This window comes from Pelophylax lessonae (genome assembly GCF_965119305.1).
Source record: "Pelophylax lessonae genome assembly, chromosome: 1".
NCBI lineage: Eukaryota > Metazoa > Chordata > Amphibia > Anura > Ranidae > Pelophylax > Pelophylax lessonae.
The window spans coordinates 238,675,956-238,786,000 of NC_138768.1; the positions used below are offsets into that span (position 1 = coordinate 238,675,956).

At 43.3% G+C, this 110,045-nt stretch overlaps 1 protein-coding gene across 1 annotated transcript; it reads right to left on the reverse strand.

Moving 5' to 3' along the window:
* Positions 1-34,198: 34,198 nt before the first annotated feature.
* Positions 34,199-104,374, reverse strand: DHX37 (DEAH-box helicase 37). The gene is made up of 28 exons (XM_082261934.1): positions 104,283-104,374; positions 100,253-100,368; positions 100,004-100,170; positions 96,573-96,685; positions 95,201-95,543; positions 93,855-94,003; positions 92,168-92,260; positions 89,407-89,503; positions 80,725-80,838; positions 78,616-78,717; positions 69,807-69,921; positions 69,537-69,635; positions 67,502-67,572; positions 67,230-67,380; positions 64,397-64,473; positions 62,097-62,329; positions 58,438-58,549; positions 57,683-57,789; positions 55,641-55,829; positions 53,310-53,434; positions 51,458-51,574; positions 51,204-51,376; positions 46,232-46,346; positions 44,743-44,880; positions 44,092-44,186; positions 36,400-36,473; positions 34,703-34,800; positions 34,199-34,583 (listed from the first exon to the last, which is right to left on the reverse strand). The coding sequence occupies exons 2-28, from the start codon at positions 100,356-100,358 to the stop codon at positions 34,495-34,497; spliced, it is 3,462 nt and encodes a 1,153-aa protein (XP_082118060.1). The 5' UTR covers positions 100,359-100,368; positions 104,283-104,374; the 3' UTR covers positions 34,199-34,494.
* Positions 104,375-110,045: the final 5,671 nt, after the last annotated feature.

Below are 110,045 nucleotides of genomic sequence, written 5' to 3' on the forward strand. Positions count from 1 at the left end.
AGGCCGGCTTGAGGAGGCCAGCCTAGAATTTCTAGGACCACTGGCGCTGATAGAATCTGAACCAGGCGTCCCTAGAGGTATCTGGCCCCGACCATCCGAGAAAGTCTGGTCGTTTTCTGTTCCCACACATTTATCAGATACCTGATAGTTATCAGGAAAGGTGATCTTTTCTGGTTGAACCTCAGGGACCGAAGTCACCTGACTAGAGGCTACTTGGCCTATCTGGTCAACCAGATCCGATTCCTGTGAGGTATCGGGACTAATCTTAGGAAAAGGTAAAGGAAAAGATCTATTCAGGGAACGGTAACTACCGCTTCCTGTAGTACTTAAATGTTGGAAGGGAAGAATCGCACCGGTAGTAGTGGTTGATGCTCGATCTAATGTCCTGAATACCGGTGAAAACGTCCCCCCACCCTGAAACCGGGTGGGGGCGCACCTTCAGGCTGTGTACTCCTATGCTTCGGGTTTGGCTGGGTTGGTCCTTTGCTTGTCCGACCAGCCCTTCTTGAACCCTCCTGGAGGAGTCTTGCCTTTCCCGCTAGTACCAGCCGGGCGCCCTTTATGGGCGGTAAAGAAAGGTCCTCGCTTGTTGCGAGGTCCCTTAGCTTTAGCAGCCTGTGGCAAAAAAGTGCTCTTGCCCCCAGTGGCATCCTTAATGATTTCATCTAGGTTGGCCCCAAATAGACGATTCCCCTGAAAGGGGAGATTTGTCAAGGTCTTTTTGGAACCTAGGTCAGCTGACCAGCATTTTAACCACAGCACACGTCTGAGGATCACCGCTGACTTAGATGCATGCCCTAATAAGGGAGTAGTGTCCAAGGCTGCGTCACAGATAAACTGTAGCCCTTGTATAATCTGTTCCATCAAATCAGATGTCTCCTGGGGAATATCTTTTCCCCTAAGATCTTGGCGTACCATTTTCGCCCATTCCGTAAGTGTCTGGGAAACTAGACCAATAACAATTACTGGTCTAAATGCTGACCCTATCAGAGAGAAGATGGTGCGGGACTCTGCTTCCATCTTTCGATCCACCGGATCCTTAAAGGACGAAGTGTCCTCCACTGGAATAACCGTGGCTTTATTCAGCCTGGAAATAGGTGGATCCACCACTGGTGGTACCGTCCATTTCTTAATGATGGATTCCTCAAACGGATAGCGTCTAGCAATACGCTTGGAAATAGTAAAGGTACGTTTAGAATGCTCCCATTCTCCTTTAATCTGATTACCGAAACATTTAGGTACAGGAAAAACCTTCACCGTTTTGATGGGCTTATTAGTACCAAAAGGAATCTCTGTTTCAGTTGCCTCTGCCGGTAAAGCCTCAAGTTTTAAGGTTTCCTGGACTGCCACAACTAGTGCGTCCACCAATGCTTCTTCCTGAATTATAGCAGGAGAAGAAGCGTCCTCCTCACTGTCTGAGGGGGCTTTACCTGGGATAACAGCCCTTGCAGAGGAACCTGCAACTGCAGTGACCATCTCTGAATCAGAGTCAGAGGTGTCAGATAGTATAGGGGTAGGCGGGGGTCGCTTCCTTGACCCCCGTCCCTGACAGGCCGCCTCCACCCGAGCCACCATAGACTCCAAAATTGCTGTAAATGACTCTATACTCTGTGCACCGGCGGGTCCCGTGGCCCCCTCGAGGGAAACAGGTGGGGGAATATGTGTGGCAGGGTCCATGATAAATTCCAGTCACTTCCTGGATAATATAATTCAAAAATAAAAAACTTTTTTTTTTTTTTTTTTTCCGACCCCCAGCGCCACAAAGCCCCTTAGTGTTACCTGCTAGGGATCCCTATCGATCGAGAGAGAGAGAGAGATAGACCCCCAGGCTCACCACTTGATGCTCAGAGTTTAACTGCAACAGGTTACAGCGCTGTCTTGACAAACAGGAAGTCTTTTGGCTGGCTGCCCAGGAAGAAAGGAGGCGGCTCCGCCCCTCTGCACGCCTTCCGGCGCCTCCCCCAAGCTCCACGAGGTGTTTGGATCACCTCAAACATGGCCGCCCCCATGCTGGAGACACGAGGCTACGCCAAAATGGCGGCTCGTGTGATCCAGCAAAAAAAATGGCGGCGGCCTGTACTGAATAGCGGTGTGCTGCAGGGCACACAACACTCTCTCTGCATGGGGATATGGCGTGGTTGGCGGTACCGGCCCTGGCGGACCGCATGGCCATTCGGGAGGCCTGCAAATAGCTGGAGATCTGATTAGGAAGGCAGTCTACATGTCCGTGGCTTCTGACTGGTAGGTAGCTTATTCTTAACACCGTAAGATTCCCAGAATGCCACAGATTACATCTTTTTAACATGTATACAATTAGATTGTTAGCTCCCAAACCAAGCCTCCTGGCTTTTTGCACATAAAATCACACTCAAAGTAGGAGGATTTGTGTCATGTTATAGGATAGAGGGGGACTCTATCTTACCATACAGAGAGGGGCCCGCGTTCACCACAAGACCCGTCAGGGGAAAAGGGGGAACATACTACTCACCATACCGGAACCAGGCGGGCACCAACTCCTGACAGTACCCCTCTCCACCGGGGCGGGAGGGCTGTCGACCGATACGGACGCCGTGACTCATGGTCTTTGGCGTTTCAGCGAGACGTTTAACTCGCGTGGACAGTCCTTTAATGGGACTTTGTCGCGGCCGACCCAGCGCGGAGCTATGGCCTGCACGCGCTCGTAGGCTGAACTGGGGTGACCACCGGATCTCAACATCCAGCCCGTCGCCCAGTTCAGCTTTCTTGCTTGAAGATCTCACAGGAACACTGGAGAAAAAAAGCTGTCTAAAAAATCCTTTAAGAAAAAATTCTTGCCAGGACCTAAGATCCCAGCAAGGTATCTAGGTCCTTACTCCTAACTAGACAGAAAATAACTGATTTGCTGAGGCAGAGAGAGAGAGGATATACCCTCTGGGACTGCCCCTAGGGTGTGGCCAGAGCTTTTTAATTTCCTGTCTAGTCCTGCTCCTGTGGAGGCAACATAACCCGAAGGTGGTGTATCACCGAGGACTACGTCTGTCAATGAGCGCTAGAGAAAAAATGTTTCGCTATGGATCCATCGACATTAGCTGGGCACACGATCAAAATCGTCGGTTAACTTGTGTTCACTAACGGCCCGATTTTCGAATGATCTTTCCTAAAACGACCATTTTTAGACACAATTCTGTGCGTGTATGGCCAGCATTAGTCTCTATGTGCATTCTCTCCTCTCTGGATACCACATGCCTTGACCCTCCCACATGCTAAACCACCTGAATATCAATCCATCTATGGGTAACTGTGTACTGATTGCTTCTACAGATCTTCCTGCTCACCGGAATCATCTCCATGTCACCACTCAGCTAGCTCTGACATCATCACATACAATAAAACATAATTGGGGCAATTCAGTAAAGCTTTTGCGACGCGTCTTTGGCGGTAAAAGGCAAATTAGAAAATCATGTGCTTAATTCATAAAAGCAAGAGTAAGGTAGTTCTTATTTGTACCACTTACACAATGTATCACCATGGCTGTGACAAATTCAAAAAGAATTAACAGTAGTTTGCAGATAAGGAAATTCACCCGAAAAGCAAAGTTCCGCTTATCCTCCTCCCCACCTTGCTCCTTATTTAAGATTATTTATACATTTTCTCTCAGGGACTGGGTATGCTCCACTATGTTCCCCACCTCCTCGCTTGCAACCCGCAAGCTCCTGGGGTATGATTCAGGTCCCAGGAGATGGTGGGACCATTGATAAACACCAAAGAGACACCTCATGTGTGCTGCAATTGCGGTTTACATACACATGCGCCCATTTGTGGGTGTGTGCAGGGCGATGGGATTAAAATTAGCTTTTTTTAATAACATTTTATTTAAATTTTTTTTAAACATTTTAAATGTTTAATTTAATGTAGCTGTTGTGGAATAAGGGAATAATAACCGCGCTAAAGGAACAGATAAATTAGAACAGCAGCAACTTCAAGTGTGACCACACCCTAATAAATATTATACATATAAGTCGCGCTAAATATATTAAATGGAGATGTGAAGTCCATAAAAGTCCAAAATATTATTGATAAATTCCAGGACCAAGCTCCCTTAAGGGTATGTGCTTACCAGATGAAGGTAAGGAAAAGGCAGTCTCGCTGCGTGGAAACTTGTCACCTTGACAGTAGATCCAAGCTTCTATGATCGATCAACTCAGTGGACATGGGATCATGAAAAGCAAAAAAAAGTACCGCAATAGCGTAAAACCCAACAAACAAATTGTGACTATCACCATAGGTGTGGATAAATGAAAATTGTGATGTGATAAGACCTCCACCACAATAAATGAAATAAATAAAAATATAGGGAACTTAGGGTGAATAACCCCTACCAGAGAGGTTAAGGGTTGACGCCTTAAGTGATTAATGTGTATCGGTTGGAGTAGCCTCTTACCAAACAGAAAAAATAATGACCCAGTGAAGAAAACGTTGAAAAAAAAAGATGGTAATCGTGCTGAACCACCACCAGCTGAATTCGCCTCTTACCCTGGATAGATATAGATTAGCCAAAGTGCACTAAACAAATCCAGTGTACCACTCAGGAGCCAGCAATTTCACACCTGTGAGAGTTGCCTCTTACCACATAAGAAGTTGTATCAAGCCTGTAGGGTAAACCAAGTGGCCAAAGACCGACCCCAAATTGAATCCAAGCCTGTGTGTTTACGAATAACCAGGGGATCCGACCAGAGGTGTAGGTAACTGGGTCTCAGAAGTTTCAGCAATATAGGATATCACCACCATAAGAAGAAAGAAAGGGCTCCCATAGCGTAAAACCATAAAAGCATTTTATTCCATAAAAGCAAAAAAACTTACAAAGACCAGGAATGGGTGAGCAATGGAGGTTGCCGCCGGCCGGACGGCTCCGCTCGTCCGCACTCGTGGGTCGCAGTCAGATGACGTCAGTACGCCGTTGCCCTGACGACGTTTCGTCACAGATGACGTTATCAAAGGTGCGGACGGCGTACTGACGCCATCTATTTATAAGAAGAGAGGACTGGATGCCCGGAAGTGGGTGAAGACCGTTCCGCCATCATTGAAGAGGTAATCAGAACTATTACGGTCATACATCCACCATCGGGCAAACAATTTAAACTAAGCTGTTCTACGCAGCACAAATAACACCCATAGGGTTGTCAACCCGTGCAAACAATACATTGGTGCAATACATATATAATAAACAATAATGTCAATCCCATAGAGAGGGCTGGCTACAACGCCATCTAGTGGATATTTGATATATTAAATATGAAAGGTCCATATATATGATCTTATTCACATAGACCCCATCAAGACAACAACAATATTAACCTATTGAATATAATCAAAGGTTGCTGATATATGAAATAAAGTTAATCCTGACAAACCGCTCTCAATCATTGTGTATATTGGGTCAAGAACCGAAACCAACTCAAAAAATTTTTTTGGCCCCACCCTACATCAATAAATGTCACATATACCAGTTATATATTGGTGTTGTCCTGTTACAATCTCAAATGAAATTTGAATGATATACATATTTAAAATTTGTAAAATTATAATAAAAACAATATTTGGTCAAGTAAACTTAATCCAAAATGTACAGGTGATATCATACATCTCCATCAGATGATGAAAATATATTAATAACAATGGAAATAAGGGCTTATATGACTGAATAACCGGATCAAACTAAGCATTATTTATGAACGCATTCACTTCTATATCCACATTCAGTCCAAACGGTACATAAGTTTTGACTCGGTGAATCCAGGTCATCTCTAATTTAGAGATGCCTCTAACTAGGGGTTCACCTCTCCAGTGTGGTGTGAATTTATCTATCCCTAAAAATAAAGTATTAGCGGGATTTTTACCATGGACAAGAGCGTAGTGTTTGGACACTGAGTGTTTAGGAAATCCCTTAAGGATATTGGATATGTGTTCATTGAGTCTCACTTGTAGCGGTCGTTTAGTTCGGCCTATGTATTGCAACCCGCATGGGCACTGGAGTAAATATACAATGCCAGTGCTCATGCAGGAAACAAATGGTCTAATGGCATGAACTCTACCTGTACTGGTAGAAGTGAATTCTTTAACTGTTCTACGCTTGTTAGAGCTAAAGGAACAAACCCGACATCTATTACATTTATAGAATCCAGTCATTTGGCTTAAAAAGGTAGGTTTAGGAGCTGGTGGTTCTAAAATGTTAGGTGCCACCTTGTCTCTCAAGGTGGGAGCCCCTCTAAACACCACACGTGGTCTATCTGGCAAAGTGCTGCCCAAGACAGGGTCATTCCCTAGAATGTGCCAATGGCGGCTGACAATGTTCTTAATACTCATATGCTGGCTAGAGAAAGAAGTGACAAAAGGCAGGCCGAATGATGAATCCTTAGGATCCACTTTTGGATTCCCACTCAGTAGTTGACTTCTGTCTATTCGACTAACCTCCGTCAGGGTCTCTCTAAGGAATCCCTCGTCATATCCCTTATCAAGAAATCTCTTAGTGAGGACACGAGCCTGAGTTTGGAAATCATGAAAGTCACTACAGTTGCGCCTAATGCGGAGGTATTGGCCTTTGGGTATGGCCCTCAGCCAAGGTGCATAATGGCAACTATCGGTAGGAATATATGAATTCCTATCGGTTGCTTTAAAGTATGTGGACGTACAGAACTGTCCATCTTTGATGTTAATAGTAAGATCAAGAAAATTGATAGTAGACTGGCTGCATTCATAGTTTAACTGTATACCCCGATCATTGATGTTTAAATGATCTAGAAAGGATATCAAGTCACTGTAATGGCCATCCCAGAGGAGGAGCACGTCATCTATATACCTAGCCCAAAGCAGTATCTGCGGTCTAAGATGGGCATAGATGACGCCCTCCTCCCACTGGGCCATAAACAGATTTGCAAGGGATGGGGCATATTTGGCACCCATGGCCACACCGGTGACCTGGCGATAGAATTGCCCGCTATACCAAAAATAATTATGGTGGGTTGCAAACTCCAATAACTCCATAATAAATGATATCTGGATAGCCGGCAAATCAGAATTCCTATTGAGAAACATGTTAACCGCATTTAGCCCAACACTATGTGGAATGATTGTGTATAGGGAAGAGACATCAGCTGTGACCATCCAAAGATTATCAGTGGGGGTCACGTTGGTCAAAAGACCAATGACATGTCTCGTATCTTTAATATAAGATGGTGTATTTTGCACCAGTGGCTGCAGATAAGAGTCAATGTACTTCCCCACCCGGGACGTCACAGAGTCGATGCCACTGACAATGGGACGACCCGGGGGGGAAGTCAGACTCTTATGCAGCTTCGGTAGATAGTAAATAACCGGAGTGCGGGGGCATTTGGGAATCAAAAATGCCTTTTCTTTTTTATTGATTATATTTTGATTGAATCCTCTTTCTACAATACCCTCAAGAATCTTTTTATAGGAAACTTTGGGATCTCTAGATAGAGGGACATAGGTTAAGTTGTCACCTAAAATCCGATGCATCTCCCGGTTATAATCGCTACGGTCAAGTACAGCGATCCCACCCCCCTTATCCGCTGGCCTAATGACCAGATCTTTATTGTCACAAAGGGAATCTAATCCCTTTTGTAGGTCGGCGGACAAGGAGGTTTTATGTGGTTTAACCCTATCCAGATCTCTAAGTAACACATCCCTAAATACCTTTAGTGATGGAGCTAAAGAACCAGGCGGGTTAAATAATGAGGCATTAGAAAGCCCTGAGTGTTGAATCTCAGAGCTAACTAAGCGATTTTCCTTAATAGGGTTACTCAATATGTATCTTTTTATATTGAGTTTTCTTACAAATTTATGGATATCCATGTACGTCTGGAACTTATCCAGACGTTTCGGAGGAGCATATTTCAAGCCTTTATCCAATAAAAGTTTCTCGGGTTCAGATAGTACTACCTTACTCAGATTAAATATACCAGCCCCAGCTATGTTTTTACTTTTTTTAAGTTTGATGCGCCTGCCTCCTCGGTTTCCTCTTGTGGCTCGGCGGGGCGCTTGGTTCCCTGTGTGGCCCTGGGAAAACCCCACCCTGGATAGCTCTGATTGGTGGGTATCTGGGATGATGTATTATCTGACGTTATCTCCCTAAGGGGCTGAGAAGCACTTTGGTTGGGGGGAGGTAAGGTGTTGTTAGGGCCCTCATTGTCCCTTAAAGGGTAAAATCTATTTTCCACTGGGACGTTATATTGATAGTTATCATGTCTATTATCAGGTCTACCCTGCCAATAAGGCTCCCTCAAAGAGCCCCTAAAAGGCCCTGTGGGCGGATCATACCAACGTCTATCAGGTCTAGGGGGGCTCTGATCATATCTCCCATATGAGTGGCGTTGGTGGCCATAGTCAGGACCCTGATCCCTATAGTGATAGGATGGTTCAGGATAATTATAGGGCCCCTTTCTCCATTGCGGAGTGTTGGGATAACCAGATGAATGGGTGTATTCCCTTTGATGATAATTCGGAGTGTTAGGTTGATCCCTCTCCCCTTGTTGCCAATTGGTTTTATAACCCTGGTTGTTATATGTACCATTAGGTTTGGGTTGATTCTGTGGTTGTTTACCTTTTTTGGGGTTAGGTCCCCTATGGGGTGATTTGAATGAAGGGCGTCTATTTTTCTGATGTGCACCCTTTTTTTGTGGCTTTTTATTGATGTCCACTGTTAGTGGGGGAACTGGGGCAGCTCTATTGATTTGAGCGGTAGAGATCTCCATGCCCTCTTCTTCTGAATTTAATTCAGCCATTAGCCGTTTCTGCCATTCAAAAACGCCACTAGAATGGTAATCTTGGAGATCCCTATTGAACTTCTTGCGTTTCTTGATTTTCTGATCTCTCTCCTCCTTTTCAAGATTTTTTAATAGATCAGCTGAGGAAGATTTATATTCTTCACTTTCCTTATAGGGTGCCAATTTCTCTTTGACTATTTTTATTTCGTCATCGAGTCTGGAAAGTTTAGCACTCTTCCTACCTGACAGGAAACGCAAGAAGTTCACCCCTGCTTCATTAAAATATTTATACCAATCCTCTAACTCGACTTCACCGAGCTGAGGACAAACCTCCCACCTGAGGCTTCTAGGGACCATAGTCTTTTTGATATAGGTATCCAAAAAGGCTATGTCCCATTGAGTATGGATCTCTGATACAAGTAAGTTTTTCAGCCTCATAAAGAGTCCACTTACATCGGTTTCCTCTGTGGAAAGTACCTCAAAAACCCCGTCAGTATTAAGTGACCTAGAGGCTCTATATTCAAAGATATCCATTTTGTATGGATATATCCAAAAGCAGCAGTTAAAGGTCAAAAGCAAAATGTGGAATAAGGGAATAATAACCGCGCTAAAGGAACAGATAAATTAGAACAGCAGCAACTTCAAGTGTGACCACACCCTAATAAATATTATACATATAAGTCGCGCTAAATATATTAAATGGAGATGTGAAGTCCATAAAAGTCCAAAATATTATTGATAAATTCCAGGACCAAGCTCCCTTAAGGGTATGTGCTTACCAGATGAAGGTAAGGAAAAGGCAGTCTCGCTGCGTGGAAACTTGTCACCTTGACAGTAGATCCAAGCTTCTATGATCGATCAACTCAGTGGACATGGGATCATGAAAAGCAAAAAAAAAGTACCGCAATAGCGTAAAACCCAACAAACAAATTGTGACTATCACCATAGGTGTGGATAAATGAAAATTGTGATGTGATAAGACCTCCACCACAATAAATGAAATAAATAAAAATATAGGGAACTTAGGGTGAATAACCCCTACCAGAGAGGTTAAGGGTTGACGCCTTAAGTGATTAATGTGTATCGGTTGGAGTAGCCTCTTACCAAACAGAAAAAATAATGACCCAGTGAAGAAAACGTTGAAAAAAAAAAGATGGTAATCGTGCTGAACCACCACCAGCTGAATTCGCCTCTTACCCTGGATAGATATAGATTAGCCAAAGTGCACTAAACAAATCCAGTGTACCACTCAGGAGCCAGCAATTTCACACCTGTGAGAGTTGCCTCTTACCACATAAGAAGTTGTATCAAGCCTGTAGGGTAAACCAAGTGGCCAAAGACCGACCCCAAATTGAATCCAAGCCTGTGTGTTTACGAATAACCAGGGGATCCGACCAGAGGTGTAGGTAACTGGGTCTCAGAAGTTTCAGCAATATAGGATATCACCACCATAAGAAGAAAGAAAGGGCTCCCATAGCGTAAAACCATAAAAGCATTTTATTCCATAAAAGCAAAAAAACTTACAAAGACCAGGAATGGGTGAGCAATGGAGGTTGCCGCCGGCCGGACGGCTCCGCTCGTCCGCACTCGTGGGTCGCAGTCAGATGACGTCAGTACGCCGTTGCCCTGACGACGTTTCGTCACAGATGACGTTATCAAAGGTGCGGACGGCGTACTGACGCCATCTATTTATAAGAAGAGAGGACTGGATGCCCGGAAGTGGGTGAAGACCGTTCCGCCATCATTGAAGAGGTAATCAGAACTATTACGGTCATACATCCACCATCGGGCAAACAATTTAAACTAAGCTGTTCTACGCAGCACAAATAACACCCATAGGGTTGTCAACCCGTGCAAACAATACATTGGTGCAATACATATATAATAAACAATAATGTCAATCCCATAGAGAGGGCTGGCTACAACGCCATCTAGTGGATATTTGATATATTAAATATGAAAGGTCCATATATATGATCTTATTCACATAGACCCCATCAAGACAACAACAATATTAACCTATTGAATATAATCAAAGGTTGCTGATATATGAAATAAAGTTAATCCTGACAAACCGCTCTCAATCATTGTGTATATTGGGTCAAGAACCGAAACCAACTCAAAAAATTTTTTTGGCCCCACCCTACATCAATAAATGTCACATATACCAGTTATATATTGGTGTTGTCCTGTTACAATCTCAAATGAAATTTGGATGATATACATATTTAAAATTTGTAAAATTATAATAAAAACAATATTTGGTCAAGTAAACTTAATCCAAAATGTACAGGTGATATCATACATCTCCATCAGATGATGAAAATATATTAATAACAATGGAAATAAGGGCTTATATGACTGAATAACCGGATCAAACTAAGCATTATTTATGAACGCATTCACTTCTATATCCACATTCAGTCCAAACGGTACATAAGTTTTGACTCGGTGAATCCAGGTCATCTCTAATTTAGAGATGCCTCTAACTAGGGGTTCACCTCTCCAGTGTGGTGTGAATTTATCTATCCCTAAAAATAAAGTATTAGCGGGATTTTTACCATGGACAAGAGCGTAATGTTTGGACACTGAGTGTTTAGGAAATCCCTTAAGGATATTGGATATGTGTTCATTGAGTCTCACTTGTAGCGGTCGTTTAGTTCGGCCTATGTATTGCAACCCGCATGGGCACTGGAGTAAATATACAATGCCAGTGCTCATGCAGGAAACAAATGGTCTAATGGCATGAACTCTACCTGTACTGGTAGAAGTGAATTCTTTAACTGTTCTACGCTTGTTAAAGCTAAAGGAACAAACCCGACATCTATTACATTTATAGAATCCAGTCATTTGGCTTAAAAAGGTAGGTTTAGGAGCTGGTGGTTCTAAAATGTTAGGTGCCACCTTGTCTCTCAAGGTGGGAGCCCCTCTAAACACCACACGTGGTCTATCTGGCAAAGTGCTGCCCAAGACAGGGTCATTCCCTAGAATGTGCCAATGGCGGCTGACAATGTTCTTAATACTCATATGCTGGCTAGAGAAAGAAGTGACAAAAGGCAGGCCGAATGATGAATCCTTAGGATCCACTTTTGGATTCCCACTCAGTAGTTGACTTCTGTCTATTCGACTAACCTCCGTCAGGGTCTCTCTAAGGAATCCCTCGTCATATCCCTTATCAAGAAATCTCTTAGTGAGGACACGAGCCTGAGTTTGGAAATCATGAAAGTCACTACAGTTGCGCCTAATGCGGAGGTATTGGCCTTTGGGTATGGCCCTCAGCCAAGGTGCATAATGGCAACTATCGGTAGGAATATATGAATTCCTATCGGTTGCTTTAAAGTATGTGGACGTACAGAACTGTCCATCTTTGATGTTAATAGTAAGATCAAGAAAATTGATAGTAGACTGGCTGCATTCATAGTTTAACTGTATACCCCGATCATTGATGTTTAAATGATCTAGAAAGGATATCAAGTCACTGTAATGGCCATCCCAGAGGAGGAGCACGTCATCTATATACCTAGCCCAAAGCAGTATCTGCGGTCTAAGATGGGCATAGATGACGCCCTCCTCCCACTGGGCCATAAACAGATTTGCAAGGGATGGGGCATATTTGGCACCCATGGCCACACCGGTGACCTGGCGATAGAATTGCCCGCTATACCAAAAATAATTATGGTGGGTTGCAAACTCCAATAACTCCATAATAAATGATATCTGGATAGCCGGCAAATCAGAATTCCTATTGAGAAACATGTTAACCGCATTTAGCCCAACACTATGTGGAATGATTGTGTATAGGGAAGAGACATCAGCTGTGACCATCCAAAGATTATCAGTGGGGGTCACGTTGGTCAAAAGACCAATGACATGTCTCGTATCTTTAATATAAGATGGTGTATTTTGCACCAGTGGCTGCAGATAAGAGTCAATGTACTTCCCCACCCGGGACGTCACAGAGTCGATGCCACTGACAATGGGACGACCCGGGGGGGAAGTCAGACTCTTATGCAGCTTCGGTAGACCTGATAGACGTTGGTATGATCCGCCCACAGGGCCTTTTAGGGGCTCTTTGAGGGAGCCTTATTGGCAGGGTAGACCTGATAATAGACATGATAACTATCAATATAACGTCCCAGTGGAAAATAGATTTTACCCTTTAAGGGACAATGAGGGCCCTAACAACACCTTACCTCCCCCCAACCAAAGTGCTTCTCAGCCCCTTAGGGAGATAACGTCAGATAATACATCATCCCAGATACCCACCAATCAGAGCTATCCAGGGTGGGGTTTTCCCAGGGCCACACAGGGAACCAAGCGCCCCGCCGAGCCACAAGAGGAAACCGAGGAGGCAGGCGCATCAAACTTAAAAAAAGTAAAAACATAGCTGGGGCTGGTATATTTAATCTGAGTAAGGTAGTACTATCTGAACCCGAGAAACTTTTATTGGATAAAGGCTTGAAATATGCTCCTCCGAAACGTCTGGATAAGTTCCAGACGTACATGGATATCCATAAATTTGTAAGAAAACTCAATATAAAAAGATACATATTGAGTAACCCTATTAAGGAAAATCGCTTAGTTAGCTCTGAGATTCAACACTCAGGGCTTTCTAATGCCTCATTATTTAACCCGCCTGGTTCTTTAGCTCCATCACTAAAGGTATTTAGGGATGTGTTACTTAGAGATCTGGATAGGGTTAAACCACATAAAACCTCCTTGTCCGCCGACCTACAAAAGGGATTAGATTCCCTTTGTGACAATAAAGATCTGGTCATTAGGCCAGCGGATAAGGGGGGTGGGATCGCTGTACTTGACCGTAGCGATTATAACCGGGAGATGCATCGGATTTTAGGTGACAACTTAACCTATGTCCCTCTATCTAGAGATCCCAAAGTTTCCTATAAAAAGATTCTTGAGGGTATTGTAGAAAGAGGATTCAATCAAAATATAATCAATAAAAAAGAATAGGCATTTTTGATTCCCAAATGCCCCCGCACTCCGGTTATTTACTATCTACCGAAGCTGCATAAGAGTCTGACTTCCCCCCCGGGTCGTCCCATTGTCAGTGGCATCGACTCTGTGACGTCCCGGGTGGGGAAGTACATTGACTCTTATCTGCAGCCACTGGTGCAAAATACACCATCTTATATTAAAGATACGAGACATGTCATTGGTCTTTTGACCAACGTGACCCCCACTGATAATCTTTGGATGGTCACAGCTGATGTCTCTTCCCTATACACAATCATTCCACATAGTGTTGGGCTAAATGCGGTTAACATGTTTCTCAATAGGAATTCTGATTTGCCGGCTATCCAGATATCATTTATTATGGAGTTATTGGAGTTTGCAACCCACCATAATTATTTTTGGTATAGCGGGCAATTCTATCGCCAGGTCACCGGTGTGGCCATGGGTGCCAAATATGCCCCATCCCTTGCAAATCTGTTTATGGCCCAGTGGGAGGAGGGCGTCATCTATGCCCATCTTAGACCGCAGATACTGCTTTGGGCTAGGTATATAGATGACGTGCTCCTCCTCTGGGATGGCCATTACAGTGACTTGATATCCTTTCTAGATCATTTAAACATCAATGATCGGGGTATACAGTTAAACTATGAATGCAGCCAGTCTACTATCAATTTTCTTGATCTTACTATTAACATCAAAGATGGACAGTTCTGTACGTCCACATACTTTAAAGCAACCGATAGGAATTCATATATTCCTACCGATAGTTGCCATTATGCACCTTGGCTGAGGGCCATACCCAAAGGCCAATACCTCCGCATTAGGCGCAACTGTAGTGACTTTCATGATTTCCAAACTCAGGCTCGTGTCCTCACTAAGAGATTTCTTGATAAGGGATATGACGAGGGATTCCTTAGAGAGACCCTGACGGAGGTTAGTCGAATAGACAGAAGTCAACTACTGAGTGGGAATCCAAAAGTGGATCCTAAGGATTCATCATTCGGCCTGCCTTTTGTCACTTCTTTCTCTAGCCAGCATATGAGTATTAAGAACATTGTCAGCCGCCATTGGCACATTCTAGGGAATGACCCTGTCTTGGGCAGCACTTTGCCAGATAGACCACGTGTGGTGTTTAGAGGGGCTCCCACCTTGAGAGACAAGGTGGCACCTAACATTTTAGAACCACCAGCTCCTAAACCTACCTTTTTAAGCCAAATGACTGGATTCTATAAATGTAATAGATGTCGGGTTTGTTCCTTTAGCTCTAACAAGCGTAGAACAGTTAAAGAATTCACTTCTACCAGTACAGGTAGAGTTCATGCCATTAGACCATTTGTTTCCTGCATGAGCACTGGCATTGTATATTTACTCCAGTGCCCATGCGGGTTGCAATACATAGGCCGAACTAAACGACCGCTACAAGTGAGACTCAATGAACACATATCCAATATCCTTAAGGGATTTCCTAAACACTCAGTGTCCAAACACTACGCTCTTGTCCATGGTAAAAATCCCGCTAATACTTTATTTTTAGGGATAGATAAATTCACACCACACTGGAGAGGTGAACCCCTAGTTAGAGGCATCTCTAAATTAGAGATGACCTGGATTCACCGAGTCAAAACTTATGTACCGTTTGGACTGAATGTGGATATAGAAGTGAATGCGTTCATAAATAATGCTTAGTTTGATCCGGTTATTCAGTCATATAAGCCCTTATTTCCATTGTTATTAATATATTTTCATCATCTGATGGAGATGTATGATATCACCTGTACATTTTGGATTAAGTTTACTTGACCAAATATTGTTTTTATTATAATTTTACAAATTTTAAATATGTATATCATTCAAATTTCATTTGAGATTGTAACAGGACAACACCAATATATAACTGGTATATGTGACATTTATTGATGTAGGGTGGGGCCAAAAAAATTTTTTGAGTTGGTTTCGGTTCTTGACCCAATATACACAATGATTGAGAGCGGTTTGTCAGGATTAACTTTATTTCATATATCAGCAACCTTTGATTATATTCAATAGGTTAATATTGTTGTTGTCTTGATGGGGTCTATGTGAATAAGATCATATATATGGACCTTTCATATTTAATATATCAAATATCCACTAGATGGCGTTGTAGCCAGCCCTCTCTATGGGATTGACATTATTGTTTATTATATATGTATTGCACCAATGTATTGTTTGCACGGGTTGACAACCCTATGGGTGTTATTTGTGCTGCGTAGAACAGCTTAGTTTAAATTGTTTGCCCGATGGTGGATGTATGACCGTAATAGTTCTGATTACCTCTTCAATGATGGCGGAACGGTCTTCACCCACTTCCGGGCATCCAGTCCTCTCTTCTTATAAATAGATGGCGTCAGTACGCCGTCCGCACCTTTGATAACGTCATCTGTGACGAAACGTCGTCAGGGCAACGGCGTACTGACGTCATCTGACTGCGACCCACGAGTGCGGACGAGCGGAGCCGTCCGGCCGGCGGCAACCTCCATTGCTCACCCATTCCTGGTCTTTGTAAGTTTTTTTGCTTTTATGGAATAAAATGCTTTTATGGTTTTACGCTATGGGAGCCCTTTCTTTCTTCTTATGGTGGTGATATCCTATATTGCTGAAACTTCTGAGACCCAGTTACCTACACCTCTGGTCGGATCCCCTGGTTATTCGTAAACACACAGGCTTGGATTCAATTTGGGGTCGGTCTTTGGCCACTTGGTTTACCCTACAGGCTTGATACAACTTCTTATGTGGTAAGAGGCAACTCTCACAGGTGTGAAATTGCTGGCTCCTGAGTGGTACACTGGATTTGTTTAGTGCACTTTGGCTAATCTATATCTATCCAGGGTAAGAGGCGAATTCAGCTGGTGGTGGTTCAGCACGATTACCATCTTTTTTTTTCAACGTTTTCTTCACTGGGTCATTATTTTTTCTGTTTGGTAAGAGGCTACTCCAACCGATACACATTAATCACTTAAGGCGTCAACCCTTAACCTCTCTGGTAGGGGTTATTCACCCTAAGTTCCCTATATTTTTATTTATTTCATTTATTGTGGTGGAGGTCTTATCACATCACAATTTTCATTTATCCACACCTATGGTGATAGTCACAATTTGTTTGTTGGGTTTTACGCTATTGCGGTACTTTTTTTTGCTTTTCATGATCCCATGTCCACTGAGTTGATCGATCATAGAAGCTTGGATCTACTGTCAAGGTGACAAGTTTCCACGCAGCGAGACTGCCTTTTCCTTACCTTCATCTGGTAAGCACATACCCTTAAGGGAGCTTGGTCCTGGAATTTATCAATAATATTTTGGACTTTTATGGACTTCACATCTCCATTTAATATATTTAGCGCGACTTATATGTATAATATTTATTAGGGTGTGGTCACACTTGAAGTTGCTGCTGTTCTAATTTATCTGTTCCTTTAGCGCGGTTATTATTCCCTTATTCCACATTTTGCTTTTGACCTTTAACTGCTGCTTTTGGATATATCCATACAAAATGGATATCTTTGAATATAGAGCCTCTAGGTCACTTAATACTGACGGGGTTTTTGAGGTACTTTCCACAGAGGAAACCGATGTAAGTGGACTCTTTATGAGGCTGAAAAACTTACTTGTATCAGAGATCCATACTCAATGGGACATAGCCTTTTTGGATACCTATATCAAAAAGACTATGGTCCCTAGAAGCCTCAGGTGGGAGGTTTGTCCTCAGCTCGGTGAAGTCGAGTTAGAGGATTGGTATAAATATTTTAATGAAGCAGGGGTGAACTTCTTGCGTTTCCTGTCAGGTAGGAAGAGTGCTAAACTTTCCAGACTCGATGACGAAATAAAAATAGTCAAAGAGAAATTGGCACCCTATAAGGAAAGTGAAGAATATAAATCTTCCTCAGCTGATCTATTAAAAAATCTTGAAAAGGAGGAGAGAGATCAGAAAATCAAGAAACGCAAGAAGTTCAATAGGGATCTCCAAGATTACCATTCTAGTGGCGTTTTTGAATGGCAGAAACGGCTAATGGCTGAATTAAATTCAGAAGAAGAGGGCATGGAGATCTCTACCGCTCAAATCAATAGAGCTGCCCCAGTTCCCCCACTAACAGTGGACATCAATAAAAAGCCACAAAAAAAGGGTGCACATCAGAAAAATAGACGCCCTTCATTCAAATCACCCCATAGGGGACCTAACCCCAAAAAAGGTAAACAACCACAGAATCAACCCAAACCTAATGGTACATATAACAACCAGGGTTATAAAACCAATTGGCAACAAGGGGAGAGGGATCAACCTAACACTCCGAATTATCATCAAAGGGAATACACCCATTCATCTGGTTATCCCAACACTCCGCAATGGAGAAAGGGGCCCTATAATTATCCTGAACCATCCTATCACTATAGGGATCAGGGTCCTGACTATGGCCACCAACGCCACTCATATGGGAGATATGATCAGAGCCCCCCTAGACCTGATAGACGTTGGTATGATCCGCCCACAGGGCCTTTTAGGGGCTCTTTGAGGGAGCCTTATTGGCAGGGTAGACCTGATAATAGACATGATAACTATCAATATAACGTCCCAGTGGAAAATAGATTTTACCCTTTAAGGGACAATGAGGGCCCTAACAACACCTTACCTCCCCCCAACCAAAGTGCTTCTCAGCCCCTTAGGGAGATAACGTCAGATAATACATCATCCCAGATACCCACCAATCAGAGCTATCCAGGGTGGGGTTTTCCCAGGGCCACACAGGGAACCAAGCGCCCCGCCGAGCCACAAGAGGAAACCGAGGAGGCAGGCGCATCAAACTTAAAAAAAGTAAAAACATAGCTGGGGCTGGTATATTTAATCTGAGTAAGGTAGTACTATCTGAACCCGAGAAACTTTTATTGGATAAAGGCTTGAAATATGCTCCTCCGAAACGTCTGGATAAGTTCCAGACGTACATGGATATCCATAAATTTGTAAGAAAACTCAATATAAAAAGATACATATTGAGTAACCCTATTAAGGAAAATCGCTTAGTTAGCTCTGAGATTCAACACTCAGGGCTTTCTAATGCCTCATTATTTAACCCGCCTGGTTCTTTAGCTCCATCACTAAAGGTATTTAGGGATGTGTTACTTAGAGATCTGGATAGGGTTAAACCACATAAAACCTCCTTGTCCGCCGACCTACAAAAGGGATTAGATTCCCTTTGTGACAATAAAGATCTGGTCATTAGGCCAGCGGATAAGGGGGGTGGGATCGCTGTACTTGACCGTAGCGATTATAACCGGGAGATGCATCGGATTTTAGGTGACAACTTAACCTATGTCCCTCTATCTAGAGATCCCAAAGTTTCCTATAAAAAGATTCTTGAGGGTATTGTAGAAAGAGGATTCAATCAAAATATAATCAATAAAAAAGAAAAGGCATTTTTGATTCCCAAATGCCCCCGCACTCCGGTTATTTACTATCTACCGAAGCTGCATAAGAGTCTGACTTCCCCCCCGGGTCGTCCCATTGTCAGTGGCATCGACTCTGTGACGTCCCGGGTGGGGAAGTACATTGACTCTTATCTGCAGCCACTGGTGCAAAATACACCATCTTATATTAAAGATACGAGACATGTCATTGGTCTTTTGACCAACGTGACCCCCACTGATAATCTTTGGATGGTCACAGCTGATGTCTCTTCCCTATACACAATCATTCCACATAGTGTTGGGCTAAATGCGGTTAACATGTTTCTCAATAGGAATTCTGATTTGCCGGCTATCCAGATATCATTTATTATGGAGTTATTGGAGTTTGCAACCCACCATAATTATTTTTGGTATAGCGGGCAATTCTATCGCCAGGTCACCGGTGTGGCCATGGGTGCCAAATATGCCCCATCCCTTGCAAATCTGTTTATGGCCCAGTGGGAGGAGGGCGTCATCTATGCCCATCTTAGACCGCAGATACTGCTTTGGGCTAGGTATATAGATGACGTGCTCCTCCTCTGGAATGGCCATTACAGTGACTTGATATCCTTTCTAGATCATTTAAACATCAATGATCGGGGTATACAGTTAAACTATGAATGCAGCCAGTCTACTATCAATTTTCTTGATCTTACTATTAACATCAAAGATGGACAGTTCTGTACGTCCACATACTTTAAAGCAACCGATAGGAATTCATATATTCCTACCGATAGTTGCCATTATGCACCTTGGCTGAGGGCCATACCCAAAGGCCAATACCTCCGCATTAGGCGCAACTGTAGTGACTTTCATGATTTCCAAACTCAGGCTCGTGTCCTCACTAAGAGATTTCTTGATAAGGGATATGACGAGGGATTCCTTAGAGAGACCCTGACGGAGGTTAGTCGAATAGACAGAAGTCAACTACTGAGTGGGAATCCAAAAGTGGATCCTAAGGATTCATCATTCGGCCTGCCTTTTGTCACTTCTTTCTCTAGCCAGCATATGAGTATTAAGAACATTGTCAGCCGCCATTGGCACATTCTAGGGAATGACCCTGTCTTGGGCAGCACTTTGCCAGATAGACCACGTGTGGTGTTTAGAGGGGCTCCCACCTTGAGAGACAAGGTGGCACCTAACATTTTAGAACCACCAGCTCCTAAACCTACCTTTTTAAGCCAAATGACTGGATTCTATAAATGTAATAGATGTCGGGTTTGTTCCTTTAGCTCTAACAAGCGTAGAACAGTTAAAGAATTCACTTCTACCAGTACAGGTAGAGTTCATGCCATTAGACCATTTGTTTCCTGCATGAGCACTGGCATTGTATATTTACTCCAGTGCCCATGCGGGTTGCAATACATAGGCCGAACTAAACGACCGCTACAAGTGAGACTCAATGAACACATATCCAATATCCTTAAGGGATTTCCTAAACACTCAGTGTCCAAACACTACGCTCTTGTCCATGGTAAAAATCCCGCTAATACTTTATTTTTAGGGATAGATAAATTCACACCACACTGGAGAGGTGAACCCCTAGTTAGAGGCATCTCTAAATTAGAGATGACCTGGATTCACCGAGTCAAAACTTATGTACCGTTTGGACTGAATGTGGATATAGAAGTGAATGCGTTCATAAATAATGCTTAGTTTGATCCGGTTATTCAGTCATATAAGCCCTTATTTCCATTGTTATTAATATATTTTCATCATCTGATGGAGATGTATGATATCACCTGTACATTTTGGATTAAGTTTACTTGACCAAATATTGTTTTTATTATAATTTTACAAATTTTAAATATGTATATCATTCAAATTTCATTTGAGATTGTAACAGGACAACACCAATATATAACTGGTATATGTGACATTTATTGATGTAGGGTGGGGCCAAAAAAATTTTTTGAGTTGGTTTCGGTTCTTGACCCAATATACACAATGATTGAGAGCGGTTTGTCAGGATTAACTTTATTTCATATATCAGCAACCTTTGATTATATTCAATAGGTTAATATTGTTGTTGTCTTGATGGGGTCTATGTGAATAAGATCATATATATGGACCTTTCATATTTAATATATCAAATATCCACTAGATGGCGTTGTAGCCAGCCCTCTCTATGGGATTGACATTATTGTTTATTATATATGTATTGCACCAATGTATTGTTTGCACGGGTTGACAACCCTATGGGTGTTATTTGTGCTGCGTAGAACAGCTTAGTTTAAATTGTTTGCCCGATGGTGGATGTATGACCGTAATAGTTCTGATTACCTCTTCAATGATGGCGGAACGGTCTTCACCCACTTCCGGGCATCCAGTCCTCTCTTCTTATAAATAGATGGCGTCAGTACGCCGTCCGCACCTTTGATAACGTCATCTGTGACGAAACGTCGTCAGGGCAACGGCGTACTGACGTCATCTGACTGCGACCCACGAGTGCGGACGAGCGGAGCCGTCCGGCCGGCGGCAACCTCCATTGCTCACCCATTCCTGGTCTTTGTAAGTTTTTTTGCTTTTATGGAATAAAATGCTTTTATGGTTTTACGCTATGGGAGCCCTTTCTTTCTTCTTATGGTGGTGATATCCTATATTGCTGAAACTTCTGAGACCCAGTTACCTACACCTCTGGTCGGATCCCCTGGTTATTCGTAAACACACAGGCTTGGATTCAATTTGGGGTCGGTCTTTGGCCACTTGGTTTACCCTACAGGCTTGATACAACTTCTTATGTGGTAAGAGGCAACTCTCACAGGTGTGAAATTGCTGGCTCCTGAGTGGTACACTGGATTTGTTTAGTGCACTTTGGCTAATCTATATCTATCCAGGGTAAGAGGCGAATTCAGCTGGTGGTGGTTCAGCACGATTACCATCTTTTTTTTTCAACGTTTTCTTCACTGGGTCATTATTTTTTCTGTTTGGTAAGAGGCTACTCCAACCGATACACATTAATCACTTAAGGCGTCAACCCTTAACCTCTCTGGTAGGGGTTATTCACCCTAAGTTCCCTATATTTTTATTTATTTCATTTATTGTGGTGGAGGTCTTATCACATCACAATTTTCATTTATCCACACCTATGGTGATAGTCACAATTTGTTTGTTGGGTTTTACGCTATTGCGGTACTTTTTTTTGCTTTTCATGATCCCATGTCCACTGAGTTGATCGATCATAGAAGCTTGGATCTACTGTCAAGGTGACAAGTTTCCACGCAGCGAGACTGCCTTTTCCTTACCTTCATCTGGTAAGCACATACCCTTAAGGGAGCTTGGTCCTGGAATTTATCAATAATATTTTGGACTTTTATGGACTTCACATCTCCATTTAATATATTTAGCGCGACTTATATGTATAATAATGTAGCTGTTGTGCTATCACAAGGTGGCTAACAAGCCCTGTACGTGAAAGCATTGAGAAGGTCCTTTTAATGGAGACATTAGGGATCTACTACTAGACCATCAATGTCTACCCTACCCTTCACTGCAGGTAATCATGCACAGATTGGATGATCCAGCAGTGTGTGGACCCTCCGACCATCATGAAACAAAATTATGTACCTGTACAGTATGTACCATACGCAGAGCCTCTCTGCATTCAGATCCATGCACCAGCTCCTGCCCGCATGTCATACTATGACCATGATTTTGTCCATGCTGGTGGTGTGTTTGCATCTGCTTCTATGGGCTGCCTCAACACATCTCCATGATGGATGCAAATGTATCTGCCATCAGTTCTGAATGGAGGACAACACTAATCTGCCATCTGAATGAGAATCTGAACTCTGCTAGTATAATTTCCACCTGCAACGCATATTATGAAAGACTTAAAAACTAAACTAAAACTAAGCCCTCTAGCAGCACGCTGTCACCACTGCAGAGGCTTTCATCCTTACCTGTTATTCCTTCCGGCTTCAGGGACTCCAGGCATCTGATTGGCCAAGCCCCAATGACATGGAAGTTTCGGTCGCAGCACACAGATCTGAAGGAATGGCACCGGTAAGCCATTCCTTCAAAGTGCATGCGACGGTGACGTCACCGGCTGCTGCTCGCTGAGATATATCTCCTAAATGGTGCACATTTAGGAGATATTAACCACTTAAGCCCCGGAAGATTTTACCCCCTTCCTGACCAGGGGGTTTTTTGCGATTTTTTACTGCGTGACTTTAATGGACAATTGCGCGGTCGTGCGACGCTGTACCTAAACGAATTTCACATCCTTTTTTTCCCACAAACAGAGCTTTCTTTTGGTGGTATTTGATCACCTGTGCGATTTTTTGATCATGCGCTATAAACAAAATAAAAGCGTAATTTTTGCAAAAATAACAATATTTTTCACTTTTTTTTATATGAAATTCCCCCAAAAAATAATGTAAAAATCAAAATTTTTTAACATTTTCGGCCAAATTGTTTTATACTACATATGTTTGGTAAAAAAAATCGCAAAAAGCGTATTTTGATTGGTTTGCGCAAAAGTTATCGCGTTTACTAACAAAGGGAAAATTTTTTGTCATTTTTGGTGTTTTTTTTAACGAGTAATGGCGGCGATCTGCAATTTTTTTGCGGTACTGCGACATTGCGGCGGACAGATCGGGTCCGCCGGTCACACGCCCGCACTCCTCCCTGAACGAGCCGAGGCGGGCGCGCGCCCGCTATTGGCTCTAATAGCAGTGACAGGCGAGTGACGTAGATCTACGTCACTCTGCCTGGCCGGGGCTGACTGCCGCAGTAAATATACTGTGCACAGTCGGCAACCGGTTAAGACTGGAAGGATTTGCCCCCTTCCTGACCAGGCCCTATTTTGCGATTTGGCACTGCGGTACTATGACAATTGCGTGGTCGTGCGACGCTGTAAACAAATAAAATTTATGTATTTTTTTCCCACAAATAGAGCTTTCTTTTGGTGGTATTTGATCACCTGTGCGATTTTTATTTTTTGCGCTATAAACAAAAAAAGTGACAATTTTGAAAAAAAAAACAATATTTTTCACATTCTCAAAAAAAAATGTAAAAATCAAAATTTTTTAACATTTTAGGCCAATTTGTTTTCTGTTACATATTTTTGGTAAAAAAATGGCAATAAGCGTATTTTGATTGGTTTGCGCAAAAGTTATCGCGTCTACTAACTACGGCAAAGATTTGTCATTTTTATTATTTTTTTTTTTTTTACTAGTAACGGCGGCAATATGCGATTTTCTGCGGGACTGCGACATTGTGGCAGACAGATCGGACCCCTAACTGACATTTCTGACACTTTTGGGGGGACCAGTGACATTACTACAGTAATCAGTGCTAAAAATATGCACTGTTACTGTAATAATGACACTGGCAGGAAAGGGGTTAACATTATGGGTGATCAAGGGGTTAAATGTGAGGGGAGTAATTCTAACTGGTGACTTCTGAAATGACCATAGAGACATGTGATCCTATATAGAAGGATCACAGGAGCTCTGTGATCATTCCAGGGAGAAGAACGGTCAGCTGTGTTTACACACTTGTCTTGGTACTCCTCACCTGTTTGCCGCCCCACACGCTTGATACCATCTGAACCAAATTGGTTTATCTTGGTCTCATCAGACCACAGGATATGGTTCCAGTAATCCATGTCCTTAGTCTGCTTGTCTTCAGCAAACTGTTTGCGGGCAGGCATTCTTGTGCATCATCTTTTGAAGAGGCTTCCATTTGGGATGACAGCCATGCAGACTAATTTGATGCAGTGTTTGGCATATGGTTTGAGCACTGACAGGCTGACCCCTCCCCACCCCTTCAACCTTTACAGGCGGGTGTCTCACTCAAAGTCCCCATTTGCCTATGGCATCTTTACTAAAGGGATGGGGGTGTGTGTCTCCCAGCTGATCACATTTAGTTTGCACCCCATGGCTTTTTTGTGCAGCAATGCGTTTTTCGTTGCCAGTCGTGGATTGGAGCAGGTGGGGGAGGATTGGGCGGTCTCCATTCCCATCTGTTTCCAATCCACCTATTAGCAAGCATGTACTTCCCTTTGTGAAGACACTTATACACTCAGGTTGAGCAGTGTTATTTAGTGTTAGGTTCTGCAAGAACGCAGGATGCCTTGACGCTGGCCTTGCAGCTTCCGCATGAATTTGCAAATCTGTGTTAACTAAACTCCTGCTTTTAACTTATTTGTTAGACAGGTTTATTTTGGTTTGTTAGCAGACTGGTGGGTAAGTATTTCGAACTAGGGATTGGCTGTTTTTCACACACCCTCATTTATCCCATCTTGTTTTTCACCCCTTCAACCTCTGCAGCAATGCTAGCAGCACTAATATGTCTATTTTCCAAAGACAACCTGGATAACCTTGTAACACTAATGAGTCACATGACACCTAGGAGGGAAAATGGCTAATTGGGCCCAAATTGGACATTTTCACTTAGGGGTGTACTCACTTTTGTTGCCAGGAGTTTAGACATTAATGGCTGTGTGTTGAGTTATTTTGAGGGGACAGCAAATTTACACTGTTATACAAGCTGTACACTCACTACTTTACATTGTAGCAAAGTGTCATTTCTTCAGTGTTGTCACATGAAAAGATATAATAAAATATTTAGAAAAATTTGAGGGGTGTACTAACTTTTGTGAAATACTGTATACATAACAGCTGAACTCTCTATAGTGATGCTGTGATTGGCCCACAGCTATCACATTGTACCTGGGCCAATCACAGCACCCTGTACCATAAAAATATGAAAGAGGCTTGGTGCTCAAATGCCATTGAAACTCCCACCAATCTGGTGGAATAGGGAATTTGTCTTTGAGAATGAAAGCTCTTGCAATCAATCTTTGCGTCCATTGTGCAATGGTAGACTTTGTCCCTTGTGAGGTCCAGCGAACAGAACAAAGAAGCAATCCATCTGTCTGACTGGAGCAGTAGTTTTGCAGTATGCTCTGGTGACTCTGAATACACCCAGACAATGGAGAGAGATTTATTTTGGATGCTTAGGAGCAGAGAAAAATGATGGGAGGACAATATCCCCATTGGGGTAGACACAACGTTCGGGAAAAAAAAGTGGCCTGAGACGTAAGACAATCTTGTCATTGTGAAGTATGAGGAAAGTCTCTTTACAGGAAAGGGCTTCCAATTCAGAAACAGGTCTGGCAAATGTGATAACCAAAAAGGCTACTTTGCATTAGAGATACTCTAGGGGGAGATCCTTGATAGGTTCAAAGGGTGGTTTCTGCTGGGCAGAGTGAACCAAGTTGAGATCCCAAGGAAGCACAGGGTGGTGCAAGGGGGCTTATTACAATATAAACCTTGAAGAAATGTTTTTACAAGGGAGAGTAAAGGCAGAGGTCTTTGAAAATGAATGGATAAAGCCGAGACCGGATCTTTAAGAGTACTGCAGGCCAATTTCTGGTCAGAGTAATTTTTGGAATTGAAGTGCTTGTGTTTTTTGCTGCAGGCTATTTTGCTTGCAGCAAAAGAAGAAAAAAACTCTAGGTTTTATATCTTTCCCTTAGAGCAATGTAGGAATCAACCACTCAGAAACCCCTCTATCCTTTACCACCTGGGTTTTAACAGTTCTTGAATGTAATTGGCTAAATAGTATTGCATTGAAAGAGGCTACTATTAGGCCTAGAACTCTAAAGGAGAATCCAATATGGGATGCCTTTTGGATCTCAATTCTCAACATGTGCTCGAAGAGAAACAACTTTCTTTTCTGGTAGAAAAACTTTTGCTTGGGATGCGTCGAGGACCAGACCCAAGTATTCCAGGCATAGGGAAGACTGAACAGCAGATTTATTGAAATAGATTATCCAAGTCAAAGACCTGGAGTATCTGTATTGCTCTTGTGAACATTTTCTGATAGCGGTAAAGGTAGGTGAGTATTTCAGAAGGTCATCTAGATAGGATAGCCAAGTCAAAGCCTGAGTTCTGAGCAGGGTAAGCAGTGATAAGTGTTTGTGAACACTCTGGGGGCAGAGGATAGGCCATTTGGCAGTGGTATGGCAATTTGAAGTAAAAGGGGAACATGTAGATAGGTATCTTGGATTCCCCTTGTCAAACAGGCAATAACTGAACTTGCAGGTTCCATGTCGAATATTGAAATTCGAAGGAACGTGTAAGATTTTAAATTCAGAATAGGATAAATACAACCATTGGGCTTTGGTACTGTGAACAGGTTAGAGCAAAATCCTTTGAATATTGTGTGGCACTTGTCTTGTGGCGGTACTGGCACAACAACTCCCTGGCACAAGAGGTAGTTCAGGGCATGTTGCAAATCTAACTGTCCTTGGGCAGTTTTTGGTTGATTTAAAAGAGGAAAGCGATGAGGTGGTAGAGTTTTGTACCCTTTTGAAATCACAAACTGAGTCTAGGGCGTGTTTGGCCCAGAAAGAGGCAAACTGTAAAAGATGTCCCCCTCTCTTAGGAGTGAGGGCACCGGTTTATTGTGAAGAAGGTTTTGGGAAACCTTGGTGTGCCAAGCCTTGCATTGAATAGATGGGATGAAATTAGGTGTTGAATTTGAAGCCTGGTAAAATGGACAGGTGCTCTGCATTTTGAGGAGATAGTGGCTCCTGGAGAAGCACTTTGGTTATATGGCCTAGTCCCCCAGTGCAGGCAGCGTTCTTGTTAATTACATTTGCGAATGCTCACATTACTCCTTGTGACTCAGAACCAAAACCCGAAGAAGGATTTGATTACCTACAGCTATCAAATTAATATACAGGGAGTGCAGAATTATTAGGCAAATGAGTATTTTGACCACATCATCCTCTTTATGCATGTTGTCTTACTCCAAGCTGTATAGGCTCGAAAGCCTACTACCAATTAAGCATATTAGGTGATGTGCATCTCTGTAATGAGAAGGGGTGTGGTCTAATGACATCAACACCCTATATCAGGTGTGCATAATTATTAGGCAACTTCCTTTCCTTGGGCAAAATGGGTCAAAAGAAGGACTTGACAGGCTCAGAAAAGTCAAAAATAGTGAGATATCTTGCAGAGGGATGCAGCACTCTTAAAATTGCAAAGCTTCTGAAGCGTGATCATCGAACAATCAAGCATTTCATTCAAAATAGTCAACAGGGTCGCAAGAAGCGTGTGGAAAAACCAAGGCGCAAAATAACAGCCCATGAACTGAGAAAAGTCAAGAGTGCAGCTGCCAAGATGCCACTTGCCACCAGTTTGGCCATATTTCAGAGCTGCAACATCACTGGAGTGCCCAAAAGCACAAGGTGTGCAATACTCAGAGACATGGCCAAGGTAAGAAAGGCTGAAAGACGACCACCACTGAACAAGACACACAAGCTGAAACGTCAAGACTGGGCCAAGAAATATCTCAAGACTGATTTTTCAAAGGTTTTATGGACTGATAAAATGAGAGTGAGTCTTGATGGGCCAGATGGATGGGCCCGTGGCTGGATTGGTAAAGGGCAGAGAGCTCCAGTCCGACTCAGATGCCAGCAAGGTGGAGGTGGAGTACTGGTTTAGGCTGGTATCATCAAAGATGAGCTTGTGGGGCCTTTTCGGGTTGAGGATGGAGTCAAGCTCAACTCCCAGTCCTACTGCCAGTTTCTGGAAGACACCTTCTTCAAGCAGTGGTACAGGAAGAAGTCTGCATCCTTCAAGAAAAACATGATTTTCATGCAGGACAATGCTCCATCACACGCGTCCAAGTACTCCACAGTGTGGCTGGCAAGAAAGGGTATAAAAGAAGAAAAGCTAATGACATGGCCTCCTTGTTCACCTGATCTGAACCCCATTGAGAACCTGTGGTCCATCATCAAATGTGAGATTTACAAGGAGGGAAAACAGTACACCTCTCTGAACAGTGTCTGGGAGGCTGTGGTTGCTGCTGCACGCAATGTTGATGGTGAACAGATCAAAACACTGACAGAATCCATGGATGGCAGGCTTTTGAGTGTCCTTGCAAAGAAAGGTGGCTATATTGGTCACTGATTTGTTTTTGAATATCAGAAATGTATATTTGTGAATGTTGAGATGTTATATTGGTTTCACTGGTAAAAATAAATAATTGAAATGGGTATACTGTATCTTTGATTTTTATTAAGTTGCCTAATAATTATGCACAGTAATAGTCACCTGCACACACAGATATCCCCCTAAAATAGCTAAAACTAAAAACAAACTAAAAACTACTTCCAAAAATAGTCAGCTTTGATATTAATTAGTTTTTTGGGTTCATTGAGAACATGGTTGTTGTTCAATAATAAAATTAATCCTCAAAAATACTAATTTGCCTAATAATTCTGCACTCCCTGTATTCACTTCACTATGCCCATAAGTAGCTCTGGGGAAGGGACAAGATGTATGTCAGTTCTTTTATCCTGGAAAAGAGGAATTTTAACCTGTAAATTCCATATCATACAGTAAAGTACAGGATACTGGCAACCAATTCAAACACCATGGGTTATAGCTTTGTACCTTCAGGTGATTGGACACTGGCAAGCTTTTGAGGACTTTCCACTCCTTGCTCCCCTGGGGATCCCCCTCTTATAACCCTTCCCTACTCCATGAGTCCTCGGTTTTGTAGCAATCAATGCAGAGTAACCAGGAGAGGTTTTGGGAGGGTGGCCTATGTCCTATACTGTACTCCAAGATATGGAACAGGTAGGTCAAAATTTCTAATCTTAATTGTACAGTGCAAGACACAGGCATCTTACTTATACAATATTGGACACCCCAAAGGAATGAACACAAAAGGTGGGCAAAACTGGGCAACAACTAGGCAAAAGGCCAAAAAACAACAGGGGTAAAACCACCAGGTTCAGAGTACCGCTGAAAGAAGATTGCAACTGAAAACAGCCTCAACAGAAAATAGAATGTTCACCTGGTAAGACTTTGAAAAAGTATGAACAGAGGACCAAGTGGAGGCCTTACAGAGTTGGGCAACAGAGGCTTGGTACCTAAAAGTGCAGGATGCTCCAATAGATATGGTGGAGTGTCCGCGTAACAGTTTAGGAGGAGATGTTTGTTTTAGAGCATAAGCTCTAGTGATCAAATTCCTTAACCACCCAGCAATGGTGGACTTTGAAGCTGCTTGTCCCTTGCAGGGACCCCGAAGAAAACTCTGAGATACATCTAACAGACATAAAGGCTACTTTGGTGGTAAGAGACTCAAAAGAAATAGCCTTGATGGGTTCATACAGTGTTTTGCAAGGCAGAAAGAACCAAGTTACACTATCAGGGAAGCAAAGGGTGATGCGGGGAGGGCTCATACGAAGGGGTGCTGAGAACTATATTCTGTTCAAGTTCTAGTTGTAGTAATGTCAGAGTAATCTTTGAGAAGGAATTGACTGTGCTCAAACCAGGCAAAGTAAGATTTCCTAGTATGATAATAAATCTTCCTGGAAGTGGCTTTTCTTGCCTTGTAGGAATCACAGACTAGAGACCTATTTTTCAGGACCTGGTTTTCAACAGCTGTGCCGTTAAAGATAGAGACTATGAAGCATGGTGGAATAGAGGGCCTTGGGAGAACAGCTCTGTTTGGTTGGAAGAATGCCAGGGGTCTTCTTGCAAGAAGTCCGAGTACGTCTGTATACCCGGTTCTTCTAAGCTAGTTTGATACAAGATGAATAACGGTCTTCTTTTCCCACTCTATATTCTGGCGTAGGCGAGTTATAATGCTCAGGGGATGGAAGGCATACTCTAGTCTGAATTGAGACCAGGGTATAACTAAAGCATCCAAGGCCAGAGCTAAAGGATCCCCTGAATACGCACAGGGGTAGCTTATTGTTCCTGGAGGTTAGGCTATGCAGATCAGGTGTCCCCCATTTTTGGCATATCAGACTGAACACATCTGAATGAGGAGACCATTCCCCTTTGTCCAAGCGGTGGCGGCTGAGATAATCAAGCTGCCAACTGCCCACTCCATGGATGTGAATTGCAGTTAGATTTATTATTAAGAGAATTTGGTTTGCTTCCTTCAATGCAAATAGTCAGATGCCCCCTTGTATGCGCCACTGTGGTGGCATTGTGTGACTGCACCCAAATAGGGTGTCTGTTGAGAAGAGTGGTTGAATGCAGATAGCCTGATAGCTCTGAGTTCCAAGATTTTGATAGGAAGTTTGGCCTCTTCCCTTGGCTATGTTCCTTGAACCATCAAGGATTGGGGGACTCCTCCACAGCCTGACCCAGCTTCTGTTGTAAGAACTTTCCAGTTGTAGGGGAGGAATGTTCTTCTCACTCTCAGAGTTGTTGAATGAAATTGGGTGAAAGGTACTTCTTTAAAGAATGCAACCATTAGGCCTAGAATATCTCACTGTGGGATTTCTTTTCATCTCAGATGTTGAGCATGAGCTCCTAGAGAAAGAACTTTTTTTCTGGAAGAAAAACATTTGCCTGAGATGCATCTAGAATTAGACCAAGATACTCCAGGGCCTGACGCAGCAGAATTGTCTTTTAGACAGTTACTGAGGAACAGTGGTCTAGATATAGTTTTACTGAGTTCTTTGAGTTCTCTCGGATGTACGCCATCCGGGCCTGGTGATTTATCTGTGTTAATTTTATCCAGCCTTTCCCGGATTCCACCCTCTGTAAGCCATAGCAGCAAGTCCTGTGTATTACTACTAACCATACATTCATGGTCAGTGTACCCCTCCTTTTCCTGTGTAAAGACAGAGGAGAAAAAAAAACATTCAGCACGGTTGCCTTTTCAGTGTCCTCTATAACCATCCTCCCCTCATCGTTAAATTATGTGTGCAATATGCTCTGCCCTAGTTTTTTTGCTGTTGATATATTTAAAGAACTTCTTTGGGTTCTTTTTACTATCCTCCGCTATTTGCCTCTCAAAGTTGATTTTAGCCATTTTGATTTCGTATTTACTTTTCTTATTTGCCTCCTTGTATTGCTCGAAAGCCGATAATGTGCCCTCTGATTTATATTTCTTGAAGGCCATTTTTTTACCCCTAATACGTTTTTTAACATTATGGTTTAGCCAGCCAGGTTTGGCTTTGTCTCTTCTAAATTTATTTCCCATAGGAATGCACTGCCTTGAAATGTTTTGGGATGATTTGACAGAAGAAAATGATGAGGAGATAGAGTTTTGAACTCTATCTTGTAACCTTTGAAGACCACTGATTGAACTGACAGGTCTGGCAAGTCTGTGGTCCTGAGAGATGCAAACTGCCAACAGAAGTCTCCTTACTCTTAGGAGTGAGGGTGCATCTTCATTGTGAAGAGGGCTTTGGCGAGGACTTAGTGGCCTTTGGAGGCAAAAGTCTTGCGTCAAAATAAAGGGCTGAGCCTAGATTTTGAAGTTGAATCCTGGAAGTGTGGGGAAGTGCTCTGCATTTAGGGGAACTAGGAAAACAAGAGGCAGGTTTTGTTACCTTTCTCTGAGGAAACAAAACCTTTCCACCTGTGACTTCTTTAATGAATCTGTCAAATGCCTCACCAAACAGACATCTTCGTTCTGCTATCCAAGCTTTTAGCCAGAGAATTCTGTGCATATGAACAAATTAATTCTGTATTTGTCTCGTGACCTGTTCCAAGGCATCTACACAAAAAAGAAGGGCAAATGGAAGTGGTTGTAATTTATCTATGACCCCACAATACTGAAAGACAGGGTAATGTTGGTTGTTCTTTGTCTTGGTCCAATTAGCTGTGATTTGACATATTGAAATAGCAGCAAGAGCTTGTTGCAGGGCTGCCAGGGTAAAGAGAGCTTCAAAGAGTTTTTTACATTTTCTGTCCACAGATTTTTTTTTAAAAAGTGGAACATCTTTAAAAGGTAGAACATCTTTAATGGGTACAGTGAGATGTATGTTCAGGACAGAAATGGCAGGATCAACCACAGAAATAGCCCACTTTTCCAGCTGGATATAATTTAGAAAATACTTCTGGGTAAGGGAAAACCCTTTCAGGGGTGACACAGTCATCAAAGACTGCACATTCTGTTTGTGAACAGAGAATGTTTTGGCTTAGGTCTCTTTGTGCCCCAAGGATTGTGGTGAGATGGAAGAAAGTCCACCTGTACAATGTGTCAAGGCTTTAGCGTACAGAAGCAAAAAGCTTTTCAACATTAGCAAGCATATTGTGGGAAGCTTCCTCTTCAATGTAGTGACAATGGGGCGGAGAGAAGTCTTCTGCAGTTTGCTCCAACATTGCTTCTACGTCCTCTTTATTTCCCCGTGATGCAGCATCATCTAGGACCAGAAGATTAGGGTTTGACTCCAGTTGAGAATGGGGAGTATGAGAAGAGGCAGGACATTTTTTTACTCTGGAGAAGGATGGCTGAATTTCATCTGAAATCGTTCCTCTTACATTAACATCTCCTCTGCCTAGGGCTCTCTTTGCGGGTATTGATTATCTTCATGTTTTTATCCCTGTATTGTCTTTTGTAACTTGACAGGCTATTTGACCACATGGTGTGATGTAATGCTGCATACTGATTGTTTTTTTTCTATTTTTTCAATTTCACTGTAATATGATGTACTGATTAATTCTGTTCTTTTTTTTTCTCTACTTGGCACTCCTGTTGAATGCCTTGTTTGACTGTACCACAAGCTTTATCGCCTTTAATAAAAAGAGTTTAGAAATCTGTAATCTGCCCTAATACCTGCTGAAGGACACATTGAGGTTAATTTACTAAAGGCAAATATACTGTGAACTGCAAGTGCACTTTAAGTGCATTTGCTCTAGATCTGAGGGAAAGCTCTGAAAAGAGGAGAAGCTCTGAAAAGAGGAGAAGCTCTGAAAAGAGGAGAAGCTCTGAAAAGAGGAGAAGCTCTGAAAAGAGGAGAAGCTCTGAAAAGAGGAGAAGCTCTGTTGGTTTCTATCATCAAATCATGTAAAAAAAAAAAAAATGCTGTTTTTTTATTTTCCTTGCATATGATCGAGTATTCTTTGCAAAGTGAAGTTTTACCTCATTTACTGAGCTCTGGTGCCAAGTGCACTTGCAGTGCACAGTATATGTGCCTTTTGTAAACAAACCCCATTATGTCACACACACATTAACCAAAGATAGTCTGGTTTACATCCACACAAATATAGAAATACTTGGGTAAAAATGTTTATTTCAATTCCGTATGTACATATGTTACAGTATGTACTCCATCACAATGGGGCCTTGATGGCCATGTGCAGATTATAATACAGAAATTTCACAAAAACCAATAAGAACTTAGTTACATTGTAACAATGTATGATATCCATTATAAAAGTATGTTCGTAAACAGAATATTATGCAGTCTGGGCAATTTGATCTTGACTATATACTGAGACACTTCTAGGCAAAGGTTCTTCAACATGTATAGTCAGTATTCATTCCATGGACAGCAAAAGAGCAAAGCTCAATCAGAGGAGGTGGCTGGCGGCCAAGCTTTAGATAAGTCTTCGTGTACGGCTTCAGGAATCCACTGACAAAAGGCATGTAGCAAATCTGTGGGTGAGGAAGCAGATGTTTCTTTTTTAAGTAGAAGACACACACACACATTTCAATATACGAACGTACAGCCGGTTATTACAATGACTCATAGGGTGGGGAGCATGTTTACTTACATTTTGGGTCCTTTTTCCAAGCAGCCAGTAGTGAAGAAAGGTTATCTGCATGCTTCGAAACCAAGGCTTTTAGTAACACTTCTGTTCTAGGTTGTAGTCTACAGGGAATTAAAATGAAGTGTTATTTTTAAAAATTATGGTCTGCATTGCAAGCACTAGCACACACTATTTATACAATTGGCTCACTTTTATATATTCTTCAAATAAAATTCCATTGAAAACAAATATAAACAAATCCGATATATGCATCAGCAGCAGGATCTTTTTACTTAAGTGAATCATAGCCCTACACACAACAGTCAGTTGGTAGTTAGCCCTCAACACTGCAGTCACAGGGCTGCTAGCCCTTCACACTGCAATTACGGGGCAGCTAGCTCTTCACACTGCATTATTGGAGTAGGTAGCCCTTAACACTGCAGTCAGGGGTTAGCTAGCTCTATACACCACAGAGAAAGGATAACTAGTCCTTTATGCCAAACCAAAATATACAAATATGTTTTTAAAATATATTTTAACCTGTTTAGAAAACAAAACTACGATCATCAATACGAGGGTGTACTTTTTCACTCATGCTAAAGATGCATGGGGAGTATTTTGCAGCTCTCATTTATTTTAGAAAATGAAAAAAAAAAAAAAAAAGAAAAAAAAAAGAAAAAAAGGAAAAAGCATTTTTTTTCTCTTTTTTCAATTTTCAAAACTTTGTGACAAAAAGTGAGATCTGCAAAACACTCAACATGCCTCCCAGTAAATAGCATAGGGTGTCTACTTTCCGATAAGGGGTCATTTGGGGGGAGGGGGGTTTGTGCTATCTTGGCATTTCATGGCCCACAAAACTGTGATAGGTAGTGAGGAGTGAAATCAACAATTTACGGCCTTGGAAAGCCTGAAGGCGGTGATTGGTTTTCGGGGTCCTGTACGTGGCTAGACTCCCAAAAAGTCTCACACATGGGGTATCCCCATACTCAGGAGAAGAAGCAAAATTTATTTTTCAAACACCTGTGACAAAAAAATTAAATATTCAATGAGCTCAACATGCCTCTCAGGAAATTCCTTAGGATGTCTACTTTCCAAAAAAAGGTAATTTGGGGGGGGTTGTACTCCCCTGCCATTTTAGCACTTCATGAAATGAGATAGGCAGTCAGAAATTAAAGCTGCGTAAATTCCAGTATATACACCATAGTTTGTAGACTTAATAACTTTTGCGCAAACCAATAAAAATACGCTTAGAGTTTTTTTGTCAAAGACATGTAGCTAAATACATTTGTCCTAAATGTATGACAAAAATTATTGGATAAATAAATTGGATATTTTTTATAAGAAAAAGTAGAAAATAAATTTTTTTCTCAAAATTTTTGCTCTTTTTGTAATATCACACAAAATAAAAAGCGCAGAGGTGATCAAATACCACCAAAAGAAAGCTCTATTTGTGGGAAAAAAGGACGTCAATTTTGTTTGGGTACAGCATTGCATGACCACGCAATTGTTAGTTTAAGTAATGCAAATTTAAAAAAATGGCATGGTCATTAAGGGGGGCAAATCCTTCCGGTCCAGAAGTGGTTAAAATTGCTGTGGCTCAGAGCATCTATTGCCCATAAAATCATGTTTCCCATCATCAAGACACTAAGACTAAAACTCATTACAAGCGGCAAAAAAATAACTCTATGATGTTCCTTTCCTTGAGAGTAAATATGACTTACTTGGCCCATGATTTAAGCATGGTTGTCGGGCTTGACAAGAGAATATTGGTGTAGGAACCCAATTTTTTTACCACCTATAACAAAACATGGCAGTTAGTGTTTACAGAACATACTTTTTCTGAAATGTCAGTACAAAAACCCACTAAAATAGCAAACTCATCCCATATACTGGCTAACGTAAATACACAAAACATTTCCCTACCTGCACTCTGTAATCCATTACTCTACATGCTGACCAAAGTCAATGATTCTGTGCTTGTAACCCATAGGCCCAAACAGTTCTGGTCCAGCAAAGGCCTGCCATGTAAAACTCCCAATCCTCACATGTACTCTCTCTTTGGGAAAATAGTTATTTGCATAAATTCCAAGGGAGTATAATCTGATGCCTCACTTTGCTTTTACTTTCAATGACAGTGGTAAACAGGACTAACAGAGAGGGTGAATCTCCTTAATGGGGACACAGACAGCAATAAAAAAAAAAAACAAAAAAAAAAAAAAACAAACTGATGTTATAATATTCCTCCCCTCTATCCAAAACTAAAAAAAAAAAGGTTTGTCTTTAGCTATACTTTAAAAGCAGCAAAAAGATTAATGGTGTAATAATGAATACTAAATTGCATTAGTTTCTGCGTGGAGATCAGTTTGAGTAAATTCAGACACTTAAGCCCCGTACACACGTACCGATTGTCGGCCGTAAATATTCGGCTGACGACCGATCGGCCAATTGTAGGCTTGTTAGTATGATGCTTCCGACAGCGCATTTTCGGCCGAACAGAATCTGTCGTGCAGGCATTAAAATTTTTGTTGGCCAACACCAGAACGGCCGATTGTTCGCCAGTCAGTACAGATTTCAGCCGACAGACAGCAGATTAGCAAGACTAGGCATGCTCAGAAAAGATAAAAGACAAGGAAAGTTAACCATCACATGACATCACTTCTGCAGTCGGCTGTTGTTGGCCGACAAAATTCGTGTGCAGTCTTTTGCAGTTTTCAACAGACACGACAGCCCTGGACAAAAGACGGCCGATCGTTCGGCCGACGATCAGTACGTGTGTACGGGGCTTTACTCCAAGGTGCTCTAATCTGTAAAAGGCTTTGTCCATCTTTTGAGCTTTCCACCAATTACATTTTTTGAACAAGATTATTATTAATAATAAATTATATTATAGTTATTAGCCCCCTACACAGCCTCCAAGATGACCACTGTATCACTTTTTGTCAGTGTTCTCCTCAGACCTATTTTGCATGGCTGGCTTTACTGATCGCTTTTGCTACTGATAGTATAGCTACTGTCAGGACATTCATGGAAGTAAACATGCACCAGCACGCAGATAACGAATCCTTGGCAGGAACCTGTGTAGGCACACATGTCGGTACATCAATGTGCGCAACGTCTGTGAGCACCAGCTCACATTCACAAATGCCCAATCTCAGAATGGGCACCAAGCACCCTATTTGGAGCAACGAATAGTGACCGATAATCGATGATCTTCAGCTACCTGTGCTCCTTGTTCATGGGTTTCCTGGTGTTCCTACTGCCTGACTACCCATTGCTGACTTGACTTGTCCCTGGATATCTCTATGACACTCTCCTGATCATGACCTTGGCATGCTGTTTGACCCTGCTTCTGTCTGATCTCCCGTGTATGGCCCCAGCTTGTCTCCAGACCCTGCTCCTGTTGCTGGCTATTTATCTGTGCATGACCCCGGCTTGTTTTCAGACCCTGCCTCTGTTACTGGCTGCCTACCTGTGTATGACCCTGGCCTGGCTCTCGACCATGTCTTTTCTTCTGGTTGTCAGCTTTCATATCACAGCTCTATCACCCATCTTCATCAAGTCCTGTCTACCCTGCCTTTCAGATCTGCCTTCTAGGTTCTACCTTGCACTTTTCCACCACAAGTGCACAGGTTCCTTACCACAGCTCCTTCCATGGGTGATCACGGGAGGTCCTTATGCTGAATCGGTTACCTTCCCTGCAGACCATCTCTATAGGCCACTATATACTGTTCAGGACTCCAGCACCCGTACTGCCCTGAGCCTTGCATCCCTGTTTCCACATTCAGGTGTGTTTGGACCACAACCGCAAGGGAAGCCCTCTTATCATACAGGTACATGACAGCTATCAAGGTCACTAGACAATGCAAGCTCTAAAACACCCAAAAACAGAAGAACTTCACACAGAGAGACATACAATACAGAAAACATTTACAAAATAAAACAGGGTCCCCAATAGGACAGAATTAAATATCCAACTAAAAATAGCTCAGGCCATACCCAAGCCAGTAAAAATTGCAATGACTGGCTTGTAAAGTTGTGATTTGTGTTTTATATGAAGGATAGCGTACATCTGGAAGAAATATTTTAGATATCCATACAAAGTCCTCAGCATAGTTAAGGAATAATGAGATTTTTGACTTACCGTAAAATCCATTTCTCTTTCGTTCGTTGACGGACACAGCTCCTGTCATTCTTGACCATTGGGTTATGCTCCCTCTACAGGAGTAGGACACTAGGCAGAAAAAACTTCTGGCTACACCCATGGGCAGTCCCAGAGGGTATACCTCCTCTTCTAGTCACTCAGTTTTGTTACAAGCAGTGTTAGGAGAATTATAACTCCACAGAGGGGTGGGTGCTTTGTCCATCAATGAACATCTGAGAAATGGATTTTACAGTATGTCAAAAATCCCATTTTCTCTTTTATTAATTGACGGACAAAGCTCCTGTAATTCTTGACCATTGGGACGTTCCAAAGCAGTGTTAAGGGTGGGAAAACAGCAAAAAAAATTCCCAAGGCTAAACAGTAGCCAACCAAAAAAACTGGAGCCCACCTGAAAAAAAATATACCCTCAAAGAGGATCAGTTCCTCTTAAACCGCAGCCTGTAAAAACCTTGTAGCCAAAGGAAGCATCAACAGATGCCAACACATCCACTTTATAAAACTTTGTGTGCACCGACGACCAGATGGCCGCCTTGCAAACCTGCGTCACTGACGCCCGATGACGGAAAGCCCAGGAGGCACTAAGCGCCCTGGTAGAGTGCGCCTTGACGGGGAAAGGAGGAACCTGACCCCTGATGGAATAGGACTGAACCACTGTCTGTCTATCTTATCCATCTAGAAATGGTTGCAGAGGAAGGAATGACGGACAGGGGCGAAACAACACTTCATCCTTGTGAATCAGGTGATAGCCACCAAAAAGGCCACCTTCTGGGACAGCGTAAGCAGAGGAATCTCCCGAATATTTTCAAAGGAAGGTTTCTGTACAGCTGAAAACACCAAATTAAGATCCCAAAGCAGCAACGGAGCCCGCACTTGAGGAACTAAATGTCGGACACCCTGAAGAAAAGTACGCACCAGGGAGAGTGTGGCCAAAGGTCATTGGAAAAAGACCGTTAAGGGCCGATACCTTGCCCTTGATGGTATTCATGGCCAATTTCTGTTCAACCCTCCATTGAAGGAAGGTTAAGGTTAAAAACCGAGCCACCGAGAAGGAGTGAGGATGAACCCCAAGAGACTCACACCACGCAAAGTACGTCTTCCACATATGATGGTAGAACTTCCTAGAAGTAGATTTTCTAGCTTTTAACAACGTAGGAATAACCAACTCAGACAAACCTCTATCCTTTAGCACCTGGCGTTCATCAGCCAAGCCGCCAAAGCCAGCGACTGTAAAGCAGGATGGAAGATCTGTCCTTGGGACAGCACATTCTCCCTGAGAGGAAGCTTCCAAGGAACATTATTGACCAGCCACACTAGATCGGCGTACCAAGCCCGATGAGGCCAGTCCGAAGCCACCAATATGCCTGGAATCCCTTCTGCCTCGATCCTTCGTAGGAGTCTGGGCAGAAGCTTGAGAGGAGTGAAGGCGTAGATCAGATGATACTGACCCCAAGGGGCCACCAGCACGTCTGTGGCATCCGCCAATGGATCCCTTGACCAAGACACAAACCTCTGCAACATTCTGTTGAGCCGAGACACCAACAGATCCACCTTGAGGGTGCCCCACCGGAGACACAGCTGATGAAACACCTCTGGATGAAGGGGCCACTCCCCTTGGTCCAATGTTTGCCGACTGAGGTAATCCGCCTGCCAATTTTCCACCTTGGAAAAGTGTACGGTGGAGAGGGCTGGAATGAACCGTTAAGCCCACCTTAGAATGCCAGCTACATCCAGAGCCGCCAGGACACTTCTTGTGCCCCTTTGGAGATTGACATAAGCCACGGCCGTGGCATTGTCCAATTGAATGTGCATTGGGCATCCCTGAAGACGATCCATCCAATGATCCAGACACAGTTTGATCGCTCGGAGCTCCAAGACATTGATCGGCAGTCTTGACTTTTCCAGCGCCCAGATCCCCTGAGCAGAATGCTTGCCGAGGACACCTCCCCAGACAGACAGGCTGGCGTCCGTGGTGACCACTGTCCAATACAAGGGGAGGAAGGATTTTCTCAGCCAAACAGCCGGAGAATGAAGCCATCATATAAGGGACTCCTTTGTTCCCCGACTCAGCCATATCGGATTGTCCAGAGACTGCAGAGTCTTGTCCCACATAGTCAGAAGAATCTCCTTTTGCAGGGACCTCGTATGGAACTGTGCAAACAGAACCGCCTCGAAGGTAGATATCATCAGGCCCAGCATCCGCATGCAAGTCCAGAGGGATGACCATTTGTTGGACAGCAGGAGGCAAATTGCAGTCTGCAATTTCTGGAGTTTGTCCAGAGGAAGGAGCACTCTGGCTATGGCCGAGTCCAGAGTTAGGCCCAAATAGTCCAGCTTTGTGGACGGAACCAGGGCAGACTTCTTAAAATTCAGAATTCAGCCGAACTCCCGCAGAGTTCGTATTGAGATCTCAAGGTTCTCCACCAGAGCAGAGGGAGATTCCGCTCGCAGAAGGAGATCGTCCAAGTAACCCAGTACCATGACCCCCTGTTGGCATCACAAGGCTAGCACCAGAGCCAACACTTTTGTGAAGACCAGAGGAGCGGAGGCGAGACCAAGGGGTAACGCCACAAACTGATAATGCTCCTCTCCCACAGCAAAGAGAAGAAAATGCTGGTGACTGGCACATATAGGAATGTGAAGATAGGGATCCTTGATCTCTATAGAGGCGAGGAAACCCCCCTGACGTAGGGATGCCACCACCGTTAGAATGGACTCCATTCTGAACTTCTGTACCTGCATAAAGCAGTTGAGCGCCTTGAGGTCCAGGATTGTACGTGCTTTGCCTTCCTTCCTGGGGTCTGTGAAAAGGTTTAAGTAAAAGCCCTTAAATTTTTCTGAAGTCTGAACCTGATCAATCACCCCTTGAAGGAACAGCTCTTGTACCGCCCCAAACAGACCCTGTAACCGGTCTGGGGACAGGCGCAGATCGAAAGGAAAAAACCTTGCCAGGGAACAAGAGCGAAACTTGTAGCCAGACCAAATTACTTTGTGGACCCACTTGTCTTGTACCAGGGAAGTCCACGGGTCAGGAAACCAGTGAAGACGTCCCCCCACCCCCGATACGGGTGAGGGTGCACCTTCATGCAGAAGGAGCCTTGTCTGCGGGTCTGCAGAAGCCCGCTCTCGGCTTGCCAGACCAGGTTCGTTTGGATCAACCAGAGGAGGCCCTGAAAGGCTTTGAGCCCTTGTCAGTTGACCCTTAGTAGGCTGCGGAAGAAAGGTACTCTTCCCCTCTGTGAGACCTTTAAATAAGTCATCCAGGGTAGCTCCAAACAGGCGATCTCCTTGAAAGGGAAGACCAGTCAAGGCCTTTTTGGAAATCTGGTCCGCAGACCAGCATTTGAGCCAAAAGACCTGCTGAAGGACCACCGCCGAAACAGAGCGGCGAGCCTTCAGGGGAGTCGCATCCAAAGAGGCATCACAGATAAACTGCAGCCCCTGGACCAGCTGGTCCGCCAGCTCAGCAAAGGTAGGGGGGAGCTGTTCTCCCTCCAGGTCACGGCGTAGGAGCTTAACCCACTCGGTCAGAGTTTGCGACAACAGGGCAATGGTAAATACCGGCCTCATTGCCGAACCAGCTAAGGTGTACATAGTGCGGGCCACAGCCTCCGCCTTCCAGTCAGCCGAATCCTTAAAGGTTGGGGACTCTTCAATCGGAATCATGGCTGCCTTGTTTATCTGTAAACTGGAGGGTCCACCACCGGTGGCACAGTCCACTTCTTAAGAGTCACCAAGGGGACCCCACAAAAAAGTGTAATAGACTGCTAAGGGACAACCCCCACTGTACTGGCAGCATCACCCGGTCGCCAAGCACAAGGCACAGAGCGATCCTCAGGAGAGAGGGAGAGGACCCCACCAGACTCAACTCAACGGAGTCAGCACTAGGGGATAAGGAGGGGATCACCACCCATAGGGCTCCACTGTCATGGCTGCCACTATTTACAATGGCAAACAACAAGAAAATGGTTGCCACACTACATAAACATGGCCCTTGTGTATAGGAATAGACAGGCAACAACATAATGGCAGCACCACGAGGCATACAGGGACCCAGAATTGAAGGACCAGGCCTCAGGACATATCTAGGCAGGACGGGGGACCCTAGCAGGAGCCTCTACGAGGTACAACCCCCCCCCCCACAATTGATCATTCGGTCGCCAGCAGCGCACCCACCCCCCCGGCCCCCATCGCCAGTTGTTAGTGCCCTGCCCCCACCCCAGGAAAGTGGTCAGACCACCCAAAAATAAATACATCCCCAGCATATGTAGAGGGGGGGGGGGCAGACTGAGGGACTTGGCAGGGGGGGGGGTGCCTGCGTGAAGGAGGGAGGGTAACACGGGGGTTTGACCATCCCAAGGAGGGGCCCACATCCACCTCAAAACCCTCCAGGGGTAGAGGGGGGAACAGCTACTCACCATACCAGGAACCTGGTGGGCACTGCTCCAGACAGATCCTTCTCTCCCATCAAAATGGGGGGGGGGGGCTATCGGCCAGGGGGAATGCTGCGACTCAGACCGAGGCCAGGTCACATGCGACCTCGCTAGACGTTTACCTCGAAGGGCCAGCCCCCGTCCAATGGGCCTAGGTCATGGCCAACCCAGCGCAGAGCTGAGGCATGCGCGCTCTCCCTGGCCAGACTGGGGCGACCACTGGATCTAGATTATCCAGCCCGTCACCCAGTCTGGCAGTTGATAGTAGATCTCACAGGAAAAATCCAGGAGGAAAAACATTTTCTATCTAAAAAATGTTGCCAGGAGGAAAAACATTTTCTATCTAAAAAATGTTGCCAGGAGGAAAAACATTTTCTATCTAAAAAATGTTGCCAGGACCAAAGATCCCAGCAAGGAACTAGGTCCTTACTCCTGACTAGGCAGAAAAAAAAACTGAATGATTATAGCAGGAAGAGGGAGTATACCCTCTGGGAATGCCCATGGGTTAAGCCAGAAGTTTTTTCTGCCTAGTGTCCAACTCTTGTAGGGGGCAGCATAACCCAATGGTAAAGAATGACAGGAGCTTTGTCCGTCAATGAACGAAAGAGAAAATGAGGTTTTATATAATGTGTGTATATTTGTATAGATAGCCAAATATGATGCCGGAGTTCTACTTTCCTGTATGTGTGTGTGTAACACTTGTGCCAGTGCTCAGTTGTAAGTGTGATAGTCATATGTAGCCATAGGGGAATGGATAAAACTTCCTTTTTTCACTCCAATTCTGTATTCTTGTACAACTACTGTATGTTGTCTATTCATACCTTTCCTTCCAACAAACACTTGGCAAAATATTTGTAAAGTTCAAGACCATTTGGATAATCAACAATCACAGCAGGCAGCTGCCATCCAACTCGATCTAAGGGATAGAGCATTACAGAGTGAGATTACAAGACACCATCTGCAAGGTGATCTTAGCTAAAGTTTTAAAATTATCAAATTTAACATTCTAACAATCAAGGGTTACAATCATGCAAAGCCAATATTGAGCACTGAAGTCAGAATGAAAATCATAATTTAGCTCCACAAGAGAATGACATTTGACCTAAACAGTATACCTTTTAAATAACACATTTAAAAGGTCTATATACTTTTTATAAACTTGGTATTGCATATGCGTAAGAATGGGTCCATTGGTAAGGGCATGCATGGGGCTTATAACTCTAGGACAGCATATTTGCAAGAAAATAAATGTTACATCTATAGGGGGCATAGTGCAAATAGCTGCAAAACTGCCTAACATGTAATCTCAAAGAAAGATGGCAGTGAGTGAACTCTTGTTGTTTTGAATTTCATAAGCTCCAATATCAGTAGAATTACAGCAAACTTGCATTTACAAAAACGAAACTGTAAGCACATAGCTGTGACAGCATGTTGGCAAGTAAAGTTGATCAAGTATTTCACAATATACATACAGAAAGTACTAGTTCTGTGACATTTTATTCTTCCTGTTTCAGCACAATAAAATGGTGGAGGGTCTTCCAAAGGGTCTGCAAAGTGACAGTATTGTGGAAGCAGAGCAGGAATCCACTCAGACTCTATGGATGAAACACCTGCAATAAAGGCATAAGGCATTAGAAGTGTCTCTGAAACATACTGTTTGAGGAAAGAAATACAAACTAAGAATTACAGAAAGCCAAAAGAATCAACAGATTTCTGTGAAAATTAATGTTGAATCTAAAAACAGTTTGATGTACATTTTTTATTGTGTTTGTGATTACTTAAAGGTAGTATTGAAACATTTATTGGTTAAGAACATCAAATACAGCTAACGTGTTTCAGGAAAGAGGTGCAAATTTCAACTTCCAGCTCAGGAACAGACGTCAACAGATTATCTGTGTCCAGTGATATTTGTCCATCCTCGAATGGATGTTAACAGTGGCATGTGCCTTAAGATCCATACAGTCACTGCGTTTTTTAGTGTGTTCTTAATTTTGACAGACTGGTTGCATGAAACACCTGTTATTCCCTGGGCCCATAAACACCACTCTCTGCACTAACGTACGGGTCTGTACACCCATGTGAAGGAAGCCGTAGGGCCGGTTTACACTACTGCGGGTGCGTTGATCGCATGTAATTCGGAGCGCACTGCTCCTTCATTACATGCGATCTCCTGTGCGGATGCGAACTCAGCCATACACTTTGTATGGCTGAAATTCGCACCGCACCCGCACAAAAGACGCACAGGACCCTTTTTTTCAGACACATCAGGATCGGATCGCATAGTGGTTCACACTTGTGCGATCCGATCATGTGCGAACTGTCAGATCGCACTGCGATATGCGATCAAACTGGGGGTGTTGTTAACATTTAATTGACACCCCCTGCATATCGCATATGGCAGTGTGAACTGCCTCTTGTGCGGATGCGATGCGGGAACAGGCTGCAAATTCGCAGCCTTCCCGCATCGCACAAGTGTGAACCGGCCCTTAATGTACAAAAGACAGCAAGAAAACAAAATATGCCTTTAAAATAGCCCATTGTATAATATAATTATGCTATACAAATATAGTTTTGTGCTACTTAATAAATAAAACAAATATGTGAAAATAAATATCAAATTCATCAAAAGCAAATGAGAAATACATACGTTTAGGAGTTTCTTTAGATTAATTTAGTATTTATTTTCACATATTTGTTTGTTTTAATTATGGAGGAGTAGTGCAACTCTATATTTTATGTATGGTTTGTTTGGATGCGAGAACACATTTAAGTGTTTTTCAGCAACTCAGAGTTATTATTTTTTACATTTTTTATATTTTATTTTCAGCACTGGATGGTAGTGCACAGAGAATCTCCAAATTTTTTAATATTATGATACACTTCTTTTAGATAGCTGCACTCTTTTCATCAAATTTTATTTGTACATCTAAGGCACAGAAACAATGAATGGCTAAATCATACCTTTCATGTACATCTTTGTTGTTTCAAAAATTTCCTGGTAAACTACAAAATCGGGAAGCTGCTTAAATAGGGAAGAGTTTGGATGGATGAACACTGGATCTTCAAGGAGAGGAGTCTGCAGATGTAAGTAAAAAAGACTGTAAGGAATAAATTACATTGAAATCAAAGGGGAAAAAACTGCTTCATTACTTCAGCAATAGTATGCTGCTTGTGAGTCAGAATACCAGCTTCCATTTAAAGAGGTTCTAAAGCTTTTCCTGCATTAAAGTGTTACTAAACCCAGATCCAGCATTCACTAGATCTGGCCTCCCACAGTACGCAGAACATGTTAATGCAATTATTTTAGTAAATATAAATTTATAAATCCCTTTTTTCATCAGCTGTATATATCAATTAGAACAATCTTGTGACTTGTATCAGTGAGTGCTGATAGATTGTAGGAAGAGTTTTCATTTCTCCGCAGATTGTCCTACCAGGCATCAAGACCCTTGATTCTCTGTCTGAACATGTACGGACAGTGCTGATTCGCCCTGTGCTGATCCCATGTACCCTCCCAAAAAAAAAAAAATAATAATATCTAGCAATACACACCAAACTGTGCAGACTGACTCCATAGACTGTAAATATTAGATTATGTTTTGGAGTCCCTTTGAAGGAGAGGATCAGAGAAGACAGGATTGAACAGCCTTTTTACACAATACAGAGGATTAACCCCTTAGAATCCACACTAAGAGGTATAACAAGCATGCTTTACTGTATATACAGATTTTACTGTTGTGGGTTTAGTAACACTTAATCATTCACCTGGGGTGGCATCTTTATTATTAACAGTGTTCCAAATTTCAATATGCCCCCATCCACAGACCACATTACCCGCCACCACATTTGTGGGGAAAAGACCCTTGTCCTGTCAACATTGGAATAAGCTGCTTTCTTAATGCAGGTGTTTGGAAGCTGGCAGTGGGTATAGGGGCAATGAGGATGACAGAGGTAGTGTGTTAGGAAGGTATCAGGTGGGATGAGGATGAAAGAGGGTGGGGTATTAGTAAGGTTGCAGTGGGTTGCCAGGTGTGATGAAGATAAGGATGACAGGGGGTGGGGTGTTAGTAAGGTTGCAGTGGGTTCCCAGTAGGGTTGCCACATCATCCCTTTAATCCAGGACACACATTAATTACACAGGTTCTGTGGCTGATTAAGGTGGTAATTAAACTCACTTGGTGCCTTATGTGCATTATATAAGCCTCAGAACCTGTGTAATTAATATGTGTCCTGGATTAAAGGGATGAGGTGGCAACCCTAGTTCCCAGGTGTGATAAAGCGGAGGATGATAGGGGTGAGGAGTTCGTAAGATATCAGTGGGTTGCCAGGTGTGAGGAGGATGGCAGGGGGTGGGGTGTTAGCAAGGTTTCCATGGGATGCCAGGTTTGATGAAGATGAGGTTAACAGGGGGTGGGGTGTTAGTAGTGTATCAGTGGGTTGCCAGGTGTGATGAGGATGAACATGAGGATGAGAGGGGGTGGGGTGTTAGTAAGGTATCAGTGGGTTGCCAGGTATGATGAGGATGACAGGGGGTGGGGTGTTAGCAAGGTTGCAGTGGGTTGCCAGGTGTGATGAGGATGATGGGGGTTGGGGAGTTTCATAAGGTATCAGTGGGTTGCCAGGTGTGATGAGGATGATGGAGGTTGGGGAGTTTCATAAGGTATCAGTGGGTTGCCAGATGTGATGAAGAGGAGGATGACAGGGGGTGGGGTGTTAATTGCCAGGTAGGATGAGGATGACGGGAGAGAGAAAAAAAAAAGAAAAAAAAGGCACAGAAAGAGAAATAAGGATTACAAATATAAAAAACAAAGAAAACATAACACATTTTTGCCATGATTTGTATTATTTATGAAATTGGAAAATAAATGTATTTTTAAAAGTTTAGAAATATCTTTGACCTCATTATGCACGTCTGCAGGCTGTAACTGATGCTGTTGAGAAGTAAAAAAAAAAAAAAAAAACAACACCACATGTTCAGTGGTGTTATCTCCTTTATGGAATTACTGCCTCTTGAAATCCTGTATAGCCTGTGTCCTCATGCTTTTATGGGAGACAAAGCCTCCATCAAACAAGATGTGACACCCCACCCACTGTGTTCTTTTTTTGTAACTGGGCATGGAGGGAGGAACTGGGCTGTTATTTTGTCATTTAGGATCTGTATACACACCCACATGTGTGATGTCACTATCATGTGACCTGAATAGCACAGCTAAAACTAGGAAGTGTCCTATTCAGCAATAGAGACCAAACTGAGCATGTGCAGCTGAACTACACTTACTGTGCTTATCTGGACTTGTCCAGAGTGAACATGCAGAAGGAGGAGGATCTGTGCATACAGGAGCACACAGCCTTTTTACACAATGCAGAGGATTAATCACTTAAGTTACACAGCGAGTATAACAAGCATGCTATTCTGCATCTACAGACAGATTTTACTGTTGTGGGTTTAGTAACACTTTAAGCTTAAAAAAAAGTTTAACAGATCAAATCGATCCAGCGATGTGCACAGCTTTATCTCTTCTTCACCCCTCTTCCTCTTTACACAAGGACTCGAGCAGCAGCAAGAGTCATTGGCTTGTGCTGTTGTCAATCAAATGCTGTAAGGAAGAGGGGGCGTGGCCAAGCCCAGCTGTGTGTCTATGGAGCGCGGGTCCATAAACACACACACCTCAGGAGCAAGCATTCACTATGTGCCCCCATAGCAAGCTGTGAACACTTGTTCAATTGCTTGGTAACACAAATTGCTACTCAGCCAATCATATGGCAGCAACTCAACGCATGTAGGCATCTAGACATGGCGACGATGACTGGCTAAAGTTCAAACAGAGAAACAGAATGGGGAAGAAAGGGGATTTAGGTGACTTTGACTGAGACATAGTTGTTGGTGCCAGACAGGCTGGTTTGAGTAATTCAAAAACTGCTGATCTACTGGGATTTTCATGCACAACCATCTCTAGGGTTTACAGAGAATGGTCCGAAAAAGAGAAAAGAGATATCCAGTGAGTGGCAGTAGTGTGGACGTAAATGACTTGTTGATGTCTGAGGAGAATGGGAAGACTGCTTTAAGATGATAAAAAGGTAACAGTAACTCAAATAACCATTTGTTACAACCAAGGTATGCAGAATATCATCTGTGAACACACAGCACATCGAACCTTGAAGCAGATGGGCTACAGGAGCAGAAGACCACACCGTGTGCCACTACTGTCAGTGAAGAACAGGAAACTGAGGCTACAATTTACACAGACTCAGCAAAATCGGAGAATAGAAGATTGGAAAAACGTTGCCTGGTATGAGGAGTCTCGATTTCAGCTGCCACATATAGATGGTAAGTTCAGAATTTGGCATAAACAACATGAAAGCATGGATCCATACTACTTTGTATCAACGGTTCAGGCTGGTGGTGGTGTACTGGTGTAGGGGATATTTTCTTGGTACACTTTGGGCCCCTTAGTACCAATTGAGCATCTTTTAAATGCCACAACCTACCTGAGTATTGTTGCTGACCATGTCCATCCCTTAATGACTACATTGTGCCCATCTTCTGATAGAAACTTCCAGCAGGATAATGCACCATGTCACAAAGCTCAAATCCTCTCAAAATTAGTTTCTTGAACATGGCAATGAGGTCACTGTACTCCAATGGCCTCCACAGTCACCAGATCTCAATCCAACAGAGCATCTTTGGGATGTGGTGGAAAAGGAGATTTGCATAATCGCTGTGCACCGGCAAATTTGCAGCAACTGCATGATACTATGAAGTCAATATTGACCAAAATCCTAGGGAGTGATTACTAACCGTGGGGGATGTGCTGTTACTGTGAGAGGCAGAAATCCGTGTGCCTGCTTAGCAGAAACACTGGGTCTCTTCTTCCCCTTCTCACAGAACGGCTATCTGCCTTGTTTACATTGGCAGACCGCCGTTCTGTCTCTCCCAGGAATGATCGGCAGGTCCCTGCGGACATCAAGTCCGCAGGACCCGCTGACTGGCTCCCGCTGTGTCCAAACACAGCAGGAGCGAGTTGCAGTTAGCGCGCAGGCAGATCCGAGACCCGGAAATGCAGAATCACATACAGGCATGTGATTCTGCCCAGGTGAGCCGCCTTGCTGCTATATTATATATATATATATATATATATATATATATATATATATATATATATATATATATACACACACATATACACACACACAGTAAACGGTCGACAAACTGTTAAAGGCCTTTACTGCCCTTGCAGGTTCTGTGCTGCAGCCAGCAGATGGACATGGCAGTAACCGCTAGCTGCGGGGCAGAAGAATACGGGGAAAAAAGCATTTATGCATTTGGGTTTAATACATTTAGGTTGGGTTCCAGATGTCTGTCAACAGAATCCTTAAAAGACATCCTCAATAGAAACTGTAAGGTGTTTTTTTTTTTTTTTTTTTTTTTTTAAGAACTGAAATGGCAGAATGCACTGCTGTAATGGAACAGCATACTTCTTCTTAAATTTATTTTCCATAGGACAAATTTCAGCAAAAAGCTGAATACCCTTTTGAGAAAGAGGAGCGAATACCATTTTGAGAATTGAGGCATTCCTCAAAGCACACAATTAACCTGCGTGTGTAAAGGAAATGTCTTTCTGGACTTTCTGTCCATGGATGCCCTCCCAGAACAAGAGAGCTGGTCTGAAGAGGTTAAATTTGTCTTATTTTGTACCATAACAATTATATTTACATTTAAAGCAATATACTTTTTTTCTCCTCATATGTATTTGGAAAATCACTTCCCAAAATACATATGGGGAATATACATGAATCTCAAGAAAATGTCTGAATTCAGGTTAACCCAGCATAAAATGCTATCTGTAATGGGATGGCATTTTCATACCATAAAAAGAAATATTTTTGCACAGACATTGACAGAATACAGTTATGAGTAATGGGATTTGTCTACCTTATAAGCATTTCTCCACTTCTCATTGAGAAGTTCTTCTGGACGAATCCGCCTAGCAATGTGATCCCCTAAACCAGACATCACAATCTGCCTCAAATAATTCACTTGGCTTTCTGTAGGCGGTGGCATCTTAGAATCAAGGAATATGGTGACATCCGGGCACAGTGAATTGACTAGAAAAAAGAGCAGATGCTATGAACTCTTATGATGCACTGATTACTAATTTATCTTCAATGAACTTGAGTGCAACTTACCAGCAGTGGTAAGTTGTCCTCTTAAACGTCTTATCTCCATCATGGCTTTAAACCTGAGGCCATTACGTTCACAGAATTTGGGAGTCAGACCTGAGTATTCACAAGCACCTACAGCACCTGAATGAGAAATGAGACAAACTTATATTTGTAATCTACACGATACAACAGCATTATTCCTTTAATAAATCCTCACTTTAAACCAAACAAAAGACAAAATGTAGTTTATTTGCTCAATATTTATAACAAAATCTTAAAATTACATATATCCTTACAAATCCTTACAAAAATAAAACTCCACGCTTTGTTTTCTCAGCAAAGTTTCGTTTTCTTTGGGCCTAAATTAGAGTTACATTTGGCCAGTCAGAGTTTCTGCCTCCAGTAGCGATTTCTCCTCCTCTTTACTTTTCCACTCCCCACCTATACTACTCTATTGAACAATTAGTCTCGGTTCACACTAGGTCGCTCCGACTTCGGGGGCGACCTGTGAAGTCGAGTGCACCGCGACTTGCACGGACTTCATATAATGAATGTCTATGCAAGTCACTCCGAGGTTTCCCCGAAGTAGTACAGGACCCTTTTTCTAAGTCGGAGCGACTTGTGTCACTCCTATTAGAATGGGTCCTGTAGCACTGCATGGACCGCAGCTTGTCAGGCTGACAAGTCGCGGTAGTGTGAATGGACACTTAAAAAAAAAAAAAATGTACTGTAAGGCCCTGTTCACACCTGAACGTTTTTCAGCTTGTAGAACACTCATCTCTGAAGTTCCAAAACACCCAACAAGCAAACTCCCATTCATTTCAATGGCCTCTGTTCACATCTGAGCGTTTTGCTGCCTGAAGCACAAAAAAGTATACGAGCTTCTTTTTTGGCAGATTACAAGCGTTTCTGGTCAGATGTCAATGCCTGCCTCCAAACACCTGAAAAAACGCTTAAAAACTATATGCTCAGGTGTGAAATGAGCCTGAGGGATCTCAGATCATTCACACCCTCAGATTCACAACACCACATACCAAATCCAATCACTTACTTGACTCGCATGTCTGCTCTTCTTCCCCTGGAACTCCCTTACCCACATTGCTCTACTCCTGGACAATCCCCCACTCCTATTTTAAGCTGATCCCTTCCTGACCAATGCACTCTCTCCCACAGCTCCTACATGTTGAGGTTCATACAAAAATGTGAGCTTTGGTCCGTTTAAATGTGAAAGACAGTGATTCCATTGTCACCTATATGGAATTACTGTGAATGTGCACTTGTTTGGGAGTGTTAAAAACAGCCATTCACTTTTGTGAATTCACTTATATTTTGCACTCTGCAGACGCTGCATTTAGCAGACTATTGGGACATTGTTTTTACCTGGAGAACTTGGAGTTCTGAGCTAGACCCGGGATTGAGAGGGGTGGAGAAGCTGATAAAAAGGCTGATCGCCCAGTATAGACAGCCAGTGACTAGTGATCCATTCACACTGCGGGCTATTGGGTCTGTTTACTCACTTGTCTCCCTCTTATCTTATCAGTGCCTTGATTTTTATGGTTGGCAAGGCTGCCTTCTAGGGACAGAGGCAGCCTCTTGTTCCTGCAAGTTACACTGCAATCCTACCAACCCCCTGCACCCCACCTTCCTTTACCACCCACAAGTCTGTGCTTCCTCTTCCATCACCACCCAAGGTTTCTGCTATCCATTGCCCCCCTCCCCCGCACCACCCGCTATCCCCAATCCCTAAACACCCACTCAGTTTGCTGTTCCCGTATCCTCACCAGCCACAGCGCCTGTCATCCCTCCTATATCACCACCCATCATGCGAAGACAAATCCCCTCTAGAATTTAGAAACAGCACATCTGCAATACATACCCAACATAACCATCAGGTCACCAAGCTTTTGAGCGGGGCCTTGCCCTGCCCATATCTTCTGCATCTGTAACACTCGAGCCTTCTTGGCTTTCAGTGTCTCTTTCTCTTCATCACTAATAGCTGGTCTAAAGAAAAACAACACATAATTATGACATTCCATATATACATATGTTAAAACTAGGAGGGATATTTTTTCCTTCTGATGCATGCACAGCTTAAAAAGAATGTCAGCCACTCTAACTCTTTCACTGCTGTACCCCACTTGGTCAAACCAGCTTCCATGCAAAGTACAAACGTCAAAACTTTTCTAAGTTACCCAGAACGCTTTCCAATTTTTTTAAAACTCTTTAGAGATCTTATAGAATTTATGTGGCTTTCTGTACCGTAGTTTTCCTACAAACGTTGATCAAGTCTATTTTTTTATTAATAAAAAATCTACATAAAACCTGCTTTGAGCACACACAATACAAACCTACAAAAAGCCTATTAAATGTAAGCAAAGGCAATTTATGTTAGGGGTTATGACACATATATACAGAATTAACATCATCATACTTGAATTGTAAAAAAAGAAAAAACTAAATGCTAAAAATGTGAGGTTCAATAGACTGATGCAAAACCTTAATGCAGAACTAAAAGCACCAAGTGTTTTGAAATTAATTTTGAAACCATGTAAAAACATACATACCTGGAATTTCTCTTTGAAGGGCTGAGTACTAAGCGCTTGCGCCTTCCTGCTAGAGGAATAGTACCAGCACAGGAGAGGTAAATGAGCTTTTTTTCTTACTCTGTGTGATAAGTTGCCTATCCATCAATGGATCATATCCATAGCTAATGCAGATTTTCCAGAGGTCAGAATAGGCACAAGTTTACAGTCAGTGGTGCAATAATGAATGGCAATTAACAGCATCCTCCCCTCCAGTGTTCACATTTTCCTGCATGTGACAGGGTTCAGAATCACCTTTGTGTTCTTCAAAGACAAATTTGTAAGAACACCACCTTATTTTTTAAAGGGAACTTTTTTTTCAAAATACATTTTATAAAGAGAAGAGCCTAATGTGCATTGTATCTTATTTTATTTGTGTGTATTAAGATGGTTCTAAAGTCAAAAGGTTTTTTACCTAAATGCAATTCTTGCAATAAGGTAAACCAATTTCCACTAGCTGTTCCCCCCACCCACCTCCCTTATAACTTGCCTGAGTCTTTATTGGTCTCACAGGACAGATTGAGAGCAGTGGGAGCCATTGGCTCCTGCTGCTGTCAATCAAATCCAGTGTTCCGGGAGCAGAGGCGAGCCACACTGTATGTCTATGGATGCACATAGCATGGCTAGGGAGCGAGCTTGAACTTGTGCCCCCATAGCAAGCAGCTTGCTATTGTGGCACATGCAAAAAAGGTGGGGCGGACCGCACCAGGCAGGGAACCCGAAAAGAGGAGACAAGGGACCCTCTGTGCAATATCCTTGCACAGAGCAAGTATGTATGAATCTCTTTATTATTTTTAAGGGAAAAAATTAGCCCTTGAAATCACCTAAGTGTTAAAAAAAAATTAGTTATATATGTACAAAGGAGCACCCATTTTTACTCACTGCATGTGCAGGCTCTGCTTCAAGCTTTGCAATGCTACACAGATATTCTGTATTACAATGCTCCTTTTTACAATGTACTGTAACTCAGTAGAATGATTGAAAGCAATGTAATCCACATGTTTGGCCAATAAATTTGGCCAAAAATTTCTCAATTGTTATTAAAAAATAAATACACAGAGTTTTTTCTGTATTATAGTCAGGATTAGGAAAACGTGAAATTATTTTTTTTTTTATTCCGGCATATGTAAAATATTACATAGGAAAAAGATTTGTATTTCTAGCCAGTAGGAGCAAAGTGGTCAGTCAGGAGCACTGACTAATCTACCTTCCCTGCATGCTCTGTTCATAGACCATATTAAAATGAAGTAAAGACAACTTGAAAGAAGCAGCTTCTATTATACTCTCTCTCTACAAAACCTACAATGCTTCATGATGCCAGTGTGATTGGTGCATCCTGTAATAAATGTTTGATTATATAATAAAGATTTCCACATAAGGACTATTGGACAATCAGGTTTGGTCTCGGACTACACATTCTGCATCAGTCACTATGAGAACAGATATATATCATCATTACGAAACATTGGGCCTTTCAGAATATTTAATGGTTCAAAGAATAATGAATTGTGATTACCCAATCATATTGGCTATTGGCTACAAAAAATATAGACTTGCAACACACCAAAAAAAAGAGGTATGAGCTCATTAAACAGTACAATATTGTCAAGTTGCTGCTCACCCACCTGTCCAGCTCTTCAAACAATTCTCTCACGGTCATAGCTGCCACTATAGTGATAACATAAGGTAAGCAGTCATACTGTTTCCCCAGAGCAAGCATTTTAGCATAGCGTGGAGCTACTGGAAATGATGCCATGGTCTTCCCTAGAGGAGTGATTGGACTGCTGAGTTTAGCCTTCTGTAGAGCATTTAATCTGCAATAATAAAAAGAAAACATACATATTAAAACCCACTGATGGCATTATAGAGAAGGTATATAAGCAATAATTTAGTTTAGACCATGCAAGCAGCCTAGTGTTGATTTTTGCTTTACTTGCTCATGAAATGCATCACTAATCGAAGTCCATGTTATAGATAGAATATCTAAAGCATGGTTTAGGTGCATGCTCCAGAACCTCTAACCTGAGAACTCAAATGGGTTTTCATGGAAAAAGGCACATTTTCACATACCAACAAGGTGGGTATACATAACAGTATACAGTATACCCACCTTGTTGGTACCTACATGTATGACCCATCTGTTCTGTTCATTGGTTCCTTTTCCTTATTCCTTTTTATTTTTGAATTAAGTATTTTTTTGCATAAAGAATTGTTTATGTAAAGAATTTTTTAAAATTTTAAAATATTTTATACAGTTGGTTTTATTAGATTAATGAGAGCCTCGAAGTTGTATCCACAAAAAGGTAACATCCATGTCCAATGCAGATATAGACACTTTGTTTTCCTGCCTATCAATTGACTCCGAGATTACTCATTTGGGAGGAAGTATATACAGTAAATCTGTGTAACAGTGTCACAATCGCGGCTTCCGGAATTAGATTCCTCCCCAATGGGAGGAGACGTTCAATCAAAGGAGATATACCAGTGACTCTCGGAGCGGACGCCTGCGAGGACATCACTTCCGGTTCATGGCTTATTGAACCTAACTTTCCGGAAGTACACGTATTGTGCCATCACTTCCGGCAGACACGGGACTATCGGCTTCTGTCATTCTCTGATAAGTGTGCTACTTCCACTACCACGCTTTAGTGAAGGCACAGATCGATGTACTTTGATGGCAGTTTTTGAAGTACATGATGATTATATCAGTTGTAAATCTGCTAAACAGGATTTGGATTGCTAAGCTAATATGAGGTCACTTCCTGTATGATATGGAGGCTTGGACCGCACGCCGCCGCCATCTTGGACAGGTGGGCAGAAGTGCTTGAGTAAGCAACTTCCTGGCTCTAATCTATATATATTTGTATGATTATGGTATACACGCATGGCAATTCTCCTAAGATTATATCCTATTGTATGAAACGCGTCAGTAACCTCATTCTGCCATCTCCTCACTACATGCGTTGCCTTACATGATAACTTTGTAAGTGTATTTCTCTTTTTTTAATACATTTTGGGAAACAGTTTACCGCTATGTTTGCACCGTTTGGTTATTTTCATGTATACATCATCCGTTGGGAAGTCCGGGCGTTCCACTGCTGACTACCCTGTCCATCCTGACATGTACATTGGGCAACTGTATGCTGAGAGAGAGGACGTATTACCATAATTTTCTTTGAATGACCCATATTCTATATGGAATTTTGGGTCCATTACTTCTGGTGAGCGCATTTGTATTATCTTGCTGGTGTTGGATTCTATCACTATTATCACCATTATTTGTTTCAAAGTCACCTTTTCACTTGGGACTCTGTTTCTGCAATTTTATATGGACATCTTCTAACAAAGATCTCAACTCTTTTTATGAGGTTTATAGTTTACTATTTGTAACATTATTATACAATTTTCACTTCATTCATTTGAAGGCGATTTATGATTTTACGTATATACCTTTTTAGCGCTGCACTTATTTTATCTATGTCTGATGATCACTACCTATGTCAAGTTGAAGTGCTGGCAGCTTTTACTGACCACAGAGTCAGCGCGGTTTGATTCCACTATCTAATTTTTCAAAAAATGTTCCTCCTTAGCCCACATTAATCTATTACAAACCAAGAAAAACAAAAGCTCTGCTTAAGTCTGTCTATATTGTAGACTGTAAGCATACCTGCCAGTTTTTGGAGGCTCCTGCAATGCTCCCAAAGATATAAGTAATTCTTCTGCTGCAATCAGGGCATCAGAAGAGGGTGGTGTAGGGAATGGGAAATTCACAACCTAAAAAAGAAATAGGCATTTCAGTATTGGTTTTATTTTTTTAAGACTAAATTCTTTCAGAGACTGAAGTTACAAACAGGTCTTTAATGCCTCATACACACGTACCGATTGTCGGCTGTAAATATTTGGCCGACGACCGATCGGCCGATTGTAGGCTTGTTAGTATGATGCTTCCGACAGCGCACTTTCGGCCGAAAAGAATCTGTCCTGCAGGCATTAAAATTTTTGTTGGCCAACACCAGAACGGCCGATTGTTCGCCAGTCAGTACAGAATTCGGCCGACAATCAGCAGATTTGCAAGACTGGGCATGCTCAGAGAAGAAAAAAGACACGGAAAGTTAACCATCACATGACATCACTTCTGCAGTCGGCTGTTGTTGGCCGACAAAATTCGTGTGCAGTCTTTTGCACTTTTCAGCGGACAGGACAGCCCTGGACAAAAGACGGCCGATCGGTCGGCCGACGATCGGTACGCGTGTACGAGGCATAACAGTACTTTTGTAAATTGATCCAAGGATACTGAACAGTATTGCATTCCACTAGTTGAACTCCATTTTATCAGACGTTTACACAAATGTGATAAAATCAGAACAAGGCAAAAAGATGACCTGATTTTCACTCGAAAACATTGCTGTTTTTTCATTTTACCTTTTCAATATTCAAATCTTTCATTTGAAGAACTAGATCTTCAACAGGGCGCCTAGTTATCTCAGGTTGAGAAAACTGCTCAAAATCACTGAAGACAGCTGATGAATATAACCTGTACATAGGATGCAAAGATGTGTATTATAGAATACAACTGGTTTAGATAATATCAAATAACTAAACAAGAGCATGAAAAAACAGGATTCTTGTACTCGCTGTAAATCCTTTTTTTTTTTTTTTAACCACTTCTGGACTGGACAGTTTTAACCCCTTAATGACCAGGCCATTTTTTGCAATACGGCACTGCCTTACTTTGACTGACAATTGCGCAGTCGTGCAACGCTCTACCCAAATAAAATTGATGTCCTTTTATTCCCCCCCACAAATACATTTTTGTGCTATAAACAAGAAAAGAGCGACAATTCTGAAAAAAAATATATTTTTTACTTTCTGCTATAAAACATTCCCAATAAAAAAAATTAAAAATCAATTTTTTTCATCATTTTAGGCCAATAGGTATTCTGCTAGATATTTTTGCTAAAAAAAAATCCCAATAAGTGTATATTGATTGGTTTGTGCCAAAGTTATCGCGTCTACAAACTAGGGGAAAGATTTATGTCATTTTTATTTATCTAGTAATGGTGGCGATCAGCGATTTTTAGCGGGACTGCCACATTGAGGCAGACAGATCGGACTAGGATCAGGGCTCTGAAGAAGGGGATAAGACTCATTGTTCCTGATGTTTGGATTGGATATGCTGTTTTAGAACTATTGTTTGTGAATATACACATTTTTTATCAAAAAAGCCGATATTGAGGATAATGCGCTAGGCCAGTGCGCCCTTTGTTTGTTTTTTTGATTACAGTGCCTTCAGACAATCCCAGTCTTATGGGGCAGCAAGACCTTAGCCATTTAGAATGCCAAGTGTGAGTTCCGTGGAATGAAGTGGACAGGGAGCTCTGTTTCGGAGCACGGGAGTAATGTGCTACATCATCGCAATTTCGTTTTGGGACAGATCAGACACCTGACATTTTTTACACTTTAGTGGTTAACACCAGGTGTGATCAAAGGGTTGTGTCCCTAGGGGGTGCTTTCTAACTGTATGGGGGATGGACTTGCTGGATAAACACAGAGACCTGTGTTCCTAAATAGGTGGGAACACAGGAACCCTCTGTGGCCAATCTGCGCGCACGCCCCCACTAGCTGTCTCACGAAGCGACGTACAGGTACACTGATTCACGGGACAGAGAGCGACCTGCCGCAGTATTAGTACAGCAGCTGGTTGGCAAGTGGTTAAGAGTTATTGGGGGGTATAGTAGAACTCAGTGTACAAAAACGCCTTAACTAAAACTGCAGACTGGCTAGGAGTAATCACACAACCACCTTGCAGCCAAAATGACATCAGCCAAAGCCATGTGTTGGTCTGATAAACTTGGTAAACATACGAATGAATGAACAGTATGGCAGACCTACACACTTGGGAAGGTGACATTTAATGATGAAATGACCAGGATTGACTAACTACTCAGCTGGAATGAGCAGTGACATGGAAAACAAGCAACTTGACCCCTAATAATATAAGCCCAAGTGTTGGTCCAGTGATTCCACCCCTTGAATGTGAGGAAACTCTTGGGGAAGAGCTTTGAGAATGACAGAGTACCCAGCCTATGGCATGGGGTTGTGAAGTCAATGGAAGCCCTTAAAGCCTGTACCACATTAAAGTGAGAAAGGCTGCCTCCTTCGCTTAAGAGCACGACAAGTTAAAGGTGATCAACAGAGTGCATAAGTACCCTCCACAACCGAGGAAAAACCTTTCACTCCAGAGGGAGGCACCAGGGGAGAATAGAGCCAACAGTAAAGGAAGAGAGGTTGGCCATGATTCTGGGCAAAGAGAACAGGATAAGGTTATAATCAGCCCAGGAACTTGCATACAAGGACAAACATCATGACAGGTTGTGGGCAACTCTCGCTAAGGTGTCTACGAAAAACCCCCACAAAAAAACAGGGTATTCCAGGTGCTGAGAGGGATTCAGGGAGCATTTTTGGAGGTCTGTGATCCATTTAAACCTCTACAGGATCTTAAAAAAAAAACTCCGTCTGGGTAAAGTCTCCTGATAGGTCTACACCTGGATGAGCAAATCATCAAAAAAAGGAATCAGGATTCCCAGGGCACAGGATTACCAAAATTGGAGCCAGCATCTTTGAGAAGACTGTGCACTTAGTGTTCGTACCCTATGGAAAAATGCAGAAAATGCAGACAGTGACACATGTAGTAGTTGAGACAATGGAAATCAAGTATAGGACCCATTACCCTCTGGCAAGATCCTGCAGGGATTTAAAAAGTGTTTAAAGGCACTAAAGATAATAAAGATTTGTGGGAAGAAATGGTGGGGAGCGTAGGAGGTGATTTCAACTTTGTAATTGGTGGAAAGAGACACCTTTTTTCTAGGCCTTTGAAGAGGCAAACTGGTGAAGAACAAATATTTGCCTGGCATACATAGACTGTAGAAATTCACAGAGGGAACTTTTTATCCCAGAAATGTATGAGTGAAGTTCACTGCGTCCTGACCTGGACATGCAGAGTGAATTCAGAATGTTGTCCACCCAGTCTGAAAGCTAAAACAGCCCATGTATGGGAGAAGAGTTACATGTTGCAAGCCATCTAACCTCCCTCCAATCCATGGTTCAACCAGAAATGCTGATAACCACAGACCAGAATCAATGCTCCACCTGCAGGCTTGCGGTTGTCTGCAGAAATCTAATGCAGGAAGAAGTGGCATGTCCTTCCACAAATATGCACCAAAATGGAAAAAAAAGTTAGCTAAAGGAGGTAGAAGGTTCCTTTTCTGCCAGTAGAAAAAGAAAATAAAGGAAGCTTGCCTCTGGGAGGCAGAAAGCAGCATTACATGTTGCTAGCCATGTCTGAATCAGAATAACGAGACCTTTCATAGAGAAGCAGACCTGCCAAGGATACAGAGCATTTAGAGTCGGTTCACACTGGGGCGGCACGACTCTGTACTACTGGGGCGACTTGTGCATTACCATGCACCACGACTTCGGAGAGACTTACATGGACTTCACATAATGGAAGTCTATGCAAGTCGCTCCCGGTCGCCCCGAAGTAGTACAGGACCCTTTCTCTAAGTCGGAGCGACTTGTGTCGCTCCTATTAGAACGGGTCCTGTAGCAGTCAATGGACTGCGAGGGAGCGTGACTTGTCAGACTGACAAGTCGCGCTAGTGTGAATCGAGGCTTAAAGCAATGGATCTCTGTTTTTTTAAAGAAAGTACTGCATGCCTACCAGGAGCAGTTAATGTTCTGAATGGAAACCCTCCTCCTCCTCTTTTTGCCTATTGCCCATATGGGATAGGGCTTATACTCCAGAAGTCTGCTGTGTCCCCCAATAAGTGTTCAGAAAAAGTAACATAGAAACAACTTTGCTAGCAATAAACAAAAACTTAGACAATTTTATTTGATAAAATCATGTATTTGTGCAAACCAGGCTATCATTGGGCGTAGTATAGAATGCAGCAGTTATTGCAATTACAAATGTAGCTGAGAGTTATGTGTCTGAGTCACTGGTTGGGAATGACTGCTGTAGACCAACCAGATTCGGGCTGTAAGTTCTTACATATTGATTTCCAGAAAAAAAGAGCACAAACCTGTAGCAGTGACCAGGTTCTGTACGTCCTGCTCTTCCAGCTCTCTGATCAGCTGAGGCTTGTGATGTCCATTCAACACGGAAAGAGGATACACCAGTCACTTTGTCATAAAATCTCTTCTTCACTTTACCACAGTCAACCACATACTTTATCCCAGGGATAGTGAGAGAAGTTTCTGCCACATTGGTGGCCACAATGCATAATCTTGTGCCACTGGGTGGAGGATTGAATACCTGAGAGATTTTTGTCAATCAGTTAAACATTTCTGAGTTAAACAGACCAATATTAATGGGCAAACACAAGTTTCCCATTTTTTATTTATTTTTTTCTCATGTTGTGACCCATGAAACATAAGTAGGTATTTGATAAAACCTGGAAGTGTCAGTTCCTGCCTGTGCTCCTTACCCCTGATGCCATCTAGGCAGACAGCAGGAGCCTGAAAACATTAGGATTCCAGGCAATATCAGTGATTAATAATCTGTGCACCCATAAAGTCATTAAAAAAGCATAAAACTAAAGCCTTCATAAATACCTGGTATCCGACAAGTTACATATGGTGAATGGATACCACCTGCAGCAACATGGGTTTATGGTCAAGGGCTGCTATGCACACACTGACACATTGCATTGTGCCCAACAGGAAAATCCTTCTGTGCCCATACAATGTACATAAAAGTACAACTATGGCCTCCCATTCAAAAATATGTGCTGCAGCACTAGATTCTAAGTGCATCTGCGTTTAAAGACCTCTCTACAACCCAAAAAAATAAAGGTCCCACATTCACCTGCTGAGCCTGCTAGAGAAGTCCACCTAACACAGCTTCCTTTGATGGTGTGGCAACAATCCTGCACTGCATCTGCATTTAAAGCAGAGTTGCCACTCTCAATGTAGGCTGTGCCTGATTGTACTACAGTGGGATGAAAAAATGGTGCAGGGGATGCAATTATCAGACTTGTCACTGCTGATTCACAACCAACTGAAAGTTGACTTTAAAGTATATGTTGAAATCTTTGAAGTGGAATTACTTAACAATACAATTAGCTCTAGAGGTCAGTGAAAGCTTGTTTTAAAGTGATTTAACTGTTTAAGATGAAAATATTTCATGCCCATAGCAACGGCAAAGGGGCAATGTAAAGTGAATTTGTGTTCAGATCATTCATGCTAAAATGTTTACATATTTTGAACAAGAAAAAACACTTTAAAACAAGGCCTCATTCACCTCTGTATCTATAGACATATTGGAGAGAATCATTTTCAATATTCACAGAGAAATCTTTTTTTTTTCTATGAGAATAGATCTTGGCAGCCTGCCAGACTCTAATGTAAACATGTCGTTGCTAAAAGAAAATAAAAAAAAGACAGAGGGCTTTCAGGGCCGCATTCCTGTGCGATTCACATGCAGTTGAGAGCGGTGCAATTTGAATGGGTTGAATGGCACGGGACCACAGCAATAGTACATGTACTACTTTAAAAACACAGAGCAAAAGGGTAAATGCTTAAGGGACACCGATCAGGCTGTCAAGGTCCGATGAGTTGGATGCTGCTGGCTATCGTGGGTGCAGGCTTAGGAAAGGTCTATCCAGACCCAAAGCGGTGTGCAGCCGCCAGGCTATGTCTTTCCATTTTTACAGAGCAACTGGGTCACATGGTACTTCTGCACTGCGTTTGCAACATAATTACCTTAACATTAACACCCGCTGCAGATTGCAAGATTACAACTGCAGTGCATTTTGAAGCACCAGAATGCAGTACTGGAAACCAATGTTCCATGCATGTTTCCTGCACCGCATTCAAAATGCATTGCAGTTACGATCTGCAGCGGGTGTCAATGTTAAGATGTTGCAAATGCAGTGCAGAAATACATAAGTACCATGTGATCCGGTTGCTGTGCTTTTAAAGTAGTGCATGCACTACTTTTGTTGCAGTCTGGTGCCATTCAACCTATTCAAAATGAAGGGGCTCAAATTGCACCGCACTTAACTGCATGTGCATTGAACAGGAATGCGGAGCACCTTCCCAGTGTGAACTGGCCCTGAAAGCCTTTAGAATCCTGGTTGCGATTTAGGAATGTACTAATAAATAAAAGCATCTAGAGAGATATGTGAGAGCTTGGATCAAAGCAATTTTACTGCTTGGTTAACTAAATTATTCGTTTTTTGTCCATAGTTAGAGCACAGGATCACTTTAAGCATCAACTCCAAAAATGCATCTTAAAGTTTGTTTGTCTTTGCCTTGAGCTTTAACAATATTATTGCCGTCCACCTGCTATGGAAAATGAAAGGGAAAAAAAACAAAATACCTGGGCCTGTCTTTCAGGAGCCAACAGTGAGTATAATGGCAGCACATAGAGTGGGAGGGAAGAGTCTGCTTTTTCATCTGAAAAAATAAGAACACACACTTTAACCCCCTTCCTGCCCAGGACAATTTTCAGCTTTCAGTCAAGCAACACTCTACCCATATGAAATCTTTATAGTTTTGTTTTAGACAGATAGAGCTTTCCTTTGGTGGTATTTATTTACCACTGAGTTTTGTTTTGTTTTTTGCTAAACCAACAAAAAAAGACAGAACATTTCCAAAAAAAAATGTTTTTCTTAGTTTCTATCATAAAATTTTGTAAATAAGTCATTTTTTTCCTTCACTGATGGGCACCGATATGGTGCACTGATGGGTGGCAATGATAGGCACTGATGGGCACTCTTCGGGCTGTACTGATGATCAGTGCCCTGATTCTCAGTATACATGTTCCCTGTGTGGATTTGCCAGTTACCGGTACTCAGGGCCGCTGATAGGGCAGTACAACCAGCCCTGTTGTACCGGGCCCGGGCTCCATCAGCTCTACAAGGGGCCCGGGCAGCATCACAGTAAATTTCTGCATGTTCAAAAAAAATAGTTTTTTCTAAACCTTTTCCTAATTTGTAATTTCTTGGGGGTGTAATTACATTTTCTTGGGCCCTATAATGACAGCAGAAGGGCCCAGGAAGTGAGTGCAGTGGCGGGACTTTTTTTCCATTTTCGGGTCGCATGTATACATAGGATTTAGTTCCATGGTGATTTGCTGCAATATAGTCCTGGCTGCTGCTGTCCACTGCCTTGCCTGGCGGAGGGATACAATAATTCTCTGCTCAGCCCCGCCTCCCCTTACTCAAGTGCAGAGTGTGATCATGTACGGAGGCAGATTGCTCAGCAGCTGACAGGGAACAGCAGGAGGACAGCGTGGCTGGATTGGACACAGTGAGTGAAGAACAGAGGACAGAGACCTCACTGTGTCCTATGATCTCAGCATGAAAATCACACAGGCTACAGGTGCCCTGTCACAGTGTCACATGAATGCTGGGGATGCTGACTTTAAGCTATGGCTGTAGTGAGTGTTACTGCATAACAAAGTCAGCATCCCCAGCATCCATATGACACTGTGACAGGGCACCTGCAGCCTGTGTGATTTTCATGCTGCTGATTATAGGACACAGTGAGATGGTACTTTAAACTTGTGTTTGGGGGACAGTAAACATGCACAGTCAAACCACTCCCCTTTAACCTCTTCCCGCCCATTGATGTATCAGTGTTCTGTCAGAATAGCGCTACCTATCAGATTCTGCTAGCAGAAGTGGCATTCGGAAAGAACAACTTACTGCGCATGCACCATGTGTTCCAACATGGCGACTATGCGTTCCAATAGGTTTCCTAATGTGACAGAACACCAAGCAGCAGCGGACATCTTCTTACACCCACGCAAGTCTGGAGTTTTACATTTATTTTAGCAGTAAACTCACCTTATATACTGAAATAGACTATTTCACCGCAGCCGAGTGGAACAGTCTATTTCACTATAGAATCAGTTTGTCGCTGAGCAGTGCGGGGTGTACCAAGGTGGCCGTCACCACATTGGCCGCAGGTTTCTCGCTATATTTACTAGAATACAATAATAATACAAATGTAATACTGTGATTTATTCTATAAGGTCAGTTTACTGATAAAATAAATGTAAAATTGAAGACTTGCGTGGGTGTAAGAAGATGTCCGCCGCTGCTTCGTGTCATTAGGAAAGCTATTGGTATGCATAGCGGCCATGTTGGAATGCATGCCACATGCGCAGTAAGTTGTTCTCGTCTGTATATTACTTCCGGTAGCAGAATCTGATAGGTAGCGCTATTCTGACAGAACACTGGCACGTCCCTGCATTGGAAGGGTGATATCTTGGTCATCCCTGCATCATAATAGCCCCAGCAACTTTGCACAAAGTAACATAAATAAAATAAAATGTAAAACCTTTTTAAAGCCCCCATTCCCCCTTGTTCATGAGTAATTGCAAACATGCATGTTGGTCCCGCACATATATACGTAAACGGTGACAAACCTGCATTTTGTTTTGAGGCGGGGCCAGGGATGGGGTTGAAGGGGGCCCCATCAGGTAGGCTGTACGGGGCCCCATCATTCCTAACAGCAGCCCTGCCGGTACTCCTCGCCTCACGTGCTGTTAGTGTGAGGAGAGGATTTACGATAACTGGCAAATCCTGTTTACATTATGATCAGCTGTGATTGTAAACAGCTGATCACGTGGTAAAGAGCTGCCGTGATTAGCTCTTTACCCCAATATGTGATCAGCTGCAAGCAAAGGATGCAGCGATCACAAATCCCTGCCGAGGGCGCACAGGCAGCATGAGCATGGGAGGACGTCGTATGACGGTATCCCAACAAAGTGCGACCACGCTGTAGCCATTATTCGGCTATAGCGCATCGTGAACAGGTAAAGACAGGTATTTTATGTTCAATAAAATGCCAAATGCAAAAATCTTCATTACTGCAAGCTACTGTATGCATATATAAACATTTACATATATGGCAGCAGTGGACATACAAAGATAAGATATCTGATAGCTAGGAAATATCCCACAAATTACTTCAGTCCGCTGTCATACCACTAACGGACATCCGCCGCAGGAGGAATACGCAGTTTTCCAATTGCTGACCTCATTTTAAAAACATTCGTTTCTTGGCTGTCCGGGAAGCCTGTGGCTTATATTTGCATCAGTGACCTGGTAATGGTATGCAGCATGTAAAACCAGAACTGCTGATTTCAGTCATTGATTTAGAATACAAGGTTTGTATGAGTGTGTGGATGGATGTAATCTAACCTCCATCAGAGCCTCCATCTCCTAAATCCAGATCAGAATTTGATCCTTCCCCTTCATCATCGTCGTCGTCGTCTCCTCCAGCTTCCCGGTCTTCATCTCCTTCATCCAGTGGCAAAGCTGAATAATGGTCTAAGTTTATTTTAGGCAAAGTCTAAACAAAGACAAGGTATGTTCTTTAATTATTTTTTTATTTTCTATATATTTTTATAGTTATAACCACCATTCCATAGAGTTTTTGTTCTAAAAACAATAGTTTGAACTTGGACACTTACCAAGTTTTTACTGGATTTGGACTTTTTACGCTTTTTTACAGTTTCTGAGTCGTCGTCATCTTCTTCTATGGCTACAACAGAGAATATAAAGACAGATAAACAGCAAAGCAACTACTCTACATACATTTTTTCCTAAGGCTCAGTTCACATATTGGCATCTCGGATCACGGGCAGAGTCGTGGCGATTCTGCCCGTGATCCAAGACGCCAATATGTGAACGGAGCCTAAAACGTAACTATAACCAAAATGTTTTTTTTTTTGTTTTGGATAAGGTAGGAAAGAATTAGAACTTTTGTCATGTTTTCCTCCAATCAGAGGCCTGTTAGAGAGATTCTTTCACTTCCTGTCTGGTATAAAGGTTGTCCACAGCACAGGGTGTGAGGGGAAACCGCAACACAGACAGAACTAATACTGTTAAAAAAAATTATCATCTTTTTTATTATGCTTATTTTTATACTGCTTAAATAAAGTCCCATGTAGTTTCTTTTTTTCTTGCGTGTGGCAGAAGGTAACATTTGGCTTTTTTGGAGTTTGCAGTGGAGGCTGAGACTGCCATAAACTACCTAAGGTTGTTCTATATTATTCTCAAGCTTTAACACACCACATTGCTGTATTACCGAATCCAGGTCCAATTCTCTTTTGTGTACCACCTACTGTGAGGAAGCTGGCAACATTTGGCACATGTATTGCAGTTTGGAAATCACTCACTTAAAGATGAATTCCAGGTATGGAAATTTTTGCATAGTTATCTTGGTTCAGTTTGCCCACTTACAAAGGAATGAAGGGTCTATCATTTTTATCATAGGTGTATTTTAAATAACAGAGACAGAATAGACAATAAAGCTCTGAGGAAGGGGGGGGGGGGGCGTCTGTCCCCTGAAACGCGTAAGGTTCTCCATTGTATGGCGTCGGTGGGGATGCCCATCACATCTGCTGGATTGCTGCTATTGTCTAACTTAATTTAATTCTACTTTTGTGAGTGAGTATATTACTTTTTATGATTTAAAATAAACGTTTTGGAGGTAATGCACTAGGTGTTTGCGTCCTCTAGTACAGCGTTTCTCAACTTTTTTTTCACTCAAGTCGAGTGCCCACCCAGCGCCCCTGGTTTCCCCTGACTCGCCTCCGTAGATGATTCGGAAGAACAGGCCAGCAAGAGAGGGGGCTGTCTGTAGCATTCCCCTTGTCTTTGCCTTCTGCAGGTCCCCTCTCCCAGCTTCTACCCGTGCAGCAGGATGTATTGGGCGGGACCGAAAGTGTGGCCATTTTGCACTCCTCGCACAATGACCGCTACAGCTGATGCAGCAGAAGGAGCAGAGAAAACAGCCCTGGAAGTCTCCCTCCCTCATATGCTGCATCTTTAAGCTCATTTGGAGATTAGGAAGGTTTTAGTATTTAATTTGAAGTATTTGGCCACTATTGTGTTAACCATCAAACACGCATATAGGTGTATAAGCATGTACATTACTCCAATATATGTACCCTGCAACACAAGACTTGGGCATTTTTTTAATTTTTTTTTTCATGGATATGAACGCAGTGCTACCATACTCTCCTAAACTTTACCATGTGCATAAACTAATTGGTCATCAGCTGTGTTTAAATCTGTACAAAACAAAAAAAGTATGAAGTACATATCTAAAGGGTTGCATTTTTAACATTCGTGTGCATGAGCCCTACACTATAAACATCTTGCGATACACCTGCAGGCTGAGTTTATGAGAATATTCTATTTCTCTGGACAGTGCTTTGCATTACTTATCTCTATCCTGTTTAACATGATCATGTTTTGCTAAAAAAAAAAAAAAAAAATACACATACACATTAACGTAGAATCTAGTATCTGACACAAGCATTACAAAAGCGGACTACGAGGAATACACCAAGGGTAACCGATCCAGAAACTGCTGGGTAGCGCAAGACAAAACTTTTTGCCAGTGCCTAATCACCTGAAGGTAGCAGCATATATCCAATAGTCCCCGTGTCCTGCATGTACAATTAAGATATAATAATTTTGCTGTTTTGTCAATCTCACCTTGAGCCTGGTTTTTTCCTCTATACGGAAACATTCTTCTTAGCCGTCTACAAAGGGAATGAACTTCTGCTTGTCCTGTGAGGAACACTAAGATGCCCCCTAAAATGAGATAATTTGACATTAAATTGTATCATTGAAGCTGGTGTTTTGTAGGATATATAACTACTTCTAATGCCACATACTCCTGTACTAGTTTGCCAGAAGCCTCAACTATTCTGCCTTTTAATAGCTTATGAACCAACTTTCATACAAACTTAAAATCTCTTTTACCTGAAGGAAGCATCCTGTGTATCTTGCAGATCTTTCTAAAACACTCTCCAGTATAGTCATCTAATGGGGTACGCTTATTGAAGTGGACAGTGACTGGAAACTGCCTAGCATCCACCTAAAATATATAAATAGAAAAAAAAACAGTTGACGTGCAATGTTGCAGTGTCTAAATGCATGCTATTTACCGTCAGAACAGACTTTTACCTGGGGACTGGAAGTTCTTTAATTTCGCCTTATCTTTCCTAAACCATAATAAATAGACTACATGAATAAAATTTGACATTTATAAGTGCCTGCATGACCCTTAACACATCCTTTTAAAGAGTAACTGATTTCTGGAAGCTTTTCCCAAAAAAAGGCAGGCAGAGGGCAAGAGACTGGTCACCAGTATTACACAGTTTATAAAGTTGAAAAAACACACAGGTCCATCCAGTTCAACCTATGTCTGTGTGATTTTTAGTCTCTAACAATTCCCATAGCCCTGTATATTCTGCTTCCTCAGGAAGACATCTTAAAAGTTTTTTGAAGTTGTTGACACTCTCAGTTAGTACCACTTTATGGAGGTGGGAGTTCCACATTTTCACTGCTCTAACAGTAAAGAACTCTTTACACATCTCTAAAGTTAAACTTCCTTTCTTCTAACCTTAAATTGTGACCACAGGTTATTTTGGGGGGATCTTTAGTACAGTTACTGGAGCCACCTTTGATATATTTGTACAATGTAGCCATATCCCCTCTTAACCACTTGCGTACCGAGGCAATTTTGAAAATTTTTTTTTTTTTTTAGAAAAATTACTTTGAACTCCTAAACAATATATGTTTTATGAAAGCACAGACGCTGGAGAATAAAATGCTGTTTGTTGCAATTTTTTATGACACACAATATTTGCACAGCCATTTCTCAAACACAAATTTTCTGATACAGTGAAATGCATTTTAGTGCACACAAATATAATATAATACCTCATTTTTTGGTAAAATATAAAATATGCTGTGCCAGGTAAATCGATACCCAACGTGTAAAGATTAAACATTTTGCACGCCCATGGAATGAAGACAAACTATGGTAGTCAAAAAATTTCCTTGAGCGACAATTTAAAAGCCTTTACAGGTTACCAGGTTATAGTTAGACTTGAACTCTGGTGTTAGAATTATTGCTCTCACTCTAATGTTTATGGCGATACCTCAGGTGTGTTGCAATACCGTTTACATATGCTTCCGGGACCTACATGTGCATTTGCATTAGCATGGGGGGGATGGTGGTGTTTTCATTTTTATTTCATTTTTAAACTGTTTCTTTAAATTCTTTTATTCAACTTTATTGCTTTCACAAGGGATGAACAACATTCCTTGTGATAGCTAGGGCACTGACAGTGATACTAATTATTGAGCAATCAGGAGTCCATAGGACCTCTGATTCTGCCTATGTCCCCCCAAGCAGCAGATAAAACCGAAACCGGATTAGATGCTTGCCTGGCCAACAACAGCCAATAAAACAACCGAAACTCAAAGTGTTAAAATCTTTCCTGTAAAGGAACTACATCCTGTGCCAAATTTATATCCCTGCAAAATTTGGTTTCATCAAATACCAAATCATCAGTCAAATGGTTATGGCTTTTGGTCTCCTTGCAGTGGATTTTCCATAATTCCACCAATGCTTTGTTCCGTGTGGAAGCGGCCATCTTGGTAGGGTTTTCCTTCTTTATGACAGAGCCTTACAGTGGAAGTCAACAGTGAGAAGCAAAGGTAAAATCAAAAAATCTCACTGGAAACCATTTGAGACTAGCAGTCAGCCACATCAGCACCTTAGATCTCACATTGCAGATACACAGCTATGAGGCTGTAGGCACTGGCCTTTGGTGTGCAAGGGTGAGCATGTTGGATCCAGGGAGTCCATATTTTAGGAAAATTCCTGTTGCGTATTTAAGAATACTAGAGAGCTTCTCATCAGTGAAAAAGTCATTGAAGCAGCAGTGGACTTCTGTAAAAGGGTATAAACTATTGATTTCAAGCTCTTGTTATTGTTTGCTTTGCCACCAGTAGTTACCAGTGGCCAATTTAAATTGAAATTTGGTAAGGTTTCAAGGTGTAACAGGATATACCATGGGTCTCTTAGGAAGGGGTAAGCTAGTAATGTTTCTAAGGACTAAGGACCAGAATCAGGAGAGCATAGGGCATATGTCCACCATATGCGGGGGACGTCTCCTGGAACAAAGCAACCACTGAAACAGGTGCCAGGAGCAGATGGGTGAAGATGTGCCACAAGATGGGACAAGGGCGCTGCTATTTTTTAAGAGGAATTAAAGACAAAAGGTCATTTTCAGGTTTCTGCTTAGGCACATTTAATCGTTTTATGTTATGTCTTCATTTTTTTTTTAGTTTTGTCTACTCCAAGGATCTTCTAGACTTTTAATTCCCATCCTGATGGCCTAACAGACCACAACCAAAACAAAAACAAAAAATATTATTACTCAGCTGTGCAGGTTGTTTCTTGGCTGCAATGCTTAGCAGAAGATCACAAGTCAAGAAGATGACAGGCAGAAAGTCAGATGGGTTTGAAAAAAAAGCAAAATCTCAGTTCTGAAAATCTCCTGAAACCTTATATATCTATACTTTAATAGATATATTGTCTAATTGCAATACTTTATTGAGGGCCCCATGTCTAATCTCTGCACTGGGGTCTTTGGTATCCTAACGAACTACTGATAGAAGGCTGAGTATATTTTTCAATTACAAGTACTTATTTGCAATTAAACCATACCTATCAACCACTGTCTCTGATCATAGCATTCTTTAATGCTCACAAATCAAGTATGTAAGAAAAGGCTTCATTCTACTTCTACCCATGCTTAACAGCTTGCCGACCACCCGCCGCAGGCAGGCTGGCTTCGCTGCATGAACCAGCGTAGGGGTAGGTCGGCTTTCCGGAGCGGCCGCCCCCCCTAGGCAGCGGGGATGCCGATGCACAGGACCGGCGGCATCGATTAACGCCGGGCACCCGCGATCGCTCCCCGCTGAGAGAGAAGGACGGTCAGCTGTTGTAAACACAGCTGACCGTTGTTCTCTCTGAAATGACCGCAGAGTGTCTGTGATCCTTCTATATAGAATCACAGGTCTCTATGGTCATTTCACAAGCCCAACCCCCATACAGTTAGAAAACACTCCCCAAGGCTCACACTTAACCCTTTGATCACCACTGTGTTAACTCCTTCCCTGCCAATATCATTATTACAGTAACAGTGCATATTTTTAGCACTGATTACTGTAGTAATGTCATTGGTCCCCCCAAAAGTGTAAAAAATGTCAGTTAGGGGTCCGATCTGTCCGCCAGTGTCTCAGTCCCGCTAAAAATCGCAGATAGCCACCATTACTAAAAAATAAATAAAAATGACAAATCTTTCCCCTAGTTTGTAGACGCGATAACTTTTGCGCAAACCAATCAAAATACGCTTATTGCGATTTGTTTTTACCAAAAATATGTAGAATAAAAGGATGAAAAAATTAGATTTTACATTTTTTGGGAATGTTATATAGCAGAAAGTGAAAAATATTGTTTTGTTTTCTTTTTCAGAATTGTCGCTATTTTTGGTTTATAGCGCAAAAAATAAAAATCGAATAGGTGATCAAATACCACCAAAAGAAAGCTCCATTTGTGGGAAAAGAAGGACATCGATTTTATTTGGGTACAGCGTCGCACGACCGCGCAATTTTCTGTTAAAGTAACAGAGCCGAATCCCAAAAAATGGCCTGGTCATTAAGGGGGCAAATCCTTCTGGTCCAGAACTGGTTAAAGTTCATTAAAACTATTTAAATCACACCTTTTTCACTGCAACCTATAATATGTTTATGTTTTGGATGCAACTGAAAGGTACTAGATATAGATGGATGCTTGCATGTATGTATATACTGTACATACTAGGGATCGACCGATATCGTTTTTTAGTTGCCGATACCGATATTTTGGCCATCGCATATCGGTATCAGCCGATATGGGCTGATATTTTGTACATTTAAAGTTTTGAAAAATAAATACAATTATTGACACAAATTTGGTACTGAACATGTTAATTATTGTTTAATGCTTAATGGCTGGCTTGCTGGCACCCCGTGGTGGGTGGCTGGCTTGCTGGCACACCGTGATGGGTGGCTGGCTGTCTGGCACCCCGTGATGGGTGGCTGGCTGTCTGGCACCCTGTGATGGGTGGCTGGCTGGCTGGCACCCCGTGATGGGTGGCTGGCTGGCTGGCACCCCGTGATGGGTGGCTGGCTGGCTGGCACCCCGTGATGGGTGGCTGGCTGGCACCCCGTGGTGGGTGTCTGTCTGTCTGGCATCCCGTGGTGGGTGGCTGTCTGTCTGGCACCCCGTGGTGGGTGGCTGTCTGTCTGGCACCCCGTGGTGGGTGGCTGGCTGGCACCCCGTGGTGGGTGGCTGGCTGGCACCCCGTGGTGGGTGGCTGGCTGGCACAGGGGCTGGGGGTGGCTGGCTGGCACAGGGGCTGTAGCTGGCTGGTACAGGGCCTGTGGGTGGCTGGCTGGCACCCTGTGGTGGGTGGCTGGCTTGCACAGGGGATGTGGGTGGCTGGCTGGCACCCTGTGATGGGTGGCTGGCTGGCACCCTGTGGTGGGTGGCTGGCTGGTACGGGGCCTGTGGGTGGCTGGTACGGGGCCTGTGGGTGGCTGGTACGGGGCCTGTGGGTGGGTGGCTGGCTGTGACAGGGCCTGTGGCTGGCTGGCTGTGACAGGGCCTGTGGCTGGCTGGCTGTGACAGGGCCTGTGGCTGGCTGGCTGGCTGGCTGGCTGTGACAGGGCCTGTGGCTGGCTGGCTGGCTGTGACAGGGCCTGTGGCTGGCTGGCTGGCTGTGACAGGGCCTGTGGCTGGCTGGCTGGCTGTGACAGGGCCTGTGGCTGGCTGGCTGGCTGTGACAGGGCCTGTGGCTGGCTGGCTGTGACAGGGCCTGTGGCTGGCTGGCTGGCTGGCTGTGACAGGGCCTGTGGCTGGCTGTGACAGGGCCTGTGGCTGGCTGGCTGGCTGTGACAGGGCCTGTGGCTGGCTGGCTGGCTGTGACAGGGCCTGTGGCTGGCTGGCTGGCTGTGACAGGGCCTGTGGCTGGCTGACTAGCTGTGACAAGGCCTGTGGCTGGCTGTGACAGGGCCTGTGGCTGGCTGTGACAGGGCCTGTGGCTGGCTGTGACAGGGCCTGTGGCTGGCTGTGACAGGGCCTGTGGCTGGCCGGCTGTGACAGGGCCTGTGGCTGGCCGGCTGTGACAGGGCCTGTGGCTGGCCGGCTGTGACAGGGCCTGTGGCTGGCTGGCTGTGACAGGGCCTGTGGCTGGCTGGCTGTGACAGGGCCTGTGGCTGGCTGGCTGTGACAGGGCCTGTGGCTGGCTGGCTGTGACAGGGCCTGTGGCTGACTGGCTGTGACAGGGCCTGTGGCTGGCTGGCTGTGACAGGGCCTGTGACAGGGCCTGTGGCTGGCTGGCTGTGACAGGGCCTGTGGCTGGCTGTGACAGGGCCTGTGGCTGGCTGTGACAGGGCCTGTGGCTGGCTGTGACAGGGCCTGTGGGTGGCTGGCTGGCTGTGACAGGGCCTGTGGGTGGCTGGCTGGCTGTGACAGGGCCTGTGGGTGGCTGGCTGGCTGTGACAGGGCCTGTGGGTGGCTGGCTGGCTGTGACAGGGCCTGTGGGTGGCTGGCTGGCTGTGACAGGGCCTGTGGGTGGCTGGCTGGCTGTGACAGGGCCTGTGGGTGGCTGGCTGGCTGTGACAGGGCCTGTGGGTGGCTGGCTGGCTGTGACAGGGCCTGTGGCTGGCTGGCTGGCTGTGACAGGGCCTGTGGCTGGCTGGCTGGCTGTGACAGGGCCTGTGGCTGGCTGGCTGGCTGTGACAGGGCCTGTGGGTGGCTGGCTGGCTGTGACAGGGCCTGTGGCTGGCTGGCTGGCTGTGACAGGGCCTGTGGCTGGCTGGCTGTGACAGGGCCTGTGGCTGGCTGGCTGGCTGTGACAGGGCCTGTGGCTGGCTGTGACAGGGCCTGTGGCTGGCTGGCTGGCTGTGACAGGGCCTGTGGCTGGCTGGCTGGCTGTGACAGGGCCTGTGGCTGGCTGGCTGTGACAGGGCCTGTGGTTGGCTGGCTGTGACAGGGCCTGTGGTTGGCTGGCTGTGACAGGGCCTGTGGTTGGCTGGCTGTGACAGGGCCTGTGGTTGGCTGGCTGTGACAGGGCCTGTGGTTGGCTGGCTGTGACAGGGCCTGTGGTTGGCTGGCTGTGACAGGGCCTGTGGCTGGCTGGCTGGCTGGCACCGGGCTGCTGTGGGTGGGTGTATGGCTGTGATACACTCTTGCGGCCCAAGAAGGCAGAATGACGTCACAAAATATCGGCAAGTTCCGGGGCCGATACCGATATATCTGGGAAAGTGAATATCGGCCCTCGATATATCTGCCTTGCCGATAATCGGGCGATCCCTAGTACATACAGAGCTTTTCAATGGCTGCTGCAATTTGGTCTCTCAATGGCATGTGCCAGGTCCATAAGGGGAAGCTCGACTTATCTGCCTCCTTGCCCCCTCCGCTGCCACAATTGGCACATTTTGGGGGGGAGCAGGTACCTGGTTTAACAGGTACCCGCTTCTACTTTCGGCTGAGTTTGTCGCAGTGTTTCTCACATGCGCAGTAGGGAACAAGCTGTGAAGCCACAAGACTTCACTGTCCGTTTCCCTTAGAGGAGATGGTGGCGGCGGCAGCACCAGATAGCCGACTGACAAATATCCTTGGGTGAGGACATCGTGGGATCTCTGGACAGGTAAGTGTCCTAATATTAAAAGTCAGCAGCTACAGTATTTTTTATGATTTTATTTTTTTTCTGAAGGAGCCTGTAGCTCCTCTTTAATGAGTAGGATTCAGTATTCAGAAATGAGATTACAAGCAGCTAATTGGAGAGTATCTGCTATACAGCTAATTGGAGAGTATCTGCTATAAGTACCATTTCCAAGTCTTGTCCCTCCCTCGGCCTGTGACTGGACAGTAAAAGAAAAGTCAGCACTGGTGAGCTAAATAAACAATTTTCTTGGTACATTGGAGTTTTAGGACCTTATATTTACCTTTACAAATACTACAGAACTATATACTGTTTTGTGCACCTCTTTATCAACCAGCAGCAACAATGCAACAGAAGTATACCTGAGCTTTGTAATGTTGGCAAAAAAGACAGAATGTTTGAATTTACTTGCTTTTTATCAAGTGAATTTTACCCAAACATCTTTATGAACTTCATGCTGGACATGCTAGAACTGGTGACAATATAACATGACCGGCTGCACATAAATAATCAATGACAAACTCTGTGCTGCTATTATTCCTTGGAAAATGTTAAGTATGCAGTAAATCCCTGCATGACCGCATAGTGCAAGAGGTGGCTGGAAACTACTAATAGGATTTAGAGGATTAAGGAGGAAACAACCTTAAATATGACATGAAAAGCAAATTGGGATCCAGCTATTTCCAATTGCCATAATAAACATAACTTGGTATTATTAGCTAGAATAATTTTAACCCCTTGACGCAGACATAACACATATGTGCGGCCCCACTGCACTGGGCTTTTATCCGTTGGGCAACATATAGGCGTATATCTTTTGTGCTGGGAGCACGACGCACAACGCGTTCCCAGCACAGAGACCGGGATCTCACCGAGAGTCCCAGAACTCCCGATTCTGGGTCACCTGATCGTTGTGGTGATGATTGGCTACCACAGTGATCAGTCACTGTTTTTTTTTTTATTTAGCATCAGTGTGTTTTAGGTAGGACCCAAAAAAAAGCAAAATGTGCACAATTGTTTCTGCCCTGTACTATAGGTATAAACAACAAATAACATACACATGTGGTAAAGGCTGCGATCGTCAAAAGCAGGAGAATTTTTTTTGGGTTGTTCCTTGGTGGTATGGTATGGTAGTAACAAGAAATTTACAGCTAAAGTTTACAAAAACAAAAAGGTTTTTTTTCACAATTTAGAGCAAGTTTTTCTTTGATAATAAAATCAAAATGATGAGATATCTATAACTATTTACTACAAAATGAAAGCCCCATTTATCCTGAAAAAAAAAAAAACAACAGGTATGATCCACCTGGATGCACAAAGTAGTTGTGATGATATATATGGTTTTACGAACACACGTCAAAGTTGCAAAATTGTGCTTAGGCATTTAGCTTTGTTTTACTCTTCGGCCTGAAGGGGTTAAACAGTTGCTTGCTAAGGGCAGCCATACATGGGCAGATATTTCCCTAGAATGCAAAGTAAAGCCCCGTGTCGGCCGTAAATATTCGGCCACCGAACGATCGGCCGACTGTCGGCTTGTTAGTATGATGCTTCCGACAACCGACAGCGACTTTTCGGCCGAACAGAATCTGTTGTGCAGGCATTAAAATTTTTGTTGGCCAACACCAGAACGGCCGATTGTTCGCCAGTCAGTACAGAATTCGGCCGACAAACAGCCGATTAGCAAGACTGGGCATGCTCAGAAAAGAAAAAACACACGGAAAGTTAACCATCACATGACATCACTTCTGCAGTCGGCTGTTGTTGGCCGACAAAATTCATGTGCAGTCTTTTGCAGTTTTCAGCCGTCAGGACAGCACCGGACAAAAGACGGCCGATCGTTCAGCCGACATTCGGTACGTGTGTACGAGGCTTAACAAGCAGCAGTGTACATGGATAATTTTCTATGCTCCAGAGTAAAAGAAAAGAACAGGCCCACATACAGTTTTTCCCTGTGAGATAAAAGCACCAGACGATGTAAAGGAACAGAGAAAGAGCTCACTCACTTTAATTACTGGGGGGGGCACAGGAAAAAGTCTCTTGTTTTCTGTGAAATCTTCAATTCGCAGGGTAGCAGACATAATAACTAATTTTAAAGGGCTCCCTTTCTGTTAGGAAACAAAAATCAATAAGAAAATGACTGCTATCTTTAAACAGATGTTTCAGGTAACAAAGAACATTTATTGCTACATACAGGAAAAAAATCGCAGTTGTGTTAAAGTTAGACAGTTCAGTGCATCTATCCAAAAATCTAATATATTGTTGCCCACCGGGCCTTAGAGGTGGTGGCAAAATGAGTTTCCCTTTATTTCCACCTGGCCATCCTGCCAGCAACACACTTCATGTTCTAAAGTGACAACACTCACTCTGTATTGATACAGGAATAGCATTGTCACCCTATGACAAGAATTTTTGGACGGACTACAGAGTATTCCCTTCCTTTTGTATAGTTATAACATACTCCTGATAACATTGAGATAACCGTGCAGAATGCACAATACAGTGCTTCTTATTTCTGACAGGATCAACAGGGTTCTTTTGCATGTATGGAACAGATATAACAAAATGTTTTTAATTGTATATTTAACAGATCAAAAGAGAGCAAATAAGAGAAGTTCATGGTTAGAAATGACAAACTTTAAAAGAGGTTGTAAACCTCAGAAAAAAACCTGAAAGACAAAGGCATAATAAGCTAGTATGCATCACATACTAGCTCATTATGAAATACTTACCTTAGAACAAAGCCCCCATGGTGCCGCCTGCTCACCGGTAACACGGCTGTTCAGCCGTCTTACTTCCGGGTTCGCTTCATCCGGCCATCTGAATTGCCGGAGCGTTGATGACGTCACTCCTGCACATGCGCAAAAGAGCCGCTGTTCACGGCACAGGGCTCTGAAGAAACGGCACGGGCGGCTGTTCCTTCAGAGCGCATGCGCCGATGATGTCATTGGCTGCATGCAATGTAAATATCTCCTAAACGGTACATGTTTAGGAGATATTTACAGTACCTATAGGTAAGCCTTATCATAGGCTTACCTATAGGTACAAACAAAACCTGGGGGTTTACAACCGCTTTAAGTAGGACCAAGGACCCCATTGATTTGCATTTTAAATAAGAACGTGCAGCCAGAATTAGAGGGCTTCTGGGAGTGCAGCATTTTTCACATGATTCTGTGGTTCACTGGCTCCCCTCTCATACTCCAGTGGGTGTGGATGAGACTACAAACACACAACTGCATTATGTGCAGAATGACCCTGAATTTGGTTCTGTAACAACGATACCAGAAGCTACTGGTAGCAGGTGCACAAGTAGAATGTAAAAATGGATGGAAAATCAATTTATACTTGGCTGTAATCCTTGAGGGCTCAGTCACACTATGGCCTCATTTATGCTTGTGGTACTTTCCTGGAAAGCATTTTGCATCTGGAACGCTAATTTCACAGGCAGGGTGGAGTTGGTATATCCCCTCCTCACCTCCTATTTTATCCTCCTAAATGATGGACTACCACGCCGCAATTGCGTGCATTGCACACAGTTGTAGTGCACCCCTATTGATTTGAATAGGTTGTATTCGGCAGGCACTAGTGCTCACCAAACATGACAGGGGTAGAATTCCTGCTGCAGCCGTGAAGCAAAGCATCGAGGCATGTGTACATTCCCACCCGCTGCCTTTACAGCTAAAGGGGGAGCGGTTGAGGTATTACTGGCTGAGTTGACAACGGGTTGGCATTTTTCTACAGTTATTTCAAATGCAAAATGATCCTGTTTGATCAGACTGCACCTTTAACACAAGGCACAAAGGGGTTGATTTACTAAAACGGAAGTGTGCAAAATCTGGTGCAGCTGTACATGGTAGCCAATCAGCTTCTAATTTCAGCTTGTTCAATTAGCTGGAAGCTGATTGGTTTCTATGCAGAGCTGAACCAGATTTTGCAATCCACTTCCAACCAACTCTAGTAAATCAACCTCTAATAGTCACCCTATAGTAGCCTGTGTTCAAAAAATAAAAAAAAAGACTGCTTCTACATTCCTAACACAATTCTGACAATACACAAGATTGGATAGATATTACTTTTTGAAGTAATAGAAGAAAGCAAGATAGAAACAAAGTAACCTTTGTCCGAAGAGGAACAATGCGTGATAAGAGGCCGATTAAAATATCAGTGTACACACTCCTCTCGTGAGCTTCATCAATTATTATCACTTTGTACTTGCTTAACAGGAAATCCTGAAACAGAACAAAAACAATGGCTTAAACATTAGCACACTGGCTAAATACTTGTAGACTGTAATCTCTAAGAACAGTATTTTTAAAACGATCCCCTACCTAAAAGAAAACCATCCACATACAGCTACACACGCTGAACAGTAATTACTTTATAGTCATATGTAAAATGTGCCTTATTTCAGAAAACGTACAGTTGTATTTCTATACTTCTGGCTTTTAAAAGACACCAGTGAGGTAGCCGGTGCCTCCCAGCCGCCCCTTAACCAGTTCAGGGAGTGCTTGAGTAAACTGCAAGATCTTGGGGAAAAGACCCTGAAGGCATGGCAACATAAAATCAAAAAGAGGCCTTATTTGTAAAGGTTTGCTTTAGGACTTACCAGTAAGTTTATATATTGTATATATGGGTACTTTTGGTTAACAGGAATTCCAGTCCAGCTAATATGTATACATTATTATACTGAACCAAGAGATGCAATGCTCACTTTGATGCCAGTAGAACCTACAAAAGCTGGATTTAAGGGCATATCTACTATTTGACAGACTGCCAAAAGCTCAGTTCACTAAGATGTAAACGGTGACATGTATGCTTTGCATTGTTGGGGATGTCATATAGAGGGCAGACAGATTTAGTTGGTCATCAGGAAGCAGAGTCCCAGAAAACCAGCTTTACTTTTACCCATGCAAGTGGGATCTACAAGAGAGAACAGTCTAAATATTATCAGTAAAACCATGGGTATAAAAACTATATTTATACAAAATGTAGAATTAAATTTGAACTATGATAGATGATCCTATTTGTGAATAGTAGTATACAAGACCGAGTAAGGGTCCATGTACACGGAACGTTGTTAAAAGTCCCTTTGAATGCTGGAATTTTTAGGACGTTTGAAACGTCCGTTCGGTCGTGTTTGTACCCGCGTTTAGCAGGCGTTTGCGTTTAGAACCGTTCCTAGAGGTCAAAAAAATTATTCCCCTTTAAAATGGAAAAACGCGAACGCTAAATGCGGGTCATCGCGTTCGGATGCGTTTTTGCGTTTGAAACGGCGGGAAACACACGTTCGAACGCAAATAATTGCGTTCTAAAAAAGTCCCTGAACTCAACTGCCTGCAAATGACTGTAAACGACCCTGTGTACATGGACAGATAAGATAACATGGAGCTGCGTTCAGGGGCTTCTGAAAAAAACACCCAACTGCTCCTAAACGGCCATTTCCAGCATCCCGTGTACATGGAGCCTTATAGTGTATATCCAGCTTAAACATGTTTCTTAATTTGTATATTTTGGGGAAGGAAAAGAACCCCTGTTGGGTTTTTACTGATATCCAGGGCTCTGAGAAATGTTCCCTGTCACAGTAACAATTGTTTCACCAGAAAAGGAATTGTAGGAAAATCTGCAACAGGGCTTATTGGTTTAAGCTTGTAGGAGGAGTTTTCATTCGGATCTCACTGTCCTATAAAACTTCAGGACCCCTGACCCTCTATCTGGACCAAGCTGACTGGCCCTGTGCTGATCACATGTACTCCCCCAAGAACAAAAAAAAATTCTCTAGCAATACACACCAAACTGAGCATGTGCAGCCTGACTCCTATTTATAATATCCGGAGAGGAGTTGGAGACACTGGAAGAAGGTGAAGATCAGAGAAGACAGGATCAGACAGCCTTTTTACACAATGCAGAGGAATAACCCCTTAGGTGCCACAGTGACTAAAACAAGCATAATCTTTACTGCATATACAGACTGATTTTAGTGTTGTGGGTTTAGTAACACTAATGTGATTCCAAACCCCTACATATATCCAGGGATCAAACTGTCCTCAGTTGATACACAGAGATTAAAAAAATCCTCCTGCATAAGTTGTACCTGTCCGCAGTCTCTTCTCTACATCTGTTCAAAGGGCAGAATTTATAAGCTTGTCTGAGACTTCAGAAAAAAGGTGGCGGAGAATTGAAATTACACTCGGCAGAGCACAGTGAGGAGAGGTCTGAGAGCTGATTGGAGGGAAGGGACACACCCCCTCAATACAGCACACAGGAACAGATGGGGCTGTCAGAGATCCCTTCCCTGTCACCATTTTTTTTTCTTGGCGTCAGGAAACATTGCCAGAAGCGATTCATGCTAATAGCAGAGGAACGAAGCAGCAGACAAAAATTACACTTAGTGCTTTAAATTGAGACAAGTACATGCTATAGGGCAGTGATGGCGAACCTTGGCACCCCAGATGTTTTGGAACCACATTTCCCATGATTCCCATCTACACTGCAGAGTGCATGAGCATCATGGGAAATGTAGTTCCAAAACATCTGGGGTGCCAAGGTTCGCCTTCACTGCTATAGGGGGTTGTACTTTGATCATATCTTATGTCTGAAGTTTACAACCACTTTAATGCAAAGGGAACAAATCTTTATGTGATAAAATGTTTATACTTTATACGGGCCCATGCTGGTAAACAATCCAGGATGTAAGCATTAAAGAAAAAAAGAAAAATCTGTGCATTGTTACTTTTCAAGATTTCTTAGCTGAAGCTTAGTCTGATTCAGAAAAACTGTCCCGTCTTGCCATGTTCTCCTCAATGTAAGCTGTGCTGGAAGAACACTATAGTGGAGGTGACACAAAACAGTAACTGGCTTTGGACTGGAGACGGTCTTCAAGGTTTAGTTCCACTTTTACAGCCACATTGGATTAATACCTACTTTATATATTTGTTACACGTTTCCATTTACAGTATATAGCAGAAGTAAAAATATTTTAAAAATTGCTGCTCATCTTTTATTTGCTGAAATATTCTGTAAAATCTTGCATAGATTTCCCCTTCTATGTGATGTTAAGGCGGAATTAGGTTTACCATAACTAACCTTCTGTTCTGTGCTGACAATTCAAGCTGCCTATAAATTCTGATGTAAAAAAGCTGGGTTATACTTACTGATAACTCCTTTTCTAATAGTCTTCCAGGACAGCCCATGAGACGTTAGGCTCCTCCCCCAGGGACAGGAAACACATTCCAAAATTAAAATAAAAGGTGGTCCCTTAGTCCTCACCTTCAGTATTTCATGAGAACCACAGGACACCCTGTAAAACATATACATAGATATATAGACACATATCATACATTATACATAATACCAGATAGTTCGGGTGGGAATCCGGCTGTCCTGGAAGACTATTAGAAAAGGAGTTATCAGTAAGTATAACCCAGCTTTTCTCAAAGTCGTCTTCCAGGACAGCCCATGAGACGATGAGCAAGCACTTACCAGTCTAGGGAGGGACAACTGCCTGGAGCACCTTTCGACCAAACGCCTGTTCCTGAGAAGAGAGGAGGTCCAGGCGATAATGTCTAACAAAGGTCGAAAAGTTAGACCAGGTAGCTGCCTTACAGATTTGGTCTGGTGAGGCACCGGCCCTTTCAGCCCAAGACGTGGACAATGCTCTAGTAGAGTGTGCAGTAATGAAAGGTGGAGCCACCTTTTTCACTATATAGGCTTCTGTGATAGCCTGTTTGATCCATCTAGCTAAGGTTGCCTTAGAAGCTTTTTCCCCTTTATGGGAGCCGGAAAATTGTAAAAACAAAGTATCAGTCTTCCTGAAGGTTTTAGTCACCTCCAGGTATCTCAAGAGGGCTCTTCTGACATCCAAACAGCTAAATTCTTTCTCTTTATTGTTGTTCGGGAAATTGCAAAAGGAAGGAAGGACTATGTCCTGAGTCCTATGAAAAGAAGAGACCCTTTTTGGCAAAAATCCTGGATCTGTTTTTAGCACAATCCTGTCATCAAAAATCATAAGAAAAGGTTCTCTGATTGAGAGAGCCTGTAATTCGCTAACTCTTCTAGCTGAAGTTATAGCTACTAAAAATAAAGTTTTTAGGGTGAGCATTTTTACTGATAGGTCTACCAAGGGTTCAAACGGACTGGTAACCAAGGCCTGGAGTACCAGGGATAGATTCCAAGCTGGACACGTTTTAAGCACGGTTGGCTTTGTCCGGGCAATTGCTCTGAAAAAGGCATTCACATTTGGGTCTTCTCTAAGGGAAAACTGAAGAAAGACACTAAGGGCGGCAGCCTGTACCTTTAAAGTCCCTAAGGAGAGACCTTTGTCTATGCCTTCCTGAAAAAAATCCAAGATAGTTGGTATATCTGGGGAATGTCTCTGATTCTCCATCATCCAAAAATGAAATTTCTTCCAGATTTTAGCATACATTTTTCTAGTGACCGGCTTTCGACAGCTGGTCAATGTTTTGATGACTCTGTCTGAGAACCCCTGAGAGCCTAGTATTTGTTCCTCAGATACCAGGCCGTCAGGTTTAGGGTCCTGAGAAATGGATGGACCACCGGACCTTGTGTTAAGAGATCTGGTCTCCAAGGTAAGGACATTGGAGGTTGCGCTGCCAACGCCTGAAGGCGTGCAAACCATGGCCTTTTGGGCCAGTATGGGGTTATCAGTATCATCTCTGTGTCTTCTAGGATGAATTTCTGAAGAACCTGTGGGATCAATCTGATCGGAGGAAATGCGTAACAGAGTCTGACTTTCCAGGGGTGGGCGAAAGCGTCTATGCCTAACGCCTGATCCCCTTGAGTTATGGAAAAGAATTTTTCTGTTTTCCTGTTTGCCTGGGAGGCAAATAGATCCACTACCGGTAGGCCCCATGAGGTTGTGATTTTGAGAAACACCTCTGGGTTGAGGGACCAATTGTCCTGGTTCATCTGGTGGCGGCTGAGATGGTCTGCCAGATAATTCTGCGTCCCTTTTAGGTGAATGGCCGAAATGGATGTTAGGTTCCGCTCGGCCCAGACAAAGATTTTCTGTGCAATGGTTTGTAGGCCCAGACTTCGAGTACCTCCCTGCTTGTTCAGGTACGCTACCGTTGCTATATTGTCTGACCTGATCTGTAGATGGCTCCCTTCTACCTCTACCTGAAAAAACTCCAAGGCCTTTTGGACCGCCATAAGTTCTTTTTGGTTTGATGAAGACTTCCTTTGTGCTGGGGACCATGTACCCTGCGCCCATCTGTCCTGCAGATATGCTCCCCATCCGGAAGCGCTTGCATCCGTGGTAATCCTCTGTGATACCTGGATGGTCCAGTTTAGCCCTCTTGATAGGTGAAGAGAGGATCTCCACCACCAAAGAGTCCTTTTTATCTTGGTGGGAACCCTTACTTTTTGTTCCAAGGAACTTGACTGCCCATCCCAATTCTGTAGAAAGAATTTTTGGAGTGGACGTTGTTGGAACCTTGCCCAGGGGACTGCTGGGAAACAGGAGGTCATCAAGCCTATCACTCTTGTGACATCCCTCAGAGAGACCCATAAGTTGGTCTGTAAAGAGGCAACCATCAGGTTCATTTTCTCCATCTTGCACTGAGGGAGGAAGATCATCTGATCCCGTGAGGAGATTTCGTAACCCAGGTAGGTCACTCTTTGTGAGGGTACCAGGCAAGACTTTTGTCTGTTGATTATCCAGCCTAGGGAAGTTAAGAATTCCTGAACTATGAGGAGGTCGGCTTCCAGTTTCTGGTATGATTCTGCCACTACCAAGATGCCGTCCAGGTAGGGGGTGATCATGATAGCTTTTAGCCTTAGAGGGGCTAGTGCTTCCCCTAGGACTTTGGTAAAAATCCGTGGGGCTGAGGACAGCCCGAAGGGCAGTGCCCTGAACTGGAAGTGCTTGACTTCCGGTCCTATCTTTACTGCTAGCCTCAGGAATTTCTGATAGGATGTGTGTATGGGGATGTGAAAATACGCATCTTTCAAATCTAGGGTTGCCATGAAACACCCTGGGAACAGTAGGTTCCCTATGGAGTATATTGATTCCATGCGAAAGCGTTTGTATGCTATTGAAAGGTTCAGATTGCGTAAGTTCAGGATCAGTCGATGACTTCCTGAGGGTTTTTGAATCACAAAGATGTGAGAATAAAACCCTGTTCCTTGTTCTTCTCTGGGGACTGGGATAATTACTTTTTGATCTAATAGGTCCCCTAACTGAAGACTCAAGGCGGAGGCCTTGACTGGATCCCTGGGAAGATTTGTGATCAGGATCCTTTCTGGAGGTTGAAGACAGAACTCCAGCCTGTGTCCTTGGCCTACTAGGTCCAGAATAAAAGGGCTGGAAGTAATCTTCTTCCACCGTGGGAGGAAGGCCCCTAATCTTCCTCCCACTCTGAGAAGGGAGTCATTGGGGCTGGTTGGGGCGTTTAGGAGGGTTAAACAGGATGTTACCCCTCCCCTTTCCTTTATGCCCCGTCCAATGTTTTTTGAAATTTTGCTGAGTTTCAAAAGACTTCTGCTGTTTGCCCCTGCCACGAAAATTCCTCTGAGCATAGGGGAATTTTTTCTTATCTGGGAATCCCTTCTTTTTATCCGCTGTACGCTCCAGGGCTTCTGTTAGGCCTGGGCCAAAAAGGTGGTCGCCTGTGAAGGGAAGACCACAAAGGCGAGATTTAGAAGTAACATCTCCCGACCATGTCTTGAGCCATAGGCTTCTTCTGGCCGTATTAGCTAAAGCTGAGGTCCTTGCTGCCATTCTTACAGCTTCAGCTGAAGAATCCGCCAGGAATCCTATTGCCTGGAATAAGAGTGGAAATGATTTATTAATCTGTTCCCTCGATGTTCCTGCAGTCAAGTGTGTTTGGATTTGAGATAGCCACAGCTCCAGGTGTCTGGCTATGCAGGTGGATGCCAGGGCTGGCTTTAAGCTCATAATGGAGGCTTCCCAGACCCTACGTAAAGAGATATCTGTTCTCTTATCCATAGGGTCTTTTAGTGCTCCTGAATCCTCAAATGCCAAGTCAGTTCCTTTGGAGATTCTGGCAAGAGAGGCATCCAGCTTAGGGATTTTGTTCCAGGGCTGTTCCACACTTTCGTCAAATGGATACCTTCTTTTTAAGTTTCTTGGAAAAAAAGGCTTTTTATCAGGAGAATTCCATTCCTGTTTAATCACATCCAATAGTGAGCTATGCACAGGGAACACTCTAGCATGCTTTTTATGACTAGCGTACATTAAGTCATGCTTAGAGAGATGCACTTCTTCCTCCTCAATCTCTAGAGTGGTATAAACCGCTTTGAGTAGATCATCTACATCCTCCAGGCTCAGTTTAAAGTTGGAGCTATCATGGGAAACATTGCTTTTTGGTTCCTCTCCTGATCCCGATCCCTCTGCAGAAGAGTGGGAAGAAGAAACTTCCTCCTCCAAAACCAATGGGTCAATTAGGGATGGTGGAGCCTGAGCTGGGGTGGAAGGCTGGGCTGGTGCCTGCATCTTTTCAATGAGAGTCCTGAATGAACTAAATGTACTTTTTAGCTCATCTCTCACTGAGGACAGCATTTTCTGGGTAGAGACTGCAGAATCGTCTCTGACCAGTTTAGCTATGCATGCCCGACACACTGCTTTGTTCCAAGAGGAACTCAATTTTTCTCCGCATACAGCACATTTCTTTTTGGGGGGCTGAGGTGGGTTATTGTCCTGAGCCTTGGCCTGGAAGATAAAAGACAAGGGAATTTAATTAGAGATACTTGTCCTCCTCCCACCTCCCACTTTTCCCCCTCCACCTTGTGGATAGAAAAGAGGGAGCGGTGCTGCTTAACCCCTGCCCCTAACGATAGAAAAGAGAGGGGGGAAGGGGAACGGAGTTCCTAACAGGTACCTGCAAATAGGGTGTCGTTCCCCCTTGCTTACCTGAGAGGTGCCGATGCCAGAGCCGACTTCCGCCGCCTGTGCGGTTGCTGCCGTGGTGTCCATCGCTCTGTATGGTGGTCCCAGCAACTGCTGTTTCCCCTAACATCGGTCGCCCATTTGAACTCTCTGTTCGCGCCTTCGGAAACTGGAACGAGGGTTTCCGGCGCCCGCGGATGCCGTCACTGCGCCGGAAGTGACACTGTCACTTCCCGTGAGGCCAGAGTGGATACGCTGAGTTCCGCCCCCTCCGTCTTTGGCGCCAACTTCAAAATTTCTTCCGAAGTTAGCGGTTCACGGGTACACAGCACTGCTGCTCCAAGGAACCGGCCGACCAACGGAGTGAACTCCCCAACGCTCCACCAGACAGCATCCGTAGTCCTGCCGAGAGGCTAGGAGAACAGGAGACAGCGGTCAGCCCCTATTGCGGCACTAAGGGGTACCGCTATGGGCCGAGGAGATGCATCTTTCCAAGTCTTTCCATGGACAGTCCAGGAGACCGGGAGCTTTAGTTCCAGGAACATGTTACCCCCTGTCCGGAGGAAACAAAAATACTGAAGGTGAGGACTAAGGGACCACCTTTTATTTTAATTTTGGAATGTGTTTCCTGTCCCTGGGGGAGGAGCCTAACGTCTCATGGGCTGTCCTGGAAGACGACTTTGAGAAAAATGCTCTAAACAAACAACTAGACAGACAACTAATTTATTAATAATTTTCAGGCATGCTGTGTGAATGGGAACACAAACGTATAGTAGGAGTTTCTCATATTTGGCTGCAAAGACAAAAAAATGAAATGGTTTCAAAATACCATCATATTTTTTTGGAGGGTTAATTAGCCATGCGACTTCTGTGATCTGGCTAGTCTAGAAGAAAATATATAACACTAATTCCATGGTACTAATAAACTCACCTTTTGGATTTCTTTCAGCAGGACACCATCTGTCATAAACTTTATTTTGGTCCCAGAAGAGACATTCCCTTCATACCGTATTTGATAAGAGACCACACTTAAAAGAAAAAAGAATGCTGTTATTACATGTACAAAAACACAATTTCCAAAGTTTCTCAGAAGTGCCACAGAGCTAAAAAAAAACGCATATTTAATTTAGCCATGACTAATGCTGGCCATACACTAGCTGAAATATCGGACAAACTCCTTTTCGAAAAATGAAAACTCAGCCGTGAGAGCAGACGATTGTGCCATCATGTAATGACCGAATTCCGAAAGATAAAATCGTTCAATGGACATAAATTAATTCAGTTTGTCACATATACCTAGTGCAAACAGGTCGGCGAGAAACACAATAACCTTTCAATTTATCATTCGTTTATTGTTCGGCCGGCAGATTTTCAAAAAATGTTCCTTTGATTTTTCGGGTCTGAAAAGTTTAAAACGATTTTCTATTTATGCCCATTAACTGGACGAAAACCAGACGATCGGACCATACGACAGATTTTTCGGCAGGTGTATGGCCAGCATAAGGGCAGTGCATCCTCAGCGGGGTGCCCCGGGTCCGTTAAGCCGTGATTGCAGACTACTGCAACAGCCTGCATTTCTTCCCGCTGGCTGCCTGTCACAGCAATACACTTCACTTCACTTTGGAAGCTGCCTATAGATTCCTCTGGTTCTGCCATGTCACACAACACGCAGGGGAGCCTGGGAGCAATAACATCTCCTGGCATTCAGCTGCGCTGTGTCTGAAGTCTGTAAGTTTAGGAAGGAATTGTACTGGGGTACACAATGACCTGAAGAGTTAAAGATTTGAGCTACATCTTGTGCTACGAGGAGAGATTTAAGGTGAAGCAGAAATGATTTGTAGTAGAAGGAAGTGATTGGAGGGGGGGGGGGGGTGGGAGGATTTGTGTTAGGAGGGCGATGTTGGAGGGAGGGAAGACAAAAACTTATTCTGGGGAGGTGGGTACACACCCCTACACTATTTCCTAGACTGTGCACATTACGCACCTCTGACTCTTGCATTTTGTGCACTCTATACTTCTGGTCCCTGCACTCTGTGTGTTACAAGCCACTGCACTTTATAGGGTGTTATAGATAGGGGTATTTATTCGGATAGGGGAGCACTGTATATGTTTTGATTATATTATTATATCTAGTAGATATCCATACAACAGCTGAAAAGGTTTAAGGGGGTAGGAAAAAGGTAGTGCGGATGCATATGCCGAGACAGATACAATGAAGATATGAAAAGGAGAGGGTGAAGGTGTGCTTCCAATTCAAAGCATAAAAAGGTAAACAACCACTGATAACTGTTCGAGAGAAGAGTAGCCATATTTAAATGAAGATGGAATGGCAAATATGTTCTATGAGTATAGTGACAACAGCAAAAAGTAAAATAAAATAAAAAAAAAAAGGATTATGTACTCTCTTATGAATATGTCCCTAAATGATGCACATCACCTCTTGGTATTGTATTCTTTATCATTCTTCTAGATGGATCCAGAAGCCTCAAAATCTGAGGCACTCTACAAAGCAAATACTAATTAAGCTTGGATGTCAGAGCATTTTGATGCCTCATTAATGGCCCATCAATGTGATAGCCTCACTGACTAATAAGAAAGAGCACTAGCATTTACTTCCCAAAAGGCAGACTGCATAGCAGATCTCTGGTTTTTAAAGATCTTTTTAAAATGTATAGTTGTTGGTCTGCAAGCATTTGGATTTTTATGGTGCACTTTACAGTAGTGTTTCTCAATCAGGGTGATGCGACACCCTGAAGTGCAGCAAGCACAGGACTCAGTTTGCTCAGGATTAGCCACATGTGTTGCCATGATATGCCAGCCCCAAGTCAGCCACCAGCACCATAACAACCAATGACAGTCTAGGGCAAGGATGCGCTGTCATTCATCGCTATAGTGATGGTAGCCGGCTTGCCCGCACCTTGGCAATGCATGGTTCTGATCAAGGGCAGGCGGCATGCAGGAGGCAGACTCCCTCCACCTCCCACCCCCTCTGCTGGGGGGGGGGGTTGGTTTTGTCTGATGTGAAGGGGGGACTCTGATCTGATGAAGAACTCTCATGTAGAGGGGTATGCTGACATGAGGAATGGACTTATGTTTTTTTCCATTTTAGACTAGAGTAGCTTGAGATTTTGCAAAATTTTAGAGGGTGCCACAAGTGGAAAACTGAGAAACGCTGATCTATACCAGTGGTCTCCAAATCGCGGCCCTTTGCTTGTCTTGGGGCACAATTCCTCGTAATGACATTAAACAGTAGGGCATAATTCCTGTCACTGACACCAACAATGGGGCATAATTCCTGACCTTAACAGTGGGCTATCCCCATAAGTAAGCTCAAGTGGGCGGAGTTAAACGCGTAGGCGGCATGGCCTGACAGGGGTCCAGGCTGAGACTGCCACTTGTCTACATACAGCAGGTCTTGTTCTGATGTGCGGCTCCTGGGATCTTCTGCTCTTAACTAAGTGGGTCACCTTTTCTCCCATGGACACCAATGATGGGGCATAGTTACTGACGCCAGGACATTTTCTACACCCACTGACCGCAGTCTGGCCCCTCTAAAGTCTAAAGGATAATAAACTGGCCCTTTGTTTAGAACGTTTGGAGACCCCTGATCTACAGTATACTTGCACTACTATTTAATCACCCAAGGCTTGACTTGCTGATTCACAGTGACCATTTCATTATAGTATACTAACCTTTGAGGCAAGTTCATTTCCAGTGCCACTCTCTGTGACATGGTCACTGCTGCTACACGTCGTGGTTCAGTAACACCAATTATGTCACTGTTACTATAAAGCAGAAGAAGAATTAAGAGTCAGTAAAAGAAAAAAAAAAAAACCCTATACAGGTGAATAGTTACATAGCAATAATCACTGTACACACACACACACACACCAGATTTTCAATAACTAGGTGAACAAGAAAGGGAATGACTGAAACTGGGAGTACACTGAACAAATCTGATGCTAAAGCCATAAGTGCAATTCTGAAATGGTGCTAGGACTGCTTTTTTTTATACTGAACTGGAAAGTCTAACAGCATTTTTTTTTCTGCCACTTCACAAAGGCTTGGGCTGTATAGATGTAATTTATTGGATATTGCCGATATTTTTGTGACATCATTCTGCCTTCTTAGGCCGCCTCCCTCGCCTTGGACAGCCTCGTCTGGAGTCGGTACTAGTCTCGCGGGAGTGTATCACAGCCATACACCCACCCACAGCAGCCCGGTGCCAGCCAGCCAGCCACCCACCCACAGGTCCTGTACCAGCCAGCCACAGGCACTGTACCAGTCAGCCAGCCACACACAGGCCCTGTACCAGCCACCCACCCACCACAGGGTGCCAGACACCCACCACAGGGTGCCAGAGAGCCAGCCACCCACCACAGGGTGCCAACCAGCCTGCCACCCACCACAGGTTGCCAGCAGGCCAGCCATTAGGCATTAAACAAAAATTAACATGTTCAGTACCAGATTTTTGTCAAAAATTTTATTTATTTTTCAAAATTTTAAAATGTACAAAATATCGGCCCATACCGATACGTTGTGACCAAAATATCGGTATCGGCCCTGAAAAAAACCATATCGGTCTATCCCTAATAAGAATCTTTAAGTATAATTTTAAAAGGACAACAAAACATCTGGCTTTCAAGCACCCCTGCTAGAGGTCCCAGTCTGTGACCACATTGTGGGTTCCTGCCTCCCATACAACTCAACCCTGTATTTTCCATCTTCCATGCAGTGGAACAGAAACTGTCATTTCAGTCAGTACAGGTAAAAAATGATTATATTTTGTGACAGTGTTAACAGCGTTAACTAAAATGGTGTTAATTTCGTAGACTAAAACCGACTAAAACGTTTTCGTCGACTAAATTAACACCATTTTAGTCGACTAAAATATGACTAAAACTAAAACAATTCAGATGACTAAAATACGACTAAAACTAAAATGGCATTTTAGTCAAAAGACTATAAATAAAACTAAATCGAAATTTGCTGCCAAAATTGGTGCATGCTCAAAGCTTAATACCATAAATAATAACATATTAGATTTTTCACTCCAGGACCAGCAGTAGTATATAATGAGTTTGGAAATTGTAGAGAAATGCTTAGATAATGCATTACAAATTACAATTGAACTACACCCATTCGATTATAGATGACTAAAATGAGTTTTAGTCGACTAAAATGTAGGACGTTTTAGTCGACTAAAATGTACTGGAGTTTTAGTCGACTAAATACGACTAAAACTAAAACACTTGCAGAAGACTAAAATGGGACTAAAACTAAAATGCCATTTTAGTCCTAAAACTAAGACTAAAACTAAATTGAAATTTGCTGCCAAAATTAACACTGGTTTGTGAATTGAAAAATAAGAAAACCCACCTTCCATATCCAGCTTCATATAGAAACTGTGGCACCTGAGTCGTCTTTCCACTGCCAGTTTCTCCACATAGAACAACAACAGGGTTTTCTTTAATGGCTTCCATAATGACTTGTTCCTCTGCTAGAATAGGAAGTTTTAACCTGGCCTCCTATATCGAGAAAGAAAATCTCAATTATGCAGAGATAACCTAGGAGAATTCACTCATGATTAAGGTCTGCTGAGCCTCTTTAGTGTTGATAAAGCAGAACACTACAGGGTTTTCAGTAGGGAATATTTATCACAGTACAGTTACCCAGAATTTATAAATAAAAGGAGTAGAGGAATTTGACAGAGACAATCTCCACTCCTGAAATAAAACAAGAGGGAGAAAAAAAGAGGGGCAAGTCCACAAATGAAGGCAAGTGTAACACAATCATTGTAAAGAAAAAACTAATTTGTGACAAAAACAGACAAATCAAATCCACAAAAAGGTTATTTGAATAATGCTATTTATTTAAAAAAATAAATAATTCCTCCAGATTTTCCAAACATTCATTAAAGGATAAGCCCAATCAAAAACTAATTAACACTAAACCTGCTCTGTGCCACATTCTAAGACTATTCTATCTAAAGCAAAATTCACTGGACTTACCTTTTCTACATCCAGTCCGGTCCCATGCTGAGCTGCCAACGGCGGCTTCAGCATGGAGGCTGGTACAGGAGAGGCCCTGGACAAAGGAAGCCCCATATTAAGTCTATGGGTGATGTCACTTCACATTAATTTCACAGCCATTGTCGGTCCTCTCCTGCACAGAGCTTCCATTGCTGGAGACTGTACCGGATCGGCTGCAAATTAGTTAAGTACAGTGATTTTTACTTTACAGGGTTTGATAAAATAGTCTAAGAATGTGGCAAAGAGCAGTTTTAGCATTAGTTCATTTTTGACTGGACTTATCCTTTAAAGCTGGGAATTAGATCTTGCATTTGACCTCCCCCTCCTGCAGGGGTTAAAGTGGTATTAAACCCAAAACCAAATATTTAACATATTGCAGCTCACCAGTCCTCAAATGTGGTGACTGCATTAGTTTTCTTTCTTAGGCTTTGTTTCCCCTGTTTTCACCTGATGATCCGGCCAGGATCACAATTCCTGCCTTAGGCTTGGTTCACATGGAGAAATTAAATCCTACCTCATGCAGGTCCATGTTTACCGGCAAGGGGATGCACAGTTGTTGCGTGCATCCTGGCTCCAGCAGTCCCGTTGTTGCCTATGGCCAGTAAAACATGGCCCTGCATATATATTTAATAAGTACTGTATGTGCCTTAAGAAAGGACACCATGAAATATCAAAAAGAAACTTGCAACAAACCTGAATTTCAGGAGTCCTGTCCACAGGGATAAAAATTGCTGGTTTTGGTGATGGAGTTGCTGTTGGTTGTCTTTTAGCAGGAAGAGGCTTGTCTTCTAGATGACAGCTTTGCAAGGGAGCTATAGCTATAGGCTGCACTGTGGTGTTGCCATTATCCACATCCTTTTTGAGTTCCCCCTTCGCAGTGTCATCCTCCTCCTCCTCACCAGAGCTGTCAGTGCACTCAACATTATCAGACCCTTCATCAGCCTCTTCTTCCTCAGACCGTCGTCTGCGCTTTTTATTGGCTCCACTGATGCTGCTTATGTATCCATGAGATGGACCATCAGTATCATCTAAGGACCTATAAAAGAGTCATGAAAGAATGTCCTACATGACAACGTAAAATGCTCACCATTGCCTGGGGAATTTAAAACCCGAGCTACTGCTTTTTTTTAAATATACATGGGCTTACAAGTGTATCAGAATTTGTATAGAACTTCCCCCCTACTTAATGCACTACTAGTTAAAAAAAATTAAACTGACATCATACCAGAAATATGTCATTGTATCTTTTATAAGGTGCCTGGAACTATGGGCTTTCCCATGATGTGAATGACTGCCCTAGTGTTCAGCTGCTCAGTACAGGCACACATAGCGTGTTTTTGTTTCTCATGATAGCTTATAGAACCATACTACATGTTTAAAACATATACTGCAACATCATGCCCAGGGTAAAATCAGGAGATTGTGTCATGTACATCTTTATTAGATGTACATGTAGAGTGTGCTTTAGGAATTGGGCAGCAGCCTGTACTAAACTAACCAAAATACTTTGCTACTTTGGACATAGGGTTAAAACCTTTGCAATTTATTTGCGCTCTGTGTAACTGTTTTAGGGCATAACAGCATGGAGTGTACATTTGAAATCTTTTCTAGTAGTAACAGAACTAGATGCACAAGAGGTAGTATGTAGATGGAAGGCTCTGCATGGCTTCAATTCTTCTCTGAAATACTGTGAAGAAAGAAAAATATTGGAATAGCTCGAGCACCAACCCATCCCTCCCTGCTGCTCTGCCATGTTGCTTCCATCATTAGCAATACAACAGAAAGTAGACAAAACTGTTCACACAGAACAAATGTACCCACTCTCTACCTCTAACTTCATGGGCAGACCAGAATTTCATTAAATTTGTTCCTGGTCTGTACATGCCAGGTTGCACTGCAAATTCCTACACCTACAGAAAGCCAGAATAAATATGACAAAGTTGGCAGCAAATCAAACATGACTTTACAAAAACAGGATCTCTATTGATTCACAATTGTAATTAGTGTTCAACAAGAAATAATTTAATCAACAGCATTACTTCAAAAAGTATGTAAAAAAGCTCACCGTTTGGCGGCAAATAGTCGATCACCTGTGCCCAATTTGGAGGTTGTATACAGCAGACTTAACTCCTTCTCTGAAGCTTGCACTTCACTCAGCTTACTGAGAATATCTGCTCTCTACAAAAAAAATAAAGAGAATAAACAAAAGCTCCTTGCTCTGGTGGCATAGTGTTACAATTACAAGGTATCACTTATAGACTGGGGAAAAAACAGAAACAACCCTGAAAATAAAACAGTTAGTAAGGGATTTTTAAAGATGAATTCTGGGTACTGCTACATTTTATAGTTACATTGGTCCAGCTTGGACCAATTTACCTATGGATATACCATACTAGGCCAACGCCCCTGGAACCTGGAAATCACTGTAGTAGGCAGCACCACTCCAGTGATCTCCACTTGCTTCCAGGACCTGCGCTGAGTTACTGGCCTGCTGCAATATGAACACAAGATGGGCAACTTGGCACAGGCATCACTCAGTTACCGCCCCACCTCATTTAATCAGAAAACTCTTTGAATTATTCAGAAGTTGCAGACCCTTCCATGAATAGCACCCCTGCCGAGAGACCTCAGCGTGGGTCCCGGAAGCAAGTGGAGATCACTGAAGTAGCAGTGTTTTCTTCTGCGTTTCCAGCTTCCAGGAGCGTCGGCCAGGTATGGTATATAAATGGCTATGTATATAATATACAAACCTAGAATTTGTCTTTAAAGCTGATGCCCATGTTTCATGTCACTTTTAATAGTTTGTTTGGACCAAGCTGGTCTAAATGAACTATCTGCTTCACTAAGTGCTCCAGTGTCTCTAAGCACTGTATGTACTAGTGATCGACCGATACCGATATTTTGGCCAATGCATACCAGTATTGGCCAATATTTTTGTACATGAAAAACATTTTTTTTTTTTTTTTGACAGGTACTTTTGTGGAGGGATATGGAGGTCTAAAAGACCCCTAACCTCTCCTCTGCACTTAAAAGCATTTAGAACGCCAAGTTTGACTGTTTTGAATGTTGTAATTTTTTTTAATCTGGCGCCAGACAGTACCCGGAAGTGATGTCACTCATGACATCACTTCCGGGTTTTTGCATGGAGACCCTATCAGAGCCAAATGCGGCTTTGATCGGGTCTTCGGTGTCTGTGCAGGCTGGTGGGACTGGAGACCTGGGCGAGCCATGGAAGGCGGCAGGAGGGGGACGCCCCCTCCAGCTTCTTGTAATGACAGCTGAGCGGCTTCTCAGCCACATTGGTTGTCATTACAGGCATCACTCCGGTAAAAGCACTTTTCTGAAATATCGGCAATATTGGTAACCTCAGGGGTCAATTCCGATATATCAGGAAAAGTGCATATCGGCCCTCAATATATCGGCTTTGCTGATAATCAGTTGATCCCTAGTATGTACTGTATGTTATATAGGGAAAAGCTGCACTAAGTGACATAGATCATAGGTGATATGATCAAAGAAATAATAATAGTGAATGTCCCAAAAGTCCCAAAATATTGAGTGATGGGTAAACAGATGAAGTCCAATCCAACAAATCACAAATGCAATCAGTATGTGTAGATACTGCTTACCGGATGTAGCAGTAAGATTAGCATTAATGTGTGAAGAAGCCAAGTCAAATGGAAATCTGCAGGGGACTCCTCCCAGACGATAACCAACTCAGAAATGTGGATCGGTGAAAGTTGTAATAAAAAATAAAGTAAACATAGCGTGATACTGTATAAATAAACACTAATATCTCCCGTGTACAACAGATCTGAGAGAGGAGCTCGGTTTGGACTTTAAAAGTAACCATACTTAACTGCATCTTAGAGCCCCTGAGGAAATTCATTGAGCAAAACGTGTAGGGCTGAGGCACCTCTTCTCTCCTTTTTCAATTTATGTGACACTTTACTCACTCTTTATTTGGTGTACAAGTGCATACAGGGGAGGGCCTCTTATTTGGGATTGTAACATCGGAGTATTTGTGCGGGCCAGCCTCATTGCTAAAGGGAGCGATAATTCCACATACTAGCAGACTGCCATACATCAGCATTACCCTGACTGGATATATGCAAATTTGTTGCCGACATCTGGTAAGCAGGGATTTCTGGTGATGGTCCTGTCTATTCGAGTGATTAATACCACACGATTTGCCTGCAGTTATCTGGTAATTTGATTGGGAGCACGGTGGTGGTTCTTTTATTCAATTTGTTCATCTATGATCTGCCTTTGACCCTTTTTGTCTTACTTCTGGTAAGCAGCCTGTGCTGGTGGTGGTGCACACTATCATTTTCCTTGTTGTACACGGGAGATATTAGTGTTTATTTATACAGTATCACGCTATGTTTACTTTATTTTTTATTACAACATTCACCGATCCACATTTCTGAGTTGGTTATCGTCTGGGAAGAATCCCCTGCAGATTTCCATTTGACTTGGCTTCTTCACACATTAATGCTCATCTTACTGCTACATCCGGTAAGCAGTATCTACACATACTGATTGCATTTGTGATTTGTTGGATTGGATTTCATCTGTTTACCCATCACTCAATATTTTGGGACTTTTGGGACATTCACTATTATTATTTCTTTGATCATATCACCTATGATCTATGTCACTTAGCGCAGCTTTTTCCTATATTTTGTTATCCATATGTTTGTCACATTTAAGTTGCTGCTATCAGGTCTAGATATTTAGCGCAGTTTTTTTCTTCCTTCGATTTGTACTTTATGTTACTTTAGCTACATACAGTACACAGTGCTGGGTTCTGGCTGTGAAACAGAGACTTCCCCTCTCACACTAGGAACAAAACAGCAGTGCGCAGCCATTCATAGGCATCTTTATATTCTGTGAATGAATACAAAGCTTCCTCTAATTGGCAAAGTGGGAAGGGTGGGCCCAAACAAACTATTTTAACTTGAAATAGTATGTTTGGCCTAAACTTTCCCAAACTAATTATTCCCTTTACTAATCAGCTGTTGCCACTGTCAGCGCCATATAAACTGTATGTAGCTTCAGCCTTATATTCAATAAAAGCATACAAGGCTTCCTTTGAATAGTTGAGAAGCCCAACTTGATTTGGTTTCAGTAGCAGATAGGGAGTACCCATACTGCTGCTGAAACACAAGGCTGGTGCCACATACAGTTTATACAGTGCTGACAGCAGCCGCTTCAATTAGTGAAATAAGTAGTTCCAAGAAGGCTCTGCACATACTTACAGGGAACAGAGATCAAAGTGATAACTTATAAATGTCTTGCGGCTCCTTTAATGACCAATGAGCAGGCTATGGGGGAATTCTGGAGGTGTTCCGTGTTCCAGAGGCCCTCTGCTCTCAAGACTGGCTTGAACAGAATTATAAATCTTAGCCAACACACAAATGTTTCAACTAGATTTACTACCTCTTGTCTTTGGTTCTGTCCTAAGTGACCGCACATATTTCCAAATACACTAACCTGACTCTTCTTTTCTTTCTGCTCCAGAACCTTCTGCAGTGCCTTCTTCTGTTTTCGGCTTAGAGGCTTTTTTGTTGAAACATTCTCATAAATTTTTTTCTTTTTGCCTTTTGTGGAAGGTAACACTAGTGCATTGCTCTCATCCAGTCCTTTTATTTGCTCAGCTCCTAAAATATATAACCATCAAAGGTAAGGTTTATAACTAAGTTTTAAGCATTTGTATGTTATACCTTACACAGGGTGTCTCACCTTCAATCTCCACTTGCACATGTAGCTTGGGATCTGAGGGGTTATCTTCTGTGGACTTTACTTGTTGCCTTGCCTTCCAGTTATGTCTCTTTCTCATTTTACCCATGGCGAGAGTCCTGCAAATAACCACATTTTTGTAGTCCTTGACCTGATTTTTCCCAAGAGGCTTTATGGATAAATAAGGGTTAAGTTTACAGGTACAAACAAAAAGACAACCAAAATGTTGCATTGCTTACACCTACTGGTCCTTTTCTGTCATAAATGTTTCTCCCTGCCTGTCAGTGGTGATCTGAGCTGCACACACACAGCACAGACCACATTTAAAACACTTGAAGTGTGCCGTGGTAAAGGAACCGTTGTGCGCATGTGCAAGAGAGAAATCATTGTGCCCACAGAGATTGATCCCCAGAAGGAAACCTGGGGGAAGATGGAAGCACCCAGAGCCAGTAAAAGTCATGACAGCACAGCACAGGAGGGCTTTGTTTAACAGGTAAGTCTGCTATAATGTGCTAGTATGTGGTGCATACTGGCACAAATGGTACAACACTACAGGGGGACCATTTTTTAATTTTTTTTAGGTGAAGTTTACTACTGCTTTACGTCTTCCAACACGGTCACCCCAGAGTTAAACAGTAATTGCGATGGCTCATTTTTACATCTGATATAATGTTTACAGTCATGATTCTTCCTCTTTCTGGCTATTCAAAGCTCAACACATTCTATACTGTCATGGTTGCTCTCCCTTATACTATATGAGTAGTTTATTACCCCCACTAAGGTTATGCATTAGTGCATTAAGGCCACCTCCATGTCTATACCTACCTCCTTTTTCTACGCTTTTATCAGAGCAATTCTTTGTCAACTGTTTTGTGTTTGACTAACACCTATTAAATGATGCATTGCATGGTTTGTTTTTTTTCTCAACTTTATTGAAAACAACTAAGTGATATTTCATGCCTCTATAACCACAGTGGGTTGTAGTGCAGTGTACTGCATCACAACACGCTGTGCTGAAATAATAAAAAAATAGTGTGAACCGAACACACAGGACTCAAGGCTAACTGCCTTGTCTGTGTATTGGGAATGCGTTGGGCAAGCTGCACAGTGCAGCCCAAAACATATGCGAATTGGCCCCTAGAGTGGAACTAAACCCATCAGTTTACCAAAACATCAACATTCAAAGAATGCCGCAAATGATAAAGGTCACAGTTCCTTGTGTTCTCCACGGTCAAGTCATCAAATGGCTGGGGTCATAACAGATCATATGTGCAACATCATGGCAAACGCAGATCAGAGACTAAAATGGCAATTTCCTTGTCTGTAAAGGATAGGAGGCAGTAGTTTTGCTTCACCCTAGGTTCACACCAGTGCCGATGCATAATCATTTGCTTTTCAGTGCATTATTGTAGTGTTTTTTGACACGTTTTTGATGCATTTTCATGTATTTTTTTTGTAGCAGGAACAGACTGAATTTTATACACAAAAATCAGCCAAACACACACTAAAAATGCATGTATGTGCGTTTTATGCACGCTATCCATGCTTTCCCATTGAAGTCTATGGAGCCAAAAAGGCACTATGGTGCATCAAAAGAAGCACCTGTGTATTTTCAAAAAGCATACTGTCCCATGTTGCAGTGATATGAGCAGGCAACATAGGGAATAAGGTGATTTCCATTGTTGTGCATGGCAGTGCAACAGCAAATGCAGGAAAAATTGCACTAGTGTGATCGGGGCCAAACGTAAAGACAAAAAATGAATTTTGAATTAAAGTTTTTTATTTTTTGCTAAAGAAACAAAAAAAAGACCAAAAATTTTGAAAAAAAAAATCCAAAGTTTGTTATAAAATTTTGTAAACAAACAGTTATTTTTTCTCCTTCACTGATGGGCAGCACTGAAGATGAGGCACTAATGCGCATTGATAGGTGGCACTGTTGGACACTGATTAGTAGCACTGTTGGGCACCGAGCGGAACCGATGTCTTTGTAACAGCCCAGTTACTGGCTTTCTTCTTTTCTCCTCACGCTGATCGTGAAGAGAAATAAAGATGATAACCTGCTTCTGTTTACTTCTGTGATCAGCTGTCATTGGATGACAGCTGATCACAGGGGCCGCTGTGATTGGCCTTTATGCCTATTCTGTGATCAGCAAAGGACTTGAAGAGCACAGAGCGCACCACCACAGAAGCCCTCCTGCCACTGGAAGCCCGCACTGTAGCCGTCTTTCAGCTACAGCGGATAGTGGTTGTGAACCTCAGGCATGAAATATGAACAAAGAATATCCCCTCTATAGTGTGTACTTGTCTCAATTATGAGCACCAAGTTTCATTTCCCTCTGCGATCAGCAAGAATCACTTCTGACAAGTTTTCCTGACACCAAAAGAAAACTGGTGACAGGGGAGGAATATCCAGCAGATCAACAGCCTCGGCTCTGTTCCTGTATGCTGTGTGAAGGTGGAGTGTGTGTCTTTCCTCCTATCAGCTCTCAGAGCTCTCCTCACTGAAGTCTGCAGAGTGTAACTTAAAGAAGAAGTAAAGCTTCCTCTAGAACGTGTACCTATAGGTAAGCCTATGATAAGGCTTACCTATAGGTACAGTAAATATCTCCTAAACATGTACCGTTTAGGAGATATTTACTTTGCATGCAGCCAGTGACATCACTGGCACATGTGCTCTGAAGGAACGTCCACCCGTGCCATTCCTTCAGAGCCCTGTGCCATGAATGGCAGCTCCCGTGCGCATGCGCGGGAGTGACGTCATTGCGGCTCCAGCCAGAGGATGCGAACCCAGAAGGAAGACGGGTGAACATGTCGGCAGTGTCGGGTGCGGCTGCTTCGTTCTAAGGTAAGTATTTCATAATGAGCTAGTGTGCGATGCATACTAGCTCATTATGCCTTTGTCTTTCAATTTCTTCTTCATTTTTTTTGGAGATTTACAACCTCTTTAGGCTCTCTGCTCTTTTTTTTTCTGAACTCTCAGACAAGCTGTAAAAATAAGCACTTTGAACAGATGAAGAGAAGGCTGCAGATAAACTGATACAACTTATGTGGGAGGATTTGTTTAATCTCTGTGTATCATCTGAGGCCAGTCACTTTTAGGCTATGTTTAAACTATGAATGACACAGCAATGCACTGTGCACTCACATGTAATTGCTTTTTCTAATTACACTGCATCGTACCCAAGAAGTCCATGCACTACTTTTGGAAACACACTGGAACTGGATTGCATGGTACTTTTGTGCTATGCGATCTGGTGCAGGCAACCCCACTGCATTTGGGGTGTAGATACCATTGCATGCTGCAGATTGCTAGGGCAGTGCGTTTAGAATGTAGTTCGGGAAACACGCAAGGATCACGGGTTTCCCACACCATGTTCTAGTGTGAGCTGGGGCTAACTGTAGATATCATACCTTGGAGTACAGTACAGGACACAGGTCAGATGTTCCTAGACCCTGAAGCTAGCAGTTTATAACCCAGCATCTGCCCGGTGTTCTGTACTGTACGATGAAGAGACGGTTTTCCCCATTTAGGGATAGTGCAGAAAACAGTTAAATCCCAGACAAGATATTTCACCATCAGTGTCCAATACAAGGGATTTTCCTGATGTAAATCCCTGGAACATGTGTCCCCAATAGAAGCGTTACATTCTACCCCTGATCTGGTGACAAATCAAAATATGGGACTCTCACTTTCTGCCCCAGAGGCTGTAGTCACCAGGATAAGGGAGGGCGAATCTACCCTGCGGGGACACAGCAAGAAAAACCTGAAGGAGGTTCTAACCCTTCACCACTCTATCTGAAAACTAGAAAAGGTTTGGGTTTTAGGTACACTTATCCTATGCAATCAAATAATACCTACATAGAGCAACATCATATGCGGGTTGTCATTGGCATGTACCCCAGCCTCCCTGTGTGTGTGAGCCCCAGCCAGCAGAGGCTGTATTCCAGCATGCTCAGTGTCATTTCCCATGGTACTGGCAGTGTGTACATGTACAGCTCAGCACGGACATGCCATGAAACAAGCGACACTTACTGTTACCTCTACCGATCATTCACCACAAACCCCCAACGTGTGTATGTGTGTGAAAGGAAGACACATGCTGCTTCCGCTACACCGGAAGCGGAAGTGACGTACAATGTAATGGCACCGCCAGACTCTAGAGCAGCAAGTGTGCTGTGCATGGTGCTTGTACAGACGTGCGGTTTGTAGTTTTTGTTGGGGATCTGCCAGCAGAATGACAGGGAGGTTGTAGTAGTGGGGTGCTGGGTGTCAGGAACACAGATGTGCTGGTAGGAGCAGGGCAGCCTCTGCCAGTCTGCATGGAGCCAAGGGAGAGGGGGGTTCACTTCACAAGTGATAGAAGAAATCCCCTGTAGTAATAGGAGGTATCCTAACCAATCAGGAATTGTCTTTTGATATGAATGTCAGCAAGAAATTGATACCTGATGATCTGACTGATGATGGATACAGTGCATAGTAGAGCTGCATGATTCTGGATAAAATGAGAATCACATTTTTTTTTTGCTTAGAATAAAGATCACGATTCTCAGTGTAACATCATGTTTTAAATTATACAAAAAATTGGGCTAACTTTACTGTTTAGTTTTATTTAAATTCATTTAAGTGTATTTGTTTTCCCAAAAAATTGCGTTTGAAAGACTTCTGTGCAAATACAGTGTGACCTAAAGAACTGCCATGGTATTTTCTAGGGCAGGGATGTCAAACTTAATTTAATCGCGGGCTACATCAGCATTATGGTTGCCCTCAAAGGGCCGGTTATGTCTATAGGATTAGATGTCCAACGCACCCCACGCCCCCTTACACGAGATGTCAAGACCCCCCCCCCCCCCCCCCACCATCAGAAGTCAAGAGTCACCCACCCTTCCTTGCATCACGATGCACACCCTTTCCTTGTGCTGCTGCCAGGAAAAAGATGCGGGTGGATCTAGGAAGAAGGGCAGGGTCTGGAGAACCAGAGGAGAGATGGAGTCAGCTTCCAGAGTCTGCTGAGACCAGGGGAAACAAAGACAAGGTGGTGTTGCGGCTGCACAGAGAGGTGCAGGATCTGTAGGAGGAGTTCTGCCCTCCTCTCTGCTGTGAATTGTTGAGAAAAGGGGGGGGGAACAGGTGAGTCTTTCTGCAGCTGCACAGAGGAGTGCAGGATCTGGCAAAGGAGTTCTGTCCTCTCTGCTGCTGGCTACAGAGACAAGGTGGGGGCAGAGACAAGGGGGGGGGGGTGCCGCAGCTGCAGGAGAGGTGTGAGGGCCACATGAAATGGCCTGGGGGGCCGCATTCGGCCCGCGGGCCTTGTGTTTGACTCCTGTGCTCTAGGGTCTCTGCCAAAAAAAAATATATATATGTTTGGGGGTTCTAAGTAATTTTTTACCAAAAAATACTGATTTTGACTTGTAAGCAACAAGTGTCCGAAAAAGGCTTAGTCTTTTTAAGAGGTTAAACTGCCCTCATTTACAGACTGAAGTTCATTCCTTTGATCTAAAACAGCCTTTCTCAACCTTTTCAATATAGAGGAACCCTGTAAATAAATTTCTGCTCAGGGAACCCCTGTTAACAATTAAAAATCTACAATTCATGACACATTAGTGTGACAGTCAGGGGGTTGAATTGAGGTTGTGCTTTTTTTAAAGATTAATCCTGCCGCTCTAGTGCATAGTACAGTCAGAGGGCACAGGCAGGCAGTGTTATATTTACTGAATTATATGACATAGCTGGCTTGCTTGTCACCAGATCCGCTGAGCTAAGCATGTTAGTAAATAGCTGCAATCAGGTGAAATCTTATGAACATTGAAGTGTGTTACTAACATCAGCATGCTGTGTGCTGCCCCTCTTAGTCCTTCATCCTAGGCCAGGGATCTCCAAACTACAACCCTCTAGCTGTTGCGGAACTAGACGTCCTATGAGGCATTGTAAAACTAGGCATGATTGGAATTGTAGTTCCTGAACAACTGGAGGGCAAAAGTTTGGATACCCCTGACCTAGGCAATGATAGAAGTCTGACCCTTCTTCATACATCCCAACTTTAGAACCTGAGAATGAGGGACACACTAGAGGACAATTAACCATTGGTGGGTGTGCTTGGATTAAATTGAATATTGGGTGTGAATTAATCGATTCTGATTAGAAACAATGAAGAAACCTGAGATTTAGCACAAATTAAATTTAAAGACTGCTCTCTTCTGTAGAGATCCACCACCCCCAGTCTCCTTCTTGGCCCTTGTGTGTAAACAATGTCACCATACACTTTATTCCCCTGCATGATTTGGGGGTGAAGGGTGATAGGAAGGAGGCCAGGTGGCATTGTGACCTGTCACTCCTCTCATTCTTGCAAAACATCACTTCTGTCACCCCTCTCCCATTCCAGCAGAACTTCACTTCTGTCACCACACTCCCAGCCCTGCAGAACATCACTTCTGTCACCCTCTCCCATCCCTGCAGAACATCACTTCTGTCACCACACTCCCAGCCCTGCAGAACATCAATTCTGTACCCCCTCTCCCATTCCAGCAGAACTTCAGTTCTGTCACCACACTCCCAGCCCTGCAGAACATCACTTCTGTCACCCTCTCCCATCCCTGCAGAACATCACTTCTGTCACCACACTCCCAGCCCTGCAGAACATCAATTCTGTACCCCCTCTCCCATTCCAGCAGAACTTCACTTCTGTCACCACACTCCCAGCCCTGCAGAACATCACTTCTGTCACCCTCTCCCATCCCTGCAGAACATCACTTCTGTCACCACACTCCCAGCCCTGCAGAACATCAATTCTGTCACCCCTCTCCCATTCCAGCAGAACTTCACTTCTGTCACCACACTCCCAGCCCTGCTGAACATCAATTCTGTACCCCCTCTCCCATCCCTACAGAACATCACTTCTGTCACCACACTCCCAGCCCTGCAGAACATCACTCTTATAACCCCTCTCCCATTCCTGCAGAACATCACTTCTGTCACCACACTCCCAGCCCCACAGAACATCTCTTCTGTCACCACACTCCCAGCCCTGCAGAACATCAATTCTGTCCCCCCTCTCCCATCCCTACAGAACATCACTTCTGTCACCACACTCCCAGCCCTGCAGAACATCACTTCTGTCACCTAACTCCCAGCCCTACAGAACATCACTTCTGTCACCACACTCCCAGCCCTACAGAACATCTCTTCTGTCACCACACTCCCAGCCCTACAGAACATCTCTTCTGTCACCACACTCCCAGCCCTGCAGAACATCAATTCTGTCCCCCCTCTCCCATCCCTACAGAACATCACTTCTGTCACCACACTCCCAGCCCTACAGAACATCACTTCTGTCACCACACTCCCAGCCCTGCAGAACATCAATTCTGTACCCCCTCTCCCATTCCTGCAGAACATCACTCCTGTCCCCTGCTCCCAGCCCTGTAGAATGTCACTCCTGCTCCCACCCCTGCAGAATGTCACTCCTGTCCCCCCCCCCCTGCTCCAAGCCCCGCAGAACATCACTCCTGTACCCAGCCATACAGAACATCACCCCTGTTCCCCATTCCCATCTCTGCAGAACATCAGTCTTTTCACCCACTCCCAGCCCTGCAGAACATCACTACTGTCACCCGCTCCCTGCCCTGCAAAACAAAACACCTGCCTCCCCTTTCTCAGCCCTGCAGAACATCACCCCTGTCAACCCTCTCCTAGCCCTGCAGAACATCACACCTGTCACCCCTCTGAAAGCTCTGCAGAACATCACACCTCTCCCAGCTCTGCAGGATGACAAGAGTGATATTTTGCAGGGCTAGGAGAGTAGAGACACAGCACTGTCGTAAACAAAGGGACTTGCCACAGCTCTGACCTTGCTGCTGGGACCCAGACCACAGAACTCTCCTGAACTGTGCCTCTACATGACTGCAAAAGTTCAGAGCTCTGTCCACTAGCAGCCAGACCAGTCCCTCCACCCATAGGACAAGGTAGGAACTGCAGCAGACTAGTAGGAAGGGAGAAGGCTGTGTCTGGATCGGGGATGAATTACAGCAGAGCAAAGGAGTCTGGCTCTCTCCTCCATTTTTGCAGCCCAGCAATACGAAGGCTGAAAGGACTCTCACTCCACTTGTTCTCTGTGCAGCAGGGCATCGGAAGCAGCAGCTGAGTGCGGGATTTTCTCAGGGGTCTTTCAAAGGCATTTTTTTGGGAAAAAATACACTTCAATGAATTAAAACAACTAAACCGTAAAGTTAGTCCAATTTTTTTGTATAATGTGAAAGATGATGTTACGTTGAGAATCGTGATCTCATTTTATCCAGAATTGTGCAGCTCTAGCATATTTTATACCTGGCCGATGCCCCCGGAAGCTGAAAATCACTGAAGTAGACACCACTACTCCAGTGATCCCCACTTGCTTCCAAGTCCTGTGCTGAGCAACAGGCCTGCTGCATTGTAAACACAGGAGCTCAGCTGCTCAGCGTGGACGCCTTTCAGAAAACGATTTCCATAAATGCAAAGTGTTCTTTGAGTGGACAAGGTGGAGAGTGTGAATACATTATAGTGATATTCCATTCTAAACAATAGGGACTTCACAATACATAGGCATGTTTATACACAGTACCTGGCAAAAAGATCTGGAGTGAAAAAAAATGTTGGTGCCCCATAGCGGCTAATGGAAACCGATTGTTTTCTGATCATGTGACTGCCAATGGTGGTCACATGGTCAAAAACCACCCCCCACCTCTGGGCATTCTAAAGCCCTTAAAGGGATGGTGGGAGCCAGCGCCAAGGGGTTAAAAAAATTACAAACATATACTTACCTGCTCTGTGCAGTTGTTTTGCACAGAGAAGCCCCGATCCTCCTCCGGTCCCCCGCTGGCGCTCTGGACCCCTCCCCCTTGCTTAGTGCCCCCATAGCAAGCCGCATGCTGTGGGGGCACTCATGCATGCAGCTGGCTCTCTGAGTTCATAAGACACAGAGAGCAGCTTATCCCTGCCCCCTGCTCCCACCCCACTGGCTTTGACTGACAGCAGCAGGAACCAATGGGGGATAGGCAATCGGACGTCACGTTGCTCGCATCCCAGAGGAGACAATCGTGTATACATGGCCGAGCTGTTGTGATGTCATGGATATAAATAGTTTTTAATTTATGTGATTGAAATGTGGGGCGCTCCAAACACCCTGCACATGTGAGTAAAATATGGTGTGTGAATAAAGATCCTTTTTTTTACGATATAAGCACTATTGGCGATTCTTTTCTCTTTATATATGGCTCTGTCATGGTGTGAGGGATGTAAGCAGCTGTACTATGGAGGAGGAACGAGGAGAAAGGATATACTCTGATGAGTCCTGAAAGGACTATAAGCGCAATTTGACCTCATTTAGGTATGAGGTCATATATTATCAGGTGAGATGGGGGAACACGAGAGATTTGGAGTAATATATATAATAGGATACAATAGGAGGACACAATAGTAGTAAAGCTGTACAAAGTGAGGAACACAAGGAGGACTTGTGGGCATGCAGACATGTCACTGTATATTGGCTTTGTTTTTCACTTGAATAACACTGGACACTGGAAATTTCTATTTGGGATTGCACATTCTTTTAATATTTTTTTGAATATATATTATTTGTTATATTTATTATGGAGTTATGTCAACCCAGCATTTGATGAATTGTAATGGTGATTTAGCACATTTATGAGTCAATATTTAGCACATAGATTCAGTTTTTATTGATTTGGAAGTATAAAAGAGTGACACATTCAGCCCTCGTTCACATCTGGCCGATTTGAAATGTCAAATGCCGGCAATGGCACC

What these genes read in the sequence shown, in the direction of transcription:
- DHX37 (XM_082261934.1), bottom strand. Translation starts at nt 100,358, where the DNA reads ATGGGTAAAATGAGAAAGAGACATAACTGGAAGGCAAGGCAACAAGTA. An exon ending in AGGAAAAAACCAGGCTCAAG is followed by an intron (nt 67,573 to 69,536) that starts GTGAGATTGACA and finishes TCTCTGTTGTAG; the next exon opens with CCATAGAAGAAGATGACGAC. An exon ending in AACAAAGATGTACATGAAAG is followed by an intron (nt 44,881 to 46,231) that starts GTATGATTTAGC and finishes CCTTTATTGCAG; the next exon opens with GTGTTTCATCCATAGAGTCT.